At 38.0% G+C, this 140,972-nt stretch overlaps 16 protein-coding genes, 4 long non-coding RNA genes and 1 pseudogene across 30 annotated transcripts; 10 read left to right on the forward strand and 11 right to left on the reverse strand.

Moving 5' to 3' along the window:
- The first annotated feature begins 3,884 nt into the window (after positions 1-3,884).
- On the forward strand, positions 3,885-7,499 carry LOC116194628 (receptor-like protein EIX1). Of its 3 annotated transcripts, none has more exons than XM_031523479.1 (3): positions 3,885-6,503; positions 6,595-6,661; positions 7,233-7,499. In XM_031523479.1, exons 1-2 carry the CDS (start codon positions 3,916-3,918, stop codon positions 6,596-6,598), a joined length of 2,592 nt encoding a protein of 863 aa, XP_031379339.1. In that variant the 5' UTR covers positions 3,885-3,915; the 3' UTR covers positions 6,599-6,661; positions 7,233-7,499. The 3 variants fall into 3 exon arrangements, with proteins under 3 accessions (XP_031379339.1, XP_031379338.1, XP_031379340.1); XM_031523478.1 differs by having other exon boundaries at positions 6,595-6,651; positions 7,085-7,499; XM_031523480.1 differs by having other exon boundaries at positions 6,595-6,651.
- Positions 7,500-10,585: 3,086 nt separating this feature from the next.
- Positions 10,586-13,122, forward strand: LOC116194553 (probable ATP-dependent DNA helicase CHR12). 2 transcript variants are annotated; one of them, XM_031523400.1, is made up of 3 exons: positions 10,586-10,959; positions 11,051-11,651; positions 11,769-13,122. In XM_031523400.1, the coding sequence occupies exon 3, from the start codon at positions 12,095-12,097 to the stop codon at positions 12,632-12,634; it is 540 nt and encodes a 179-aa protein (XP_031379260.1). In that variant the 5' UTR covers positions 10,586-10,959; positions 11,051-11,651; positions 11,769-12,094; the 3' UTR covers positions 12,635-13,122. The 2 variants fall into 2 exon arrangements, with proteins under 2 accessions (XP_031379260.1, XP_031379261.1); XM_031523401.1 differs by having other exon boundaries at positions 10,586-10,953.
- Positions 13,123-22,736: 9,614 nt separating this feature from the next.
- LOC116193895 (receptor-like protein EIX2) lies at positions 22,737-26,537 on the forward strand. Its single transcript, XM_031522637.1, has 3 exons — positions 22,737-23,775; positions 23,891-26,368; positions 26,464-26,537. Exons 1-3 carry the CDS (start codon positions 22,737-22,739, stop codon positions 26,535-26,537), a joined length of 3,591 nt encoding a protein of 1,196 aa, XP_031378497.1.
- Positions 26,538-29,590: 3,053 nt separating this feature from the next.
- Positions 29,591-30,701, reverse strand: LOC116195096. The gene has a single exon (XM_031524071.1). The coding sequence runs from the start codon at positions 30,642-30,644 to the stop codon at positions 29,793-29,795; it is 852 nt and encodes a 283-aa protein (XP_031379931.1). The 5' UTR covers positions 30,645-30,701; the 3' UTR covers positions 29,591-29,792.
- Positions 30,702-35,522: 4,821 nt separating this feature from the next.
- Positions 35,523-39,161, forward strand: LOC116194367. Of its 6 annotated transcripts, XR_004154416.1 has the most exons (6): positions 35,526-36,424; positions 37,484-37,534; positions 37,712-37,898; positions 38,157-38,227; positions 38,792-38,882; positions 38,974-39,161. It is a non-coding gene; the product is annotated as an uncharacterized LOC116194367 (long non-coding RNA). The 6 variants fall into 6 exon arrangements; XR_004154415.1 differs by having other exon boundaries at positions 35,523-36,155; positions 36,242-37,898; XR_004154413.1 differs by having other exon boundaries at positions 35,525-36,424; positions 37,484-37,898.
- Positions 39,162-44,122: 4,961 nt separating this feature from the next.
- Positions 44,123-46,718, forward strand: LOC116196570 (sugar transport protein 8-like). The gene is made up of 4 exons (XM_031526358.1): positions 44,123-44,431; positions 44,782-45,101; positions 45,191-45,817; positions 45,951-46,718. The coding sequence occupies exons 1-4, from the start codon at positions 44,299-44,301 to the stop codon at positions 46,404-46,406; spliced, it is 1,536 nt and encodes a 511-aa protein (XP_031382218.1). The 5' UTR covers positions 44,123-44,298; the 3' UTR covers positions 46,407-46,718.
- A 171-nt stretch (positions 46,719-46,889) lies between these two features.
- On the reverse strand, positions 46,890-52,177 carry LOC116196569 (sugar transport protein 13-like). Its single transcript, XM_031526357.1, is given in 6 exon segments — positions 46,890-47,841; positions 48,099-48,346; positions 48,349-48,389; positions 49,025-49,149; positions 51,027-51,355; positions 51,937-52,177. Coding segments are annotated over 6 exon segments (1,611 nt in total). The 5' UTR covers positions 52,070-52,177; the 3' UTR covers positions 46,890-47,106.
- Positions 52,178-55,590: 3,413 nt separating this feature from the next.
- On the reverse strand, positions 55,591-60,742 carry LOC116197153 (vacuole membrane protein KMS1-like). 2 transcript variants are annotated; one of them, XM_031527199.1, is made up of 8 exons: positions 60,363-60,742; positions 59,308-59,519; positions 59,104-59,182; positions 58,385-58,684; positions 57,764-57,918; positions 57,247-57,363; positions 56,622-56,801; positions 55,591-56,140 (listed from the first exon to the last, which is right to left on the reverse strand). In XM_031527199.1, the coding sequence occupies exons 1-8, from the start codon at positions 60,436-60,438 to the stop codon at positions 55,964-55,966; spliced, it is 1,296 nt and encodes a 431-aa protein (XP_031383059.1). In that variant the 5' UTR covers positions 60,439-60,742; the 3' UTR covers positions 55,591-55,963. The 2 variants fall into 2 exon arrangements, with proteins under 2 accessions (XP_031383059.1, XP_031383060.1); XM_031527200.1 differs by having other exon boundaries at positions 55,618-56,140; positions 60,375-60,741.
- Positions 60,743-66,567: 5,825 nt separating this feature from the next.
- LOC116196832 (probable linoleate 9S-lipoxygenase 5) lies at positions 66,568-71,865 on the forward strand. Its single transcript, XM_031526735.1, has 9 exons — positions 66,568-67,085; positions 68,057-68,346; positions 68,615-68,855; positions 68,964-69,302; positions 69,502-69,587; positions 69,669-69,776; positions 69,862-70,166; positions 70,435-70,698; positions 70,950-71,865. Exons 1-9 carry the CDS (start codon positions 66,773-66,775, stop codon positions 71,719-71,721), a joined length of 2,718 nt encoding a protein of 905 aa, XP_031382595.1. The 5' UTR covers positions 66,568-66,772; the 3' UTR covers positions 71,722-71,865.
- A 966-nt stretch (positions 71,866-72,831) lies between these two features.
- LOC116197480 lies at positions 72,832-73,686 on the forward strand. Its single transcript, XR_004155052.1, has 2 exons — positions 72,832-73,022; positions 73,346-73,686. It is a non-coding gene; the product is annotated as an uncharacterized LOC116197480 (long non-coding RNA).
- Positions 73,687-73,839: 153 nt separating this feature from the next.
- Positions 73,840-78,855, reverse strand: LOC116197479 (5'-nucleotidase SurE-like). Its single transcript, XM_031527636.1, is given in 11 exon segments — positions 73,840-74,178; positions 74,648-74,784; positions 74,871-74,930; positions 75,099-75,275; positions 75,841-75,860; positions 75,863-75,993; positions 76,246-76,323; positions 77,040-77,083; positions 77,406-77,470; positions 77,788-77,882; positions 78,686-78,855. Coding segments are annotated over 10 exon segments (918 nt in total). The 5' UTR covers positions 78,823-78,855; the 3' UTR covers positions 73,840-74,178; positions 74,648-74,673.
- Positions 78,856-82,134: 3,279 nt separating this feature from the next.
- Positions 82,135-88,778, forward strand: LOC116196501. Its single transcript, XM_031526247.1, has 8 exons — positions 82,135-84,782; positions 85,276-85,408; positions 85,506-85,594; positions 85,763-86,001; positions 86,097-86,183; positions 86,520-86,619; positions 86,721-86,940; positions 87,022-88,778. Exons 1-8 carry the CDS (start codon positions 82,533-82,535, stop codon positions 87,846-87,848), a joined length of 3,945 nt encoding a protein of 1,314 aa, XP_031382107.1. The 5' UTR covers positions 82,135-82,532; the 3' UTR covers positions 87,849-88,778.
- Positions 88,779-90,749: 1,971 nt separating this feature from the next.
- On the reverse strand, positions 90,750-92,402 carry LOC116196503 (photosystem II D1 precursor processing protein PSB27-H2, chloroplastic). The gene is made up of 4 exons (XM_031526249.1): positions 92,383-92,402; positions 92,007-92,156; positions 91,118-91,527; positions 90,750-91,016 (listed from the first exon to the last, which is right to left on the reverse strand). The coding sequence occupies exons 2-4, from the start codon at positions 92,143-92,145 to the stop codon at positions 90,879-90,881; spliced, it is 687 nt and encodes a 228-aa protein (XP_031382109.1). The 5' UTR covers positions 92,146-92,156; positions 92,383-92,402; the 3' UTR covers positions 90,750-90,878.
- Positions 92,403-92,915: 513 nt separating this feature from the next.
- LOC116196504 (preprotein translocase subunit SECE1) lies at positions 92,916-93,717 on the reverse strand. Its single transcript, XM_031526250.1, is given in 2 exon segments — positions 92,916-93,435; positions 93,437-93,717. Coding segments are annotated over 2 exon segments (510 nt in total). The 5' UTR covers positions 93,665-93,717; the 3' UTR covers positions 92,916-93,153.
- Positions 93,718-94,441: 724 nt separating this feature from the next.
- Positions 94,442-100,746, forward strand: LOC116196505. The gene is made up of 2 exons (XR_004154838.1): positions 94,442-97,981; positions 98,243-100,746. It is a non-coding gene; the product is annotated as an uncharacterized LOC116196505 (long non-coding RNA).
- A 65-nt stretch (positions 100,747-100,811) lies between these two features.
- LOC116196502 (late embryogenesis abundant protein D-34-like) lies at positions 100,812-102,113 on the reverse strand. The gene is made up of 3 exons (XM_031526248.1): positions 101,636-102,113; positions 101,224-101,514; positions 100,812-101,135 (listed from the first exon to the last, which is right to left on the reverse strand). Exons 1-3 carry the CDS (start codon positions 102,044-102,046, stop codon positions 100,971-100,973), a joined length of 867 nt encoding a protein of 288 aa, XP_031382108.1. The 5' UTR covers positions 102,047-102,113; the 3' UTR covers positions 100,812-100,970.
- A 2,168-nt stretch (positions 102,114-104,281) lies between these two features.
- LOC116194813 lies at positions 104,282-106,105 on the reverse strand. Of its 2 annotated transcripts, none has more exons than XM_031523709.1 (4): positions 105,763-106,105; positions 105,167-105,574; positions 104,925-104,993; positions 104,282-104,778 (listed from the first exon to the last, which is right to left on the reverse strand). In XM_031523709.1, exons 1-4 carry the CDS (start codon positions 106,030-106,032, stop codon positions 104,485-104,487), a joined length of 1,041 nt encoding a protein of 346 aa, XP_031379569.1. In that variant the 5' UTR covers positions 106,033-106,105; the 3' UTR covers positions 104,282-104,484. The 2 variants fall into 2 exon arrangements, with proteins under 2 accessions (XP_031379569.1, XP_031379568.1); XM_031523708.1 differs by having other exon boundaries at positions 104,925-105,074; positions 105,763-106,097.
- A 4,039-nt stretch (positions 106,106-110,144) lies between these two features.
- Positions 110,145-110,930, reverse strand: LOC116194199. Its single transcript, XM_031522950.1, has one exon. The coding sequence runs from the start codon at positions 110,828-110,830 to the stop codon at positions 110,456-110,458; it is 375 nt and encodes a 124-aa protein (XP_031378810.1). The 5' UTR covers positions 110,831-110,930; the 3' UTR covers positions 110,145-110,455.
- Positions 110,931-122,027: 11,097 nt separating this feature from the next.
- LOC116197670 (folate-biopterin transporter 1, chloroplastic) lies at positions 122,028-125,759 on the reverse strand. The gene is made up of 9 exons (XM_031527865.1): positions 125,429-125,759; positions 124,461-124,696; positions 124,137-124,201; positions 123,872-124,034; positions 123,593-123,741; positions 123,248-123,502; positions 122,995-123,163; positions 122,812-122,904; positions 122,028-122,472 (listed from the first exon to the last, which is right to left on the reverse strand). Exons 1-9 carry the CDS (start codon positions 125,706-125,708, stop codon positions 122,170-122,172), a joined length of 1,713 nt encoding a protein of 570 aa, XP_031383725.1. The 5' UTR covers positions 125,709-125,759; the 3' UTR covers positions 122,028-122,169.
- A 1,741-nt stretch (positions 125,760-127,500) lies between these two features.
- On the reverse strand, positions 127,501-129,775 carry LOC116197102 (annotated as a pseudogene).
- Positions 129,776-129,837: 62 nt separating this feature from the next.
- Positions 129,838-134,491, forward strand: LOC116197103. Its single transcript, XR_004154989.1, has 2 exons — positions 129,838-129,901; positions 134,262-134,491. It is a non-coding gene; the product is annotated as an uncharacterized LOC116197103 (long non-coding RNA).
- The last annotated feature ends 6,481 nt before the right edge of the window (positions 134,492-140,972 follow it).

Below are 140,972 nucleotides of genomic sequence, written 5' to 3' on the forward strand. Positions count from 1 at the left end.
CTTCTGATAACATAAGGTTGCGTGGACAATCTTTAATAAAATTATTTTAGCGTTTTTTTGAATTTATAAAATTGAATGAATATTTTTTTGGAAAGATTATAACAAAATACTTTTGAACCATTTTAAGAAGATTTTGTTGTTTGCATAATATTTTATAATCTTGAATTTTTATTTGAGATAAAATACTTTTGAATATATGGTTGCACATGCGATCTTCAGTATAGTTTTTTACTTATTTTATTAGTGAAATTTGATTAACATCAATTTTGTTATATATATATATAATATTTTTATTGAAAATTATGATTTATATCAATTTAATGCATATGATATATAATAAAATTGAGAAAAACAGTAAAGGACCTGTTGGAAATACCGTCCAAAATTACCAATGGAACATATCCGTTGGAAAATTCCAGCAGCAATTTACATAATTCTTGTAATTTTTTTTGGTAGAATAATTATTGTAGTTTTATCTCATGTAATGCATGAGTTCTACGACTAATATATATATATGTGAAAGCAAAGATATGGTTAGTGCGATTAAATGGCCACAGAATGCTCAAGATGACCATTAGGAATTTTCTAATTTTTCTAATTTTTAATTTTTAATTATTTGGTAATTTTAAAGTTTAAAAAAATATAAGACTCATGAGATGCGATAATTTTCTGAATATATTGATTCGATTTTTTATACAAGATGTCTTCACTATGTCTTTTCATATTTTTTGGACCGGTCGTTAATTTTTTGGATTGATCTGCAAAAGATTTTGACTTATCTATCTATTATCTATACTACTTGAAAAAGGAGAAGGAACCCCTTTGTCTAACTTTCAACTTTCATTTTTACCCTTGAAGTTTATGTTCTAATTTTTTAATTACCATTAGATTGAGGGCATGATTGTAACTTCCATAAGATAACTACCCATTTTCTCCACTTTTCTCTCCCTCTTTCACCCTTTCCTCTCTCTTTCTCTTCCCTCTCCAAATCAAATCAACCGTGGCCTTTTATATCTATAAAAAGGTTTTAATAATAGTTTTATTATTACTATTTTTAAAAATAAAGGATCCTTGGATGGATGTAACTGAAGCTAAGAAAATAGAAAATAATCGAGTATGTATATCAAATGGCAAAATTAATACCAAAAGTTAGCATATAAATGAGATTTTCATAAATTTGTTTTTAAATTATAGCACAGTACGCGCAAGTCATCATCTAATTATTGTATATGTGAGAAGGAAGTTAAGTTGTTCAACTTTCCTTCTCCAAGAATTATCCAGCAAAAATAAAATTACGAAATTAATAACCGTTATATTAGTAGAAAGTTTTGGGTAAATGAGAAATTTCAGACTTTTTTCAACTACCAATTGTTAACTCTCCCTTAATTTTCTCCCATTCCTCTGGCCTCTCTCTCCTCCCTCATTCACGTTCCCTCTCTCTTTTCCTTCATCTCGCTAATGCATTTATTTCTTTTTTTTAAAAAAATTTCTTTATTAATTTCATTAATTGAAAATTTTTAATTAGTAATTCTATAACATTTTTTTATGAATAAATAAGGCTATTACATTTATTGTATATATTTGAAGTGATCACAAAAAATGTTTAATAAACACGGCTCGTAGCGTGGGTACCTTTCTGGTTTTCTTTTAAATCAAATAATTTGTATGCTCAGATTACTCAGTGAAATTTTCTCCATTTTTTTTAATTTTTATGAATAAATCTAAATGTTTTTATTTTGACAGTTATGAATTTTAATCTTAAAATAAATAATTCTGATGAAATATGGTTATTCGCAAAATAATTTTTTATATATTCTATAATATTTTTAGTATATATTTTGTAAAATTTGGAAGCCTGTTTTGAATTTTAATTTTTCAAACATTTAATTTTAAATTTTAATACACTATGCTAAGATTTAACATCCGTATATAAATATTTTGTATGATTTGTTAACTGCATATATAACCATATTATATATCCGAAATAATACTCTGATTGTGACCAGTGTCATCGTTAGAAAATCTAACAGAAGAAAAAGTGAAAGTAAGTTTATTACATATGGTAATTTTTGTTCATTTCAAATCCGATAAGTGCATCAATTACTAACATATTAAATTACTGTTTTTTCTTATCTTCTTTAATATAGTTTTTTTTTTCTTTCAAGTCAGTTGCTATTAGTCATATATCTAACAATATATTATTATAAATTATATAAATTACAATTTAAAACACTCGATCTTATATAGAATAGAATTAACAAAAAGGAAAAGTTGATCATATTCTAGACCGTGCATTGTACAAACTCCATGCCTAATAAGGTTGATTTGTGGGGTTCACAATTCCTTCCACCCCACAAGACACGGAGTTTGGGGAGAATCGTCAAAAAGAAGAAAAGGGATCGATGTGAAGACATTCTCTGCAACACAACATAAAGAAGACTAGACCTTAAGAAGTCTTTCCTTCTTGGATGCTAGCGATTGACCTAATGCTGTAACATTAGAAGGTTCCTTCTATGAAGTTTCACCTGTAGTGGTAATCTAACTTGTGATGCCACAGTTTCATGCAAAGTAAATATCGAACAAAGTCGTCGCTGAATATGGGCATATATATATATATATATATATATATATATTTCCTGATGCGGTTGGCTCATAACATTATCCCAATGGCGGCTTCATCCAGTACTGCCTCTATGATTTTCTTGTCATTTGCGCTTCTTGTCTTTTCAACATTTGCGCGCACTTCATGTGCTGCTACTTTCACAAATGCCACTTGCATCGAGAGGGAGAGGGAAGCTCTTCTCGAATTTAAGCGAGGCCTCATCGACAACTCCAATCTCCTGTCATCATGGGTTGGAGATGACTGCTGTTCGTGGAAGGGAGTCAGATGCAGCAAACGGACGGGCCGTGTCCTGAAGCTCGACCTTCGAAGTCCATGTGTTGTGTCCTTCTACTTCGATGATGAACCGCTCAAACCAGTATTGGAGCAGGGGAACTGCAGTTTGACAGGTCACATACATCCTTCTCTAATGGAGCTGCAGCATTTGAATTACCTCGACCTGAGCTGGAACAACTATTCATACACAAAAATTCCAGAGTTCCTAGGCTCACTCTCTAATTTGGTGTATCTTAACCTCTCCAATGCATGCTTCGCCTTTGGTGACATTCCCCTTCACCTCGGGAACCTCTCCAATCTGCAGTATCTTGATCTCAATATTCAATATTTAAGGGGTTATGCAACAGTTAATAACCTTGAATGGTTATCAGGTCTTCCTTCCTTGAAACACCTCGACTTGTCTGGCATCTCCGTTAGGAATGCCCAAGGCTGGTTGCAGTCAATGTCCATGCTTTCTTCTCTTCAATTCTTGGGATTAGCATTCTGTTCTCTTCCAAAGGTTGACCCAGCAGCCTTGCAAGTGAATTTCAGTACTTCACTGGAGTTTCTTGATCTGAGTTATAATAATTTAGGCTCCGTCATTCCTAATTGGTTGCTCAATTTAAGCTCCATCAGACACCTCGATCTCTCCTCTAGTTTTGCTGAAGTAGCCGTCTCCTTTCCCACTGAAGGAGCCGTCTCCTTTCCCACTGAGATCATCAATAATAACAAACAGCTCGCCTTCCTTGATCTCGGATATAATTCCATGAGAGGTGAGCTGCCGAAGAATCTCAGCAATCTCTGCCACCTGTTTGCGTTGACATTGGCAGGTAACGACTTGACTGGAGATATTTCTGCTGCATTAGGCAATCCTTTCAGCTGCTGATCTCAACAGCTTTCAAATCATAGGTGATTTTGTTCAACATTTCAGTGGTTTTCCAACAGTCAATAACCTTGAATGGTTATCAGGTCTTCCTTCCTTGAAACACCTCGACTTGTCTGGCATCTCCGTTAGGAATGCCCAAGGCTGGTTGCAGTCAATGTCCATGCTTTCTTCTCTTCAATTCTTGGGATTAGCTCGCTGTTACCTTCCAAAGGTTGACCCAGCAGCCTTGCAAGTGAATTTCACCTCTCTCGAGTTCCTTGATCTGAGTGGTAATAATTTAGGCATAGGCTCCGTCATCCCTAATTGGTTGCTCAATTTAAGCTCCATCACACACCTCGATCTCTCCTCTAGTTTTGCTGGAGGAGCCATCTCCTTTAGTATTGAAGGAGCCGTCTCCTTTCCCACTGAGATCATCAATAATAACAAACAGCTCGCCTTCCTTGGTCTTGAATATAATTCCATGAGAGGTGAGCTGCCGAAGAATCTCAGCAATCTCTGCCACCTGTTTGCGTTGAAATTGGCAGGTAACGGCTTGACTGGAGATATTTCTGCTGCATTAGGCAATCCTTTCAGCTGCCTCCAGAATACGTTGAGATATTTAGATCTCGCGGAGAATAAAATCAGTCGTTTGGGGGATGAAATTGGGTACTTCAAGAATTTAGAGTATATTGACCTTTCGAGAAACTCAGTCGAGGGTCCAATTCCAGTGTCTCTGCCTCAGCTATCCTCTTTGAAGTACTTGTATCTCGGGTTCAACAAATTGACGGGTAGAATCCCAGAAAGCATCGGCCAGCTATCGATCCTAGAGTATATTGACCTTTCGAGAAACTCAATCGAGGGTCCAATTCCAGTGTCTCTGCCTCTGCTATCCTCTTTAAGGCACTTGTATCTCGGGTACAACAAATTGACCGGTATAATCCCAACAAGCATCGGCCAAATGTCGAACCTAGAATTTATTGAACTTTTGGGAAACTCAATTGAGGGTCCAATTCCAGTGTCTCTACCTCAGCTATCCTCTTTGAAGTCCTTGGATCTCGGGAACAACAAATTGACGGGTAGAATCCCAAAAAGCATCGGCCAAATGTCGAACCTAGAGTATATTGCCCTTTCGGGAAACTCAATTGAGGGTCCAATTCCAGAGTCTCTGCCTCAGCTATCCTCTTTGAAGCACTTGTATCTCGGGTACAACAAATTGACGGGTAGAATCCTAGAAAGCATCGGACAGATGTCGAATCTAGTTGAATTAGACTTGTCCAACAATCTCTTGAAAGGAGTGGTGACCGAACTTCACTTGGCTAATCTCACGAGCTTGACTGCGTTGGACATTTCGTCAAATGAGTTGGCGGTCAAGATTAACCCAAAAGTGGTTGCTCCATTTCAAGCTAGTACTATTCGCATGTCAAACTGCAAAGTTGGGCCTCAATTTCCCACATGGCTTCGAGCACAAAGGAACATTCGCGTCTTGGATTTGTCCAATGCAAGCATATCAGGTATCATCCCTGATTGGTTTTACAACATCTCTTTTAACATCGAGACCCTGTATCTGTCTAGCAATGAGTTGAGTGGAGAAATTTCTTTGTGCAATATGAAGTCCTTAAAAGGCTTTGACCTCTCAAATAACAAACTGTTCGGGACACTCCCAGAGTGTTGGAAACGTTTAGGTCAACTGCAAGCAATAAACTTGGGGAATAACCTGTTCAGTGGCCAGGTTGCAACATCCTTATGCTCTATAACAGAGCTGTCCTTTCTGGGGCTACAAGGCAATGCCTTCAGTGGGAGTATCCCCAAATGTTTAAGCACTATGACTAATCTTGAGATACTTGATCTGGGTCGAAATAAATTGGCTGGTCGAATCCCCTCTTGGATTGGTCGCATGGTTCAGCCAAGGGTGTTGAATCTTGAGTTTAATTCCTTCTATGGGGAGATTCCTATGAGCATATGCAAACTTGGAGACCTTCGAGTTTTAAACCTTGCGCACAACAACCTCTCTGGAAGCATCCCCCTTTGCTTTGGCTACTTAACCACCTTGTCCGACCCAAACTCTAGCGTGGACGACCCTTATTGGTTTGGAGTTGAGGTCCAAATGAAGAGCATAACCCGAGTATACACCAGTGCACTCCGGTATCTATTCTCCATTGACCTTTCAAATAACAGATTAAACGGAGATATTCCGGCTGGGTTGACACGGCTCTGCAACCTTGAAAATCTGAACCTGTCACAGAATGATCTATGGGGAGGAATCCCTCCAAAGATTGCCAATCTGAAGAAGCTGGAGTCCCTTGATTTGTCCATCAACCAACTCTCAGGCCCCATACCACAGAGCTTATCCGAATTAGACTCCCTGGGTTACCTGAACCTGTCGTTTAATCAATTGTCTGGTCCCATTCCCTCTAGTGCCCATCTGAGTACATTTACAAATGAATCATATCTCGGGAATGATGCGCTATGCGGGCCTCCACTTTCAAAGAATTGCTCAGGAGATCATGGTCAATCTGACGATATTCACAAACACCATGGTGATGATTCTGCTGGTAAAGACGAGTCCTATGCCCGTTGGTTATATTCAGGCATGGCACCAGGCTTTGCCACGGGATTCTTGGGAGTTTGTTGCTCATTATACTTCAAGCATTCTTGGAGGCGATCCTTCTTTCTTTGGTCGGACAAAATTATCACCGAATTGCTTGTGATGGTAGAGATTAAGCTGCAAAAAGTTTCCCGAAAATGCAAAATGAACCCAATCAGGTGAGTCTTTGCCTCTCCATCACTCCCTCCACCCCATTCCCAAATCCTTAGCAGTTATGTTCTTATACCGGCCCCTCGGTGCATGTTGCAGGTGACAACTGACAAGATCCAACAATGAGAAGCACTTGCAACGATAGCTATTGCAAAGGTACCTCCAGGCACTGCTTTTTTTTTTTTTTAAATCCTTTTCCGTTTGCTGGTTATAAACTTTTCTTATTGATGGCTTTCTCATTGGGGGCTTTTTCTGCTTCAATAAACCTTTAAAATGTCACCCTCATGGCTTCTTAGTTTAGCTCAACTATAAAGTTTGAAGTCCTTCCTGTTTGAAGTTTGAAATATTATCAATTCCGGAAAAATCACAGTGAAGCCCCCGTGGTCTAAAACCAAGCTATTATTGCATTATATGTTTGGTTTAAGACTAAGTTTAAGACTCGCACTGATACTTAGTTTATGAGTTATTGCAGATGCTTGACCATATATTAAAAGCATCCATAGTTAATTATTCATGATGTAGATCTGGGTAATGTGCATTAAGATTGGAATTTCATCATTTTAAAAGCTTGCATTGTCCATTATCTCAGAGTCTCAACTGATCCCAGGGGCCTTTGGGCATAAAGACAATTGTAACCGTAGACATGTTTTCTTCTTTACATGGGAGCACTAAGAGCTTAAGATATTTTCAGTCCCCTGAAAGGTGCTCACTATTGACATCTCATGTCCGATATTCAGCAATAAAATGAAGTCCAAAGTGAAGAGACGGTTCATCTAGGAAGACTCCGGCAATTGCACTGTGGGCTAATCATCATGATATAATGTCTAGGATCTTCTGTATAAGGGAGCAAGTGAGGGCTTCTCTTGGGTTTCATCAACAAAAAAGCTTTTATGTTCTTTGTATTTTTGTTAATCAGCCGTCAAGTCGCTGCAGTTGTCATCTTTTGTAATCAGTTAAGCCAAGAACTTTGTATGAGAAGCAATTTCTGGTTACTTAAAAGAACAGATGACGAATGACTACATAACAAAGACGCAGTGCCCAATAGCCAAGGCTTGGGCAGTCCTCTCTTTCTCAGCTTTTGTATATATCTCAGTTGCAGAAAGAGCCTCGACCATGGGTTGTGATCAGCCACACCATGAATTTGTTAGTGCCTTGGACATTGAGTGGTCAGATGAGCTTCTGATGAGTGCGCTTTCTCTGGATTCTTTCTTCAGAGGTTTGATTGTGCTTTCCTTCATCAAACCTCCGAGGTGCTTCATTAACCAAAGATACCAGCTTCTTAAGTAATTACTGCATCATACTCCTCCACTTTGTCTTTCAGATCAACCAGAACACAAGCTTGTCATCATAATACAGTACAATTCCAACCAACAGAGAAGTACGAGTATCAACCCTTTCCACATGCATCATATTTTCTTTCTTCGAAAATACGATAGTAAGTGTTGAGGATAAGCTTCCAATTTCCTGACCGAACCTATGTTATGAAAAAGGAAAATATACATATGATAGGGAGGATGATCGCACAGGAAGCAAGATAATTATCTCCTCGATCTGCAACATTAAGATACATTTACCTGCCCACACCAGCCTTCAGAGTATCTTCTTCCTTCAAGCTCCACATCTTCCTAGGCCAACGTTTAGAAACATTTTTGTGTTCAACCTTCCTTAATGGGGAAACAACTATTCCCTTAGGGGTATGATGTTGTGGTCGATCCTTTTGCCTCAGGGTAGTCATCCCACTATAAAAATAGTCAGATTAAAAAACATACCCGGAACACAACTTTGTTATTTTATTTTTAAAGATGACATGAAAGGGAGAATTACAGTTGGGTAACAACTTCGCAGTAAACAAAAGGATAACAGAAGATGCGATAATGCCATAGGTTACCCAAGTAAAGAGCAATACAAAAGAACTCGTGCAAAGATTGACCGATGCTGCTTATGGACCTAACACCAAGATAAAATGGACTGGTGCTGCTAGGCTACTGAGATGAAAGGAACAAGACATTTCTCTTCCCATACAATAACATAATTACACTTAATTAAAGCCGCAATACTAAATAAAACACCGGCAAAACATCCATGAAAATTGAGTGATACGCAAGATATTTAGTTTTGAGTCAGGTAAATATTTGACCATCATAAGGAGTTATCTGACGCGTTTGGTTGGAGCTATTCTTTTCCAACGGGTTGAGTCCATGTAGGACGATCGGAGGGCCACAATGCTGAGCCTCACAATTCCCCAACCTTGACGGAGCAGCATCAGTAGCATTCTTATCCACAAATGGCTCAGTTGCACTAACATCTTTCCCAATCTGATCTCGTGGCATAGGCTTGGGATTTGGAGCCGTATCAGAGCCATCAGGCACCAGAGATGCTGCCACTCGCATTGCCTCGGGGATAGGATCCTTAATTGCTACTTGCAGCTTCGAAGAACTTAATTTGAATGCCTAACATAGGAGTAGGCAGACAACCAAACCTGGCGATTGAACCGATAGTTGCTTGGAGCAGATGGCAAAGGAGGTCGGGTCCATTCATTTTGTAGAATGCACAGTCAGTATTATAAGCCGGTCGATTGGTTGTTTCTCTTGTCAGGATTTATGCTAATCCTTTAAGCATCTCAACTTTCAAGCACGGCGGTCCAAATATCCCACTTATAGTAGGGGAACGAAGGAGTTCTACTTTGCCTTTTTCTGAAGAATCTGGTCACGAAGCAAAGCAAGTCACCATTCCAATATCCGTAATCTCGACTCGAGGGCAATCAGTGTCAGTAAAGATATATTACAAGATTATTACACAATATGGTCATTTACAATGCCCTGCAAACAATTTATTCTAGGCCATCAACATTATTATGTTATGTCTCATTGAAAGATCACACAAAATAATAATTTTTATTAGACGTCCGTAATAATCTCTTTGCTGCTGCCACCATCAATCTCTTTGCCCGCCTCTGATAAAAATTATTAATAATAATTTTTGTCATCAAATTTTTGAGTTAATATAATCTACAAAAGATTTTGATCTATCATCAAATCAAACAGTGTGTAGGCTCAGATTAATCGATGAAATTTTCTCTATCCTTAAGTTTTTATAAAAAAATTAATCTAGATTTTTTAAGGTTTTTAATTTTTATAATTTAATAATTACAATTTTTAAAATTTTTAATGTTAAATAAATATTTTTGATAAATTTTGGTTATTCACAAGATAACTTTTAGAATATTTGTAATATTTTTGGTATAATATTTTGTGAAATTTGTAAGATTTTTTGAAATTTTAGTTTTCCAGACTTTTAATTTTAGAATTTTAATGCATTAAGCTACGATGTAATATCTGTATATAATATTTTGTATGATTTATTAACTGCATCCATCACCATATTATATAAGATTTTTTTGGGTGAATGTATTTTTGGTACATTTCAAATCAATAAATGTACCAATTACTAACATGTTATTAAATTAATTAAAGAGCATATAGTTAATTGGCGCATACCCTCACCTGGTAATCAAGAGGTTGTAGATTCAATACTCGATGTGAGACTATCATTGTCCTTTTATTACTTGTTAAGAAATTTATTTCATAATCTCCCCTATAATTGAAAAATATATCATTAAATTACATTTTTATCTTCTTTAGTATAATATTTTTCTTTTTTAGTCATTAATTACAAATTATGATTTTCAATAATTAAAAACACATAATCTTATATAAAATTGAAATTTTATGAATAGCTTGCCCTTGTTAACACTATAATAATACCCTCACAATCAACCACTACCAACTGCCACCTGTACGCGATCGAGTGGATTTCAGTTCCTTAGGGCTGGACCACCCGTACTTTACTCTTCGATCGATCACGTTCATGCTTCCGGAAGTTTAAGACGGACAGACTTCCAATTAACCCACAGACACGGAGTTGGAAGAAAAGAATCATCGAAAGAAGACTTTATTAGACCCCCGAGAAGAAGTCTGTCCTTCTTGGCTGCTAGTGATGATTGACTTCATGCCGTGAACTTGAAGTCGGGGACGGTACGTACTATATCAAACAATGGCACTTTTGCCTACGAAAAAGTGTTACAGATATTTTAAGTCATCATGTGACAATTTCAGACGAAGTTCATTATCAAACAAACTGTCATCTTTGATTTTCATCGCATATCCCAATGGAGGCTTCATCCAGTACTGCCTCCATGATTTTCGTGTCATTCGTGCTTTTGGTCCTTGCGAAATTCGAGAGCGCTTCAAGTGTTGTTGCTTTCACAAATGCCACTTGCATCAAGAGGGAGAGGGAAGCTCTTCTCGAATTCAAGCACAGCCTCATCGACAACTCCAATCTCCTGTCATCATGGGTTGGAGATGACTGCTGTTCGTGGAAGGGAGTCAGATGCAGCAAATGGACGGGCGGCGTCCTGAAGCTCGACTTTCGAAGTGCATGTGTTAAATCACAAAACTGGTTTCAGTTATATTTTTCCTTGCACAGAAATGCCCTAAGTTATTGTCGATAAGTTCCTGCTGGAAGTTCTTTTTTGGCTAACTCGACATAATTGCAGGATCTGGAAAATCAAAGAGCCTGCAGAACTTGTCCATGCAACTCAGGAAGTGCTGTAACCATCCTTACCTCTTCGTGGGAGAGTACAACATGTGGCGCAAGGATGAGATTGTAAGAGCGACAGGAAAGTTTGAGCTGCTTGATCGCTTGCTCCCCAAGCTACGCAGGGCTGGGCACAGGGTCCTTCTATTCTCCCAGATGACCCGTCTCATTGACATTCTTGAAGTTTATCTTCAACTTCATGATTTCAAGTATCTCAGACGTGATGGTTCAACGAAAACCGAGGAAAGATGCCGCATGCTGAGTCAGTTCAATGCCCCCGATTCACCTTACTTCATGTTTCTTCTGAGCACTCGTGCTGGCAGGCTAGGTTTGAATTTGCAGACAGCGGACACAGTAATAATTTTCGATAGTGATTGGAATCCTCAAATGGATCAGCAGGCAGAGGATTGGGCCCACCGGATTGGGCAGAAGAAGGAAGTCAGTTTTTGTGTTGGTTAGCATTGGGTCAATTGAAGAGGTAATACTGGAGCGGGCAAAGCAGAAAATGGGTATTGATGCCAAGGTCATTCAAGCAGGACTCTTTAATACTACTTCCACAGGTTTGTTTTCTGCTTTGTGCTTACTTTTAGTACTTTCTTTTAGTACTTTCTTTTATGCCTGTATCGATTTATCTTTGGTGTCTTCTCATTTTCTTATGTCCAATCTGTCTTTTGCAGCTCGGGACAGAAGAGAGATGTTAGAAGAGATAATGCGAAAGGGCACGAGATCACTGGGAACTGATGTCCCGAGTGAAAGAGAAATCAATCGCCTTGCTGCCCGATCAGATCAAGAGTTTTGGCTCTTCGAGAAGATGGATGAAGAGAGAAGGCAGAACGAGAACTACATTGCCCGCCTTATGGAAGATCATGAAGTGCTTGAATGGGCTTAGGCCGCACCAGATTCAAAGGAAGCCAAGTCCAAAGGTTTCGATATCAGTGGAATCACTGGAAAAAGAAAAAGAAAAGAGGTTGTTTATGCTGATACACTGAGTGATCTACAGTGGATGAAAGCAGTAGAAAATGGGGAAGACATCTCAAAGCTTAAGGTGAAAGGAAAGAGAAGGGATGCCCCTCTCTCTGAGAATAATGAATTGGGAAGCAGCATGAATGTGGTATCAGAATCTGGGAATGAAAATGGAGAAGAGGAGTCTAAGGCTGCGAGCAAGAAAGGCAGCGAAAGAGTTAGCAATGGTGCAATGTCAGAACCAAGAAGTGAAGTTAAAGGAGCGATACTGAAGTTCTCAGTTAAGGGGAAGAGGAAAGATCCGGTCCCTTCTACGAGCAATGAGGTGGGTGGAGTTGGTCATAAGAATGTCTCGATTGGTAGTGAAGACACGGGTAAAGAAGATGCCTATGGTCCAACCCCTAAGAGATTGAAGTTGGAACAAATCGAGAAACCAGACTCCAACAGTACGGAGGTGATGGGCTGGAACAGGCAGATCTTGACGTGGAAGACCCACAAGAAGAAGAGATCAAGCTATAATTCTCAAACGACTTCATCAGATTCTAAGGGGCAGAGTTCCGGTGGAAGAGGGAACGGATAGAACCGATTACCATCTTCCCTTTCCATATTTCTGATCAATTTGTCTGCCTCTGCATTACATACATAGATTCGATGCCCTTCGACCTACTGATTTGTGTTATGGCCTTCAGCTCCGGGGGGAAATGTTTCCTCAATTGCTGGGGCAATCTCTCCTGTGACTTCTGTTCATTGGAGCAAAATATAGATGAAATTGTATTTAGCAGCGATTAGAATGTGCTCTGTTCGATATCATCTGGAGATTAGGAAGTCGAGAGAACTAGAGAAGTTAGTTAGGGACGTGAAAGTACAAAACAACCATCGGGGGCTACGATTTTTTTATTGATCGAGCCAAGGATGAAGATGCCCGAGGAATTTGTATTAACTTATAGAAATGGATGATAATATGGGCACCGGTATCAGTTTGTTGGTTCTCAATGTTTTCCATTTTGGGTAACTGCTGGCACAAAACTGATTTCGCATTTGATTATCAGATATTCAAGTCGTCACGGATGTCAGTTTTTTTTTAAAAAATTACCTATGACGTGTCTTTTTTATGGATCAGTCACAACCATCGATTGTTATACATAGCATGTTATTTGAATAACCTTCGATGCTTGTTAGAGCACCTAGCCTAGAAAAATTGAAACCCGGTGTATTTCAATTTGGAAAATCATAGACAGGGTGGTTCATTTTTCTGTATTTATACTTGGCTGCAGAAAGGTTTTACTAAAAGTTCTCACCTTTATGTCTGGAACTCACACTCGTATGCGCAGGCTCAGCCCGAAAAATCCGAAGCCAAGTTGAACTTGGCCGGGCCAGGGTATCTGGAGATGCTTTTCTACAGAGGCACCTCGAGCCCGTGATGCTTAAGTATACCATTCTGGCCCTAGGAATCTAATAGAGACCCGAACGTCAAATACAGCACAGGCAACGAAATCGAAACAGGGCTAATCATTCTGTCCCTGTTACTGAATAGACCTATTATTTACTCAAGGATGGGATCATGGGTTGTGACCGGCTATGCCATGAATTTGTCAGTGCCTTAGACATTGAGTGGTCAAGGGATCTCCTGACGAGCGTGCTTTCTCTGTGTTCTTTCTTCAGAGGTTTGATTGTCATTCCCTTTGTCAAACCTCTGAGGTTGTTCAATAACCGAAGACAAATTGGAGATACTAGCTTCCCAAGTAGTACCGCATTGTATTTCTCCACTTGTCTTTGATCAGATCAACCTGAACGTAGAAGCTAGCCATCAGAATATAGTACAATCCTGCCAACAGAGAAGGACGAGTAATGATCATTTTTTTATGCATTATATTTCCTTTCTTTTGGAAATATGATGGTAACTGTTGAGGATAAAGCTTCCAATTTCCTGACCAAATCTATGATGTGGTCCTGTGGAAAAAGGAAAATATACATATGACAGTTAGGATGATCACACAGCAAAAACCATAACTTTCCTCCTAGATCTGCAACATTAAGATACATTTGCCTGTCCACAACAGCCTTCAATGTATCAGCTTCTTCCTCCAAGCTCCCATTTTCCTTGGCCTATGCTTCATTTTTGTTTACAATACCAACGTGGATTGATTTAAACGGTTCGTTGCTCGATGTCCTCGTGCAAGGTCTCGAGTGTGAACGAATAGAATTTATGATTTAGAGAGTTTTACTCTTTCTGGACTAACCCCGCTAGAAGTGGATTAGTTGGGATTCCGGATATCAGGATGCAAAAAAAGGTACAACGGTAATATCGTTCATCTCTTATAACTCTATTTACTATTTAGTGTATTCTCAATGTTATTAATAGGGAAAAACAACACTGTATGTCACTTTTTTTAAATCTTTTTCATGTTGCAACATAAAATGAAATTATTGATTTTTTTATTGGGCTTATACGGGCTCGGTCCATTTCCACTTAAAAATTCAAGCTTATAAGTGTTGGTATCCAAACCTCATATAAACTCATAGTTATTCTTTTATTTTTTTCATATGTGAGATTATAATTTCCAACACCTGCCCTCACATGCAATATGTGGTCTATTTCTATCTACACGTTGTTACGTGCCCTTAAACACCATCCCTCAATAACTGACCTCGAGTCGGGCTCATCTTCGTACTCAGGGGAGGGGGGACTAACACGAGACGCTCTTTTGGCTGCTCTCGATATTGGATCGGCATAGTGTGAGCCCACGTGGGCACGCGAAAGCGTAACCCACTTTGATACTGTATTGATTTTCCATTATATGGGCTTGGCCAATTTCCACTAAAAAACTCAAGCTTATAAGTGTTGGTACCCTAGCCTAATATAAACTCATCGTTATTCTTTCATTTTTTCCATGTGGAATTATAATTCCCAACAAAAATAATGCACCATCTGTCACCAAATTTTTTTTGTGTTGCGCCTAATATACGATAGTGGAAGACAATATGAACGAAAAGCAGAAAGGACACACGAAATTGATTACCCAGTTCGTCAGAAATTATGACTACGTCTGGGGGCACCGCCAAGCCAGGTATTTTACTATTTTGAGTTAAGGTTACAAGAGATTGAACACGAATGTAATTATCTCTTCATCTTCACAATCAACAAATAACCCATAGAATGACGGCGGCGCCAATCCTCGAACTCATCAAGTTCCAAGGCCAGTTGAAGCCATGCATAGCTTCAACTTCTCTAAGGTCACAGCCTTAGTTAACATGTCAGTAGGATTCTCGCTTCCACGAATCTTCATTAGTTGCAAAACCTTCTTTTCCAAGAGATGTCGAATGTAATGATACTTCAACTCAATGTGCTTCGTTCTCGAATGAAAAGCTGGATTCTTAGCTAAGAAAATAGCGCTCTGATTGTCGCTGTAAAGAATACTATTCTCCTGCTCTTTCCTCAGTTCACACAAGAAATTCTGAAGCCATATCATTTCTTTACTAGCCTCTGTCACTGCTATATACCTCGCTTCTGCAGTAGACAAAGCCACTGTCTTCTGCAACTTAGAAGCCCAAGAAACCGATGTACCACTAAAAGTAAACACGTACCCGGTAGTACTCTTCCTTTTATCAAGATCACCTGCCAAGTCAGCATCAACATAACCATTCAAAACCATGTTCTTGCCTTCGAAACATAGAGCCTTCTCTGTGGTACCTTGCAAGTATCTGAAGATCCACTTTACTGCTTCCCAATGCTACTTCCCTCGCGAGTTGGATCGCCGCTCTCGATCTGGAATCACAGTACTTCAGGCTCTATAACTCAACATTTTGACCCCACAACATTATGTCTATTTTTTTACCATACATTATGGTTTTTGATGGTAGAGCAGTTTTATAGGAACAAGAATTTGAGGGAACTAAAACAAATAAATCCCAATAAAATAATATAAAATTAAGAAAAAGTAAAATTCTCTCCCCCAGATTGAGGTCATCGGTTTTAGGGTTTTGCAGGAATAGGAATCTGAGGGAACTAAAACAAATAAATCAAAAGAAAATAATATAAAATTAAGAAAAAAGAAAATTAAGGGGGCATCGGAGACGGGGATGGAGGCGCCTCAGCCCCTTAAAATTGAGGACATCGGTGTGGTCTGAGCTGACCGACGGCTACGATCGGGGGGTTTGGTCACAATTTATGTGTGTCTTTTCAGCTATTTATGATTGATCATATAGAATGTAATATAGGTAACATATCATATTTAAAAAAAATATAATCTATGTTTTCTGAAAAGCAACATATTACATTGTATCTATATCAATTATGATCCGATTAGTTTTCTGAAAAGCAAATACGATCTTATGTGGTTAATTTTTCATAAAATATTTTAATTTTTAAATATAAAAAATTGTTTCAGTTAAAAATATAAAAAAAAATATTTTTGTTTTATTTTTCATTAAGTATTTTTTATTAAGTTCAAAAAAATAAAATATTGGGGGCAAAAGTTGAAAGAAAGAAAGTTGTGTGGTCACTATGTAATTAGGATCTCAAAATGATATAAAGTTTTCTAGCATTTGTCTTGCCAAACAAATTTCACTAAATTCATTAAGCATTTAATCCATTAAGTACTTCAAATTTTAGCACTTAATTTAAAGTCAAAGCAAATACATACTTAGTCTTATATATAATGGAATTAACAAAAAGGAAAAGTTGATCATGTTCTACACGGTACATTGTACGGGCTCCATGCCACATATGAAACATATATATGCATCGTGGCATGTCGAAACCCTGGGTTTGACAGCTCCTATAAAACAAAGTTTTCCATTAATCTGATTAGCGGTGTCATTTCTTGTCAAGCTCTGTGTATCCAGATTAGCAAGGCACCATAATTAACAATAACTAAGCGAGGGCATACAAAAGTTCCATACACATGGTACGTAGCATGACCGGGTGGGATTTTATGTTTGCTTGGACAAAATTGATTTTAGGACGTGAACAAATCTACAGTTAGTCAGTCCTCCAAATTTTTATTTATTCCAATTTGAACGTTATGCAGTGCTTCTGCAAGTATAGGACAAATTAAACACCCCCAACGATAAGGTTGGTTTATGAGGTGGGTTCACTTAATCTTATATAGAATAAAATTAAAAAAAGGGAAAAAGTTGATCATGTTTTACACTATGCATTGTCCAAGGTCCATGCCTAATATGTATAATATACATCTATATGTATATATATGAAAGCAAGAACATATCGGGCCCAATCTGATTGGTTAAGAGCACTCCATTTCTAAATAGAATTTTCTCAATTTTTATTTTTTTTAAAAAATAAATTTTAATTTTTTTAAAAAATATATAGATATAGATTTGTGGGACAATTTTTTATTTTCTGAAAAAAACATCTATCTGTATATATATGAAAGCAAGAACATAATGGGCCCAATCTGATTGGTTAAGAGCACTCCATTTCTAAATATAATTTTCTCAATTTTTTTTTAAAAATATATAGATATAGATTTGTGGGACAATTCTTTATTTTCTAAAAAAAAAACATCTATCTGTATATATATGAAAGCAAGAACATAATGGGCCCGATCTAATTGGTTAAGAGCATTCCATTTCTAAATAGAATTTTCTCAATTTTTTTTATTTAAAAAAAAGAAATTTTAGTTTTTAAAAAAAATATATAGATATAGATTTGTGGGACAATTCTTTATTTTCTAAATTTTTTAACTTCCTTTATTTTTTAAATTTTATTTTTAAAAGATATAAATATAGATTTATGGGACCGGTCATTATTTTCTGGGGTTTTTAAGCTTTTCTTAAATTTTTCTAAAATTTTAAATCATATAGATATAGATTTATGGGACTTCTTATTTATTTTTATTTTTTTAATTATAAGTATTTTATGAGAAGATATAGATAAAACAAATTATGTAATTTGCTTTTAAAAAACTTAGATTACATTTTCATAAATATAGTGTGTCATACATTTACTTTTCAAAAAGCAAATCATATCATTTTGTTTATAGCTATAGTTATGATTTATTATTTATATTATATTATGTATGGTATATTATATAGTGAAGGTACCACAATAAATTGTGACCAATCCGCCTCTGAAAAAATATTGTTACCATCACAGTTTTTCAACTTTCCGCGCACATGTACGGGGGTTCATTTCAATACTTCTATAATTAGACTCATGAATATGAGTTTTTCAACTTTTTGCTTTTTTTCAATTACAGATAAACTTTTGCAGAATTTTTGGGTCCTTCAATTTCACTTGTCTGTAGAAGAAAATATGTAACGCCTTATGAATCGTGACTATATTAAAGCCGCAAAAATAATCTTGCCATGATTGGATTTTTTAAAAAAAAAGTTTTTATACATAATCTTGACAATATTTGATTTTTCATGACTTCTATTAAGTTCTCTTCTTCAATAAATAAAAAATTGAGGGCTTTAAAAAAGGAGAGTCGTGGAGCTTTATCAAAAGTACGCCCTGGCTTTTATATATTTATATAAATTTTTCCTTTATCTTGTTCGTAAAGTTAAATTACCATTGGTATTATATATCTAATAGTATACTGTTAGTAATTGTAAATTACTATCTTTCCGGTGTGCAAGTATAAATCACTATTTTCAACAATTCATAGCAAATATTTTTATATAATAAAATTAGTAAAGAAAATGATCACATTTTACTGCGTGCGTTGCACGAGCTCTGTGACTAGTATATATATATATATATATATATGTATGTATGTATGTATGTATATGTGGCATATATGAATTGTGGTGCATGTCAAAATGCCGTTTTTCAGATCTCCTTCTATAAAACAAAGTTTTCCTTTGATTCAATTAGCAACGTCATTTCCTGTTAGGCTCTATGTATCCAGATCAGCAAGGCACCATAATCAACAATAACTGATCGAGAGCCCAAAAAGTTGCACACACAGTAGCTTGACCGGGTGGCATTTTATGTTTGCTTGGACAAAATTGATTATAGGTCGTGAACAAGTCTATAGTTACTTAGTCCTCCAAATTTTTCTTTCAATTTGAACATTATGCAGTGCTTCTTCAAGTTTAGCAGGATAAGGTTCATTTATGGGGTTCATAATTCCTTCCACCCCACAAGACGCGGAGGTTGGTGAGAATCATCAAAAGAAGAATTAAGGATTGACGTGTGATGGCTGGCAAAGACTTATTGGGACTGATGCATAAGTACCAACTAATTAACATAAAGAAGACTAGACCTTAAGAAGTCTTTCCTTCTTGGATGCTGGTGACTGACTTAATGCTGTAACATTAGAAGGTTACTTCTACGAAGGTTCACCAGTAGCGGTAATTTAACTTGTCAAATAGCGAGCGACTCAAACTTGTGATGCCACAGTTTCATACAAAGTAAATATCGAACAAAGTCGTCTCTGAATAAGGGCATATATATATTTCCCGATGCGGTTGGCTCGTAACATTATCCCAATGGCTTCATCCAGTACTGCCTCCATGATTTTCTTGTCATTCGTGCTCTTTGTCTTTCTGACGTTTGAGCGCGCCTCATGTGGCGTTGCTTTCACAAATGCCACTTGCATCGAGAGGGAGAGGGAAGCTCTTCTCAAATTTAAGCGAGGCCTCATCGACGACTCCAATCTCCTGTCATCATGGGTTGGAGATGACTGCTGTTCGTGGAAGGGAGTCAGATGCAGCAAATGGACGGGCCGTGTCCTCAAGCTCGACCTTTGAAGTCCATGTGTTGTGTCCTTCGAAAATGAACAATGAATAGAAAGACCCGGTATATATATATATATATATATATATGGTGAAAATATGCGATCAAAAATTACGAGTCGAAAATGTGGGAGAAAAAGTTACGAGGGTATATGGGCATTTTTGAAAAAATGAAAATTGGAGAAACCTATCATACTTTTATATGTAATATAGATATATTAAAATAAATATATTTTATATTTCTTCAATATATATGGTCGCACATGGGCCTCTTTATGATCGTAAAAAGTATATTAATATAAATATTACTTCTGATAACATAAGGTTGCGTGGACAATCTTTAATAAAATTATTTTAGCGTTTTTTTGAATTTATAAAATTGAATGAATATTTTTTTGGAAAGATTATAACAAAATACTTTTGAACCATTTTAAGAAGATTTTGTTGTTTGCATAATATTTTATAATCTTGAATTTTTATTTGAGATAAAATACTTTTGAATATATGGTTGCACATGCGATCTTCAGTATAGTTTTTTACTTATTTTATTAGTGAAATTTGATTAACATCAATTTTGTTATATATATATATAATATTTTTATTGAAAATTATGATTTATATCAATTTAATGCATATGATATATAATAAAATTGAGAAAAACAGTAAAGGACCTGTTGGAAATACCGTCCAAAATTACCAATGGAACATATCCGTTGGAAAATTCCAGCAGCAATTTACATAATTCTTGTAATTGTTTTTTGGTAGAATAATTATTGTAGTTTTATCTCATGTAATGCATGAGTTCTACGACTAATATATATATATGTGAAAGCAAAGATATGGTTAGTGCGATTAAATGGCCACAGAATGCTCAAGATGACCATTAGGAATTTTCTAATTTTTCTAATTTTTAATTTTTAATTATTTGGTAATTTTAAAGTTTAAAAAAATATAAGACTCATGAGATGCGATAATTTTCTGAATATATTGATTCGATTTTTTATACAAGATGTCTTCACTATGTCTTTTCATATTTTTTGGACCGGTCGTTAATTTTTTGGATTGATCTGCAAAAGATTTTGACTTATCTATCTATTATCTATACTACTTGAAAAAGGAGAAGGAACCCCTTTGTCTAACTTTCAACTTTCATTTTTACCCTTGAAGTTTATGTTCTAATTTTTTAATTACCATTAGATTGAGGGCATGATTGTAACTTCCATAAGATAACTACCCATTTTCTCCACTTTTCTCTCCCTCTTTCACCCTTTCCTCTCTCTTTCTCTTCCCTCTCCAAATCAAATCAACCGTGGCCTTTTATATCTATAAAAAGGTTTTAATAATAGTTTTATTATTACTATTTTTAAAAATAAAGGATCCTTGGATGGATGTAACTGAAGCTAAGAAAATAGAAAATAATCGAGTATGTATATCAAATGGCAAAATTAATACCAAAAGTTAGCATATAAATGAGATTTTCATAAATTTGTTTTTAAATTATAGCACAGTACGCGCAAGTCATCATCTAATTATTGTATATGTGAGAAGGAAGTTAAGTTGTTCAACTTTCCTTCTCCAAGAATTATCCAGCAAAAATAAAATTACGAAATTAATAACCGTTATATTAGTAGAAAGTTTTGGGTAAATGAGAAATTTCAGACTTTTTTCAACTACCAATTGTTAACTCTCCCTTAATTTTCTCCCATTCCTCTGGCCTCTCTCTCCTCCCTCATTCACGTTCCCTCTCTCTTTTCCTTCATCTCGCTAATGCATTTATTTCTTTTTTTAAAAAAAATTTCTTTATTAATTTCATTAATTGAAAATTTTTAATTAGTAATTCTATAACATTTTTTTATGAATAAATAAGGCTATTACATTTATTGTATATATTTGAAGTGATCACAAAAAATGTTTAATAAACACGGCTCGTAGCGTGGGTACCTTTCTGGTTTTCTTTTAAATCAAATAATTTGTATGCTCAGATTACTCAGTGAAATTTTCTCCATTTTTTTTAATTTTTATGAATAAATCTAAATGTTTTTATTTTGACAGTTATGAATTTTAATCTTAAAATAAATAATTCTGATGAAATATGGTTATTCGCAAAATAATTTTTTATATATTCTATAATATTTTTAGTATATATTTTGTAAAATTTGGAAGCCTGTTTTGAATTTTAATTTTTCAAACATTTAATTTTAAATTTTAATACACTATGCTAAGATTTAACATCCGTATATAAATATTTTGTATGATTTGTTAACTGCATATATAACCATATTATATATCCGAAATAATACTCTGATTGTGACCAGTGTCATCGTTAGAAAATCTAACAGAAGAAAAAGTGAAAGTAAGTTTATTACATATGGTAATTTTTGTTCATTTCAAATCCGATAAGTGCATCAATTACTAACATATTAAATTACTGTTTTTTCTTATCTTCTTTAATATAGTTTTTTTTTCTTTCAAGTCAGTTGCTATTAGTCATATATCTAACAATATATTATTATAAATTATATAAATTACAATTTAAAACACTCGATCTTATATAGAATAGAATTAACAAAAAGGAAAAGTTGATCATATTCTAGACCGTGCATTGTACAAACTCCATGCCTAATAAGGTTGATTTGTGGGGTTCACAATTCCTTCCACCCCACAAGACACGGAGTTTGGGGAGAATCGTCAAAAAGAAGAAAAGGGATCGATGTGAAGACATTCTCTGCAACACAACATAAAGAAGACTAGACCTTAAGAAGTCTTTCCTTCTTGGATGCTAGCGATTGACCTAATGCTGTAACATTAGAAGGTTCCTTCTATGAAGTTTCACCTGTAGTGGTAATCTAACTTGTGATGCCACAGTTTCATGCAAAGTAAATATCGAACAAAGTCGTCGCTGAATATGGGCATATATATATATATATATATATATATATATATATTTCCTGATGCGGTTGGCTCATAACATTATCCCAATGGCGGCTTCATCCAGTACTGCCTCTATGATTTTCTTGTCATTTGCGCTTCTTGTCTTTTCAACATTTGCGCGCACTTCATGTGCTGCTACTTTCACAAATGCCACTTGCATCGAGAGGGAGAGGGAAGCTCTTCTCGAATTTAAGCGAGGCCTCATCGACAACTCCAATCTCCTGTCATCATGGGTTGGAGATGACTGCTGTTCGTGGAAGGGAGTCAGATGCAGCAAACGGACGGGCCGTGTCCTGAAGCTCGACCTTCGAAGTCCATGTGTTGTGTCCTTCTACTTCGATGATGAACCGCTCAAACCAGTATTGGAGCAGGGGAACTGCAGTTTGACAGGTCACATACATCCTTCTCTAATGGAGCTGCAGCATTTGAATTACCTCGACCTGAGCTGGAACAACTATTCATACACAAAAATTCCAGAGTTCCTAGGCTCACTCTCTAATTTGGTGTATCTTAACCTCTCCAATGCATGCTTCGCCTTTGGTGACATTCCCCTTCACCTCGGGAACCTCTCCAATCTGCAGTATCTTGATCTCAATATTCAATATTTAAGGGGTTATGCAACAGTTAATAACCTTGAATGGTTATCAGGTCTTCCTTCCTTGAAACACCTCGACTTGTCTGGCATCTCCGTTAGGAATGCCCAAGGCTGGTTGCAGTCAATGTCCATGCTTTCTTCTCTTCAATTCTTGGGATTAGCATTCTGTTCTCTTCCAAAGGTTGACCCAGCAGCCTTGCAAGTGAATTTCAGTACTTCACTGGAGTTTCTTGATCTGAGTTATAATAATTTAGGCTCCGTCATTCCTAATTGGTTGCTCAATTTAAGCTCCATCAGACACCTCGATCTCTCCTCTAGTTTTGCTGAAGTAGCCGTCTCCTTTCCCACTGAAGGAGCCGTCTCCTTTCCCACTGAGATCATCAATAATAACAAACAGCTCGCCTTCCTTGATCTCGGATATAATTCCATGAGAGGTGAGCTGCCGAAGAATCTCAGCAATCTCTGCCACCTGTTTGCGTTGACATTGGCAGGTAACGACTTGACTGGAGATATTTCTGCTGCATTAGGCAATCCTTTCAGCTGCTGATCTCAACAGCTTTCAAATCATAGGTGATTTTGTTCAACATTTCAGTGGTTTTCCAACAGTCAATAACCTTGAATGGTTATCAGGTCTTCCTTCCTTGAAACACCTCGACTTGTCTGGCATCTCCGTTAGGAATGCCCAAGGCTGGTTGCAGTCAATGTCCATGCTTTCTTCTCTTCAATTCTTGGGATTAGCTCGCTGTTACCTTCCAAAGGTTGACCCAGCAGCCTTGCAAGTGAATTTCACCTCTCTCGAGTTCCTTGATCTGAGTGGTAATAATTTAGGCATAGGCTCCGTCATCCCTAATTGGTTGCTCAATTTAAGCTCCATCACACACCTCGATCTCTCCTCTAGTTTTGCTGGAGGAGCCATCTCCTTTAGTATTGAAGGAGCCGTCTCCTTTCCCACTGAGATCATCAATAATAACAAACAGCTCGCCTTCCTTGGTCTTGAATATAATTCCATGAGAGGTGAGCTGCCGAAGAATCTCAGCAATCTCTGCCACCTGTTTGCGTTGAAATTGGCAGGTAACGGCTTGACTGGAGATATTTCTGCTGCATTAGGCAATCCTTTCAGCTGCCTCCAGAATACGTTGAGATATTTAGATCTCGCGGAGAATAAAATCAGTCGTTTGGGGGATGAAATTGGGTACTTCAAGAATTTAGAGTATATTGACCTTTCGAGAAACTCAGTCGAGGGTCCAATTCCAGTGTCTCTGCCTCAGCTATCCTCTTTGAAGTACTTGTATCTCGGGTTCAACAAATTGACGGGTAGAATCCCAGAAAGCATCGGCCAGCTATCGATCCTAGAGTATATTGACCTTTCGAGAAACTCAATCGAGGGTCCAATTCCAGTGTCTCTGCCTCTGCTATCCTCTTTAAGGCACTTGTATCTCGGGTACAACAAATTGACCGGTATAATCCCAACAAGCATCGGCCAAATGTCGAACCTAGAATTTATTGAACTTTTGGGAAACTCAATTGAGGGTCCAATTCCAGTGTCTCTACCTCAGCTATCCTCTTTGAAGTCCTTGGATCTCGGGAACAACAAATTGACGGGTAGAATCCCAAAAAGCATCGGCCAAATGTCGAACCTAGAGTATATTGCCCTTTCGGGAAACTCAATTGAGGGTCCAATTCCAGAGTCTCTGCCTCAGCTATCCTCTTTGAAGCACTTGTATCTCGGGTACAACAAATTGACGGGTAGAATCCTAGAAAGCATCGGACAGATGTCGAATCTAGTTGAATTAGACTTGTCCAACAATCTCTTGAAAGGAGTGGTGACCGAACTTCACTTGGCTAATCTCACGAGCTTGACTGCGTTGGACATTTCGTCAAATGAGTTGGCGGTCAAGATTAACCCAAAAGTGGTTGCTCCATTTCAAGCTAGTACTATTCGCATGTCAAACTGCAAAGTTGGGCCTCAATTTCCCACATGGCTTCGAGCACAAAGGAACATTCGCGTCTTGGATTTGTCCAATGCAAGCATATCAGGTATCATCCCTGATTGGTTTTACAACATCTCTTTTAACATCGAGACCCTGTATCTGTCTAGCAATGAGTTGAGTGGAGAAATTTCTTTGTGCAATATGAAGTCCTTAAAAGGCTTTGACCTCTCAAATAACAAACTGTTCGGGACACTCCCAGAGTGTTGGAAACGTTTAGGTCAACTGCAAGCAATAAACTTGGGGAATAACCTGTTCAGTGGCCAGGTTGCAACATCCTTATGCTCTATAACAGAGCTGTCCTTTCTGGGGCTACAAGGCAATGCCTTCAGTGGGAGTATCCCCAAATGTTTAAGCACTATGACTAATCTTGAGATACTTGATCTGGGTCGAAATAAATTGGCTGGTCGAATCCCCTCTTGGATTGGTCGCATGGTTCAGCCAAGGGTGTTGAATCTTGAGTTTAATTCCTTCTATGGGGAGATTCCCATGAGCATATGCAAACTCAGAGACCTTCGAGTTTTAAACCTTGCACACAACAACCTCTCTGGAAGCATCCCCCTTTGCTTTGACAACTTAACCACCATGTCCGACCCAAAGTACCTTCCCGATACAAACGTCTCTTATTCGCTTGGAGTTGAGGTCCAAATGAAGAACATAACCCAAGTATACACCAGTGCACTCCGGTATCTTTTCTCCATTGACCTTTCAAACAACATATTAAATAGAGATATTCCGGCTGAGTTGACACGGCTCTGCAACCTTGAAAATCTGAACCTGTCACAGAATGATCTCTGGGGAAGAATCCCTCCAGAGATTGCCAATCTGAAGAAGCTGGAGTCCCTTGATTTGTCCATCAACCAACTCTCAGGCCCCATACCACAGAGCTTATCCGAATTAGACTCCCTGGGTTACCTGAACCTGTCGTTTAATCAATTGTCTGGTCCCATTCCCTCTAGTGCCCATCTGAGTACATTTACAAATGAATCATATCTCGGGAATGATGCACTATGCGGACCTCCACTTTCAAAGAATTGCTCAAGAGATCATGGCCAATCTAACGATATTCACAAACAGCATGGTGATGTTTCGGAAGGTAAAGACGAGTCCTATGCTCTTTGGTTATATGCAGGCATCGCACCGGGCTTTGCCACGGGATTCTTGGGAGTTTGTTGCTCATTATACTTCAAGCATTCTTGGAGACGGTCCTTCTTTCTTTGGCCAGACAAAATTATCTCCCAATTGCTGGTGATGGTAGAGATTAAGCTGCAAAAAGTTACCCGAAAATGCAAAATGAATCCAATCAGGTGAGTCTTTGCCTCTTCATCACTCCCTCCAGCCCCATTCCCAAATCCTTAGCAGTTTTGATCTTGTACCAGCCCTTTGGGGCATGTTGCAGATGACAACTGACAAGATCCAACAATGAGAAGCACTTGCAACGATAGCTATTACAAAGGTACCTTCAGGTACTGCTTCTTTTAAAAATAAAAAAATAAAAAAAATTCCTTTTCCGTTTTTTGGTTATAAACTTTTCTCACTCGGGGCTCTCTCTGCTGCAATAAACCTCTAAAATGTCATACTCATGGCTTCTTAGTTTAGCTCAACTATAAAGTTTGAAGTTTGAAATCTTCTTAGTTAGGGAAAAATCACAGCGAAGGCACAGTGGCCTAAAACCAAGCTATTTTTGCATTCCGTGTGTAGTTTAAGTCTTGAACTGATATTTACTTTACGAGTTATTGCGGATGCCTGACCATGTAATGAAAGCATCCGTAGTTAAATCTTCGTGATGTAGATCTGGGTTATGTGCATTGAAATTGGAATTTATTCATTTTAAAAGCTTGGTTTGTCCAGTATCTCAAAGTCTCGACTAATCCCAGGGGCCTTTGGACATAAATATGATTGTAACCATAGGCGTTTTCTCTTCTTTACATGGGTGCATTAAGAGCTTAAAATATTTCCAGTAGCCGGAAATGTACTCATTATTAAAATCTCATATATGATATTCAGAAATAAAAGGAGTCCAAAGCGAGGAGACGGTTCATCTATGAAGACCCTGTCAAGTGCACTGCGAGCAAGTGAGAGCTTCTCTCATGTGTTTTGTCAGCAAATAAGTCTTTTGTTCTTTGTATTTCTGCTTATCAGTTATCGCGTCGCTGCAGTTGTGATCTTTCGTAGTTAGTTAAGCCAAGAAATTTGTACAAGCAGTATACTTACAGTTTGTTGCTAGGCATCGCCTAAGCTCTAAGCAAACCAATTTCTGGTATACCTACAGTTCGTTGCTAGGAATGACTACAGAACACTTCTCAAGGTACCAGTGCCCAATGGCCAAGGCTTGGATAGTCCTCTCGTTCTCTGCTTTTCTATATTTCTCAGTTGCAGAAAATGCCTATCTTATCAACCATGGGTCTGACCGGCCACGCTGTGAATTTATTTGTCAGAAGCTTAGACATTGCAAGGTCAAGAGATCCCCTGATGAGTGTGTTTTCTCTGGATTCTTTCTTCAGAGGTTTGATTGTGCCTCCCTCCGTCACACCTTTGAGGTGGTCCAATAACCGAAGATAAACTGGAGATACCAGCTTCTCAGGCATTTACCGCATCGTATTCCTCCACTTGTCTTTCGATCAACCTGCAAATACGCCAACCATCATAATACAGTACAATCCAACGAACGGAGAAGTACAAGTAATGACCTTTTCCAGAGGCATCATAATTTCTTTGTTCGAAAATATGACGGTAACTGCTGCGTATAAGCTTCCAATTTCCTGGCCAAATCTATATTATGAAAAAGGAAAATATACGTATGGCAATGAAGATGATCACACAGCAAATGCAGATAATTTTCTCCTGGATCTTCATCATTAAAATACATTTACCGGTCCACACCAGTCCTCAAATTATCTTCTTCCTCCAAGCTCTATATCTTCGTCCATTAGGGGTATGAAGTCATCCCACTATGAAAATAGTCAGATAATTAGAAACCATGATCGAAACACAACTTCATTATTTTATTTTTAAAGATAACATAAAAGTTAGAATTACGGTAGAGTAACGTAACACCCTCACCGCAAAAAAAAAAAAAAAAAAAAAAAAAAAGAAGAAAACAAAAAGGATAATAGAAGATGCGGTAATGACAAAGGTTACCCAATAAAGAGCTATACAAAGAACTCGTGCAAAGATTGACTGATGCTGCTTATGGACTTCACACCAAGATGCAATGTACTGGTTCTGCTACTGACGTGAAAGGAACTAGACATCCCTCTTACCCAGTAACATAAGTACCCTTAATTAAACTCGCAATACTAAATAAAACACAATCAAAACATGTAATATCCGGGACATAACTTCAATGCTTGAAAATAGTTTTGACACGACCATGAGGATATCAGAGGGACACGATTCTGAGCCTCTTCACCAACGTTGACCGAGCAACATCACTGGCACTTTTATCCAATGATGGCTTAGTTGTACTGACATCTTCCCCGATCTGATCTGGCGGCATAGCCTCGGGAATTGGATCTGTATCAGCACCATCAGGCACCGAGATGCTGCCACTCGCATTGTCTCAGGGAGAGGATCCTCGCTGCTATTGGCAGAACTAGATTTGAGTGCCTAACAGAGGAGTAGGCAGACAATCATAGCTGGCAATTGAACCGATAATTTCTTGAAGCTTAAGGTGAGAAAGCGAGACTTTGTCTCGTGGTCCATTCATTTTGTAGACTGCACGCTCGGTATTTTAACCCGGTAGTCGGGCTGTTTCTCTTGTCAGGATTTATGCTAATCAATTAAGCATCGCAACTTTCAAGCAGGGTGGTCCAACATTCCTGCTCATAGTAGGGGAGCGAAGACGTTCTGCTTCGCCTTTTCCTAAAGAATCTATTATAAATCCAAGCAAGTCAAAGTTCCAATATCCGTAATCTCGAAGACGAGTCCTCCATAACCGTTTGATTTTTATCATATGTACGTAAACGATCATTTATAATGTCCTGCAAACACTCTGTTCCAAACCAACAACAATTATTTTGTTATGTCTTATTAAAAGATCGTATAAAATAATAATAAAGATTTTAAACTTAGTTGTTTCATTTACTTTATGTTCTGTGAGATCCTTATGATGCGGCAGGGTTGTCTTTAATAATTGTTGGAATATCTACACCTTGATTTTATATTTGCTTGGCGAGGTGCTAAGCGGTAAGGAACATTCATTGAACTTCATTTGACTCGTCGTTTCCCGATCGAAATGAGGAACGTTTCTGGACGTGCTTAACACGACTTACAGAGTGCTGAAATGGAAAATCGAGGAAATGATTACAAGAAAAGAGAATGGAAATGAAATCAATCTTGTTATAGATGTCAGAGATGAACAAAAGTCAGCATGTACATGTCTAGATTTTTTTTCTGATCTTCCAAAACCAACTTTCATCTAAAAATGACAAAAAAAAAAATAAAATCCACATGGACAAAAACATCAAAAACTAAAAGGGAACTAAAAGAAAAAAATTAACAGAAGGCAGTGACCAAATCTACACTCGCCCCTTCTTCAGGGGAAACAGGGGAGGCAGAGCAGAGCCGCTGCCGGCCCTGCTGACAGGCGTGCAGATCGGGACGTTCACCATAGGCCGGATCCTAATGCTCGCCGGTCTCGTCCTCTCGAGCCCCTTCTTTATCCTTTTCACTTGGCTCTTCATATCATTATCATTGTTGTTACTAGTCCTCGCTGTGGCGTCGCCGTCCTTGGTCGTCTTCTTCTTCTTCTTCTCGTCCATTGCAGCGGCATCGGCCATCGAGCTGGACGAGGACGAGGTGGAGGAGGATGAGGAAGAGGGCGAGAGGGACGAAGAGAGGTTCGGCCTCTGATGCTTCTTCAGCCGCAGCAGCTCCTTCCAGAGGACAGTGCACTTGGGCGGCCTCGGCGAAGGGTCGTCATCGAGGAATGACCAGTTGATCCCCCTCGATGATGCCAGTGCTGGCGGCTCCTTGCTGATTCGCCCTGTCGCCTCGTCCACTCTCTCTTCTTCTCCTTCCTCCACTACAACTTCGTCTCCATCCTCACCCGATTTCAGACTTATCCTGCTGAGCTTCTCCGCCTGCTGCATTGCCCAGAAAGGAAGGAGCTTCCCCTCGAAGAAGAGCTGGTCGGCGGTTAACATCTTGGCATGGCTGCCGACCGCTTGGTTAGACAGGAACTCGAAGTTGGGGTCTGAGATCCTGGGCTTCTCCCTCCGTGGGGCCACCTCCTCCTCCTGTACTCCGTTCGGGCTGATCGAGATGAAGTCCGACTCATCGAGGAAGTCTGCCGAGAACGAGATCCGTGGGCTAGAGACCAGCTCCTCCAGTCGGGGGTTCGGTAGCTGGACTGCTTCTAGTGAGACCATATCGTGGCGAATTCGGGTTTGGAGAGGGAAATGCGGTGTTTGAGAGTGGGGAATAGGAGTGTGATTTATAAAGGGAGCCAGATTGGAGGAGGACGGGGAGGACGTGAATTTTAATCGCGTAATTAACTATGGGGTAATTATATAATTAAAAAGAGTTAATTATAAATTATCTTTAGATTAATCTTCATCGTAATGTTTCTTTAAAAAAAAATTCGGTGAAAAATATATTTGAATGGACGGTGAGATTATAAAAACCGAAGTGGTCTGGTGAAGCCGAAACAGGCGAGTTAAGGTAGTGTTAATAATACGGGAACAGCACATGGACAACTTCGGAACTAAATGACAAAAGAGACCCCCTTTTCTTTCTTAATTATTAATAATTGTACATAATAATATCAATTTTGCATGCAAAATTAAACCTAAACCCATGTTGTCTTAATTGTGTGCCCATGTAGATCTCATTGATTCGATCCCAATCCCCTTTTCTCTTTTAACGTATCATATTTTCCTCTCACCGCAATTCTCATGTATTAGTCCGGTAATCGGGCCGTTTCAGCTCTTAATAGTAGGTGAACAGAACGTACAGTAAACACGAAGTTCGAAAAATACAGCGAATATACGAGTGAAGCACTTTGAGTTGTATCATGATTAATTAATTTTAATTCATGGGGGAGGAGAGAAAGAAATGAAGATTACTGGCAAAGGGTGCAGAAATCTAGGGGGTTATTACCTCTTGTATATATATGGTCTAGTGGCAATGATTGTTAATGTTTGGATCAGTCAAAGATAAATTAAGCTATAATGGCACTCTGTTCTTTTTGACTGGCCTTTCTTTAAGACAGTAGGGATCAGATATATGTCAATGAAATCATAAGAGCCTGAGGGCATGTGCCCACATGAGATTAATTTCCTTCACATGTGAAGGCCAGTGTTAATCTACAATCTTGAGGGGAAAATTATTAGGGCAATGGAATGACCATACTGCCCTTGCTGTCATCTGGACATTTGCTGGTAGGTTCTGTAATTTTGCCTATGAGGGAGCGGTTCTCTCGGTATATAATTAATTGAAGACACCATAAGATTCCTGCTACCATATGGTACGTAGATATGGAGATATTTGAAAGACTTACAGAGTAGAAAGATCGTTTATATATTGCTTGTGTGAGAAATGCAAGACGGACGCGATCTCCAAAAGTTCATCAGAGAGACGACTTGATTGACAGTGTCGAGAATTAAGAACGGTGTAAACGAGGGGTTTCTTTAACTAATTTGCTTTAGCAGATGTGACGATGCAAGTGATCATCGATATACTTTGCCAGGCAGTGAACATGGCTAGGGGTAGATTTGGTTAGATTTATCCATTAAAGAAACCGAAGGGCTCCCTGGGAGAGATTTGGACAGCTCTGAGATGATGCAGACAGCTAAATCACATTGGTTTAGTCTTTTAATTATAATCTATATAGGCTATGATTTGATGCTGTCTCTCGAGCTTATCTGGTCCATCTCCTATGATTGAGGGGAGGTAAAAATTAATTCTGAAAAACAAACATGACGCATAAAATGAAGAAACACGAACTTATGACGCAAAACTTAGACTGGACCGATGGTTTCATACTGGATCGTTTGATCCGCCGGGATCTGACAGTTTATAGTAACTCGATCGGTTTTGATGGGATTTTCAGTGAGCAGAATTCTGAGTTGCTATGCGCAATAGCTGATTGGACCCAATTATTGTTGGTCAAGATGGGGACTTGACGAAAAGTGTACCATCAAAACATGAGGAGACACAGAGAGCTTGAGAGTTACTACTTCCTGAAGAGACAGCAAAGGCAACTGAGTTCATTAAGAGAGACAGACGAGAGAAATTGGGGACCCCTTCTTGATAATGTCTACCCCATGATCATCATGTCCATGTGTAGGGTCACCAAATACAAGGCCCTCACCAAAAAAAAAAAAAAAAAAAAAAAAAAGATCTGTGGATTGTTGCAGAATATATCAGCATCGGCCATTCGAGATTAACTGATCGATGAATATCGTGAAGGATTAATACGAGATCTGAATCCTATCCTAAGCTTTTTCGCGAGAGACAGTTTTGCAATAACAAAAGTATTTGAATATCGAAAATAAAGGGAGGAAAAAGAAAAAAAGGAAGCAATGAAAGAAGGAAGGGAGAGGATCATTGAAACCGCACATTTCATATGTCCATGAAATACATGATTTGGGGGGTGGGGGACCATTCAATTGATCAAATTCATGCAGTGGTTGGCTGTGATTATAAAATGTCGGGCTGTAGTTTTAGTAAAAACTACATTTTTGGTCCTCAAGATTTGATGCTTTTTTGTTTTCATCCTTAAATTTTTTGGTTCAAGAAAAACACCCTTATTGACATTACGAAGAACAGCTAACTTAGTCTTTTCATTACGAATTTGCTTAACGATGTTTAAGGGGAATTTATTTGTGTCATCTTAACAAAATATCTGCCCTCTCTCATTTTTTTCTCTTTTTTTTTAAATAATTTTCTTTTTTTATCAAAAAATCTAATGTAAAACGAAAGTTCACTGTTTCTTGGCATTATCCTAATTTGTAACAGAAGCACTGTTCTGGCAGATTTTTGTAACACTAAGGGTGAGTTTAAGCAAAAGAAACTTCTGGGAAGAGAATAGAAATGCATCCAAAGTTTGAGGGTCAAAATTGAAATTTGATCTACGATTGCATGTAATGCTTAGGACTTGCACCATGCAATCGCAACATCATAAATTGATTTGTCTCATTTCATCTATGATGTAATTTGCAGGTTTGCTTAATACTACTCTCGAGAATAATTTTGATTTACAATTCAAGATTATTCTTATAACTAAAACTCAACTTGAAATAATAAATATTTAAAAATATAAAAATTAGAAATAGATTTTCTCCTTACATTTTTACAAAGTTTTCAAATCTTTTATAGCCCAAATAAAATTGAACAACAATTAAAAATGCTAAATTCTCTTGAGTAATGTGCCTACATCTTAATCAAAAGTTTCACTAACATCTACTGAACAGTCATTAGATATTGTGTAAATTACAACCCATGTCATTCTGAGTGTGATTTCAACTCATGCAAGTATACTAGATAAAATTTCAATTAAAGCATACATAATTTTAATAGAATTTTGAAGGAAAATAATAGTAAAATGATGAAAATTATCCAATAATTGTTATAATAATTAATAATAATTTTTATATTTAAAGTTGAATCACACAATAAACAATAAATAGGATTAGAAAAGGTAATTTTCTAAATTACAAGGCCATAGAGGTAAATTTCTAAATAATATTCAGGATTAAGAAAAAGGTTAAAAAGGTAAATATCTAAAAAATATTTAGGATTAAGAAATACTATCTTAAGGAAAATATGTACTATCTTCCTGACATACTTACATAAATTAAATACAAAATTTTAATATAATTTTGAAGGAAAATAAATAGTAAAACCATGAAAAATTATCCAGTAATTGTTATAATCATTAATGCAAAATTTTAACAGAAATTTGAAGGAAAATTAGTAAAATGACCCGGTAAACAAGTAATGGCATATTTGTTTTATAGTAATGGATTTATTAAAAAATTGCATGTGTTTATTTATTTGAATTTTTATACTACCAAAAAATATCCAACACAAATTACTGGCTTGAGCTTCCTATCCTTCGTCGATTTTTTTTTTTACAAGGTAACTCAATTTTCCATTTAATTTCTAATTGGTTCCATTAGCATATTTCCAGGAGAGCCTGCATATAATGGAGCATATAATCAAGTATATGTATTACTTGAAGAAAGAAAAATCTTAAACTAAAACAAAAAAAAAATCTTATAATAAAATAACCATTTTTAAGATAGATTTTTGGTACGTACTCATCAACTTATCTTAAACAATATCTCAATCTTAGTATATTGTATGTGAACTAACCTATACAAATAGAGTAATTTTCACCTTGATTGTCTGTTGTCAAATATGTAAAAAGATATTTTGTCCCATAAATATGAGGTTAGAACCCTTTAGTCGTTAAAGAAATCTAATACGGAAAAATGAATAGAGAAAAAATGAAATAGTAGGCACGTTGAGTTGATTCTCATCATCCTTGTTATGCTTCAATTAATATAAAATGCAAATTCTACGGTGCATAATTTTGATTTTTTCACACCGTACAAAATCAATATGAGCTCTTAGAATTCCCCTTATTTAATATGGACCGTTTAGTTTACATAATTTTTTAAAATATTTTCATTCCTTACTTTTCTATTTCCACCCGCAAACTTCAATAGTGTTACAAATTAGACCTCACGCATGGACCAATGAAGAAGTGCCACGTCATCGACCATAAACCACTAGTCAAACTGACTGCATTAATTGAACCATATCTCTAAATGAACCGGTTCACAAATTTAATTTAACTAAATTTTAATGAAACTGGTAATTTTGTGCCATCTCAACGTAAGTCGTCTTATGCAAAGAGCAGGGATCGTCGGATGCATAGCACCGCTAACTACGGTGATGTTCTCTGTGTTTAGGTTTCCGAGAATGACATCCCAAGGGTATGGGAACATCAGGGGGGGCCATGACACTGTCGAGAGATCCGATGCTGAGCATCATCAGAGTATGACTGAGGAATGCCCAGTTCTTAATTACTTCTCTCTTTATTGATTCCGGATCGTTTCCAATGTCTTTTTGAAAGGATGACGCACACAAACAATAGTAATAAAAAACGATCCTATATCGGTTGAACCACAAACTTCCACACCCCGAGGCTCATGTGAGCCCAGAGTCTGACATTGGACTATTATAGTTCACAATTACACGTAAATGTAAATAGACCATATCGTGATTTTATATAACAAATGGACTAGATCGTGATGTTTCGGGCATGTTTTTTCGTCCTGGTTGCCGCTTCCCGCTCGAAACCCAAGTCTCTTACTTGATTGCACCGTCTCCTTCAAGCGCTAACTTCTCCCGCTCTGCCCCTCCCTCCCTCTCTGTCGCATTCATTCGCAGCAGCACCCCCACCACCACCCGCCTTTCATCTCCCTCCCGTTTATTCCTTCCGCCCATCTGCTCGCACCGCCTCCCCTGCAAACTTTCTGTCCATCTGGTTGCTTGCATTCTATCCTGCACCTTGGTGAACCTGCAGCGCTGCTTAAGTTGAAGCTTGCCCTTCTCTCTCTCCGGCTTTCCCTCTATTACCATTACTCTTCATTCTGTCCTCCCCCCCCGGACGAGTTCCACTCTGTTACAGTTGATGGGATGAATATGAGGGTGATCTTTTCCAAATCTCAATTCTGCCTCTACTTTCAAGCTCTTTGGACAACCGCCCGCCTGCTTCGGCTCCATTGTTCCCTTTCGGCTTTCGGCTTATGCATGTACGTGCTCCGCCCTGCCCCGGCTACTTACCGCTTCCCCCCTGCGAGCGCCCTCACGGCCGTCCTCGCCATGCCGTGAGACCTGCCAGTCCTCGCATCTGCTGCTTCAAGATGGTCGGTCACTTTCCTATCATCTGTTCGTGCCTTTCCGCAAAATCCTCCCTGGAGTACTTACACTTGCTGCTCCTAAATCGCCCCAGTTGCACGTACATCCGCAATTTGAACACCTCGCTCCCTTCCTCTGCTTCAAGTTGTGTTCTACTGCTGTTCACTCTTCTCCATTTCTGGGCACTCTGCCATCACCAAGGTGCTCGATAAAACGTCTGTTAGTACAATCATTGCGGTCTCCACGGAGTGATGCTATCGATCTTCTCGCCAAACAGGTTCGATATCACTTTCAATTGAGTTTGCTTAACCCACATTTTGCTGTTTTATCCCTTGCTTAGCACTAGCTATCTCTTAGGCTCTCACCTTGTTGTTGCTGGTTGTAATCTTCCTCGGTATTTTTGTGGATTAGTTGCTGCTTTAATTTTACTGTCTTGTTGTCTCTTTTTCCTTTGTCTTGGTGTTTTCTCATGCCCTTCCTTTGTTCAGTACGGATATAGCTCTTGTGTCCAGCTTTGCTTAACGAAGCAAGATCAGTACATGCCCAAAAACTTGCACTTAGAAGTATCGTTATTCCTTTTGTATTTTTTTTAATTTTTTTTGGCTCTATAGTGATACAGTAAACGGGGTTGCCATGAATCTGCTCCATTCCACTTTGTGAGCAGGATTGCTCAAAAGTGGACGCTAGCCGTGCTTGCATACTTGACCTGTTCTGTCACAGAGTTAATATATATAGACAATGAAAAAAGTTCGTAGTAACAGTTCTGATTTGTTTAGCATTTGCCACCCTTATGTATGATGACTCTGCCTTTCACGGTGCCACCTTGCCCAAGATTTCGTGGATTAGCTGATACTCTACGTCTAATTACATAGTCATGTTGCCCTTTCTCCCCCACTTCTCCCTCTTATTTGGATATAATATATATATATATATATATGTATATACCTGTGTATACGTGCTTATGCTCCAACTTTACTATTTTGGTCATTAGATGGGGGCAACCATATAGATTTGCTTATTGAATTGGAATTAGGCATGCCAGAAACTCGCCCTTATAGCCATGGTTCTTCTTTTTCTTTTTCTTTTTAATTTTTTTTTTTATTTTACCCCTTCTGTCATTTTCTCAGTTTCTGATGCCAGTTATTTCTAATAAGGAGAACCCATGAAAATGGTCCAATGCAGTTTGAGGAAAATGGATGATATTATGACCCAAGATGAACTAATCCACAAGGAATGTAGTTTTACTAACAGTTTTGGATTGTTTGCTCCGCCTATTTTGAAATGTTTACGTCCGAAACATCACCCAATATCCAATTGCTCCTTAATGTTTGTGCAGACACTTTGCTCTTGTCACGTCTCTTGATACTTCAATTGCCACAGCGCAGAGGTGAATTCCTCCATGCCTGTCTATTCGTGCCTCTGATGTCTAATTTCCCCGCTTTTATTATATTCCTATGTGAATTTACTGTTGCATCCAGTCTTTCTTTCACTTAGATTTCATGCTTACCTCTTTAATTATTCCTTCCCTCGAGGAAGGAATATCTTGCGATAATTGGTATGCTAGGCTTACACCTGAACAAAAAAGGAGGAGCTTTGCTAATAACAAAGAATGCCGGAACAGGAACCATCTAACTGCTATTGGGCGAGGGTGCCTACCATAGCAGCAGTTCAACCATGACCATCGTCACCCATCCATGGCAGCAGGCAGCTCCTGTGCCCATCGCATCGCTCTGCCCCAAATACCATTGATGGTACTTTCTGTAAAGCTTTTCCTTTGATTTTTATATTTTATATTTGTGTTTGCTCTATCATATGTTTATTTGTATATCTACGTTTTTCTGCATGTTGTTACTTTCCAATTTTGGTTTTGTGTCCTCTTTCTCATTCCATTAGGATTTTTAACTTTGATCAAGTAATTCAAAGGAACTATGTTGTAGCCACCACTTAATTTTTTAACTAAATCATATTTATTAATAGAAGCCTATGACAATGAATTGCTACTCTATCAGTAGTTACTGCAGAAGTGGTTGCATGGAATGGCATACCTAAGCCAAGATGGAGCCATTTGATCAATATTAAGGTAATGCTCTTATTTTTACCCATTTTCTCTATTATAGTTGTTTCTTTGCAGGCTAGTAGTTAAGTGCAAATACTGTGCTCAATGCAAGAAGTAGATGTATATAGGTCTATATAGTAGTTATAGCTGTAGCATGTTATTTTCTAGAGGCTGTACTTTGAAATTGTGGTACTTATTGTGAACTACTTTCCTGGGGAAAAAAAAAAAAAAACAGTGCTTCTCCCAGTGTTCCGTGAAATTTATCTCTCCCCCTTATTTTCCATATAAATTGTAGTCCAGAGTGTTTCAATTTATGTACTCCTTTCATTCGTATTTTGTTACACACGATATCTACTTGCTCACGTAATACAACTTTGGCTACTTTCATCCTCATCAACTGCCTCAGACATAAGTCACGTATGTGGTTGTTAGGCGCATGAAAGCAGAAATTATCTTCTAAGTGTGTGTTTCGTCTAGTACACAAGTAAATTACACATGCGGTGCAAGTTAGAGACTCGTCAGCCTTGTGGTGCTCTTAGTTTATAAGAGAATCCCCCATATTCTGATCGGGAGTTGCTGGATTTTCAGCCTTTATTACTATCAACTGGACTGCATCCGTATGTGTATTCTCCGCAGGGATGAGCATATGAAGCTAAATTTTCATGTCTTGAACGGAAAGGTATGCCCCTATCTACATCAATTGTCATTCACTATTTTCTGTTTTTCGCGGAAACAGATTATCTAATACATCAATCTTAAACCATGGACAGGGCAAGGACATTATCCAAACCTTGCTGTGAGAAGGATCGGAGTCCATGATGTCTTTGAAGACCTTTGATGTCGTGTTCTTGTAATTGTACCAATACTTTGTAATAAATAGTATATATGTTCATCATTACGTCACATGTATTGCGGAGATTTGCTTGCTAAATCAATAATATAATCTATTGAAAATAAAGCATATCGTACCTCAATAATAGGAATAAGGGAGGCATAACACGTGCATTGCACGTGTTGTTCCACTAGTATTATAATAAGTAGGGTTAGATTAATAATTTGCAAAGTCCATTTCATAAAAACTAGCTAATTCTAAAACAAAATATATTGACAACTAAGTGAAAATATATTGAAAACTAAGTGTGTGTATATATATTGAAACCTTCCTATATATAGGTGACATCGGTCACCTTATGATGATGCATACACTATATTGATCTGCATAAGATCAAGACAATTATCAATTTTGGAATTCTCTCCCAGATTTTATAGTAAGTCCATCTTCCTTTCAGATGAAGTTTGCTATTGGAGAATGTTAATGGTGTGGTCTTTCTCATCAAATGCAGTACTTGTTTTTTTTGTACCTTTTCTCCATAAAATTTTGAAATTATTGAGGTTTCACACCAGGTAAGGAAGACTCTTTCTGTTTTTTGAATTTAGCTCGAGATGTCCTAAGTGAAGATAAAATACACATTATTTATTGTTGTTGATTTGCTTAGTATCTAGGTTTAGGGTATAGGTAAATAGAGATTATGAGTAACTGAAGCGTTTTTGATCGAATCATTTTACTTTAACTAAAAAATTTCAAGTAAATTTCTTCTATAATTTTGTTTGTCTATTCTGTTAATATTTAAATGTTGACCTATTCAAAATTCTTTTTATCTTTTCCAAATATGTTTAAAAAAAAAAATCTGGTAGTGTAGTTTCTAATAAATTATTATGTCAATATATTTTTGTTTATATATTCTGCCAATATTTGAATGTTGATCTCTTCAAAATTCTTTATTCTCTTTTTCAAAGATATTTAAGAGCAAAGTACCTTTTAGTGCAACTTCTAACAAATTATCATGTGAAACGTCGATTTCATAATAAAATTTCTTCAATAAATAAATAGTTACAACCAAATAAAAAAAATTATGAACTTATTAGATTTCGTTAGAGAATTTCAAGCATAAACAAAATAGAAAATGGATATGAAATAGCTCTTAGAAAACTATTGTTATGAACTGGAATTATATGAAATAGAAATAACAGTATAGGGATCTTGGAAAACTACTTTTGTTATGTTGTCTTTTTATATTCTATTTTATATATTTCAGATATATTCTAAGAATATATAGCTCAAACATAATTAATGATTAAAAACAATTATATTGTTGCAAAAGTATTTGCGCTTACCGTTAAATGTAATGACATAAGAGATTGGAAATTAGGTTGAAAAGAACCTCCTTCATCACATAAAAATATATTTCAACTCTTAAAAGTAATAATAGTATTGAAATGAATTTTATCATAACAATAAATAAAAATAGAATAAATGATCATGGGCCAAATATATACACTCATATTTTATAAACTTAACTATCCTTAAAAATAAATAGAACAACAATGATATTGCTAACTTATGGGCCAATATGTTCTAAAATATTAAATAAATAATTATTATTACTATAATTATAATAATAATATATGAATATGAAATAAATATTTCAAGAAATGTTCGAAGAAAGATTCCAATCACTTTTTATCATCTATCTATGTATATGTATAAAATTGTATCCTACCCTATTGATAATCGTAAAAGTTTAATAAATTAGTAAGTTATATAGAAATTGAATAGCATTAATTATTATTATTGTAATTAAAGAAAATATATCCAAAACAAAAACTAAAGAAGAGTTCTAATTACTTATCATTATTTTATAAGTAATTGCTATTTTATTAGTAAATAAATATGCATAATTTTAAAGACATAAAGAATCATTAAAATTTACTTAATTAATTTTAATAATCATTATTAGCCTTATAAAAGTTAAATTAAGTAAATCTCTCATCGAAATGATTAGTCATTTTATCTAAAATTATTCAGATTTATAAAATTTATTATATGAAATATGAGTGAGAAAATGACAATTGCAAATACATGTTAAAATTTATAGAATCTACCATTATTAATCTTTCATTGATGATAAGCTACCTAAGAGTTTTTTTTTATTTTATAATTATTTTCTTATAAATTGAGATAATGCCTACGAAATATTTTATATGAATTATTTGCTTATGAGCTCTTTAATATTATCTAGTATGGGTGTGAAATTTATCGTATTAAATTTTATAAAGTATAAGAACATTTTTTCTACTTTCTATATATTAATATAAATTATAAATAAATATTAATAATTGTCTTTATATCTAATGTTTCATAATAATTTTTCTTTAAGAAATCTGTAAAACGCACGGGTTCAATAACCTAGTTTGAATAAAAAAATTAAATAGATAGGAATTAAATAATAATAATAATTATTATTATTATAATTATTATTATTGTCTATATATATAAACTTGAATACAAGTGTATTAAATAGTGGGCTAAATGTAAATATATACTATTTATTCACATAACAAAATATTTATTAAATAAATAATAAAATAGATGTATATGTTCAGGAAATATATATATATATATATATATATGAAAATTTATTTTGGTAATTATTGTAAATAATTATCTGTAGACAAGTGATGTTATATTTGTTTAGATATAAAAAAATCTATGTTTGTTAGTTTATTTAAATTTTTTTTATTACTGAAATATAATGCAATTTTTTAGTTTGTATAATTCTGAACATTTACTGAAATTATAATTAATAAAAAGATCTGAAAAAAATTTCACTATAAAATCCACATTAATAAATATTATTAAATTCAATTCTTATATTATAAATAAATGGAATTTTATATCATAATTTTTTGTTTATAGAGTCCGTGCAATGCATACGGTCTAAAAACCTAGTATCATGAATAAATGAATATTCATAATTTAAAGTTTGAATTTTTTTTATATAATTATGTAGCATTGCATGTGTATATCTATATGTTTTTTCATATGTTATCTTGTATGGGCCAATATAACCTAGTTTTAATTATAAATTCTTGTGTTTGATACAGCGCTAAATAATTAAGACATACATGAATCCTTGGTTCTAATTAGTCAACACGTTAATCAATGTACTTTTTTTCTATCTTACTAATCAAGTCGAGAGATCGAGCATTAAAGTTTATTTTTCCTTTCAACAAGTGCGCTTACTGAGATTCGAACTTGTGTTCTCATCTTTACGGGGGTGAGTTACTTACCACCCAACTAACACTTTTGTTGGTACCTTAATCAATATATTGACAATTACATAGGTCGAAATTGCTTTCTTTAAATAGCATATTCGGTACATACTATTGGGAGTTACATTGTTGAGTAGACATTAATTGGTTTTTTTCTTTCTAATTTTCCAGATTATCACTATATACGTCATTCTCAAAATCAAACTTTATATTAAGCTTCATATTCATATAATAACTTATAATTGCACCATATGCGTGCACTGATTCACTTGGGTAAAAGTAAAAATTTCATGAAATAAGCTGTAATGCATCAACTAATTTTTTGACCTTTCATGTGCTCACCGATAGTTGGGTCCATTTAAATCAGATTTTAAGCAAAACAGTATCTTTTTTTTTTAATTTCTTGATATTAAGGAATAAATTTTCGGCAAATGATATTAAGGAATAAATTTTAGAAAGTATATATATCTTGACTTGAAAATCACTAAGACCTTTTAACATACTAGACAGTAGACCCTAGTAATTGAGGTAAATTTTATTACTTCATTTAAAAATCTATTTTTAATAGATGATAATTTAATTTAAATAATTTATTTCATTCATTTAATATCATTTCTATCAATTAAAAATAATTTTACTATATACGAAATAACATATGGATTTTCACTGTAATAATAACCACTTTATAAACAATTATTTATTGGAGATATTAATTACCTTTGTAGTCAGTTTTACTTTATAGAGATATATAGATTTATATACATATATAGATAGATTAGAACAATCAAAAGTCAACGGAAAATTAAATAGCAAAATTAAATTGTAACAAATATATCATTATTAGCAAAAACAGTGGTAAATGAAATCCATCCAACAGATGTTAACATAAATAGGCCAACAGAGACGTTAGGAATATCCGACCAAAGCCAGCAATCCCGTTCCAACCTTTTTGGCGAGTAGAAGCAAAGACTGCCCGACGCAAGCTTGAAGGCTTGAAGCACTTTGAATCCACTTCGAGTCTTAAGTCCATAACACCTTTACCACCATGTTTTTTTTCTGTTTTCTCCTCATAATAGCAACCAATCCAATTATCCACAAAATCGGAATCCATTCCGGCAATTTACGCCGACAGATAACCCATTTAGAACAGGACCTCGACTTCCTTAAGGAGGCTCCTGAAACGGCTCCATGGTTTAAAACTCACAGCTTGAAAAACTATTTTTCATGTGACTTTCAATAGGTGACTTGTTATGTAATAAGATAAGGCAGTACTTTTAAAACCATATATCACCTCTTAAATGGAAAGTTTTGATAATTCAAACGGATACATATATTTTCCCATCAGATCGGATAATATTATAATGGATGGTTTCCCCTCAGATAATTCAAACGGATATGTGCGTTTTCCCATCATCTTAAGGCCGCAGCCGTATCATTGACATATAGTACACCCTGAATTGACCGATCCCAGGACCTTGTCGTCTTCTCATCAGCGTTCTTATCATCATTGGTTTTCTTTTCCATATATAGTAAGAGGCTTGGGGTTGAGGGTAGTATTCCCGGATTAGATAGGTCAAGATTGGAAGCTTAATCAACAATCCAAACAGTAGCTAAAAGATGGAATTGTTTCTGAATTGACAAAGAGGAGATCCCCACGCATTAGGGACCGAATTTGACCCATTTGAAGAAGCCGTTTTCCATTTTTAGGACATTTCAAATTTAGGATTAATGATATCTGATGGCAATCTGTGTCAGCTTAGACAGTATATAAGGAGAGGTCTTCCCTGCGACAAGAGATCTCACCCCCGCTCAAAAAAGCAAAAAAAAGAAGGCATTAATCTTTGATGAATATTCTGTGATCCTCACCCTTTGGACGTCTTCCCGCTAACTGTGTCCGGCTTGTTCCTTAGTGTTACGTGAATGCGGAGATACTTCTCTCTTCTATCAAGAAAAAGAGATTTTAATTACACAGGGTAGCGAAAATGCCGGCTGTTGTGGTGAGCAATGGAGGGGACGTCCCAGAGTTTGAGGGGAGGATCACAATCTATGTCATCCTTTGCGTCATCATCTCCGCCTTTGGAGGGCTCATGTTCGGTTACGACATTGGCATCTCAGGTATCCATCGTCCCACTTCAGTACCACCAGACCTTTGCTAGATCTATAGCTAATGGCTAGATATCTCAGAGGTTTTCCGTAATATTAGAATGACCTGGTTTTGGAAGTTATATATTGGAATTCATCGGAATCCAGTTTCTATGAAGAAATATATACATTTCCTGGAAACGCAATTTTTCTCTTAATTCATTTCTTCCGAATTCTCAAGAAAATGAACAAAGCTTTTTGTGTCCAGACCCCTTTTTCGCGATTATACTCTGTCCCAAAACATTGTTAATTTGTTGTTCTTATTGACTCGCACGTTCCTAATGAGTTTTCGTTGAATTTGGTACCCGGTAATTAATTGTCAGGTGGGGTGACCGCAATGGATGACTTCCTCATAAAGTTCTTCCCGAAGGTATACGAGAAAAAGCAGCACGTGCACGAGGACAACTACTGCAAGTACGACAATGAGTACCTGCAGCTCTTCACATCGTCCTTGTACATTGCTGCCCTTGTCGCCAGTTTCGTGGCATCCAGGGCCTGCAGTAAGCTAGGTCGGAAGCCTACCATGCAGATCGCTTCCTTCTTCTTCATCATCGGAGTGGGCCTCCAGGCTGGCGGTATCAGTGTCCTGATGATCGTCTTTGGCCGTATCATCCTCGGCTTTGGTGTTGGATTCGCTAACCAGGTATTCTATAAGTTTCCTTTCCAACATGTAATACCGGCTATCGTGGGTAATTGAATTTAATTAATTAATGCTAATTCTCTCCCTGACAGGCGGTCCCATTGTTCTTGTCGGAGTTGGCACCGGCGAAGATGAGGGGAGCACTCAACATTTGCTTCCAGCTCTTCATCACCATAGGTATCCTCATCGCTGGTATTATTAACTACTTCACCTCGCATATCCACCCCTATGGTTGGAGGCTCTCCCTTGGTTTGGCCGGTGTCCCAGCAGTTATCCTCATGCTGGGGTCCATAGCCATCTGTGAGACCCCAACGAGCCTGATCGAGCAGCAGAAGCTCGATGAGGGCAAAGCCATCCTCAAGAAGATCCGCGGGACTGACAATGTGGATGCTGAGTACGAGTCCATCATGGCCGCCTGTGAGATAGCCCGCCAGGTGAAGGACCCCTTCAGGAAGCTCATGAAGCCCTCGAGCCGCCCACCGCTTGTGATCGCCGTCCTCCTCCAGGTCTTCCAGCAGTTCACCGGGATCAACGCCATCATGTTCTACTCCCCAGTCTTGTTCCAGACTGTCGGGTTCGGGAACAATGCTGCCCTCCTCTCAACTGTCATTACTGGGCTTGTTAATGTTTTCAGTACCCTCGTCTCGATCTACACGGTCGACAAGGCCGGTAGGAGGGTCTTGCTGCTCGAAGCCTGTGTTCAGATGTTCATCACTCAGGTATACATATATATACACGTACAGTTATGTGGGATCAATCATATTGAATCGACATACTGTGTTCTTCATATATACATCGGCTGAACTATAGGGAGAATAAAACACCTATCATATTTCTTTTGGTGCATTGCAGACGGTGATTGGATTGATCCTCCTGATTGACCTGAAACCGACGGGCACCTTGAAGGAGAAGGAAGCATTGGTGGTGGTGATCCTGGTCTGCGTGTATGTGATGGGATTCGCATGGTCGTGGGGCCCGCTCGGGTGGCTCATTCCAAGTGAAACGTTCCCTCTGGAGACCCGAACTGCAGGATTTGCCTTTGCAGTCAGCTCGAACATGCTCTTTACCTTTGTGATTGCACAGGCGTTCCTCTCCATGCTCTGCCACATGAAGGCCGGCATTTTCTTCTTCTTTGCCGCTTGGATCCTCCTCATGGGACTCTTCGCCCTCTTCCTCCTCCCTGAGACGAAGGGCGTACCCATCGACTCCATGGCTGACAAAGTCTGGAAGCAGCACTGGTTTTGGAAGAGATACATGGTCGATGAGGATGATGAGCCCATTGAGAAGATCCATCCGCATAAGACATAAGCAACAAGAACCAGCATAGAAAGAAGAACGGATTTTCATATATGATGACGGCCAATGCGGCACGAAGCATCCTTTTGTCACCTCAATCTCTTTGTTCAGTCGGTACTTAGTGGTTTTCCTGTTTCATTTTTTTGATTGAGTAACCTGTTCATGAATAAAAAGAAAAAATACTGTGGGGGAATAAATAGTCATTTTGGTTTTTTTTTTTTTTTCCTTTTTTGGGATCATCCTGCTGGTTTCTCACTCTTATAGATGTACAGAAGTTTTGTTTCATACTTTTCATGTTCAATCGAAAAATCATTATTGAATCAACTTAATGTTACCAATCTACGGGTGTTCATCTTCTCTTAGTTTCCCGACTTCATTTTAAACTACCTTCGCTGCAAATTAAATTTTCCGACTAGCTAATGCATATCCTCCGGAACTTTCATTTCATCTATGGAAAAATTTTGGGGGGAAAGAATGCGTTGTCTTTTACTGTAATTGAAGATAATAAATATTGATATTCGTTGTATGGAAGAAAACCGATCATGGCAAGGATCAGAATATCCTTAGTTATCATATCCTAAACTTATTTCAGAATCACATCTAAGCTTCTGCAGCATATAGATCATCACGAACATTACAGAGTCGAGAGAAATAAAACTATTTGTCGGTGCTATACTCTCTCTCTCTCTCGATTATTTCTTGAATACTAAATTTACAACTGGGAGGTGGGATCGTATCCATTGGCATGTCCAGTCTTGTTTGTTTTATTACCATTGACCCCATTAGCTCCATCTCCCTTCTCATAATCATCAGGACCTTCTTCTTCCATGAACTTCTTCCACAGCCAGTGCTGCTTCCACACTCTCTCGGTCATCTCCTCAATTGGGACATTCTTTGTTTCGGGCAAAAGAAACAGCACAAACAACGACATCACCAGGACCCAACCCGAGAAGAACAGGAATATACCATACTTGAAGTGGCACAGCATCGAGAGGAATGCCTGGGCCATCACGAACGTGAAGAGCAGGTTCACGCACACAGTCACGCTCTGGCCTGCTGACCGGGTCTCCAGAGGGAATGTTTCACTCGGGATGAGCCATCCTAGTGGGCCCCATGACCATGCGAACGAGGACACAAATGTGCACACCATGATCACCACGAAGACCGCGAAGCCCTGGCTAAGGTTGCTGGAGTGGTCCTTGACCTTGAGTCCAAGGATGATTGCAATCGCAGTCTGGGAGAGGAACATCTGGACCCCTGCCTCCAGGAGGAGCATCCTCCGGCCCACCCTGTCTACCAAGTAGATTGACACGCAGGTGGAGAGGACATTGACTGCTCCTGTTATGACCGCGGAGTACAGAGATGCGTCCCCTCCGAATCCTACTGTGTTGAAGAGGACCGGTGCATAAAACATTATAGCATTGATGCCAGTGAACTGCTGGAATATCTGTTGCAAAAGAAGACATCGAATTTGTCAGGTAATGTATACCTTAACTGGACCAATCGATTTAACCATCACGACTCACTTTCCCCCGAGTCATCATGACTCATTTTTCCCGAGTAATCACATTTAAAACCAGTACAGGTAGGGCATCGGGACATCTACTTGGACTTGGATTCATGGAATATAGCAAAATTACAGGAAAGGTACGGGCAATTCACAAGCAACAGAAATTTGTCACTGAACTCCTGAGATATCCTAACCTGCAAGGCCATGGCAATGACAAGCTGAGGCCGATTTCGCTTCTTGAGGAGGTTCCTGAATGGATGCTTTACTTGTTTGGCAATACGGCTCGCCTCAACGAGCTCAAGGAATTCAGGCTCGATGTTGTTGGTGCCCCTGATCTTCCTGAGCACGGCTTTTCCTTCCTCGATATGGCCTCGTTCGATGAGACTGTTGGGGGTGTCCACCACCATGAGGGCTCCTATGGTTAGGAGAGCAGCAGGGATCCTGCCAACCCCAGTGACAGTCTCCATCCCCATCCCCCCCTAATTCTATACACAATACATTCAGAAAATTCGTGATACGATTAGCCGCAAAGCTATTTCCAGGATGTAGTTTCATGGAAAACCCAGTACACATACGTAAAATAGTACATTTAGCGATCCATTTCTATTGCAAACTGGGACAAACACGAATGATCAAGATCCAAATATCACGTACGACTTCGGAATAATGACGAGTTTGACATTAAGTGCGTGATCCAACATCAATATCAATCGATTGGACCTATCACCAAAGTGATCTCAAGGTCAACACTCATGTGGTCAAGGACCAAATGTCTAGCTGCCAAGTTGCCCACTGATGTTCTGCCGCCTGAGGTCCGTTACCATAACTAACTCAACCCCTGCCACGGCCATGGGGCCGTAGCTATTGACTTCCAACAGTCAATCAGCCACCATAACATTGCACGTAATTTTGTCGGTTTCTTCCGATTCCGCCTCTCTGCCTAACGTTTATTATCCTTTGAAGAATAATCTGTTGTGTTTTGATGATAATGGGTGATCAATAAAGGAGGAACTGATTCAGGCCGAATAAAGAAAAAATAACAATCTTTTTTTTTTTAGTATTTAAAAGTTTTCTTTTTGGGGTTAATAAAGCGTATATAATGGATAAAGATGATTTGTACTTGGCAGTTCCGTAATTGACGAGGTTGGCAAAGAGGATTCCGATGGTGACGTTGAGTTGGAACAGTATATTGAGTCCACCACGTATTCTCGTCGGTGCAATCTCCGATAGGAACAACGGGACAGCCTATACGCATAAAAATACAAATGTTCCACCAACCATTAAGGGACGAATTAATAATAATAGTAAAAACACATGTACAGATTGTCACGTTGTCCTGCAAGAAATTGTTTCGAGACGCGCACAAGTCGCTATCAGTGATGATATTATGTGGCTTGTTTAAACAAGGCACCAACTTATATGTTACATGTGCAAATTAAAAATCTCAAGTTAGGGTTTCAAGCCAACAATCCGACAGAATCGACTTGGATCACATGCATCCTAACTATGTTGTTTTCTAATCGACTTGAACTTGAGGTCTCCTTCCATTAAATAAACTTTAATATTTTATTAACATAGAGATAATCAAATATTAAATTATAGATTTATAATCAAAAGATTAGATAAATCAAATCAAGAGAGTGACACGACATCCACTTTGTGATGTGGAAAAGTTGAGACCAAATTAAGATGTTTACAGAATCAAGTAATCGCAAGTATTACCCCACAACTTTTCTAGGTGCAAATGCTTCAAAAAGTTAAGGAATAAAATAAAAAAGATCAAGAGCCTTAGGACTCCATTTATTTTATTTATGGATAATTCTTATTTGCAATGATTTTTTCCTTTCCAAATTAAAAAAAAAATCGATTATGTACTTTACCAACATTTTGGTAGAATAAGCATTGCATTTATATTTAATTTTATGATCACATGTTATATATTTAACATGCTTTAGCACTAATATGTGTCGGTTTCATATGGATAAACCCGAGCTGAAAAGACCTTGTCATTTGAGTAACAACCTGGTCGACAAAGGGAGAGATCACGTTGCAATCAAGTGGAGAAATATCGCGTCTCATAGGATATTAAAACAAATAAAGTGATCTGGAAGAACTTTAGATTAATAGGGAGAGAGGAGGGGAATGTTAAAAGAAAAAGAAAAGTTGGAAATGAAATGATCGACTGTGACTTCCACTAAATTTGGATCACATGGAGAGAAAATGGAATCCTATTCCACAAAAATATAACCTCCACAAAATGGACTTATCAAAGTAAAAATCGTGAGATATTATGAATTAGCATTTTACAACAAAAAAATTTGGTAAAACAAAATTTCATTACCTTTCCAAAAGGGAAAATTGGGAAAAAAAAAAAGGAAAAGATATTTCATAAGGTAAGAAATTTGGGGAAAAATAGTACAAAACCATTAAACTACGAATTCCATGTATAAGAGGTGTATATCACCATGTGATGTGAAAAATATCAGTAGCACGGTTACGAATGGGTAAATAGACTTACTAATACAAGGGTATATATAGTTCATCAACAGCATCATGACACAAAATCCAATCACTTTTAGGTGTGTTTGTTTTCGCAACAAAATTTAACTTAACTCAACTCAACTCAACTCCACTTATCTTCAATTCAATACCGCAATCATTACTTTTTTATTTTTTTAATATTTTTAACCATTCAATTCAATTTTTAATATTAAATTCTCTCAACTATTAATTACTTTTTCACAATTCAACAATATAATCATTACTTAATCATTATTTTCTCTCAATTATTTATTACTTTTTCATATTTTTCTCATCATTCAACAATACAATCATTACAAACCAATTAAAACTAAAACTCAACTCAACTCAACTCTCAATCCAAACACACTCTTAATGTTCATTATCATGAGAATTTCATCAATTTTTTTCTTACCATATAATTACTAAGAAAGTGACGTCTAAGATTTTCTCCCATTATTTAATTAAAGTATTCATTGGTAATAACCCACCTACTTAAATAAAAATTGGTGACAAATGATATATGGTATGTGGCTAAAGATTTTTTTCAATGGAAAATTTCATATGTCAAAACAATGTCCATGAATTTTTTAGACGTGTACCTGATTAGCAAAACCAACGCCACAGCCAAGTAAAATCCGTCCGATGATGAGCATGGCGAGGTTTTGGGCTGCCGTGTTGAACACGACACCGAGCACGAAGAAGGCCCCGGCAATGAGCATCGTCAGCCTGCGCCCGAGCTTCCTCGTGGTGTACGATGCGAAGAAAGTTGCTGTAAGGCCCGCGAGATAGAGGGAGGACGTGAATAGCTGGAGCCCCTCATTGTCGTACTTGCAGTAGTTGCTGTTGTCGATCCCTGGATCCTGGACGACCCGTCGGTATACCACTGGGAAGAACTTCTTCAAGAAGTCAGGCATCGATGTCACTCCCCCTGCATCGATTAATAAATAAGATGGATTCATATCAATTACGCAATTTTCATGACCCTAAAATGAAATTATTAGGTTTGATTCTCAAATATAAGATAATTATCACGCAAATTAAATAGTTCACTTGTATTTCAGTTCGTGAATTTTTAAGTGACAAATAATCCTGATCTAGCATGATCGATGGACTGGGGACTTGCGATGGGAGGGCTTGATTGCACCAAAAAGGACTAGTTGGAGGACGTGATTGAGAAAGAATAATAATCCGAGGATCAAAACGGAAAGATCCACGCATGGCGGGAGAAGGAACCTTGCATTGCTGTAATCTCAAACCAGTAATACATTTCTCAAACAAAATTTTCACCCTATGTGTACGGAAAAAACAAAATTGAAAAACAAGCGACGGAATATATAATTCGACCATGTACAGCTTACGAGCTTTTCATGAATCGGCACTATTCGTCGGTCCAAGTTGTAATTTAATAAGAAGATTCATCACAGCAAAGGGTCACATATTCAAGTTATGTAGCTCCTCCTTGAGCCGAAGAACAAGCATTAGATCGAGTTATCGACATGATGTTCTTACCGGAGACACCAACGTCGTAGCCGAACATGAGGCCTCCAGTGGCAGCCATTACGCAGGAGATGACAACGATGGGCGTGATCTTAGCCTCGAACTGGCTCCCCGAAGGGGCCACGGAAAGTCCTCCCGCCGGCATGATCCTGAGGTTAATCTGTCTTGCCTGGTCGAAGCCTCTGTCAATGTGCTTATATGTCTTTCCTAAGAAATATGACTCCGTTCAGCAGCACACCGACTAAACTTAGAGTCAAATGCTTTGTGTGTCGTCGGGTGGAGTTTATATAGAGGAAGAGGACCCGCAAGGACGAAGTGGGTCCCAGACCACCAGGATCTTTCCACGTGGAGACCTTGACGGGTATCAGTAAAATACTAGTAAAAAATCGATCCAAAAAAATACTAGTGAAAAAAAAATTACGAAAATTTTACTAATTGAATTGGAATATATACACACAAAATTTGTGTGAAAAGATAACTACATCAGATCACATATACGTACTTAATTACGTGATTCTAATATATTACTATTGTTGTTTATTATTCTCGGCTCGATTAAGTTTCCAAGTTCTGAATTTTGCCGTAAATATTTTGGTCATGGTAGAATACAACTTTTGTTGTCTTATTCTATATATTCCAGTAGTTATATTTCAGTTTCATTACATTTTTTTAATGTTCATCTAGTTGAGTGGACGTATTCGAGATATATCGAAAAATCAAAATAATTACTAAGCCACGAAACCATATCACATATATATATATTACTATAATATAGTACTGAACATCTCAATTTACTATTATTATTGTTGAAATATTTAACAACGAGAATTTTTTATTTAAGAAAAGGCAAAATAGGTAGGCTATTGACTTGGGAAACACCATCATTAAAATTGATGTGAAGAAAAGCATGTCATGTAATTAAAAACTGATATATACGTCAATCTTAAATTACATACCATTATTAGATAAATTCTTATGCCTTTAAATGGAATAATAATATACATGGAGTAAGTTTATTCTTTTTTTTTTCTTTGTCACAATTGAGGCTCATGAATTTAGTATAATAAAATATATTTTAATAACTAATAAAGAGGCACGATTAGTTTCGTCGAGTATCAAACCTGAAGCCTCTTAATAAAATGGTAACTTTATTCTTAATCCAGCTCAAGTAGTTGAAACAACGATGGAATCACAATTACTAAGATGACAGTTGAAATCTCCATATGGCTAGATAAAAAAAATTAATTACATTAAAGATGTATTTTGTATTTTTAGTCTGTATAATTAGAATATCCACATATGTGTAATAATCTTTTCTTATAATATCTTAAATATTTATAAGAAAAACTTTTACTAATAAAAGGATGAGGCACTTTTTGCAAGCGAGTAATATTCTTCCTACCCGCTCCATATATCCAAATAGGGACACATGTACGTATAACATCACATATTGTTTCGCATTCCAGATCTGATAAACCATACGAGTTATACCATATGAAACGCGCGGGACTAGTATTGGAAGTCCATCGAAGGAGACGGTCTCACTGTTGAGTTTTTAACCGTGTCCCATTCAAGGATCCCATGGCCATGGTATATATCAATTTCACTGCGACAGTGTTTCAGTCTTAGCTGGGACTGAGTGTTGGTCCTTTTTTTTTGGGTTAAGTACAGAGTATTGATCTTGTTCCTCGTCAATTAATCATGCACGAGATGCCACGTTGAAATTGGAAAATACATTAAATTCAATTGTTTATATGATATATATGCGCATATATATATATATATATATATACTTTTATTTATTCAGGGTAAGTTGAACTTTCACAGAGATATTTTGTTTGTCGGTTGATCTCATGGATGATAATTGACACTTATTTTATTGAACTCTTGATTTAAACTAGTCTTATTATATAAAATTAATTATTTATATATACGTATATGTACATAAATAAATATATATATATATATAAACAAAAAAAAAGTGTACATGGATATAACTAGGGTAGAATTTAATTTGTCATAACCTATTGAACTTCTGAATATCAAGGTACACACCGAAAAAAAAAAGTGAAACTTGCATAAACTTTATTATTATTTGGAAAAAGAATTCTCATCACATTTTTCTCCCATTAAATAATTACATTCAAGCTTGATAATTGACTATTGATCTTATATTAGTCCCTTGCCTTATCCGCCCAAAAACTGAATCTATATTGAATTTGGGTACGATATTTGTTTTTGATGTCTCTCTGCAGTACGGGACTGCAAATAACATATCTCGGAGCTAATCGAAAAACTATGCAGGTACGTGCTGCCTCAGCCGCTATTATATCGAATCGAAGGAATAAGATCTGTTTTCTAGCAAACCGCATGCATTGGAAGGGACTGAGTTGACAAAGTATTAACGAATAACTAGGATTAACCTCTACGCACATTTTCTTTTTTTTCTTTTTTTTAAAAAAAAAAAAAAAAAGAAGGTGCATCAGATTTAGATTTTCCTTACCACTTATTAGTAGTCTAAGAAAAGTTTCCTTCGATCGATTTGGGAGAACAACTCAAAAAAATAAAGAAGTTATGGTACATGGGAGTTCTCCAACGTTTCTAGAAGACCGACATCAGGACAAGTAAGTGAATAAATGAACTTTGAGGTCGCGTGAAATAAAAAAGGCAACTTTATGATACAACCCTACAAAAAAACAGACAAATAAAAGCCACTTTATGCCATTTCTACGCGGACATCCCGATGTCCTTTTCCACGTTTAGCACACGAGCAATCATGCACACAAAGACCGAAAACTAACCATTCAAAGTAAGTATATAGATATTTTATCAATCGATCTCGGTAACTATTTATGTTCATAGTACGTAGATAATGATGAGAGATCGACTTCATCATCACTCGGTAACTATTCTAATCAAAGTGCAAAGCCAATGATAAGCAATCGGAATCAGAACAAGACTGGCTTTGCTGCTGTTCATATATAGTGCTTTTCCAAGAACTTCGACATAGGATCCTAAGGTTTTGCAGCTGCATGATGAAAACAGAACTTTTCTTCTTTTTTTTTAGTGGGATTGTTAGTTGGGGATAACAGTCGGTATTGTTCGTTAGTAGTTGAAGAAGATAAAGCTTAAAATAAAATGCCCCGTCCAGAAACGGAGTTAAATTTTAACTTAACTACTTTACTCTTCCTTCAATTCAACAACACAACCTTATTTTTTTTTTTATCTTTTTCTTCAATTTGATTAGAATTCTTTCATATACTTTTTATATATTAAATTCTCATAACTATTCATTACTTTTTCCTTAATTCAATAACACAACCATTATTTTTTCGTCTTCATAAATTTTTTCAACTATTTTTATCTTTATCCCGTGAAATCAAATAAAATTATAATCATAATCCATTACAGCAGTATTAATCAATTTGGATTCCACAGTGTAAACAGATATACTTCCACCTTGGACAGATAACTCCTTCCTGATCTCATCTTGATTCCAGATTCAACCGTTGCATCATCCAGTTTATAAGTCAGCTACGTTCTGACAAGTTTCGAGCTATGAAATTCTCTAGGCCATTGTTGAATTTTGTTCGATATATTATCTATGATCACAGGACGACCGTGCGAAATGCAGAGCAGATGTAATGCAGAAAACTCGAAAAGGCAAGGACAAAAAGCAGATAGGGTTCTGTCTTTGAATTTCCAAAGAATAATGAGATTCCAGATATCCTGTTGATCCTTAATGCGGGCAAAGAACTGCCCGAAAACAATGATTTCCCCCAAAACACTAAGCGGGATCCGAGTAAAACCTGCAACATCTCCTGCTGGAACATATGATACGTTCCCTCCTACTTCTATACAATCTCCTAAAATGTCTCGGACCCACAAACGTACTTTCTGGGGGACAATTTCTTGTCTTGTCAACGGAGCCAATCACTATTCCAATTTCGTATTGACTCCTCGTAGCGGAAGAGAAAAGAAACTGATAAAAGGATATGTCTAGAGTCGTCACCCTTACCAAGAAACTTGAGTAGAGGATTCAGTTCGTATTTACTGAAGAAGAAAGTTTGTTAGTCAAGGCATCAAGCTCTTTCTCCTGCTGTTTCTTGAGATATGTTTGTGCAGTGGAGGTCACAATCTTGATGAAGAAGTTGACGAGCACGAGCCATACAATTGAGTTCCATATCGATGCAAAAGAAAAGTCCCATTTCTTCACCTGTCAAGAAGGAAACAATTTGAACACATAGGCAAACAAGAAACCCGATCATGAATTTAACTTATATGTGGGACAAATCTAAGCTATGCCATCATATTACCTTCTTTCTCCCCTGATATTCCAAAGTTAACCTTCATATAACTTAACTAATTAATGATTCTTTAAGATAGTTCGAACCGAGAACTTAAAAAATAATGTATTTTTTCCATTCATCCCTCGAACTCTTACACACATTGTTTATTCAATCAATTTCTCATCAGGGCCAGAACAGTTCCACAAGCTTAAGATCTATTGTTCTTATGCCAATTCTTGATTGAAATCAACTACATTAATTTACAAGTCATGCTCCACTACTACTATAACTTAAGTAATAAGTTTGGTATTGTGAGAAGAAAAAGGACTAGATTTATCCTAGATAATAAGAATTGTACAGGGTTTTGATTGCATGATATAAACAACGCATATCCTAGGAATTGGATACCTTGATATTCGAAGGAACTGTAGGAGATGCTGTGAGATACTTATCCCTGACAGCATGGAGTTTGGTCATGAGCGGGGGCAATACAGAAGCAAGTCCTGGGATAGAGCTTAGCATCCAAATCAACTCGTTCTCCATCCAATTCAGCAGTTGGTTATTGCAAACGGAAATGATGAAGACCGTCTACCATCAGCAATAAAAACAAAAAGTCAGAAGATTAATGTTATCCAACACTTTTAAGTTTTAACCAATAATAACCATCTTGACTGATGCCAAATCTCGAAGCCATTCTATCTCAGAATTTTGGGTAATTCACATTTTTGTCAACTATCTTTCATTGGAGGTCTGCACCAAGGGAAAATTTTAAAACTCGATGTTCTAAAAAAATTCCTTCTATGACAATCAGTCATGATTTGTACTTAATCCTATCTTGAACCAGTTCTAAGGAATCTTTTCAGGCCACATAGTAGCATCACCACCATCATATAGACCAATCCCACATATGAAATGGAAACCACTGATGACATATACAAGAACTATGAATTCAAGATCTACCTTTACCATGCATTCGGCTGGGGAAAAAAATAAAAAGGGAAAACATTAACAGACAATTAGAGCTTGAGTGGACCTGTATGTGAGTCTTAATTATTGCTTTCCCAATCAAAGTAGCAAGGAAGAACTTCCAGAACGGGATCCCAAATTGACCACACATGATGCCAGCGAGGTCAAAGAGAGGGTTTGGCACCTGAAAAAGAAGTTTGATCAACTAAGGGTACTAGTTTTTCCAAAAGTATCACTCACCCTTTTCCTCCAACCGGGATAACAAATAGGAAGTCTGAATTGTTAACATCGCTATCTATGCAAGTTCATATAGAACTGCCTTCAATATTTACATCCTGATTGACATGAAAACTCCAGCCACTGAACCATTTAGATATAATAAGGGAAAGAGAGAGAGAGAGAGAGACCAGGTAAGAAGCGCTTTTCAACTGATGCAATCGATCAATATCAGACACATCAAATGGAACGTAAGAATAAAACAGAAAAGGGTACGAAAATGGAACATGCCTGCATATAGCTTTTAAAATAGCACGTCATAAGTTTTTCTCTTAGAACACAAAATTGCAACAGAAAAGGAAACTAACCGAGGCAAGCACTAATATGGTAAAGAAGTTCATATGCTGAGAATGTGTCAGGAGCCAGCGCTTAATTTCCCTGAGGTAATGAGCTACAGCTCCACCATCTTCACCAGATGAACCATCCAGTTCTTCCATGTCCAATCTACCTCCAGATAACCTCGCTGCAACATTGAAATGAACAGATTTATATAAGAACATACCCCTCAAGTCTTGATGAGGAAACGGAGAATAAAAATGTACCATCATCTTCATATAATCTCCATTTCGAAATAAGGTAGCTGAGTTTTATTTATTCAACAAAAACTTTTCCTTCATAAAATGCACTCCAATATGTACTACTTTTCTAGCTTTCCAAATGTTAGTGACATTGACTCAATGTTCCAAATCCAAGTTAATTCCACTAACAATGATACTTTCTCAACTAACATGCCTCAATGAATAGGATATGGAGGACATCATAAAAAAGAAAATATCATTATGTAGGCTACTCCTACATGATATCCATTCAGTCAGGAGTTGACTTACAACATTGAAATAAACCAAAACACATGAGATCAAAGCTTCCCTCCATTCAATGATTTTCAAAATAGCTACAGAAAGCACAATTTTACCGCAATGTCCTCATACCTGCCCTAGAAATAAAATATGGTGGAAGCTCCCCAAGGGCAGTGCCAAGTCCCCATAGAACAGCCTCGATCTGGACCTGGGGCAGAATGCTGCTCAGGGGGACCCTAAGCCCATCCACTAGCTCAAACAATGGTGGCCCAAACTCAGAGCACTCCTTGCCGAGCCACGATGGACCTCTTTTCAATTGTATTGTATCATATGGAGCATTTTTCAAATCCACCCTACCGCACTGCATTGCTTTGATAGTGAAGAATGCAATATGGGGGCCCAAATAAAGGACAAAAGTGTGCAAGCCCGATCCTGCAAAAAAGAAAGCCATGAGATACAAGAAATACGATGTCCCTCAGGGGGATTTTGGCAAATGATGAAAAAAGAAATAGTAAAAACAAATAGAATGCTTCAGGGAGCAGCTAAAGTTAGCAATGAGAGAAAGAGTATGTGCTTAGGGTAGATGACTACTGGCATAAAGCCGCAAGACAGAGACTAAGGTCAAAGTTTCAACAAGCCCTTTAATATATTATTAAACCTGCATTCAACTGCTAATCCTATTCTAATACCTGTGCTTCTAAAGCATTTTTCAATTGTCCTTAGAGGGCAGCAGCAACACAAAACTGGATCCAAAGTATCAGCAACCTTTAACTTTATACAGCATTCTTTGTTCTGAATGACTAAATCTTAAACTTCTTCTACATGAGTACATGTAAAAGAGTTTTGCTTACCAAGACCAATTGACGATGCAACTCCAAGGGCTATCCACCAAATTCCATACCGAACATAATTGGAGATCTCCTCAACATGCTGTAGCAACAGATTTATTTATTAATCCAAATAGCTTTGCTGAAATGTGCAATTGACACCATACAACATCATAATACAAATCATGACAGGAGAAATTAACCACAATAATCGCAAGGAAAAGTCACCTTTTCATGGGGGCCATCTAAAGTTACAAGCAAGATTCCAACAGCTACTGTCCCAATGCTTAATAACAAAAGGTAGCCACCTTTTGCTAGAAGATAAGATATTACTCGCTTAAGATATTGAACAACAGCAAGAGTGAAGAACTTCAACGTTTTGACAGGTTGTGTAGTTAGGGTCAAATGTTCAAGATCTTGTCGGTGCCTCTGGCGGAGTCCTGCGAAAATTCAGCAATGTAATCATCAATTGCATAGGCATTAACAGTGTTTCAATTGCATGGACCCTTTTGCATCAATTAACAGCAAACCAAGCTATGGAGCAATCAAAGCACTTCCTTTAATACACCCAACACGTCCTTTTTACACCATTAAACCATCCTGGTCGTGTTTCTCTCATCCCATTTTCAGCATGAAGAAATTTTACATTCAAGAGCGCTCTCGTGTAGATATGCCTCATTACTGTAGAATTGTAAACCTATGGCCCATTTGGTGCAAAAAGAATACACGACACGGCATTCTTATTCGTATGGCAATCCATTATCCTCCCTTGCCATTATATCATATCATTTCCAATCTATTTGTCGCTATAGTCGATACTTGATAGCATAACATTCACCTCAGCAGAGAATATTCATCCTAAAGAAGCTGCGAAAATCATATTTACTACGTATTCTAGGGAACTTGCAATGGACACTCTCAGATACACTAAAAGCAGCGGTCAGGGATACAAGGAGAAATTTGCTTTAAATGCCAAAAAGGTTGGAACTTCTGAGCATTTGAAGTATATTATTATCAGCATTACAATACCAAGCCATTAACGCAATCTTTTGCCGATCAACCTTCAAAACATATGAATTCTCATAATCTCAAACACCGGACGGCATTCCGCGAGATCCAGAATATCAGATCGGGGATTCTTATCCTAAAATCACACACTTAAGGGATTTGAGCTTCAGCTGAATGAATCCCATCTCAAGACTCAAAGCAAAATATGGGTCCGAATCAGCTGAATAAGATAGCGAAAAACAAATTACGGAAGACCCAACAGAAAGTCGCATTGCCTGAGAACTCGCCTGAGATGGAAGCGTCCATCTGCCGAGGAGAAGAAGAGGAAGTTGCTCCTTTTCCGGAACCCATTTACGCTTCCATGCCCAAATCAGAGCACCCTCTTTCCAATCGCCGCAAACCAGCTCGGCACCGGTGGATATCGGGGTGAAATCACGGTGTGGGCGCCCACTAACACGAGAAGATCGAGGAAGACACTCCCTTAAAAGCGGGGGATTATGGAGAAATTGGCCTTTGCGTTTGTCGGGCGATCCTTAAAGAGGCAGAAGCAGAGGGAAGAGCTATGGAGTTGATCTTGCGTGAGGAAGAAGATCTGCGATTGAAATGGAGCCTTTATCGCTCTCTCCCCCTTTACCTTGCCTTCCCACTATGAAATTTAGAGTTCCCTTTTTTTATTTAATTATTATAAATAATTTTTCCCCCTTTTTTCATTTTTCAGTTTTGAAACCAATGAAACGGATATTGCGGGGCCATAAAAAAATAATAATAAAGGTCGAGCTGAATAATAACTGATGAAATAAAACATTCCGGGTTTGATTAAGTACGCAAAATTATATTGATCGTGTAATTTATTTATGATTTTAGTGTGTGAATATATATTGTTTTCTAATTTTGTAAATAAGCGCTTAAATGTTATCGTTTCTATCATTCTACTAGTCAAGAACGTAATAGGCCTTATAATATTTGTGGTTACCGATATAATAGAAGGTTTAGTAGATTGAACGTAGCCAAGCATTTTTTTGACAAACGAATAAGCAACATTTATTCGAAGAGATATTAATCACATAAAAAGAAAAATGTATATATTTTCTTCGGGAACTATCTCTAGCCATTTGTAACTACTCACGTTGGCTAACCTCATATACATCTAGATCTCTTAAAGGCCAAACGCAAACTTAATATCATTAGACTTTCGTGAAACTATTGAGGATGAAGACATGAAGTTATGGTTGAAGAAGACTTAGAATACGAAGGAAGTATGAATTGACTCAACTCATTGCATTTCTAAGTATAAAAAAATAAATAAAAAAGGAATTGTGCAGAGTGTTTAAATTGGTCCTTGAGTAAGTTATGAGGAGACTATATTAGAGAATGCTAATGGAGGTAGCAAGAAAATATCAAAGGAAAAAAATGGAATGGGCATAGAATTGCAGAACATTATTGATTGAGCAGAAATATTCCGAAAAGGAAAAACTTTGGGAAATAGCGTGATCCATAAGTAATATTTTGAATCTTTATATCCAAAAAATAATAATATTATTAAAATGCAACAAAAAGATTGGATAATTTTATTTTTCTAGCTAAATTGGGGGAAAAAGTTATTTTCTAGTGAGAGGATAACGTCCCTACTTAAGGGGCAATGTCTCACCCAAACCAAGGGTCAACGTGCAAGTCGCAAAAATCCATAATTGTTGATGCAACATTCCACACATTTATTTATAATCATAACCATTTGTATATATATACACATATAACACGCATAAATATAATTGATAGCAACTAACAAATGATTGCAGCGTCAAAGATTTGAATCAAAAAGAAAGAAAATTTGCAGCCTTCAAAGACATAATTAAAGAATTTTGTATTTCTCCTGACTTTAACATGATAGTGATACTAGCTTCCATCGATAATTTGATTTTCTCGTAAGTTCATTTATTTTCGGTCATGAGGTGACTGCCAAAGCCGCAATTGCTTCCTCTAAATAAATCATAGTGAAATTCAAAGGATTTCTTTTAGCATAATAAAATTATGTGATGGTGTGGTCCTTTGTAGTTTGCTATCCTATCCCGGGACGATACTTTTTCTCGACCAGACATGGGGAAACTTGACTTGTTAGGTGGATCTATTCATCTTGTTTCGTGCACTGTCGCTATCATAACATCCCTAGGCTTGAATCAATTACAAAACACCAAATTATTAACTGTTATATATATATATATATATATGAATTATCGTTCTAGCAATATATATATATATATATATATATATATTAGTACTAATTATTAGCATGTTCTATATTAGATAAACCCCATAAGTACTCCAAAACAATATCTCTATTTTTATCTTGCTGTAGCCAAAAGGAATTTTATTATTATTATTATTATTATTATTATTTGCTTATCTTTCAATATCCAAACGGCATTTAGGCAAAGGTGTTGACCTTCAGGTTGAGATTAGTCGCAAATGACTGCAAATTGATTGGAGAAATTAGGCAAGAATTTCATTTAAGGCCACTAATATACCAAGAAAAGGAGAAAAATAAAATAAAAACCTAACTTAAGTGAAATTTCCAGTTCATAGTCAACCAAATTGACATGTTCTAACATATATAATATTGGATTATCCATAACCAAAGTTAATTTGAGAAAATCGTTTGGATGCACTTTCCACAAATTAAAATATTTAAGGGGGGCCATATTAACAAGGCGAGGAAGAATATGCTTGGAGACAAGCATTTGAAAATTGGTTTATTCTATTCACCCGAAAAATTGGTCTATTTCTTAAGCTATCATTCTGGTACCTTCACCATGTGCGCTAGCATAATCAACGGTGCGCTACGAATCCTGCAACACTTATAAGTAACCCTTCACCTCATTTAAAATAATGAATTCCGATAATATTCATGACTCGACTCTTGGCAATCGTATCTAAGATTTTCTCGGGAGTTAGAAGCATATTCTCTATCTGTACTTCAACTGATTTCTACACGTAAACCATTAGATGGGATCAGGTAGACTTGATTCTATGCGAAATTTCTTGTGGTAACCGGATGCCGGTGTGCGACAAAGAGTGCAATAATTTGCAGGGACACAAACATATGAAATGCCCCTGCTTATGTATATTTTTTATAAAACAATTAAAACATGTTCATCTCCCCTATAGGGCTAGCGGACCTTTATTTTATACTTTCTTTCGTTTTTTGTCTTTTTGTTATTAAAATATTTTTTTATTTACATGCTCTATATTTTTTCGGGTTTGTACGAAAATTCAATGAATTCCGAGTAATTCAACCGTGTTAGGCCTACTAAGTGACAAAACTATCTCAATTGTTAATTTTCTCCTCACACGAGACTGGAATTCGCCTCTTTTTTTTTTTACTTTTATCTATTAATTGCATTTTTTTTTTAGATTTTAGAATATGATATCCAGAAGTTCAATGGGTTTTGAATAATCTAGTCCGTGCTAGGCCTATTAAATAGCAAAACTCTCATGATCGTTAATTTTCTCCATACACAAGACTTGAATCTAGCCTCAATTTTTTTTGTACTTTTATCTATTAAAACAATATTATTTGTCTATTTACATTTTCTATTTCTTTCGATTTTGGAGTATGATATTCAGAAGTTCATTGAGTTCCGACTATTCCAACAAGTTGGGTTGGCCCACCGAGTAGTAGAACTCTCACAATTGTGAAATTTCTCTATGCACAAGACAAGAATTCCTCTTCCAAGAAATAATGGTTGAAAATCACTTGAACCAACTTATATTTTTTATACTTTATAATGGTTCCTCTGCGATTTTAGTTCCTTCGAAGAAAAAATTCATGAAACGATCTCAAAGTAGGGTGTGTGTGTATATATATAAAAATTGGTCCACAATCTTTAGTTTGTCAAATCTTAATAGAGTGAAAGTGCATCTTTCATAATATGGTACGCATAAAAAAAATGTGCCTTTCACATAACAATAATCAATTATAATTAATTTATGACATAGATTGAGTAAATCTCTTTCGTGTTTTAATGTAATTCAAAATTGATATATGATCATTGCTTCCATACGAATGTCTAATTTTTTCAAATTAAGTACATATTAGACACATGATAAATCACATGCTCTAAATGATGGGAGTCTAAATGAAGTAATGTCAAATTTTAAAAATACATTCAAGTGTATTCTTTTTAAGAAATAAATTAGATCGAGCGCTTTAAAAGACATTAACGAAGGAACGAAAAACTGAGGGAGATAAAAGATAAGGGACGAATAAATACAAGAGAAATCAAAAGAATTTTTTCTTCTTTCTTTTCTTGCATTTTTAGCTTTGAATACAATTTTTGTGTACTCTCTGATCTTATACAAGTTTTCATATGTACCACGATTTTAGAAATAAACTATTTATAAATAAATATATATGCTGATTGTATTAGATCTCTATCACTTATGCTTTTAATTAAAATTCATTTATTCAATAATTGCTTGAAGTTCATGAGCTAATCACATTGAGTCTTGGATATTGTACTAAAGAATATTGGACCGAAGTGGGGCCTACAGAATATTGGGCCGATGTAATGGACCGCAGAATATTGGGCCGAGACTGGAAGAAAAATACTTACATCGTACTTTCTTGTCTTCTAAAGCACTCCCGTTCGGATTATATTTGGACCCAAGCCCAAAATTTATATGCCTTGATTACTCAAATATTAATTAGCTCGTGATTACCGCAAAGGCGTCTGCATTGTTGTGAAATGGAGATTGGCAGGATCAAGCTTTTTCAGATTAATATCAATTATTGCCTCTGCCGACCGCGTATACGATTCAAGACAAACGACTGTCTTAATCAGTCGATATAGAAAGACGAAATTAAGAACGAAAATGCATAGCTACATATGAATAAGATACTGATGCACACAGATGGATACACGAGCTCTGGTGGGGACTCGTGAATTATACAAGTTTCTAAATCCAATATTGGTGTCATTTTTCAATATATATATTTTAATTTCACATACCATATCAGATATGTGCTTTAAAAATAAATAAACAAAGATAAAATTAAAGAAGCCCTGCCGCGATGCCATATAATATAATTCATGTGCTTTAAGGAATAATAATTAATTTTTCCTTTCATATTCTTTATGATAATCATATATCATGAGCTAGCTATGAGATTGTGTGATTCCCAGTTCCCATGATATGAAAACAAGTGGGAACCTCACGAAAATATTCAAAGAAACCGTCAAACCTAATTTCCTTTTTGCCAACATTCTTTTCCAATTTTCCAAATAACTTATACTCAAATTGACATGTATTTATTTAGCAAACAACAATTAATTATCATTCGAGATTGTATTTTCCCGAGCAAAAAGTTCTTTAATTGTAAATTAGATGACAAGCAAAGAATAATGCCTTTCTTGGGGGAGAATTTCCTTTTATTTTTTTCTCTTTAAATCTGTTTTTCCATTTCCCTTTTCTGGTTTTCCAAGAGATCGTGAAAAGAGGGGGAGGTGATTTCTTTCGGTTAAGAATGGACTCCTTTACATGTCTATCCTTTAGAAACATTCGAAAATGTTTCACACGTCTTTATTCCTTCCATCTCGGACAAGAAAATAATATCGTTTCTCGATCGCATTCCTAACTTTGTCTTTTTCATATACTCATCCCATATCATAATGCGAGTATGAATTTCATTGAAGTCTAGATAAATTAAATCGGAGCAGTATCATCTTTTCCTCACGTGTGCACACGCGGAATCATGAGCAAAAAACGCTTCAAATGAAATGTCCTATGGAGTTTAATCATATTGTATTACAAATATTTACCAAACCTTATGCAGTCGGTATATAACCCGAAGTCGTCATCACGGTAGATTTTTTAACATATCATGGTGCCGGTGATGTCATGATTTAGTTATCCAATGTAATTGAAAATAATTTCTTCAATGGTGCTTTTATGACCAAGACCATACCTAATGGTATATATATTAGCAAGATGGCAATATAAAACACAAGAAATTGGCTTTGCCAAGAAGAAGGGATAAAGCTTTACCCAACACTCCTTACCAAATGAGACCAGCAAGAAAGGTAGATAGAGATGGAATACACACAAACACAGACGCATATGTCATGGACATATCGCATTCATGATGATCTTATCGACCCACACATAGTATCATCGAATGATAACCTATATATCAAGACGATACTTAAACGATCTCTAAGCCATCATATGTGCTAGCACAGCATACCCGACGACCCTGCCATATGGCGAGCATGGGCATTTTCATATCATAATGCATGAATCACATGACCTGGCCTCGGCTGCTAATCTAGTCAATCGCTCACACTGGTCTTTTTTTAATTAAGAAACCCCACATGTTGCATAAAAGGAGCTGATTGCCTGGTGGGTGGTATCCAAAGGAGGGGGTAATGGAATCAGATGCCCTGATTACTCATTAGATAATGAGAAAACAGACAATCAAGTCACTCTCAACAATGCCAAAGCCCTACAGAAGGTCTACCAGTTCTCACTGTCATCAACAGTGGATCATCAAGATCTACTTATACACAAAATTTCTATAGGAGGAGAGCCCATTAAAAATCAAGCAAACCAGCCATCATTTATTACATAACAACCATATTCCTTTCTTTCTTTAAGTCCTTAAAGTCATTCAAGTCAGCTTAGGTTCTTGATGGGGTTCTTTCCAAGTTCAGAGAAGGTGCGGAGGGCAGTAGGGGTGGTGTTCTTCATGAACAGTAAGAGGATCAGAGGGAAGGGGCTGGATCAGGAGGAGGAGGAAGAAGAAGAAGAAGAAGAAGCGAGTGTGTGTGGTGATGGGGAGATGAAGGAGAAGAAGAAGGTTAAGATCAGAGGGAAGGTGAGGCTGATGAAGAAGAATGTGTTGGATGTTAATGACTTCAAGGCTTCACTGCTTGACAGAGTCCATGAGCTGTTCGGGAGAGGAGTGTGTCTGCAGCTTATCAGTGAGGTTCACTCTGATCCAGGTAACCCTGACCTCTCTCTCCCATTTCCGAATCCAAGATCGAAATTAAGGTCGAAACCCACAAAATTAGAAAGACTGATACCTCCTGTTAATAGTCCAACTGAATAAAGAATCTGAACCCGATCATTGGGGGTAATTTTGTCTGCTAGCGGAATATATACGAACTTGGAAAGCAAAGGTAACGATAAATGACTCTTTTTTTTTCTTTTTTCTTTTTACCTTGCGGGTTTTACTTTTTTTACCATGGTCACTTTTCTTATGGAATGTGGATGTGGCTCGAAATTTTCCAAAGAAATTTCATGGAACATTTTTTTTTTGAGTAAATAATTTCATGGAACATTTTTATGTGACATGTTAAGGTTGTTCAACAGTGAACTTGGAAAGATGGTTCATATTCCGATTGGACAGTGCATGACAAAGTATGCCAAAAACATCACTGTTGCTTGACATTTATTAACAAAGGAACTCTCTTGTTCTGTTAATTGAGTTTGCTTCTCCAAATTCCCAAACTGATAATCTCTGGCATTGGTCCTGTCGTCCTGATGCCTCGTAAGCTTCGACAACTCAGTTTTAACCAAACTGGGAAACCATTATGAGGCGTTTGGTTTCAGAGTTAAAATAACTTTGATTTTGATTGTGGAAAAGGACAAATGTTGTATAGTGTGTTAAGTTAAAGTTAAAGTTGACTTGAAAAATGTACCGGGCCGTTTGGATTCAGAGTTAAAGTTACTTTGATTTTGATTTTGATTTTGATTGTGGAAAAAGACAAATGAGATGTAGTTATAAATTTGACTTGGGAAACGTGTGTTTTTGTTGTGTAGTGTGTTGAGTTAAAGTTAAAGTTAAAATCAAATTTCGGGAAAACAAACGGGGCCTATTTTTGTTGTGTAGTGGGTTGAGTTAAAGTTAAAGTTAAAGTTTTTGTGATTGTAACCTGAAAACAAACGGGCCATTAATGTTCCAAACTTTCAGGTAATGGTCTGAGAGGGAAGCTTGGGAAGGAGGCATACCTGGAGAAGTGGGTTACAACTGTGACCTCACTGAGAGGAGGAGAAGCCGAGTTTCCAGTCACGTTTGACTGGGATGAATCCTTGGGAGTTCCCGGAGCTTTTGTGATAAGAAACTACCATCACAGTCAGTTCTACCTCAGGACACTAACATTGGAAGACGTCCCGGGATTCGGGATCGTGAAGTTTATCTGCAATTCCTGGGTCTACCCAACACACCGGTACAAGTATGATCGGGTTTTCTTCTCCAACAAGGTAATCTTTATTATGCTTGATTATTGAGTTGTAATGGGACTGATTGGAAAATTAAGAGCCAAGGTGCTCATAAGCCATGTTTGATGGGCGATGCTGATGGATTTTCTTCCTTTAAGAGAATTTGACTCGTGCCTCTAAACTTCCAGTTTCCGAAGCCATGAAGCTCGGCTACTGCAAGTCGGCACTAGCCAATGCTTTGACTGTACAATTGGAGTTCCAAATGAACAGTCCTTCAGATAACAACTGAAGCTTTTTATTCTTGCTTTAGGCATATCTTCCTTGTCAAACACCGGAACCATTACGCCTGTACAGAGTGGAGGAACTTGTCAATCTACGAGGAGATGGGACCGGAGAACTCAAGGAGTGGGACCGGGTCTACGACTATGATTACTACAATGATCTTGGATATCCTGACAAAGGTCCAGAATATGCCCGCCCGGTTCTAGGAGGGTCCGAGAAGTATCCCTACCCTCGGAGAGGAAGAACCGGTCGGAAACCGACGAAAACTGGTTAGATTCATGATATCATAGATGCCAAGAGAAAAGTTGCACTTTCCCCTAAGCTACTGCTACCATGTCCATGTTCACCTGTTAATTGATGAGTTCTTGTGTTAACAGATCCGAAATCAGAGAGTAGATTGCCGAGGCTGAGCCTAAACATTTACGTTCCTAGAGATGAGCAGTTTGCTCGCCTAAAGTTCTCCGAGTACCTGGCCTACTCTTTGAAATCCATAGCCCAAGTTACCCTCCCAGAGATTGCATCATTATGTGACAAAACTATCAACGAGTTCGACACGTTTGAAGATGTGTTTCGGATATATGAAGGAGGCATCAACCTTCCGAAGGTAACATTACTCGGAAAAGTCAAGGAGCGGATACCGTGGGCGATGATGAAGGAACTTGTCCGTGATGATGGTGAACGCTTCCTCAAATTTCCGATGCCTGATGTGATCAAAGGTAAACAACCTCTGAAGACACTCCTCTCACTTCTAGGACATCCATGTGGTGTCCAATTGAAATATACTTTTTTCCCTTAAATTCTCAATAATGGGAAAAATGAAGAACTGTTACAATTTTTTACAGTTTTCAAAAACCAAATGGAGCCAAATGTGTGAACTGGCTTACTGAACTTTATGATGGATGAGTGTAATTGCAGAAGATAAGTCTGCATGGAGAACAGATGAAGAATTCGGGAGAGAAATGCTCGCGGGGGTGAACCCCGTCGTCATCCGCCGCCTCGAGGTAAAGATTTTCAGCTCAAGGTTTTCTTTCGAATTTAATAGTTTTCATTGGTCCCTTTAGTTAAATTCCATCATTATGCAGGAATTCCCCCCCATTAGTAAGCTGGATCCTCGAGTCTACGGGAACCAAAGCAGTTCTATGAGAGAAGAGCACATTAAGATGAGCATGAATGGGCTCACCGTGGATGAAGTATTTGCCGAACTTAATTATAACTCTTATCCCTCTTAAACCATGTGGAAAAATCAACTCCAACTATATTTTATTATGTGTGCAGGCGATCAAGAACAATAGGATGTTCATACTTGACCACCACGACACGTTAATGGCATATTTACACCGTATAAACTCCACGAATACGAAAACTTATGCCACTAGGACTCTCCTTCTACTTCAGGATGACGGGACTCTGAAGCCAATGGCAATCGAGTTGAGTCTGCCCCATCCACAAGGAGACCGCCACGGGTGCGTGAGCAGAGTTTTTACGCCGGCGGATAAGGGCATTGAAGGCTCCATTTGGCACCTTGCGAAAGCTTATGCAGCAGTGAATGATTCCGGGTTCCACCAGCTCATCAGCCACTGGTACGAATTTTCTGGCAACATAACGAAAACAAAAGGGAAATGGAATTACAGGTTTGGTGTGGTTAAGCGTCAGATAATAGGTGTTCTTCTTGCCCCTGAAAAGCAGAACCAGTGTTCGCATACAACCTTAAGCGAGCAATCTTCCTACTTTTAAGCTTGCAGGACATGAAACCAATAATCAAACTGTGACCTGGCTAATGCAGTCTCAAGTTCACGAAGGAAATTAAGATTGTCTTCATTGGTCCTTATGTTTCTTTTTCATTTACAGGTTGAACACACATGCGGCAATTGAGCCTTTCGTGATTGCCACTCACCGACAGTTGAGTGTCCTCCATCCTGTGTACAAGCTCCTGCATCCTCACTTTCGTGATACAATGCACATCAATGCCTTGGCTCGACAGATCCTCATAAATGCCGGCGGAATACTTGAGAGGACTGTTTTTCCTGCTAAATTCGCAATGGAGATGTCTGCAGTCACTTACAAGAGCTGGGTTTTCACCGAGCAGGCCCTTCCTGCTGATCTGCTCAAGAGGTATTCTACTGATCATCAACAGTCCTAGTAGTCATATTTTCAATCGACAGTCCTAGCAGTCATTCACAGTCTTTGGCCTATCTATTTCGATGGAAGTAACACGAGAATGGAATGGAATAACATGCCTTATAATTACCTGAATTTTGTTCCCTTTTCATTCCTGCATACCAGATGGCGTGCCATATATGAATGGATCTTATTAGAACTCTAGAAACTGTTTTGACATCGCTCTATATGATGCTTATGTTCAGGGGAATTGCGGTTCCCGATTCGGGCACCCCTCACGGCGTTAGACTCGTGATTGAAGACTACCCTTACGCAGTGGATGGACTTGAGATTTGGTCCGCGATTGAGACTTGGGTGAGGGACTACTGTTCCTTCTACTACCCGACGGAAGATCTAATCCTAGGAGACTCTGAGCTGCAATCATGGTGGGCCGAGATCCGAGATGAAGGCCATGGTGACAAGAAGCACGAGCCATGGTGGCCCGAGATGAAGACCCGAGAAGAACTCATCCAGTCTTGCACTACAATCATCTGGGTGGCCTCCGCCTTCCATGCTGCCATCAACTTTGGTCAGTACCCTTATGCAGGGTACCTCCCGAACCGCCCGACAGTGAGCCGCATGTTCATGCCCGAACTAGGCACACCCGAGTACACAGAGCTTGAGCGTGAGCCGGAAAAGGTGTTCCTGAAGACAATCACAGCCCAGCTCCAGACACTCCTGGGGGTATCCCTGATAGAGATCCTATCCAGGCATTCGAGTGACGAGATCTACCTGGGGCAGAGAGAGGACTCTGAGGACTGGACCAAGGACGACGAGCCAAGGGAGGCGTTCAAGAGGTTCGGGGAGAGGCTGGTCGAGATTGAGAAGATGATCGTGAAGAGGAATGATGACAGCCGGTGGAGGAACCGGCGAGGGCCCGTTAACGTGCCTTACACACTGCTGTATCCGAACACCTCTGATTACACCAGAGTTGGAGGGCTCTCTGGGAAGGGAATTCCTAACAGTGTGTCAATGTAAGGAATTGGAATTCCTGGATCAACTGGGTGTCAGTAAAATTTAAATTTTTGTATAGGAATTTTGATTCAGTGGATACATAAGGCATCAAGAGCATCAGCTCTAGTGATTTGAGGGGGTATTGAGCTTCAATTACCGATTCAAGTTTCTCGAATGATTCAATGGAAGCGGCCATCGCTTCACGGATAATTTAAACTTGATGGAACGCACACTTGGGAAGGCGGCATTATTAAATATGCATCGTCATACTATAAGTGCACTTTACACATCGTATAGCAAAACCAAAAGCGAAAGGACCCATGCCATGATTACTGGATAGAACAAGTTACCTATCAAGGGGGAAAACGGAGACTTTTACCTGCTCATATACCATTAGTCTCTAAATAATCGGCAAACGGAAATCTTCCCGAAAATTCATCTCGCGGAGTATCGGAAGCGGTCCGACTATTGCCTCAGAACCCGATTAAGTTCATGGGATGAGTAGTTCAGTATGGATACCGAATCTGACTCAACCATCGAATTAATTTTGAGCTGGTCAAACTTGGAAGGCACCCAAAGGGAGGACACAAATGGACCAATGAGAGGCAAACTCTTGTAAAGGAGTAATTGGGGGGAGAAGGATCGATCGGGTGCTTACTTAGTACACAAGAGGTAGCTGCCCCCAAAAATGGCGAGAGAGAGCTCAGTGCGGATGCCAAAAATGGACATTTCATCTTGTGGCTTCAGATACAAGGGATGATATTATCATCAATGTCAGCACAATAAATGAGAGAGAGAGAGAGAGAGAATTATTGTGCTTGGAACATAGACGAGGCGGTCCGCAGAATTAGTCACCGTTAAGGATTCAGATATAACATTGTCTATCATTTCTGTGAACCACGACTGTTATGTGAAAGACGCAAGTGACAAGAACGAGAACATGAGTGACAGGAATGTATTGCTCTCGGGAAATGCCGTAATCTTAATCGCCTAGCGGCATGGGTTAGTAGGTTCTCTTCTAGTACAAGGGGAAAAGGGTTGGGGTGGGGGGTTTTATGACATGGACATTGCAACATCCACAAGGCAAATGTGTTATTTGTGCATGATTGTCCTTCAAGTGTTGCTCCACCCAGGAAAGCGGTATATAATCCTCCACATCTGTCTAGGAAAACTCATCTCTCTCTCTCTCTCTCTCTAAAAGTGTACTTTCTTCTGTGTTGCATTGTATAGATGAGCAACACAGTTCTGGTAAATGAGGTGGCTGAATTCCCTCTTCTCTCCATTGAAGAAGCTCTGGTTCCGCCTCCATTCGGCTCCGAAGAAGAGTAATGCATTTCGATATCTCCCCCTCTCTTTCTCCCTCTGCACTTTCACCGGTTTATGAAACTAAAAGTAAACCACGACCGATTCATCCACACACATCACATCCTTGTTTCATTCTGGTTCTGCTTCTCTCCCTTTTGCAAAAGCTGCAAAACAACATGGTCAGATAGATTTAGGAAAAAAATCAGGTAACGCCGTATGGCTTTGTATGTGATCTCCTCAGAGATGACATCATCGGTTTTCGGCTTTCAAAGACTGTTTCTTTCTTTTCAAACTTTCATTAAGAAAATCATCCCTATGTCTAACAGGATCTGTTTCTCTGCAGGAAGAGGGATATACATTTTGTACGACGATGTAAAATCCTGTCCTTACGAGGACGTTCATGTCCTCTGGTCAATTCTGGTTGAATCAAACACGGGAATACAACCAAAATACTAAGCCTGCACGAATGGAGGTAGAACCCGCAGGAAACAAAGATCACCAGACTTGTACATAATACTATTTATATCAGAGTTCTGTTTTCGGCTTCTGAGGGTTGTTCCATATTATCTTGTTTTTTGACCCCCACAGCTCTTCGGTATTTTTTCTTGCTTATGATTGAAAGTAATATGCCTGTCTTAACTTGAAAGAGATAATAAAGCCTGGAGGTTCATTCGACAGGTGCTATTTCGGCTTGCTAAGGCTGCATTGTCTGTTTCAGCAGTTGAGGTGGCAGTTAGTATCTTCATTTTCACTCCCTCATCTGAGAAACTGACCGAAACAAACAGTGAAAGAGACAGCCTACATGAGTTTCATGTCTTCCTAAAAATCCGAACTGAATGTGGTGCAATAACTTCAGAATATCACAGACAAGAAATTACATTCCCTCAATATAGGAGTAGCGGTCATCGTAAACATCATAGAGAAACTATTGATGCTTATAATAGATTTCAGAACCGGCCTAGAAGATTGCCATACAAGAGGTAGCATAAGCAATTTTCTCAATGAATCGTGAAAGAAGAGAAACAGAATAGCGGCTTTCATTATTTTAGATATCGCCTGATACAATTGCAGTAGCTGCTAAATCAGGCACAATAGAAGAAACTCCACAATTCTTGAGATTAAAATTCCACTTATCAACTTCCTCCATTATTCACCGCACAGAGAAAGGAGCCAGTTCTGCAAAGATGAAAAATTAATGAAAATTAACAAACAAATGACGGAAAAAAGAAAAAAAAACCCTGGAACGGAAAAATATGCAATATCGAGTTTCATTTGCTGACTCCTACAGGTGATGCAACTTAAAATTATTACCAACATTTAGTGGTCGCAATTGACCCTTGATGATCCTATATTAACTGCTTGAAGAATATTATCTTGCACCAATCCACAATTACGCTCTTTTTCTAATCTGAATATTCAGTAAACATTACAATCTGCTGCAACAAGATCCAATTCTTTCAGTCGAAAGGATAATGCCAAAAGTTAAAAGAAAGCCACTTACAGATCTAGGTTGGATAAATCTCCTAAATTTACATCATCATTTCCAGCACGAACCCTTTCCTCCTAAAGCTTTGAGTGAATCTCGTCCTTTTGAGATTTTAAAGCCAAAAGCTTATATCAAGCAGATTACTCGCGTATGAATCACCTGGTTATAGTATCATGACCCGATCATTACAGGGCTGATGAGCAGGAATTTTCAGTAACATTCAACAGCCAGTCTTTGAAGAAAGCCTGAAGTTCTACTGCTGCAGGGGAATGTGCACCCAGAGGAGTGATAGTAATCTATCAAAAACAATCATTAACACCATGTCAATTATCTGGTCACTGAATCAGAAAAAAGTTACACAAGAAAAGGAGGGGGCACACACATATCCTTCCTGAAGAGATCGGCGGTCAGTGTCCTCATCATCAATTACGCTTTTCAATATCTGAATATGACAAAAAGGCATATAATTAACGCAAACTTCAACAAAAATCAAGAATAAGCAATACAAAAGAAACTGAATACCAATGAGAACAAGTACAAAATTACTCTAAAGAGTTCACTGACATAAGTGGCAAAAGGTAAAAGGAAAATAAATTTGACAGGGATGGACCTCTCTCTTGAATAGAACATGCTCCTGCTGCATGCCTGATGCATTGTTTTCCAATGTTACATTAACATCTCTGTCCATTGTCATGTCTGACTGAATGTTTCCTCCTTCCATCTCAGAGGACACTTTCCTCCAGCCCATCAAAAATATACTTCTACCTTGCTTTGTCAGCTTATAACCCTTGCAATTAAGGGGGGGAAAGAAAACTGGTTAAATACCATTTGAATTTGGAGTCTCCCTACTTTTCTAATAGAAAAAACATAATAAGTACCTTTCGAGAATATTTGGCAAAGTAGTTCATTAAAGGATTAAAGCCAGCTCTAGGATTTTACTAAAAGAATGTCGATAAGGATGTGGAAAAAATCAAAGCCAACAACATCTTCATTCTATTAACTGGCATAAGCTGAACAGCTCTATAGGCATGGCAATTTGCACTTTGACTTATATCAAGAGGAAGTTAGACTTGAATTACAAGAAGCTTGTAAATATCTGTACATTGATGTTAATTAATAATCATACTGCATGGATTCACGAAAGAGGACCAAAATGTCCTGTGTTCAATGCCTAGCCTTCCTAAACTCACCAATGAGATAAGATTAGCAGGGACACTTGGCCAATCGCACTATCCGTCTAAATTAGCTCAATACCAGAGGTGACAATCAAGTGAAAAGGTAGAAGACTTATATAAGGCTTGCAAAATTTTCCTTTCGCTTTATAGTGGCATCCGAAGATAAAATTAAAATACCTTGTGATGTGCCATATTGTCGGCAGATCTACATTTAAGAAGCATCCAGTAGGATATTGGTTGTTCCTAATCTCAGCAACTATTCCACTTATTATGGGTAAGCAAGCCTCAGCTGCAAGTGTGAAATCTTGATCTTTGCTTTTACCTCCAACCCTGAAAGTCAAATCCAGACCAAGAAGAAGATAAGGACACATCATTATCATGCAGTGAACATGAAACGAATATCAAATCTAAACTGTTAATAGTATAATCACACGGTCTACCTGGTGTCTAGTGACAACTAATCTAGTCACTGCAGTAAACTGAAAGTAATCAGCCCAACTTTCTATCATTCACAAAGTATTGGCATATGTATTGGATTTATGTGGGTTTGATAATATAAGCACCCTTGAATTAAATACTTACCAATCATACGATATTGAGACTGAAGGTACACCATAAAAGAAAGCCTCACGTGCACCAGCTACAGTCCCAGAGTAAACTCTGCAATTTGATGGAGTCAACATTGAGACAAATAGAAATCAGCAGGAGGAAGACTGACAGCCAACTGAACGAGGAGCTGCAATCACAAGATATTACTTCTTCCAACAGCAGCACCTATTTTGATACTAATGCACCTAAATCATCATTTTCCTACTTCAATTGCTTTGGAGACGACCAACACTCTGACTTCTAGAAGATTTTCATGTATCTTCTCTTGGATATGTATTTTTCCCCATATTTTGCAAGAATAGATAGTACCCCACAGAAAATAAAGGGTCTTTAAAGAAAGGAGCTACAATTTCCAAAGGATAATATTCTCCCCAAGGAATGTGATTCAATATAACTCTTCTCAAGATATATGCAACTATTTCTTCCTTCTGATAAGTGACCTCACCAAGGGCTATGCATGCAGGGGGGATTTAACAGATATGCTACTAATTAGATGTCTCCAAAGTTTCTATTTACAGAAAATTAACATTTCCTTTTCTTCAAGTATCAGATGTTCATGCTGATAACCACTTCAGATATTTCAACTCTATCGTTGTTGTGATCCTTAAATCAATTAAAGTTCCTCACTAAATGAGGCCATCTTTATTTTTACATTTTAGCAGTTGAAATTAGGCCAGCTGAAGGAGTAGATTGGCAGCCTGCTATGAAACTGAAGAAGAACAAATGGAAGCAAATTGCAAAGAAAGACACAGTAAAAGGGTACTGACGTGTGATATCCACAGTTACTGCCCTTGTTAATGCCACTGAGGACCTACATGAGGAGCAAAAGGGAATTAATCTGCAGAAACATTTTGTTTAAATAAAGGCGGCTGTCGATTTTTGTAGAAAGGAAATTAAGAATTTGAACAATATGTCATTAGAAATTTATTATTATTTGGAGAGACTTTAATGGCTTTTGCCACCCCAATGTGATAGACAGTAAACCGCCAAAAGAGGAAGAAAGGACAGTATTATCATGCATGTAACAGACAGCAGAGAAAAAGCAGGCGCGGAAATCAGTGACATCAAGTGAATCCTCAAAGCAAAATGATAATTGAAAATTTCATGCCTATAGCAGAGCATTGGAGAGCTACCAGATCAGGTATTGAAGGAAAGATTGCTTTGGAAATACCCAGAGAGGTACAGTCTGCTGGAGTTCCTGTATGAAGAAATTGAGACTCTATCAGACGCTCACTTACACCAAGCTGCTCTTTTATTTCTTTCTTGATATTAGAAATTAAGGGGAGCACTGTAATGATGTATATTGATGGTTCAAAACACTGATGATATTAATTTTCCAGCCTTGAATTTTTCAAAAATTCATCAAGCGGTTCTACATTAATAATATAATAATTCAAAGGGAAAACAAGGATTTGTCACAGTAAGAAGAATATTAGATCAAATTTGAACTAGACCGCATGGACAAGTTAAATACAGTAAACCCCCAAAGCTGTTTGAGTTCCAGCTGTAACAAACCAGCGACTGCATAGGCTGTTGCCCCACTGATATCTACTCGCTTCACGGCAATCGGATGGCGCCATGTGATGCTGTGACTCACAGCTGACTTTTCCCTACACAGCAACAAGGCCGAAGGATTGAATATATGGAAAGAAAAATTAAGGAGATCAGGCAGATTGAGACACTAATCAATAGGCATGCCAATAGAAACCAAAAACCGCAAACTATTCATCAGAACATAAATATTTTGGCAACCTGGAAAAATCAATTTAAATCCATATTACAATTGAATGATAGGAAAAGATCAGTATTTTGGCAACCAAAACTACAACCTTGGAAAATCAATTTAAATCCATACTGTGATTGAATGATAAAAAAAGATCAGACACTGAACATTGAACACAATCCGCTTGGAAACTATCAAGCTAAGGGGAAGAAAATCGGGCGAGAAGGTGGACATTAATTAAATCGACGGGCAGTTCGTTTACATCAGAATGAAGCTAGTTAGCAGCTAAAGTACATCCGGAAGCAATCAAAACTACAAATTTGACGGGGAAAAACAGAAGCACAGAGAGGTAAGGAACAGGGAAGTCCTTCTTATTGAAGAGTCCATAGGAAAAAGAGAAATTTCTCAATGGTTCTTCTGCGTACTTCATGTAATGATCAAGTGAGTTCAGTAACACAATTGATCGCAGCTCAATGCAAGTGTCAAATAAGCATAAACTCAAACAGCTGGTACACGTGAATGAAAGATAGCACTCAAGGGCAGCAGAGACTGCCCAAACCACATACTGAAGAATCAAACTTTCGATTAGCTAACGGGTTTCAAATCTGCAAGATCCTGCGAAAATCAGACGGGCATCACATGACAGTTCACTCAAAGCATCACGTTCGTACGATGAACATCGAAACGTACGAATCAGGAGCGCAGACGAGGACAGAGTAGCGGTTGATGGAGACGAGCACGCGGACTAGAGCTTGCAGGCCGGGGGCGTCGATGCCGTCGTCGTTCGTGACCAAGATCGCCGGCCGATCGTCGGTGGTTCCCGCCATTTTTGATTGCCTGGGCGACGACCTGGAGAGATCCTGTAGAGATTGACGGAGATTGAAGGCGGACGTTAATTAAGGTCGCCAGAGATACCGCTTCCTGACAGCGGTCAAAACCAAGGGTAAAACGGTAAAAGAGGACTTGGTAGGGACTGACGGCTTACGACCTCGCTGTGTTTTTTTTTTTACCGAAAACGGTGAATCTTGAAAACGGCAGAACCTGATCCCGTCAGAGGGAACACAACAGCCCCATCAGCCGTCACCCCAACCAAAATTCACTCCTAGATTCCACTCCCCCCCCCGCCTCCACCCTCACGCACATATTCTTGCGCGTGTACCTCACTTTCCTCGTGATTTGCTAAGAGACCACCTGCACCAGAGCCCTTTGCTCGAACAAAATATTAAACTAACACGTATATCTACTGCACTTTTTTTTAAATATATTTTATTTATGCTACGTTTGATTTTAAAGTAAAATTTTAAAATAAGATTTTAATTTTGAAAAAAAGTGATATAAATAATTATGTATAGAATTCACCATTTGACTTTGTATGAATTATTTTGTTTTGTTGTGGGTAGAATTAAGTTAAAGTGTGATTTTAAAATCACACTTTGAAACCAAATAAGCCATAATATTTGATGATTAAATCTAATAACATGCCCGAGTTCAACAGCCCGTTTAGTTTTAGGGTCAGTTTTTAAAATTTTAACTCTAATTTTAATTCTACTCACTACACAACAAAATTCAACAACACAATTATTACTTTTTCTCTTTTCTTCAATTTTTTTAACCATTTAATTCAATTTTTAATATTAAATTCTTTTAACTATTCATTATTTTTTCACACTTTTTCTCATAATTTAACAATACAATCATTACGATTCAATTAAAATCAAAATTCAATTCTACTTAATTCTAAAATTAACCACACTTCAATATTTTCTCTTTTGATTGAGGGCCAGCTCAAGCGATGCAGCAGAAGCAGTGTGAAGACACACTGTGAGTGCTTTTGACCTCTTCAGCTTAGGGTGACGAATGGCATGTCATGCGATAGGAATGACCTCGAAATCGAGGCCCATTGGAAGTACTAGAGATGGCGACCGCAATTTGCGTAATTACCTTGATCAAGATCCTCTGCAGTTCTAGAATTAAGCAGCCAAGATCGAACATTTTTATAAGATTTAGGTCGTCTATCGCTGTTTATAAAAATGTAATTCACCTTCTAAAAATGCAAATGCTCCGCTCTCGATCAAATTTGAACCGAGAACGGGACCTTTGTCCTTCTATTTGAGTCCCCATCATTTCACAAATGAATTGTAATTAGTTATCCCACTCGCGTGTTACATGCGAATTATTACTCGTAAAAAATAATATTTTTAAAAATATTAATTATCTTATGATTGTAGAATTTAGGTTTTGATACTTTGCAAGTTGACGATTAAATGAAACGATTAAAGTTTTTTTAATAGAAATTAATGTTGCGTTTGGTTTCAAAGTAGGATTTTAAAATCAGATTTTGATTTTGAAAAAGAGTGGTATAAATGTGGCTTACTATTTGACTTTGTATGAATTATTTTGTTTTGTTGTAGAAAAAAAGTGGTATAAATGGGGTCCACTCTTTGACTTTGTATGAGTTATTTTGTTTTTTTGTTGGTAAAATTAAGTTAAAGTTGTGATTTTAAAATTTAACTTGCAAACCAAACAGGCTGAGGTAGTTAAAAATACAACATAAATTTATTCCATGCATTATGAGATTCACTTAATATTTTTATTACTGTATCTTGTTTTGAAACTTGCATTTATATTTTTATGTGTAAATTCTTCTACAACATTTTACTTTTTCATCAAATTAATGGTAGCTATTTAATAAAAAACCTATGAATTATGTATAAAACATTAATTATTTTAAAATCTTTATTATTATACTTTTTTCAAATATGATTTTAAACGTAATATATGATCCGTGAAGCATATAAGTTCTTCGAACGATTTATTATTAAGTAAAAGATATAAAATTATAAATATAAAAATTTTTTACAATTTCGATTCGCAAGAGAAGCCTTGTTTCTTTCAAGAGATAGTCTTATTTCTTTGTTGAGCCAAAGATGAAATAGAAATTTGAAAAATTATTATTGATTTTTATTCTTTTACTTTTGATTTGTAAGAGAAGTCTTTTTTTTTTTTTTCGCGTGCACTGTGGTATCCAAAAGTCCAATTGAACTCCGACTAATCAAGTTCAGTCGAGTCGGCCTACTAAGGGATAAATCTCTCACAATGTAAATTTTCTCAATTTACAAGACTCAAACTCGAGATCTTATTTAGGAAAATAAACGTCGAACTATTTGAACTAATCCACATTGGTAAGCCTGATTTCTTTTTAGGGTAGGCCTTTTTTCTTTGTCTTTATCAAAGATGAAAATAAGAGTTTGGTCAATTATTACTGAATTTGCTCGTTTAGTTTCGATTTGTAAGAGAACTTAGAGGTTTCTCTTTTATTTCTTTTTTAGTCAAAGATAGAATATGAGAGTTTGGACAATCATTATTGAATTGATTTATTTTTCATGTTGTTGTTGGTCAAGTTATCTCCATAAGTGAATGAAAGTAACACAATGGCGAACTGAGGATTTGACACTTGGAACGTCTTTGTTAATCATCTCTTTCCATTTGGAGCAACCTCTTTAATCCTCAATCTTCGTTTTGTAATTACATATTATATACATATTGGAGCTACATCATCTTTAGTCATAATTTGTCAATCTACGTGACTCATAAAATATCAAGTAAATCTATAAATTTAACATATGAAGCAAAATATGTACGCCAATTATAGTTTTATGGGCATGCTATAGGAGCATTTATTAATAATCACCCATTAATTAAATTATCAAATCCAGAAAAACCTCGTCATCAAATAAGCGACATATAAATGGAATCAGTATTTTACTATAACAAATAAATCCGTAAAATTTGACGCAATTTTTGTATTTAGGGCATATGATTAGTTGTTTTCTCTCATCGCTACGTAAACGACATCTGAACGGGATTAGTTTTATCAAATCCATAAATAACAAATAAATCCATAAGATGTAACTTGATTTATGTATTTAGGATATCTGATTTATGGAAGCGATATCTGAATGAGATTAGTTTTATCTCGTAAAACATTATCAAATCCTTAATAACGAATAAATCCATAAAATTTGAAGTAATATATGCGTTTGGGGCATCTGATTAGTTATCCATATACGAATTAGAGATTTTGGAGGGGAAACTGCAGACATGTGAAAATACGTATTCCCTGTGGGGAGGGGGGAAAGAAAAACCAGACATGAAAGAGGAAAGCTTTAAAAATCAGAACAGACGGTGTTTTTTCCTCAGAATTCTCCTCTCTCTCTCTCTCTCTCTCTCTCTCTCTCTTCTTTCTCTCCGTCGTCGCTCTCTTGCTGTGGGTTGCCTGGAGGATTCTGCTGTCCGTTGCCGTGAAGCGGCTGCCCCGGCATCGTCCGGTGCGGTAAGATTGCCCAAAGATCAAACCTTTAGCTGTTTCTGTGCGGAGAATTCCAGGGATTATCCGAATTTCGAGGGTTTTGGATCTTTCCCGCTTCAGATCTGGTGGTTGCCGGTTCGAGGTTTTGATCGGGAGGGTGTTCTGGGGTTGCTGGGAGTGGGGATTGAGATGAATTCGGAAGCTTAGGGCCGTTGGGGCTTTAATCCAATGCCTATGGAGGAGAATTTGAGATCCGGGGATCGGTCGGGGATTGTGGTGAAGAAGAGGAGCTCCTCGGGGTGCTTGATTGTGAGGAAGAAAGGGGATGCGGTGTGTGGCAGCGGTTCTTCGGGGTCTAGGAAGGGTTTTGCTGTTAAGAATGAGAGGAAGAGGCCGAGGCCACCGGTGAGCGACTCGGAGTCGAGCAAGGAGGATCTCCCCTTGCCCCCACCTCCTCGCAGGGGAGTTGCTGCCGAGACTATTCGTGTCTGTAACGGTTTGACTGTTCCAGGTAAGCATATCGCTGGAGACAGCGAGTTAACTAGCTGGAACGGGGAGGAGAAGAGGAAGAGGAATAAGTTGGATGTGTTTGAATTTGATGAGTATGATGGGATTGACGGGGAAATTATGATGAGGAGGAAGGGTGATGGGGGTGGGATTGGAAAAAGGTTCATGGGGTCAACCTCTTTAACTAGGAGTGGCTGTGGAATGGAGTTTGAGAGTGGTACAAGTAGGCATGCTGTTGTTGCGAGTAGAAGGAGCATGTACTTTGACAGAGCAGGGAGCTTAAGCGGTGAGAGGAAGCGGGATGTAGAAAGGATTCCTCTCTCTGTTATGAGAGAGGAATACATGAATAATTCCGATAAGCCGATTCGGGTCCAGGGGAAAAATGGTGTTCTGAAGGTGCACGTGAACAAGAAGAAGAAACTAGGTGGTTCTACAAGTGATTATGATTGGAAGAATGACGATAATAGGAAGAGCTCCAGGTATGACGTCATAATTAAGAAGAATGCAGGTCTTTTGGCCTCTTCTGCTGATGAACACGGATATGAGAAGCACAAGCCCTTTTCAAGAATGCAGAAAGATAGGCTGAATAGGCAGAAATTTGTGCCAACTGAGACCAATGAATCTTCTGAAGAAGATTTGGGGGATAGCGACATGTTATTGAAGCAGAGATCTGAAGAAGCTGCCAGGAAAAATGTTATAGTATATTCCTCGAGGGCAGAAAAGAAAAGGGGTTCAATTTCTAGGATAGATAGAGATAAGCTGACTTCTAAGATTAGTCAGCCTAGAGATGGGGATTCAGATGATGCCAATATTTCTCTGAAGCGGAAATCCCGGGAAGTGGAAGGTCGTGATTCTTCCATGAAAATAAGCTTGGAAAGTGAAAAAACCCCAAAGGGGAAGGCTGTTGCACCGGGCAAGGGCGTGAAGCGTGGCAGTGGCACAGAAAAGCAGAAATTGCGTGAAAATATAAGGAACATGCTCCTGTCTGCAGGGTGGGAGATAGATTATAAACCTAGAAGGAATAGAGACTACCTGGATGCAGTTTATGTTAGCCCTTCAGGGACCTCTTACTGGTCTATAATCAAGGCTTATGATGCTCTTCAAAAGCAACTTGATAATGAGACTGGCGTGAATGGAGGAGATCGGTCGGCATTTAAAGTATCTGATGAGATCCTCAGTCAGTTAACGAGGAAAACCCAAAAGAAAATGGAGAAAGAACTGAAGAAGAAGCAAAGAGAGGGTACTGAGAGTGAGAATACCGGAGAAGTTGCTAGGAAGAAAACTTCTTATACAAAGGAGGAAGCAGAGAGCACTGAAAGTGATAGCGCAGAAGAAAAACTGAGCTCCTTCATGAAGCAGGGGACGAAATCGTTGAAGGGCAAGACCAATGACAGTGGTTCAACGGGGTCACAGAAGAAATCGGCGAAAGTGTCCTCTGCTAATGTATCTCTGCATGGAAGGAAGAACAGAAAATTGGGTAGATGTACTTTACTGATACGCAGTTCTGACAAGGGGTCGAATTCAGAAAGTGATGGCTTTGTCCCATACACAGGAAAGAGAACTCTCCTTTCCTGGCTAATTGATTCTGGGTTGGTTGAGTTAAGCCAAAAAGTGCAGTATATGAATCGAAGGAAAACTCGGGTGCTGCTGGAAGGGTGGATGACGAGGGATGGTATTCACTGTGGTTGTTGCAGTAAGATCCTCACTGTCTCGAAGTTTGAGATCCATGCTGGTAGCAAACTGAGACAGCCATTTCAAAATATATATCTAGAATCTGGTGCTTCACTCTTACAGTGCCAGATAGATGCATGGAATAGACAAGAAGAGTCTGACCGTGAGGGTTTCCACAGTGTAGACGTTGATGGTGATGATCCGAATGATGATACTTGTGGCCTCTGTGGAGATGGCGGAGATTTGATATGTTGTGATGGCTGCCCTTCAACTTTTCACCAGAGCTGCTTAAATATTCAGGTAGCTTTGATTGTTCTCTTTACTTTGATTAGATCACTGTGCTTTCAGTTGCTCCTGTGTGTCTTATTCATATGACTGTAGTCCAGTCTGAATTTCAAAAGTTAAGTATTGTGTATTTGAAACTTCTGTTGGAACTTATTATGGGAAAATGTAATATTTCTGGGTGGAAGACCCAAGGGAAGGGAAAGCTTGCGTCAGGAAAGTAATACTGATACTACCTATTATAATATGTCATGATGTTTGTAGTTATGTATTGTGAATTATTGCGTTAGGTGGCATAACTGTTTGGTTGAGTTGGTTTGATTTAATTATTAGCCCCTGGAAGAGGGTTCTAGTAATAGATTGAATTTCATAGAGAATTCTGGGCACTATCTTCTAATCACGATGAAGTGAGATATAAATGATAAATACCCATATCCTCTATGTTCCCTTCATTTTTCTGGGAGTTTCTGTTCCTTTCTTGACTCTCATATGAACCTGTGACTTGTTGCAGATGCTTCCCCAGGGAGATTGGCACTGTCCTAACTGCACGTGCAGATTCTGTGGATCAGCTGGTGAACATGTTTCCGAGAACCATTCCTTGAGTGCCAGTGAACTTCTCACTTGTAACCTCTGCGAGAGAAGATGTAACTTTCTTTTCTTCACTCCGATTATAGAGTGCTGATTATTCTGTGCTTCTTGTTGTATTCTTAGGCATTGATGATATTGCTTATCTTTTTGCAGTTCACAAATCCTGTATCGAGGATATTGATGTGATTGCTTCTGACTCTGCAACATTGAATCCTTCATTTTGCAGTCAGAAATGCTGGGAGGTAATATTTCTTTATTCTCTGTTCTTTCTTTATTTTCTTCCAAAGTTATCCACTCAATTGTTTCTCTTTTGTTTTCTCTAATCAGAATTCATTAGTCATTCTGCATACTATTGGATGGTAATATGAGGCCCATTTGATTAAGACAAATTTCTCGTTGCTTTTTGCCAGCTATTTGAACATCTGCAGAAGTACCTTGGGGCTAAACAGGAATTAGAGGGAGGATTTTCTTGGTCCCTTATTCGCAGGACCGATCCAGAATCGGATTTTTCTATGCGAGGGCTTCCTCAAAGGGTGGAATGCAATTCTAAGCTTGCTGTTGCACTCAGTATCATGGACGAGTGTTTCTTGCCTATTGTTGACCGGAGGACTGGAATAAACATGATACACAATGTTCTCTATAACTGCGGGTAACGCCCTACCTCATATAGATTCTAGAGACAAGTTTTGCACCATGAACACAATAGTGATTTTCTGACTGCAATTTTTTATCTTCTTGTCATAGATCAAACTTTAGCCGGATTAACTATGGTGGATTTTACACCGTGGTCTTGGAGAGGGGTGACGAGATAATCTCTGCTGCATCTCTCAGGTAACATATTTCTAGTCTATCGTAGTTAGTGTGGTAGTGCAGTGGTTTCTCTATTTTCTGTTAATGAACAGAAAAGGAGAGGGGAGTAAGAGTAAGAGCCTAAGAGGTAGATAAAAATGAAAAGAATATGAGAGTTTGGCTTTTCAAGAAAATTACATGGAAATCTGCCATTAAACACTAGAAGAGATGGTGATAGCTAAAACAAGATGAGCCAAAATTTGGAATATATATATATTGTTTGCTGAAGCGAAGCATAGAAAAGTGAAAAATATTAATTATTGAAAGTCAATCCCCACATGAGGTCATGGACTTATGCTCTATCTATTAACAAATCAGGTTTCACGGGACTCAGTTGGCAGAGATGCCCTTCATTGGGACCCGTCATATTTATAGGCGTCAAGGGATGTGTCGTCGTCTCTTCTCAGCCATTGAAACTGTAAGCTATGAGATATAATAATTGACGCTTTTCTCCTTTGGCAGTGAAATTCTGCTATTTCCCACTTTCCACTGCAATTTACTCTTATTTCCTTATTACAGGCGCTCCGGTCCCTCAAAATTGAGAAGCTTGTTATTCCCGCTATTTCTGAACTTATGCATACGTGGACTGTTGTTTTCGGCTTTACTCCCGCTGTAGAGTCCCTGAAGCAGGAAATGAGGTCCTTGAATATGCTGGTATTCCCTGGTCTAGATATGTTGCAGAAACATCTTCTTGAGCAAGAAACTGCTTGGAGCAAGGGAACTGCAGCTTCTTTTTCAGGTTAAAGCAGTTGATTTATTGCTTCTTCATATTTACATGACTTGCAGCTATTTAACCCTGTACTGTTATTTTGTTCTCCAGGTGCAGCAGCTATGGAACTCGAGGAAGGCAAGAAAATTGCTACCAACCCTCTCACCTCAGATAAATCTGATGGTGATTTGTCATCTGAACAAGTTCTAGAGATGGGTGGCAAAGTAGAAGAGATGGATAGTGATCCTAACTCTCAGGGTGGTTCCTCAAATGACACTGATGTTGTGAATAGTTCAGATGATGCCATAGTTCATCTCTCCTTTGAGTTGGCTGTTAAGTCTGCGGAATCTCAACTTGAACAAACTGTGGATGCGCCATCTGATTCTGATTGTGGTTCGCAGGACATGGAAGAGAAATATATCTTGAACCCACCTGGTCAAGATAGTGCTAAGCCTATTGAGAGTGGTGACATGAATGATTCATGTGATATGAAGGTCGAAGTTTCTTTTGATGAATCTAAGCTTACTCTGGAAGGAAGGTCCCTGGAGAAATTAAAGGAGGTTGCTAAAACAAATGATGCTCAGATCCCCGTCAAGTGCATGTCTCCATCAGATGTGAGTAGGACTGCACCAGAGATGGAAGAGAAACCAGTGCAGGCTCCAAAAGAGGAGGAAACAACAGAAGAGATGGATGTGAACTCGGAAGATGTTTCTGCGAGTCTTCCAAGCAACAGTGCAGAGCCTATGCCAGTTAATTCTGATTCAAACTGCCAGGTTAGTGGTGATGGTGAAAGCGAATCAGAGGTGCCTGCTGATGGTGGGGCCTGTTCTCCACAAGATGTGGAAGTAGGGATTAAGTCAGTTTCATCTTCTGAATTTGATGACAGTTGGCCATCTTCAACAGGGAGTGCGAGGGATGATGCAAATAAGGTAAATTAAGCATTTGTAGAGCCTTCTTTCTCATCATCTTCGCACGAAGCAGATGACATTCTTTGAGGTATTGAGCAGATTTTCTCGATGCTTCTGTCCCATTGACCTTGTGAGTTTGAGAGATGATGCAGTGGTCGACATTGAAAAGCCATCAATTTATGAGACAGGAGCAGGCTTGCTATTGTTGACTTTACAGCTGACTTTGACACTGAGTCTTGACTTCCTCCTGTGGATTGAGGGTGCAGCCGGTTGTTTACTTGAGGATGTCTTTTATGAAGTAAATAACAAGGATAGGATTCACCAAAGCTTCGATATATAGAGTGAGAGCTGAAACCCCGGACTGTAAATATTACTCTGGTGCTGAACGCAGTGAACATACTCGATCGGTGTTAGTGGTATCTCAGGTGGCAGTATCCCTCAACTGAACAGAAAGATGGGCTTCATTTCGTAATACCCCTATTGCGATTGCCTTCTTTCCCATTGTTGCTTGAAATTCAAAAGGCTGCCAACCATCTTCCGTGGAGAGAGCTCGGGATGTTCTGGGCGGCTTCTTGCCCATACCCATGTTGATGGCTGATCTCAGACTTTGCTTGGAGTGGATGATCCAGGAGCAAGCTTCGAACCGAGTTTTGTTCTAGAAAGTTCCAAAGCAAGAACTAGGTTTCCTCGTCCCTTCAAGTCTTCGGAGAGGGTCTATGCGTGTACCTCATTTGCGGTAGAAAACAGTCGATTTTTGCTCCTATGAGCACCCCATTTTCATAATTTTCGTTGTTCTCTCAAGTGGATGTCCTGCTGAGTAGTTTCGTGTTATCTGAGGATTTTAGTTGTTATCGCGGTATTGCAGGGATGAGTAATATAAGTCCTGACAGATTAATGGATGTCTTCTCTTGTTGATGCCTACTGATACTTCATATGAATAGAAACCTCATTTTCTACGAAGCGATTTTCTCCAATAATAAATAAATGAACAAGGAAGAATTTCTTTAAAAAGAAGAAGAAGAAGAAAATTTTCTTTAATAAATGAGGAATTCTGCTTGATCTCCATTGGAATCTCTCGTTCTTGGTGGCTTGCACATCTTCCATAAAGGACGTGCAAGCATGCTCTTCACTGACTTGCCGGCTCCGACTATTTATTCTGATAAAGCCCGCTGGAGACATCACCATGGTCGAACATGATCATACAATCAAAATGCAGCGAGGGCAAGCCAAGGAGAGTTATACGGGCATTATTCCGTTCATCTGTTACAAGGTTGAACCAGTAAAATGTATGCAGGGATTTCGGCAGCTTGGGGTCGATGAGGAGCATCCACGCACTACGGCCGTTAATAGTCAGAGCAGTCGGGGAAGTAGGTTCCGAGTTGCAGGTTTTGCAGTTATCATATTGAGAAAGTGGCGGAATGCCACCTCTACTTACGGAAAGCGAGGGTGCAATGTGCTAGGGTGAATAGTTCAAGGAGATTCGGATTCAGTCGGATCAATAACTTGGGATTAATCGTCTTATGCTCCTTTGTGTTCTTTCTTTTTCGGTGTGCACCTTGGTATTTGAAAGTCCGATGGATTCCTACTAGTACGGTCAAGTTGGTTCAGTTCATTAAGGGGTAAAGTTTTTTCCAGCGTGAATTTTTTCCATTCACAATATTTGAACTCGATACTTTCCTTAAGGGAACAAGCGCCTACCGCTTGAACTAATCCGCGTTAGTTTCCTTTCTGTTCATTCTGAGGATGGAGATTTGAGCAGGGTCTTTGCGACAGCGCTTCGATGAATCTATTCATTCTATCTTCTTTTTTTGGTAAATGCCCTCTTCAAGTTCTAAAACCTTAAGTAGGACCAAAGATGTGCAACGTATAAAGCCCTGTCAAGTTGTTCGTGAATTCCGAGGGCATGACAGTATTCGACATTGCAGTTGCAGCTTATCTCCTGTAGTAATTGCAGAAACATATAGCCAGAAGATTGACATGCGAACGAAATGGAAAAGCATACATTAGGAAGCTGCGGAAACAAATGTTTGGTCGATCGAACTATTATAACTAGTTCAAATACAATCTTGTCGATACCGAATTTGTGTTCCGTGAATAGATTGAAGCGAGAAGTTCTGGTAGTAATTTTTTTTGGGATAGAGCATTTATTGGCGAGCATTTTATCTTGCCAAAAACGTCCTCTACCAAATTTCCTTTTTTTGTTAAAAGAATTTTCCTGTCCGGATTTATACGGAAACTAAAATTAGTTAAGTAATAATAGTACTTCCGGAGGAGTCTTCCACTGAAAAACCGTGCTGCCAATAGCTCCAAACTAACTTTCCCGCCTTCACTATTATCCCGATAGAAAGCTCCAGCAAAGCACAACAGGGCAAACTGCACGACAGCCCCGGAGATCGCAGGCACGGCTATCGTCCCGTCTCAGGAAATGGAAAACTACACGGGAATCGTCCCCTACGTCTATTGCAAGATCCGGAAGCTGAAGCGGAGGCATGGATTTCAAAGGCTCGGAGACTACCTTGATGAACCACCAACGGGGAGCAGTATGGCAGAAGGCAACAGTTGCGATCGCTGTGAGTACAGGTTCTGGATTTCTGGGGATGCAGGCGATCATTAAGAGGTGAAATGCTCTTCCCTGGACATCGAAGTCGAGATTAATGTCCATGCAGAGGAATTGTGGATTTATGCTATTCTCTTGTGCTTGTTGTATGTTGCTTTTTTTTTCTTTTCCCCAAATGTAGTCCGATCACTTTTTTTTTATTTTTTTTAATTTAATTTTTTAGGAGTGAGAGGGACCGCATTGCCGGTGGCTGCCAGTTTTTTAGGTAAACGGATGAACTGAAAGAGCTCATCCTTTTGAGAATTACAATTCCTAACATGTGTATATATCATAGCGACCTCTCAGGCCGGAAGAACTCCCAAGTTTTCTGATAAGTAAAGCACTGCGAAGAAGACTCCGGATTTATGAAATAGATCCATGAATTGTCAACATGAAGATATATATCCAATGCCTGAAGAACAAAACTAAATTTAAGCTGTACATTGTAGAATGGAGCTGTTATCCTACAAGAATTCCTCAGCTGAACTCAGATCATCTAGTATTTCCGACTTAACCTCATCAGGAAGCGGGGCAGATGGGCCTGCCTTCGAGTAGAAACTGGCAAGAGATCGTATTGCTCTCTCCAGTATAACGTACGATTCCTGCAGGAGAAGCCACAAAGAATCACAGTAAGAAAAACGATTCAAATAACCCTTATGGGTTTCCATCGTGATAGAAACCTGTCAAAGTGTAATGATTCTACCTCCCGGGCAACAGTCTGTTGTCCCGTCCAGTTACCCAGATAATCCCGAATCGACTCCTTCGCAGCATCTGCAGTCCTTCTAAACTTAACGACGTCCTTGGGATCCTCTTGCAGAGACTCACGCAGATTCTTCACGACTTCTCTTGCCGACTTTAAGTAAGCCTTAGGCAATACTTTGCCTGATTTGGTCTTCTCATTAGGATCAAACAGTGATTTGACGGCTCCAATCACTCCTTTATCTTCTTCTTCTTCCTGAGTGCTCTTTTCTGCAGCTAAAACCTTCAATGGACTAAAGATGCAACTCAAGGTCGTAAGTGTGAAAATGGAACCACCGCCAAGTACAACATCCCGGCGAGTTGGTGGCGAGTCGTGAGAGTATGACACTATTGGAGACCTACATTGTAGCTTACCTGACAAATAGAGAACTCAGTCAAGAAGAAACAACAAATAAGAACCATCGGCTGAACAGAACAAGAAACTAGCTTAGTCTTGCAATGGCAACAAACAAAGAGGAGCGCCACGATAAAATCGACGAATTGTGGTCTTTGGCTACATTGCGCTTCTGCAGTCTATTTGCGTACATACTAGCCAAAGCATGACCAATTTTCTTTTAATATAAAAAGCAACTCGAACTCTATCTCCCAAGACCTGAAGTGTCTTTTTTTTTTTTTTTTTTTTTTTTTTTTTCAGAATGAATGAAACTCTGTTACTAGAACATTGTAAGGAATGTGATGCCAACGTCAAACTAGGCCCAATACTCAAGTATAAGTACAAGGCACAAAGACATTTGCTTTCGATCCACTAACATGACATATTGTCGATCGATGCCATTGTCGATCGATGAGTAAGCAAGAGATTAACGGCGATTAACAAGAAGTCCAGTACTTACGTTCAATCTCAAGTTTCGAGCTTTTCCCTGCAATTCCAAAAAGGGGGGAGGGGACAACCTTTGCTGCTGCAAGAACAACAGCCATGTCTTTTCCTCCTGTTCCTTTAACAATAATCTCAAACTTCCAATGTGGATTCATAAAGCAGCATCCTGCAAAGTGGTAGCCACATTTTCAAATCTCTTGCAAATCCCACAAGCACGAGGGAAGTAACTTTCAAGACATCTGATACCAAGTCCTAAATTCCCGTCTAATAGAAGAAGATGTTGAAATTAATTGAAAACAAAACGGACGATACCAACACATGGAAAGGAAAGAGGGGAAGTCGCATATGGAAATCATAGGAAAGATAAGAAAGTACAGAGAGATTGTTTTAACTCCATGAGCAAGAACTGTCGGAGGACGGAAGATGAAGGAGATGATCCCTAACCTTCTTATGGGCTTCCCCTCTCGCGTTCTTCTGAATCCAATCAGAAGAAAAGCTGAACTCTCTCTTGTTTCTTTCATATATGGTCGATAACTTGGATGAAGGTCAAAATAGTCAATTTGATGGGATTTCATGAGGCCCCCTCCATTTTACATGTATTTCCGGGGAGACCCTTGAAATTGCTAGTTGCTCCCATTACTTGGTTAATATATATAAATATATAGAGGAAAATAAAAGGTGCTTTGTATAAACTTCTCGAAATTTTCTGTCGTTTTTTTTTCTGGTAAAAGAACTTTTAGTTTTATATCTGAATAAAAAAGATAAAAAAACAAACTTCTCTTGTATTTGAGATAATGTCACACCGTTTGATCTTTTAGCTTTTCCCATAAATGGATTAACTTATCACTAAAATATGTTATCTGAAATCGTTTAATTAAATTACTGATTAAGCTCTACTCCGGAGGTTATTCAAGAAATTGTCATGTAAAGAATCACAGGATGGTGAGGCAACCAAGTGCTTTGCAATTTTGCCTGAAAATCTTTTACTTAAATTACACAGATATATAATCTTTATACAAAATTTCCAAAACCCTCCCCTAAAAAAAAAATGAAAAAACAAATCGGGGGCCCAAAAGGAATTTCCTAAAACTCCACTTCTGTTCGCCACTTGGACCGCCACTGCCCTTGCGAAGATGGTCATTATTCCCATTCTGCCCCTACCCTCACCCGAAGAAATCTTGAATGCCCTTCCCGGCGAAGACCTTATCGGACAGCTCGGCGAGGACGGCGTTGACGGTCAGCAGGGCCACGCTCGACCCAGCAATGACCCCCAGGACCACTCCCGTCGTCCCCAGCACCTTCCCGAACGCCGGCCACTCGATCTCCCTCACCTCCTCCCCGACCCCGCTCAGCAGGTTGGTCTCCGCCTTCTCCTTCCTCTGCTCCATCGCTCTCTTTATCTCCGCACCGAGCTCGCTCAGCTCGGTCCCGCCGAGGTCTCGGCAGTGGGCCCGCCGGTTCTCCGGGGACGCTGCTCCCAGGAGTTTCCGCCTCCGATTCCGCGCTCTCCTTGCTCTCTTCTACAGCCCTGAAAGTGGTCCGGATCCGAGTACGACGGTGGGTGCAGCCAAGGACGGTGCTGAGACTGACCCGCGGAGGTCCTAGGCGCCAGAGGGGCACCGGCAGCTGTGCCGGCGGGGTTGCCGGGAATCTCATTGACAAGGAGAATACCATTTCCTCTTTAGGGGCGCGTTTGTGGCGGTGTCCTTTGGGAATGGATAAGAGCTTTTGGCAATTGGCAGAGCCGAAAAGAAGTCATTTTGGCTTTTGAAGATTACAGCGGCCCATCTACACCAGCTCATGTTGGGCCTATTGGCCCGTTAATGTTAGTCCATTCTCAAAGTATTTCGCATCTTCTCGTACGTAGGAAGACTTGCGTAGGAGTAGAGAGGAGTGTAAACTGCAAAGTACTTGCTAGGTGCACAAACAATCTGATTGATTCAAGTTCGAGCCGATAATCACACTAAGTGATGAAGCTTTCCTTGATTGTAAATTTTTTAATTCACGATTCTCCAACTTGAAATTTGCTTTAAAAGAAAAGTACTGGCTGTCTGAATCAATCCACAATGATTAAGTACGTTGAACATCATTGCATTGTATCTTCATCTCCACTAAAAATATAAGGTTTCCTAATCATAAAATTTTATCAATTCGAAAGCCTTCAAACTCAAAATCTTTTTTTTAAAAAAAAAATTCGTCGAACCATCTGAAACAATTATATTCATTAGAATATATATTATCAGGATGAGTCACCGTACATATTTGTTGTCCTAGATGATGATCAACATCACTACACCGTACCATCTTCTCGACCAACAAAAATAAAAAGATAGAACAAAAATTATGATTGACAATATTCTAGCTTGGATAGACTAGCTAGTCAGTCTAGTAAGATGGTCATAATTAACCATGAAACATTCATTTCCATAAGACATGAAGGACATAGTTCAGACTCACCCCCTCGTACGGGATATTCCGACAACACAAAAGGAACAACTTCTTGCCAAACAAAAGTAAACCAGAATGAAAAGAGTGAAAAAGCTGGGTTTGAAGTGTGGTAGTTTTTTCTCTGCAGCAGTTAGGATAGTTGTTTTGCTTGTTGACGGTTATGTATGGACCTTGAACTGGAACCACCCGCTCTGCCAGGTGGTGACCGGCCTTTTGTTGCCTCTGATGACTCTTCTTCGATGGAGAAAGTGGACTCACTCTCTCCAGAGGATGCTCGTCGGACGAAGAAGCGCCCCAAGATGGATGGTTCTTCGGATCCCTTCTGAGGGAGAAGCACCGTTTGGGAAGACTGTGATTCACACCAAGGAGATTCCAAACCCTTCTCAGGGGGAGGGTCTATTGAGGCAATCAGATGGCACTAACGTGGGGTTGATGGGGGACCGGCTCCACCCAAACGGTCCTATAAGGACTCTGTGCTAGGGGTCGATGATGCTATAGAGGATGTCTTCCCCAATTCGAGTTGTTCACAGGAAAAGGAATTGAGGAGTTCGAGCCGAGCGATGAAGAGGATGATGCCGAGGATGATATGGTGGTTTGTCCTACCATTCCTTTCTCCAAGGAGCAACTCAAGCGGTTTCAGGCTCCATAATGGAGTTCCTTGATCATGAAGGTCCTTGGACGTCGATTTGGGCTACATGTATCTCGGGAAAAGGCTGGAATTCCTGTGAAGCCTAAGGGGACATGAAAGTGATACGTTTGGGACACGACTATTTCTTAGTCAAGTTTGGAAATCTTGATGATTTGCTCTGAATGAAGGCCCGTGGACTGTGCTTGGTCATTATTTATCGATGCGGGAATGGGTACCGGATTTCGATCCAATGGAAACTCTAATTGACAGGACTGTTTTAGGGCACGGATCCCATTTTTCTCCATGGAGTATTATAATGAGGAAGGGCTGTAAGAGGTTGGTAATCATCTTGGTAAAGCCCTTAAGATTGATTTCAATACTAAGGCATTTGAGAAGGACAATTTCGCATGTCTTTGTGTGGAAGTCAATTTGACTAGGCGACTTCGAGTGAAGTTTTATTTACGTGGTAAGCGTTACCGTGTGGAGTATGAAGGCATCCTTCTTGTCTGTTTCAAGTGTGGCCGATATGGTCATAAGCATGACCTTTGTCCCTTGAAGGAGCCTGGTGTGGAACAAATCTTCGGCTCTAAGGAAGTGCCATGGGAGAACCTTCATGCTCAAAATGTTGGACAAGTGGATCAAACCAAGCATTCTACTGTTGTTGAGGGCGTTGCTGTCTCTACGGGGTCTGCAACTAATCCTCCATTATCTGATCCTTGTGGTCCTTGGATGCTAGTGCAGAAACCGAGGAGGAGATCTACGAGTGGATCGGGTGGTGCAACTAGGAATAAGGGGAGTTGACGATGCTTCCAAAGGGACAGAAGTTTCAAGGGGATCACGCTTTGCCGTTTTGGGGGCGGATAGAGAGGATGTTGGGGAACTGCATAATGGTATGGTGACTCCTTCTGCACAAGCGGGAGTGGTGGGAAGTGGGAGTGATTTAGCTAAACAGGTTCAAGGCCGGCATCAAGCTAGTTGAGTCAAAAACCAGCCTGAGAGAGGCCCGACACAATCTGGTAAACAGAAGGTTACTCAAGCCCATTTTCATATCCCGAAGAAAGTGCATGGTCAGGGCTCACAGTCTCTCACGGAGACTCAGAAATTTCTACTACGCAGGAACCAAGTCGGTCTAGTCGGAGAGCAGAATAATGGGGCTGCATCTACACTAAATGGAGGACATAAGAAGGTGGCGATGGAAGAATCTTCTGCAGTTCCTCCAGGTGCAGCCGTGCACCTTATTTCCCACTCCAGTCACGGGTCCGATTCTAAGGAACCTTCAGGGGTGGGAAATATTCCCACTGCAGCTTGTGCCATGGAAACTGAGGCTCCGGGCCAAGTTGCTCTATGGGCCAAAGGTCTTGAACCTAAGTACCTGAAGCCACCCGATCCTGTTCTCCATATTCAGGAAACACTGGAAACTGGTTGCAGGGATGTGTCAATGTCTCAATCTAGTATTGAGGAGCAGGTACCGGACTCTCAATGTCCAGGGGTGACCAAATTCGGGTGAAAGTGTTCTTATACATCAGGATGTCCACTTGGGCGACATGAAGGATTAATGTAGTCTTTCTTTATATTATTTCTGTTATTATGCATGTTTTTAGCTGGAATTGTCGTGGCACGGGGGATAGGAGGTTTGTTCGTGATGCAAAGGAGTACATGCGCTCTGATAAACCGAATATTTTTGTTATTTTTGAATCGCATATTAGCAGTCTAATTGCAGACAGAGTTTGTTGTAGATTCAGGGGATTCTCGGTTATTAGAGAGGAAGCACATGGTTTCTCCAGTGGCATTTGGGTCTTCTGGAACTCGACACAGGTTCAAATCTCAATTGTTCATCGTCATGATCAAGCTATTCATTTGCACGTGGAGGGAAATCAGAAATATTGGTTACTTACTGCCATATACAGGTCATCCTGTGGAAGCCCGTAGGCGTGCTTTGTGGGATTTTCTGGTGGGGTGCGCCCAGCACATTTCGATGCCATGGCTCGTTATTGGAGATTTTAGTGAAATCTTGTAAGCTAATGAGAAACGTGGGGGAGCTCCTTTCAATCCAACTCCGACTTTCCAGTTCCGTGAGGTCCTCGAGGCAATGGACCTCGCTTCACATGGCAAGGACCAGCAACTCGGGGATATGAATAGGTGCTCAAGCGGCTTGATAGAGCTGTTTGCAATGCGGCTTGCCGCACTCTCTTCCCGGATGCAGCTTTACGAGTACTCCCAAGAGTGAAATCATCAGATCATCATCCGCTTCTGCTTGATACTAGGGGGTTTGGTGGTAAATGACCCTTTCGGTGTCTAGCGGCTTGGCATTCTCATCTGGATTTCCCGAATTTAGTGCAGTCGGTTTGGTCATTTTCGATGAACCTTTCAGCTAATTTAGCCTGCTTCTGTGAGAAGGTCCAAGTCTAGAATAAAGAAACTCTTGGTCACATCATTCGCTGAAAGTCGAGATTGATGGCGCATCTTGCAGGGGCTCAACGTGCTCTACAAATTCAACCGAATAGGTTTCTTATACAGTTGGAAGCTCAACTTCAAGCAGAACTGGAGGATACCTTAGCACAGGAAGAGATGCTCTGGTTTCAGAAATCTCGCTGCCAATGGGTCCATGACGGTGATCGGAATACAAAATATTTCCGCACGGAAGCCATTATAAATAGAAAACGAATCGAGATCTTAGAGCTAAAAAGAGGAGTCGGGAGCTTGGGTATCAGATCCAATACGTCTAAAGCAGATGGCACTCCAACATTTTAACCGATTATATACTGAGGAAGTGACGGAGAATGGCATTGAGTTGCCCAATGGTTTTCCGGAGGGTGTGGCATTGAGCACTGGATGGACAGGTTTCTCTTGAAGAAATTCTCAAAGCTCTCTTTGACATGAAGCCCTATAAGGCCCCCGGTCCGGATGGATTTCAGGTAGTGTTTTATCAACATAATTGGGAAGCAGTGGGTCTGTCGGTGTACTCCTTTATACGTGATATTTTTTAGGGCAAAGCGTCCATCTCTTTAGTTAATGATACACTTATTGTCCCATTAGCTTATGCAATGTGGCTTATAAGATCGTTACAAAGCTTATTGCAAATCGGCTTCAGGGGTTCATGGCTGACTTAGTTTCTCCAAATCAAGTAAGTTTTGTTCCAGGAAGGCCACATACAAGATAATATTGTTATTGTGCAGGAATTAGTGCATACTATGAGCCGTATCAAACAGGCAAGAAGTTTATGTTGATCAAAATTGATCTCGAGAAGGCCTATGACAGACTTTGATTGTCATTTATAGCAGAAACCTTGGAATTTGCAGGATTGCCTCCTAATTTAAGGAGAATTATTATGGAATGCATTACTACCACGACTATGAGGGTACTACGGAATGGTGATTCTACAGGGAGTTTCGACTGATCGCGGTATTCGACAGGGTTGTCCTCTTTCTCCTTATATCTTTGTGCTTTGTATGGAAGACTTGCCCATCTTATCAATGAGGTGGTCCATTACGGTCTATGGATTCCAATGAAGGTGGGACGTCATGGACCAGCCATATCGCATTTGATGTTTGCTGATGACTTGCTTCTTTTGGCGGAAGCTTCGGTGGACCAGATGATGAGAATTCAGGGTGCTCTACATTGTTTTTGTGAGGCATCGGGGCAGAAAGTCTGTCGTCCTAAATCTTTGGTTTTCTTTTCTAAATCTGTACCTCAGGAATACAGGGAGCAGATCTTGTAAGTGTGCGGTTTCACGGCTGCCACTTCAATTGGCCGGTACTTAGGTGTGGCTATCGTTCATGGGAGAGTTGGCAGGGAACATTTTCAGCATGTTCTAAACAGAGTTCGAGCACGACTCTCGCAATGGTCTGCTTCGACACTTTCCATAGCGGGTCGGGCAACATTGACTCAGTTGGTCTTACATGGTATTCCAATGTTGACGACGCACACCATGAAGTTGCCGGCTCGATATGCAGGGTTATAGACAGTTTGTGTCGCAATTTTATATGGGACATATAGCTGAATGCAGAAAGATCCACCTTGTTCGATGGGATGTCGTTACTCAACCTCACAATTGCAGTGGCTTGGGGCTTCGGAGAATTTAGGAGTTTAACGACTCGCAATTGCAGTGGCTTGGGGCTTCGGAGAATTGAGGAGTTTAACGAGGCATTACTTGCTAAGCTTGGATGGGGCTATCTTACACGCCCTAGTCACCTGTGGGTTCGAATACTTCGAAGTAAATATCGTCATCGTGAAGGAGAGGATTTCCAACTTCTGCTCTCTTCTTCTGATTCTTGGTTATGGAAGGGTATTTCCAGAGTTTGGAAACAGGGTCTCTCATGGTGCATCCTGGGCAGTTGGTCGTGGGGTTACGGTGCGTTTTGGGAGGACAACTGGGTTCCTGGGGGAGGAGCGTTATTACATCGACCTTTAGGGCCTGCTCATCCTCAGTTACGAAACAGAACAATGAATGAGTTTGTTCGTGTTGATGGGTCTTGCAGTTGGGACACTTTCAGTAACTTACTAGATAATTATACGTTGTTGCAGCTGGCTTCAATCCGTGCCCACAGCAAATTGCAGCGCCTGATCGCCTGTTTTGGTCAAGAGAAAATTCTGGACTCTTCTCTGCTAGATCAGCATATTTTCTGTTGTTGCAGGAGGGAGAACAGGTGACTAATCCTTTATGGAAGTATGTATGGAAATGGTCAGGTCCTCAAAGAATCCGACAATTTCTTTGGTTAGTCTTGCTAACAAATGAGTACTGTAGTCGAATTCATCTAGCTGGGACGGATGGGTGCTCTTTTTGTGCGGATCAGGTGGAAACTTCTTTACATGTTGTTCATGACTGTCTCTGGCAAGAGACATGTGGTCACGACTTGTTCCTCAGCATTTGCAACCTTGTTTCTTTTCACAAGACTTGGGGCTTTGGCTATATCCAATCTGCAAGAAGAATGAATACGGGGGAGGGATGTTCCTTGGCTAATGATTTTTGGTGTCAGTTGTTGGTTACTGTGGACTTGGCGAAATAGGCGGCTACTTGACCCAAATTTCGCTATGCCGGGCAGTACTACTGAGGTAGTTTTGAAGACTGCCAGCTCCTTCGCTAAAGCGAATGATGCCTCGATCACTTCCCCCCAAGAGGTGTCGGGAATGAAGGTGGATAAAATGGAAATGGCCACTGAATGGGTATGTCAAACTCAATACTGATGGTGCTTCTTCAGGTAACCTGGATTGTGCCGGCGCTGGTGGCTTATTGCGCCATAAATTTGGTCAGTGGTTATTCGGTTATGTTCGAAATATTGGCATAGCTTTCCGCTATAGTGGCTGAGCTCTTAGTGTTTATTGCGCCATAAAGATGGTCAGTGGTTATTCGGTTATGTTCGAAATATTGGCATAGCTTTCGCTATAGTGGCTGAGCGCTTAGTGTTCTCACGGGTTTGGAGTATGCTCCGGAGTATGGCTATTGGAATATTAAAGTAGAAGTAAATTCCGAAATAGTTTGTAAGCTTATTCTCAGTAGGGACCCAAGTGCCCCTCATCTATCTATGCTGGTGGATCTCATTCGAGACTTGTTCGATCGTGATTAGAATATTGTATTACATCATACCTATAGAAAAGTAACTCTTGTGCAAATTGAATAGTCAAAAGGGCTCTGCAGATGCCCTTCAATTTTCATTTCTTTTGGTATCCACCGTCTGCATTAGAACTATTGCTTTTCAGCGATATTGTTGGAGCTTCCATACCCGCTTTTGTTATTCGTAATTTTTCTTTTCTTTTGTAATGGGCTTAGGCCCTGTTTCACTATCGAAAAAAAGAAAAGTAAACCAGATAGTTTGTCAACATACACTAGACATACACATACTGCATGTACACGTACGCCATTCCCTACAATACATACAGACATACATACTAACGTACGCCATATAATTATAGTTTCAGATTCTCATTGATCCTTACAGCTGCCGCCACCGAAGCGGCGACACCACCCGGCTGGGCTTCCATCTTAGGGTTGTTCCACCGCTCGGCATTTTCGATCCCTAGAGCATCTTGTCGAGTTGCTACCCTGTCACCGCCCAACTTTTCACTCGCACCCTGTCGAAGTTTGATGTAGAGATAAACTATCTTATGCATCTAGTCACGGTACAAAGCTAGATCTAGGTATGATCGAAGGAGCTTTTACCAATAGAACTTGGGAGATCTTGATCTTGTCCTCTTTCCTCAGCGTTGTCTCATTAAAAGCGGCGGCAGACTGAGCAGCAGCAGCCAGGCCACCTGGGATCGTGTTGTTTCTTCCGGTAGCCATTTGCTCAGCCGCCAGAATGGCAGCAGCATCGCTCCGTTCCACCGGCTTGTCTCCAGCTGTTTGGCCTGCTGCCTCCAGTGCTTGGCCTATGGTTATGGCGCTCTGCTCGACTGACCCGCCACGATCACCTCCCTGCTCTGGCTGAGCTTGTACATACTGTCCGACCACCTAGGAAAAAGCAAATGGAGCAACACAGAACGAGAAATGACAAAATTGTAGGCCTCAGTAATCTTTGCTGCGTTTTACGTTCAAATATGAGGAGATATTTGAGAGAGATAGAGATACAAACTTGGCCACCAACTTGTTCCGTGACTATACGGCCGCTGGGAACCTTTGTCTCCGTGACGGTGACACCCTCCCTCCCTACTATGTCTGAGGCAGCCCCGTGGCCCACCAGGCCGGCCTTCTCATTCCAACCCGCTACTGAACTCATGACGGCAGCAATCCCACCAGCCGGAGTCTGCCCCAGAATAGTGTTCTCGGCCGACTGCATCATGGCTGCATCCCGGGCCGCCACGGGCCTTGATGCAAGGTCCCCTGACACGTCGAAGACATCACCATATTTGATGGCCGGGTCCTGACCGTGGCCTTGGTCACCCTCCTCCTCCTGCTGCTCCTGCGGCCTCATCTGCTGGTCCTGATCCTGGCCTTGGTCCCCAGCCTGCTGCTGTTGCGGCATCCTCGGCTGTTCATGGCTCATTTCTCCGGCAGCAAATTATATGACTGTGCTACGTAACGTGATTTCACTTGCTATGGAGGAGTGTATTCATGTTGTGCTGTGCGTATATAGAAGCGGGATGGCCCGGACACGTGGCGACCTGGTGACAGTCGGCAGGGTGAGTGTCGCACGTGGCAGGTGGGTTAATGAAGTGGCAGGTCGGGACTCGGGACAGCTCGGTGCTGTATTTATTTGCCGCTAGAGGACCTGCCACGTGGCAAGGGGCGGAACCTACGATCCCCCTCAAACTCATAGTTTCCTCCGTACTGTCGAGAACTTGCACGAAGCGAGAATTTCTGGATCACTGAGTGGTCATTCTCTAGTGGGGCACCGTGCAGTTTCCCAGCAACGTATGATCTGCCCGGCAGAAAGAGGAGCGGGAGATCGATGGGTCGGGGTCGGGGCGTGGCGTATGGGCGAACTAGTCTTTCTTTAACGAAAAAAAATAAAGTAATTTTTCTAATTTCACCGGAAAAAAAAGAGTTCATTTTCAATTTTGAATATGTCAAAATGTATGTATGATACATGCAAGTAAATTACTAATATTTTTTCAAGTAAATTACTTTATCTCAAATAATTTAATTGCTTTTACATAATTTACTTGAGTTATAAGTAATTTACTCGAAATTTTTTCAAGTAGATACTTATAAGTACCACATATGTATTTTAGGTGTATTATCATAGAATTATCAATTTTCCTAATGGTCCTAAATTAGATAAGGAGATTGGTACAGTCGTATCACTGGCTCCTTTAGCTGGGAGAAAGAGGTCCTAAAATAAAAAAGAAAAGTAGCACGCTGGCTCATGTTCTCAACTACTAATGAAGACGTTCTAAGTTCGATATTAAGTGAAACTAACCGTGACCCTTTATTAGTTACTAAGATTTTTATTTTGTAGTACTAGGCTTATGAGTCTCCCTTGTAATAAAAAACAAAAAAGATGTCCTAAAATCGATCATCATCAATTTCCTATGTCCTTTAATTTCATTTTCGATAATATATTCAATGTTTCCGCAATAACTAGCTCTAGATAATTTCTCAATTGTAACTCTGAATAGCATATAAAGGGAGCTTAGATCACGAAAAGGGTTTATATAGATGCACATGGTCTTCTTTGTAAATTAAGAATTTCCATATTCGATTTTTGACGGGGATTTTTTCCTATCCCTTTTATCTCTAATTTCACCTGTCAACAAATGCAATTATTTACATGTATGCTAAATGTGGGATCTTGGAAGAGGCAAGAATAGTTTTTGAGAAGATCTCAAATAAGAATGTGATATCTTGGACCAAGCATGATTACTGGCTTCGCTATGCATGGGGATGCCAATACAACCCTGAGGCTCTTCAGTCAAATGAAATAAAAAAACTTTCAATCGAATGAGATTACGTTCACCGGGGTTCTTTATATTTGTAGTCACGCAGTGTTGGTGAAGGAAGGTCGAAAATCTTTGACTCAATGATCAATGAGCAGAAGATCAGGCCTACGCACGAGCGTTATGGTTGTATGGTGGATCTGTTTGGGCGAGCTGGTCTCTTTAGAGAGGCTCTCGAGGTGATAGAGACTATGCTCGTGATGCCCAATGTGGTCATCTGGGGCTCCTTGATGTCTGCCTGTCAGGTCCATGGGGAGATGGAATTGGGAGAGTTTGCAGCCAAACAGGTTCTCCAGGCTCGACCCCAATCACAATGGGGCGCCATGCTCCTACCGAACATCAACATGGAAGAAAAGAGATGGCAAGACGTTGAAAGAATGAGGAACTTGATGAGAAAACGAAGGACTTGGAAGGAGAGAGGTTGTAGCAGGATTGAATAGGATGGCGAGATGCATGAATCTATAACATCAGAAGCACAAATCTACAGATCAGATTCGCGGGAAGTTAGAACAGGTGGTCGAGGAGCTGAAGCAGCTCGGGTACTGTCCAAGCGTAAATAGTGTTTTAAAGGAGGAAGAGAGAGAGAGAAGAGAAGGGGTTCTTTGGCACAGGAGAAGTTGGCTATTGCTTACGGCTTGCTGAAAGAAAAACACTGCTTCGTGCATTCACAATTAATTAATAGTCAGAGATCGAACTCGTTTTTACAGTTGTAAGGATGGTGCATGCTCTTGTACTGATTATTATGGTGATTGATTATTGTGCAAAATTTTCCACGAAAATTCATCAGCTACTTCGTTTGGCTTTATGATCTGATCTACGAAATATCAGGAAAGTTATTGCGATGTCTTTACATTATTACTGCAACTTGCTCGAAAATTAACATAACATACTCATTCACAGCTTCCATTTGCTATGCAAAAAAGGGGGCAAATCACATTTCTTGATTATACTGTTGTCCAACTGACAGACTACCAGAAGAGAATGGCTAGACAAACTTCTCACAAGAAATGAGAACTTCCACATTATCTTCGAGAAGATGAAGCCTTTAGGTTGGAACATCGGTGCCATCCTTTCTGAGCTTCCTGAGTTTGTTTCCCGAGACACCTGAAGCAGCAAGATACCAAAACTTCTTTTTGATTCTCTTTGCTAATCCTGAGATATGATACTTCAAGAGTTTCGATAGAGCTGAAAAAATTCCATGATTATCCAAGATCGAGCTCCTCCTATACTCAAGAATGACAGTATTTCGATCCAACTGCACGATGGAAGCACCCCATTTTCTCAGCACCCACAAACTGTTTGCTTTTCGAACTTTGTACCCTGTGTTTCCTCCTGACCACTGCAGGAAATAGATAAAGCACTCTTAAGAAGTTCGAATTGAAGTATTAACACTTCGACAACTGATTGAAGAACTACCTATAAAAAAAAAAAAGACAACTGATTGAACAACCAAAACACGTGTGATCCTGAAGTCTCAAAATATACCTCTGTAACTCTTCCTGTGACAACAGTGAACCACCGGGAAGAGAATCCTGAAGTGAGCAGACCAGCAGTCTGTAAAGGCCACCCCCATATGGTCACTTCCTCTAGATGGGATTTATACAAAGTACACCAAGAATTCACGAGCAGGCCATCCTAACAAAATGCATCATCACAATCAAATAAATTCTACCTTTCAACATTAAATTGATGACATTTCGGGAAAGACTGGGATAAGGGTAGCTCACCTGACTAATTTGCCAATTGGAGTTCGCATCACTGCAGTTTGAAACATTGTCTTCCACAAAAGCTTGCAATGCCCTCTGCACCAGCCTTAGCTTCACCTCTAGACCATCCTCAACTCGAGATTTCTCGCCAATATACCTCACTAGATCAGCGGACAGCTTGGGCCTGAAAGTGACTGAAACCCATCTCGAGATACCAAAATCCACGGCCAGAATCAGAATTAACCCAAAGATCCACCTCAAGACCTTACCCTCGAATCGCCAATCCCTCTTCACCTTCTTCTCCTTCATCTCACACAAGGGCACTTTTTCTGTTGACCTCAGTGCAGGAGACTCCAATTTCTGAGGATTCGTACGAGTGAACGATGTAGGGGTGGAGAGGATTGAAGGGTCAAACGACACCGGAGTGTTCTGGTTCAATTGTTGAGGCATAAATCAGAACATAAATTGAACATTGAAACAAGTATTTAATTGAGTAGTCCTCAACTGTGTAGTTATCCTAATATCAACTATCCTTTTGACTCAAAATGAAAAAGATCGATGATTCGACATGCAAATCCATGACACAACTGCTACGAGATTAGTTTGGTTTTAATTACCTTATGACCTCTGGGGCGGCAAGCAGAGAGCTTGGTGAGCGAGCTGGAGGGCATGAGATCGAGGGTCGCACTAATACTTGCAAGGCACATCTCGCAGCTGCAATTCGCATCCTTTCTGCAACCTGGGTAGTAGCAGCTGCTGTCTCGAGCCTCCTCGCTCGGCGGGCACTCCTTCATGGTAGCAGTAGGAGTCGGGCCTGATCTCGGTGGTGAAGACGAGGCCGAGGATGAAGATGCCGAGGCCGAGGCTGAAGGGACTGGTGTTCTCATGGCTCCGTCGAGGTTCTGATTCTTCTGATTCACAGAATGGAATATTGGTTTGTTTTTTTTTTCGGGGCATAGTAGAGAGAGAAGGAGACCGTTTTTTTTTTGAAAATTTGAATTTCAACGGTCGAATTAGAAGCGGTCAATCAAGTTTGACGGAAGTGACAGATAACGTTTCCGTTAAAATGGGAAAATATTAGTCCTCCCATAATAAGTTAAATAAATATTTTTTATAAGTTAAAATTCGATATTTAGTGAGATTATTCGTACCCATTTATTAGTTATTTAGAATTTATTATTCATTGTATTAGGTTTTCAGCCTCCTTAATATTGAAAAAATATTTTTAGTTAAGGTACCTGAGAAATACTTTTGTAAGTTAAAAAAATTAAAATTAATTTACCTGTGAAATATCTCCACAATTTGATCCATCTATCTATCTATCTATAATTCTATAATAAAATAAAACAAGTCGGTCGAAACCTAACCCACCACGTTCCCCTTACTTTCTCTTCCATTTCTTAATTTCTCTCCCAAATTTATTTTTATAATTTCAAAACTTTTCATATGCTTTTAAAATTTTCATTTATGTGCTATTATTATATTTTTCTCTTTTTATATACTGCAAGTAAAGTCCACTCGCTAACAATATAATTTAGCCATTCCATTACGCCTCATGATTTGAGGAGTTCTAACGTCAATTTTCCAAGTTTTATTATATATAAAATTGTATAAATACGTTTATGTATACATTTATGAATCATATCTGGTATTTGATCTATATGGATCACACTTTACATCGAAATTAGCTCCACGACTAATCACTTCAATAAAATAAGTAAACATATCTTTTTTAAATTGTAATATAAAACTCTAAAAATTGGATCAAATTTGTCATTCCGAATTATTCAAAAACTTTTTCTGATCCGTGGCATCCTCCCTGGTATTTACCTAGTTAATGTAATAAATCACACACACCCAAAGAGTATATTATGTTTGTGGTCCAAAAAAAAAGAGTATATTATTGTGAACAAAAATGTTAAACATCCTAAAAAATATACTTGAAATCATCTTGATATTATTCACCTAGAAAAAAATCCTCCTAATACTCACATTTAATAAAACACCATTAAAAATTGACGTAATTATAATTCATATCATATCATAGCGAAAGATAACAATATTATTTAGGGTAAAATGTGGGGATCATCCATGAGATTTGTGGCATTACGCTTCATTTGTTGGCAAAATATGCATATAACTCCATTTGACTTTTTTTAACCAAACAAAGAGTAAACGCCCTTAGCTTTATCATTTTTCTTTTTTTTCTTTTTCATTTAATATTTTATGTTCTTCTTTTTCTTTTTCATTGATGTAGCTTCATTCAAGAGGGAGAAATCACACTGTTTCTCTCTGAAGGAACAAACGCACCAACGAACACCACTGCCTCCCTCCTTCAGGAATTGCGATCAGAATAGGGTCAAGAGAAGATCATAATTACTGCATCAGGTAAGTGTTATTTTCGTCAAGCAAATTCGTAAAGTTGTCCGTCTTCACTCTCATTCATATTTATATGAGCTTCTTGAAATTTTCACGACCGTTTCGGAGCAATCGGCTGACTTCTTGATGAGAATGAAAAGGAGAATATAATGCATTAACACATATCGCTTACGCAGAATCAAGAGATTTTAAATTTGATTTTTTTACGGCGGATCTTTGACACCCTTTTTTATATCCATTAGAATAATTGATTTCTTTCATAGCAGAAAAATACGAGCCTATACTCTTCTTTTTCTTCTCACTTTTAATAGTGAAAAATAATAATAATAATAATAATAATAATAAAGAAATATTTCCCAAAAGCAAAGAATTATATTTTAGGGGGCTTTGGTAATTTACTCTATGATATTGGTTTGTCACTGTTTGGATTTTATTCTAAAATCCTCGTACTTCAAAAGAAAAAAAAATGCCCCCTTTTGGGACCAATGTCTTTCTTCATCACACCGATTATTCTCTCCCAAAAGGTCTTTCAAATTAAAGTATCAGTCTTATGCTAATGCCTCTATAATTAAATCCAGCACGCTGGACGAACGCTCCGCAGCAAAAGGAGGTTTCGACGAGAAAAAAAATTGGATGCTTTGTCTAGTAATGCAATCAAAGCCGGGAATCGATTCGCTCAAACTTCTTCGGCAAGTTTGGCATACAGTAAGCTCTCTTAAACTGATTTTGTCATGTCGGACAGAAACCTATATATTGTTACTTGACATTATTGTTCGCAAGTACATAGACGCATTTATGCAAGTCGCCAGCTTGTGCGTCATTTTCTTAACACTTGACATAAAACCATTGCTGATTCTTTCGACGTACAGTATCCCTATATGCGGAATCACTTACAGCCGTTAACTGTCAAATCAACGTTGATAATGCAGCTGAACCTGAAACCGTGGATTTCCTATGTGACCGAGAGTCCGAGGGAAGGTCGAGCTTCTCACGGACGATGAGTGCAAGGCCTCTTCAGTAATCAACTCCTGTTGGATGCAGAATCCTATTCGATACGCCGAGGCGCATTATTGGCGTTGACGGTTGCACCCAAACAAGGCACTGCCAACTCTGTCATCTCAATAGAAATTGCCCCCTCAATCACATGGCACCACTATATTCTAATTGTTCTTCCTTTCCAAGACCAATTCCTTGATGGCTGATGCTTACTGCTCAAAAGAAATTCACCAGGGCTTTATGTTGCATCCTGTTTCGCACTTCCAGCCTCAAACGATTCCATTTGTTCACACACATGATCATCGTAAGATCGATTCGCAGTTTCATCAAATCTTGGGTAACCGGAAATCCTTTACCCCGTCATGGTCAACCAGTTGACCAATCTTTTTGCGTCTCTGATCTTACGTAGAAGTCAGTTGTACTTTCTATAACAATACTCAACACACCGATCTCTCATCGTACCGAATTATGCCAAAGAGTGTTTAGAAAATCTTGTGACGACTGAATGTCATCCGCGTCTTGATGAATTATGAAAGCCCCTAAGGCACTAACCAATAAAGACCATCACATGCCCAAAATATGTACTGTTTTAAATGATTGTGCCCCTAGCTAAATGATTACAAGTCGACCCCCGCAATTATTAAGGCCCAAGATTGATGATCACCTTAACCTTACGCTTTTGTCAAATAAGACGACTTTGGTTGTAGTGGAAAGACTCATCAATTTGGTTTCAATCATTGGAGCCCCATGTCATGATTCCCAATTAAAGCTCATCTCTAGGTGGAGTAGATATTTGACCTGTAAGTCTATATATGAAAATGAATGAATGAAGAAATCCTGCACTTATGTTCTTGATTTTCTACCGCTTCATCTTAAAAAATAAAAAGAACTAAAGAAAAGTGAGATGCATGCAACTCTCCCACCTCACCAATTGGTCTAGTCCTTCCTTGATGTACCAATGGCATTATGCGGCATCGATTTTCTCTTTTTCAGATTATAAGAGAAACCTATGCGTTAGTAAAGAGATATGAAAAGTTGAATAAAGGAGTATAATAAAGCTCGTTAATTGAAAAATATTGTTTAAAAAGAAAAAAAAGGCGATCTATTTTCTCAGCTAAAGGGAGAAAAGGAAGAAATGAACTGTTAATTGAAAGAAAATGCCATTTGGAGTGGGACACAGAGAAGGCTGAAAGCTTCACAAAAGGTAAGGTCCATGCAAGGCTTCTTAAAACAGCAACATCAGCATAAAAGAAAGCTTTACAAAAGTACATGATTTGGCTATCTAAGTTATATCATTTCCATAGCAGGTGAAAGATCGACAGGAAGGAGAACTAAGAGGAATGGTATAGCCGGTAAATTGCGTTTTATGTGAGCAAGGTTTATCTGCATTATAAGAATGTAAAAGTCATTGGAAGCATTTCGTGATAAAATAACAAAAAAATAAAATTGATGTAGCGAAAATTAGTTTATACCAATAAAGACTGTTATATTTTGTGTCCTCATTGAAATGAAAAATTTTGGAAGAAAGAAATGGAAATTTGTCTGAAAATCCCAAACTTGTAAGCCATAAGAGATCAGAGAGAGCGAGAGAGAGAGAAACAAAGTAGGTGAAGAAGCAAAGATGTAGAATTGGGAAGAAAGATTTAAAGCAAAGCCTTATGAAATTCCTTTTGCAGCATCCATTGATTGTTTGAACTTAACATTCCCTCTGTACAAGAAAAAACCCAAACCAAACTCTTCCTCAATCCATCCCATTAGAGGCTACACAAATTAGCATCTTCGATCAGTACCCTCGCAAAAAGAAAGATCTCGACTAGATCCCCAGTTTCATTATTCACAACCATCGGTCGCCATTGTCGGATTAGCATGTCCCGGTATCCTGCCAGTCCACTGGCATAAGGTCTGGACGAGACGTAGATAACTCGGTGACGGGGTTCAGTAGAGTGAAAGGGAAGATGCGTTGCCCACTTGGGACGAGCTGGAGGACCTAGAGTACTTCTTTGAGGTCGGGGACGAGGAGGAAGAGGAGGATAGATCGCCGGATCGCCTCCGGAGCATCTGCCTCATGCCGTCGGCAACCCGGAAAGCAGGGTTTGACTTGTACTTCCTGCAGAAGGACATATGAGCCTTGACAGCCTCTTCGACTGACCCAAATGGCTTCTTCCCGCTGCTGACTTCATCCCTGACAGCCTCTGAGCAGAGCCCACAGAGCCATTTGCCATCAAACTTGGCCTTCACCTCACTAATGTAGTCTTGGGTGCACTCTTCCTTCAGCCCGCAGCACTCACACTTCACCAATTCAATCTCCATATCACTCTTCCTCTATCAGTCCCTTCTCTTTCTCTGTCTTTTTTGGGAGGATGGGATGTGAAGTTTGGAGATGACTTAATTTGTAAGAGTGGGTTAACTTGTGGGGCGGGCTTTTATAGTTGGACTTGGTAGGGGGAGAGGGCAATTATGGAGATATAAAGTAAGGGAGGAGTGGCTTTGTTTGCTTCTGCCCTTTCTTTTCTTCCCAAATAACCCACTCTAGCTAGTCTTGTGGTCCTTCACATGAGATTGTCTTGATTCGTAATAGACCAAGCAATATTGTTGGTTCTATCATTCATGGGAACATGTTGGTTCATGGTTGGAAAACTGCTGGAGAGAGAGGATGAGAGACAAATAATCAATTACAGGTTTTTAGTCGGAATCAGTAATTTCATTTTCTCGTAATATATATATATATTTCGTATATATCAAATACAATTACAAATGGCATTTGAAAAGTTTCTATCGACTCAGAGCCTGTCCCTGATCTAGCTCTCTGACTCCGTTAGAGACTCGACCCGGTGCCGGTCACTGGTCGTGCAGTGGAGTGATCAGGAATTAGATAAGAGAGAGAATTTAGTAATTAGGGAGAAAGGTGCCATAATTTCCTCCATGTTCTAAGGGACATGGGGCAGTGGAAAATGGGACAAGGGGGTCCCGGGGGCCCCATCTAGCATTTTAAAAGCATAAGGAAATTATGGATATAAAACTTTTTATTATTTTAATTAATTAATTAATTTATTTATTTAATGCTTGATTTCTCTACAGACTTAGGTTTTGTCATTTGTATCTGAGGCTGTTAGTTTGTGACTCAACAGGTTGGTTGGCTTCTATTTAATACTTATTTGTTGCCGCTGACAGTTACTTTCGGTTGAAATAGGTCGAACGGCTTCTCCTTGGCCTGAAATTGGCTTTATTACTTGAGCCAATGACTTGGCTAGCTAATTCAATTCATAAAAGTAAAAGCTTCGATTTTCTTTCTTTCTTGTTTCTTTTTTTAATTGGTAGAAAAGCTTCGATTAATTAAATAAGGGTTTCTATTTAATTAGTAAAATGACTTTAAATTATATGTTGGATTCACTTTAGATTAGTATAATTTTTTATATCGATCACCTGATACTTAAAAGTTCAACGGATCTCGTCTAATTCAGACTTAAACCAAGTCGCCCACAAAGAAATTAAAAAAAAAAATTCATTTGTGAACTTTCTCCATTTACAAAATACGAATCCAAGACCTTGATTAAGTTGAATGCACCAATCACTTGAATTAACCATGTCGTTAATAGATTATTATAATTCTTAATAAGGTCTACTATATTAGGGGCATGATTGATTGAGCCATTGGTCGTGGGGTAGTTCAACAGCACAGGGAGGTTGATTTTTGACATTTGAAATCTTCCTCAGGCTATAGTGAAGCGAGAATTATCGTATATCCTCGCTCTGGTATAACACAATCAAATCGAGTTCTACCCCGTAAGTTTGAAAAAGATTAATTAACAGAACTGCTCATACCGTTGTTTATACCAGTAATCTTTGCGATTTCACTTGCGAGCTGTCTGATAATAGTTCCCCGAGATGGCAACAGAACTTAATGTACGTAGACCATGATATATCAATTGATATAAGGACATTCTGCTGCATGGGGGCCAAATGTCTGGGTTCCTGTGACCATCAGGAACAACATTGGTCTTTATATATTGGATTTCTCGTGAAGCAACAACACTAACAGAAACATCTCGACTCGATGATATACATGATCTAACTGAACCACCATTAGTTATTAAAGTTAGTAAACATATGACCAATGCCACTAGCTAGCTAGCTAAATAAATTGGATTTAATTTGACATCCTATATAAAGTTTCAAATTAAGGTCCCTATCCTTATTTAACAATTAATGGAAGATTTATTTCCCCGCTGACAACAAATTAATGTCTCGTTAGTATGCGAGAATGGATTTGAATGGAATGGAAAACCATTAATCTACTCTATTTCCTTATGTGGAGACACTTATATGAGTTAAAAAGAGCATTCCATTTGGAGGAATTACAATATGATAAAATGATCATTCTTTCAAAAAAATTTAAGAGATGTTCATTTTCTACTCGGTTTTACATATATCATATTTTATCTTTTAGTTTTATATATCTAAACATATGATATATAGAATGATATCATGAAAAATAAGCTCATCTAATTAAATTTCATCATTCATATTCTCTAATTCAATATAAAAATATCACTATTTTTCTCTCGATATAATTACATTCACTATACAAAAATCAATTCCATTCCTTTCCATTTTATTTCGGCATACCAAAAGGGGCCTTAGGGTTTCTTGAATGAAAAGAGCAATTATATGGGATGCTACATAAACCCAACAATTTTTTTGGGTAGAAAATTAAAGGGGCCGAATTCGAGAAAACAAAATACTCAGAAAGTACAAAGGTGCAGTAGCCAGACCTCAATAATATCGCTAAACAATATCACTCTTAACCTATTTGGCGGATACTGATATATATATATATGCACTTACAATTTGGGAAACTAAGAGCTCAATGCGTGCGTGGGGAGAGAGACATGTATTTTTCTTTGGTCCAAAAGACAAAAGCCATTTCAATTATATATACCCATCCTGGGCAATTAGTTGATCTTAGGTAGGCCTCCTCTTTGTTCCCACTATGTTGATCTCAGTTACCCTTTTCCTTGTCTTGTTATTACCTACTACATGCCCCCAAAAAAAAAAAAACTACAGCTGCCCCCTAAGCCGCTCAACGAACGTTTTATAATATATGGCCACGACTAATAAATTTGGAAATTGAGCTTGGACTATTTCTCGACCGTTTTCTTCGGGACGTGATGGTGGCCTTGTTTTAGCATCATTAAAATTAGGAAATTGGATGTTTAATTTGCTGTAAAATGCAAGGTCATGGTAAAAAACCAACAATACTATACATATTGAAGAATCTTATGCCTATTTCCGATATCGAAACATCCAATGCAATCACATATAATAATGTAAGTTAGTAGGGACATCGTATCTTTCTCAAATTCTATATCTATATCTATATGAAAGCGAAGTACGAAGTGGACCCAATCAAATGGACTCAGAAATCTCCGTTTCTAAATGAAATTTTCTCGGTTTTTTAAGTTTTTAAAATTTTATTATCTTTGCTTATAAAATTAGCAACAAAATATTATGAAATAACATTTCATTTAAAAAAAACTTAAAATGCCATAAAATGTCTAATTGAAGGTAATATGAATTTTCTAAATGGACTTTCTAGTTTGTTAAATTTTTTTAATATTCGGAATTATTTTTAATAAAAATATTTTTAAAAGATATTCATCATAAAATCTGATTTTTTGATTTCTTTAATTTTTATAATTTATATATTAATCAATAATCTTGAATTTTTTAATTTGAAAGTTAAAATTTCGTCCCAAATGGCCTTATAACGTTCCTTTTATAATTTAATAATCTTGAATTTTTTAATATAAAAGTTAATATTTCATCTCAGATTGCCTTAGAATACTCCGTTTCTAAATAAAATTTTATTGGTTTTTTGAGTTTTTAAAATTTTAAATTATACTTAATTATAAAATTAGCGATCAAATCTTCCGAAATAATATTTCATTTAATAAGTTTTCCACCGAAAATACCATAAAATCATTTAGATAATATGGCGATCTCCTTTGGATGCAATATGAATTTTCTAAATAAGACTTTCTAGGTTTTTAAAAAAAATTTAATTTTCGGAATTATTTTCGGTAAAAAATAATTTTGAAAGATATCTCATCATAAAATACGATTTCTTGATTTTTTTAATTTTTATAATCTATATATTATTTAATAATCTTGAATTTTTAAAAATAAAAAATAATATTTCATCACATAAATATTAACATCAAAATAAGTATATATTATTATATATTCATACATAATATAGATGTATTAATATATGGTTATGTGGACAACTTTTAGTATATATAATAAGAAAAAATATTATGAATTATATAGTTTTATAGATATCTATTTCATAAAATAGATTAGACAATATTTTATAGATATATATATATATATATATATATGAAATTTTCTAGATTTTTTGAATTTTTTTATTTTCGGAATTATTTTTAATACAAATTTTTTTATAGAGATATCTCATCATAAAATTCAATTTTTTGATTTCTTTAATGTTTATAACTTATATAACATAATGTATTTGAAATACATGAGAAGATTTTATTATATGTATGGATATCATTTAATAGTCTCGAATTTTTTTAAAAAAATTATTATTTCATAAATAAATATTAACATCAAAATAAGTATATATTTATAATAATAAAAAATAAATATGTTTATATATGGTTATGTGGACAATCTCTAGTATATATAGTAAGAAAAAGTATATACGAATTATATGTTTTTGTAGATATCTTTATATTAAAAATAGATTAGATAAAATTTATAGATATATAAATTATATTTTCTTTTCAAAAAATAAATCAACTTTGTTCACTAAACAAAGAAAACAAATCAGATTATATTTTATTTATATTTTATATAATAGTTATAAATATGAAATATCACACACATAAATAGGAGCCTATTCAGTTCTCTCAAAGAACACGTCTATAACTAGACGTGAGCTCTCCAGACTATGTCTCTTATTTTGCTAGTTGATTAAATTTATGCATTAATTTTTCTTTCATTTTTATTGAAATTTTTCATTATTTTGTTTTTCCCTAATTTTTTGCTTTTTTCATATTCTTTTTCAAGATTGGTGATGTAAGTTTCATCTCTCAAAATGTATTGCTATTCCTATACACAAAATTTCAGAAAGTAAGTTCTTCTACCCGGTGTTTGTTTATTTTATTATTTTTGTTTCACTTTTAATTCTCCAAGAAATTTTTCTTTTTAATTTTTAATTATAATTTTTTTTAAATTAGTGGAACTATCCCCTGCAACGCATGAGTTTCACGTCTTGTTTTTAATATATCGGGTGCTCTGGCAAGAACCATAATTGGGTGTATAGAAATCATAAATCAACTCTCATTCTCATATCCGATGGAACAAATTGACAATATTTTCTACTCTCAGTGTATATATAAGTGATTTGTATTGCTATATCAATACCCCCATTATGATTGGAACATTATCCAAAAGCCGAGATTAGACTTGAGGGAGTATTTTGGATTTCTAATTATTAGGAGCAGACTTGAATGAGGAGATTTGATTTCTAATGATTAGAACCAATTATTGAAATTAGATATTTAGTATGGGACAGATGACAATGATTGTATCAAGCTAGTATATATAGGTCCCTTGGTGGTTGATGGAAGGAAGCTCAGTTTGTCGAAATATATAACAAGTAATAACTCAGGATTGAGTTATTTATCTTTTAACTGTCTCTTAGGTGGATTTCTAAGAATAGTTAGTCGTGTTCTCGTTGCTCTTGGGGGCTTGGCCCTCTCTTACTTCCTAATGCCATCACATTAGTATCATGGAATGAGGAGGGAGACGGATTAATCGATACGGAAATCATTATAAATATATGTACACGGTTGAATTGCATTATTTGCACGATTAAGTATCAAATTAACATGTATAAAAGTTTGTTGATCACGTGGTCTACTTGATCTTCAATTATGCATACATTTGCGCTACTTAAAACCCACGTTCAGGGTAGCTTAATTTCCACCTTCTGCATGTTCTCAAAGTCTAACTCTATGCTGAACTGTGCGCTGATTTTCTTGACATATTTGACGAGAGATTAGCCTTCTCGAATTTGGACAGTTTTGGCTATCTGTGAGAGGCAGAAGCATGGGAGCTAGACTGTATCATTTCGTATAAACAAAGAATATTTAATATAATTAAAGTAGTGATTAATTAATCTACCGAGAAAAAGTAGTGATTAATTAAATTGTTCTACTGTCAATCGAAAGAAAACTTCGACAGCAACCTCTCATATATATACGTCACGATCATATATATATATATATATATATATATCTGTAAATTTAAGTTTTCACATGAATTCAAAATTTAAAGAAATCACAACACAATTCCCGAAGCACTCGTTTCCTTAGCTATAGGCTGGTTGCACGATTTACAAATCCATGTTCATTCATTCAGTCTAGGCCAAAGATATAGTTGAGTAAAGGAAAAGGATTTAGTGCAATAGCATAAGTTGCAAAGTTGGAATTAAAAGGACTATTGGATTTGATTCTTGTCAGTGAAACTGTTGTGCCACTTTTATTTTGTTTTTTTTTATTATTATATTGGTCCAAGTGAACTCCCTCATAACAGGGAAAAGAAATTTAGATAATTTTCTTATATGGCATCATCTTAATAATTATAGACATATACATAAATGAAGATATGGTTGGGGTTTGCATTTGAGAAGTTATAATCTCTCGTATCAATATGTTTTTGCAAAAGTAACCCTATATATCCTAACGTTCTCTCATTTTCTTAGTTTTATCCAACCTACAATTTTTTCCTGAGGTATCCTAATGTTACTAGATTGGTATCACATCTATCCTAACACGGGATAGATTTGAAACCAAAATAGTAACGTTAAGTTACCTTAGGAAAAAAATCAACATTAGAATAAAACTATGAAAAAGTGTAAAGGCCGTGATACATGGAGCTATTTCCCCTATATTTTTTAATTTAGGTTTTAGCTGTTAATAACGGGGGACCAAATAATGGGTAAGGATCTAATCTCCTGTTTGAAATTACTGTTTAATTAGCTGAAAAAAGACCTAACTCTGATATAGATCATTTTGATTGGACTCAATCGAATTATGTTTAATTAATTGCACTCGATAATTGATACAATATTACCACTTGGAACAGTTTTACCACTTGCAGAAATTTCTATCACAGCACATATTATTCCACTGTCGTCTCCTAATGAAGCACAATCTTAATCAACCAGAAATGGCCATTTTGTCTGCCGATAAATCACTTCGTCCTTATCCCAATAGTATCTATAGAAACCAAGTCGAGAACGCAAACCGAGATCCAGGGATGGATCAAGAGGGCTGAGAGGAACCGTCAAAACTACCATATCTATTTGCCTCAAAAAGTTCGCCCCCCTAACTTCAAATCCCCGGTCCGTTCTTGCCGTGCAATGCAATATCGCTCCATCCGCGCACTTACAAGTTAGGCCCCACAGCTTAGATTAATGACACATGTCGGAACTGCAGCAATTGAACACTTGGCAAAATTTAATTATCGGCGACATGATCGATCGATTATCGAAGTTCATACGCCTCTTTGGAGGCTTGATGAATATCCTTTAATGGAACTCCCTTAAGTTCCCCACCAATTATTAGGACTCAAGGTCTACAAACGGAAGCAATCGTGGCCCTACAGATTGTGGGGTTGCCCTCAAGTTGGGAGGGTTTGATTGCGAAAACCCACACACCATGTTTAGGAATTGGAAGTGCTCATCATCAATGTGCGCCCCCCTACATGTCCGGTAGATTTCCTGCAATTCTAGTGCCATACACAAAATATTAGGGACCACTCTCCCGTCCACATCATGTATGTATACATATCTCCCTTGACAAATGACGGGTCGTTGTTCCACTCTGCCTACTCGAACGTGAACACTTGGTCGATCGCCAGCAAAACTCTGGCTTTTTCACGAGTGCGAATGTATATCCATGCACTTCTGATTCTCTCGCATAAGGAAACATGGTCCCGCCACCTTCACATATATTGTTAGACGAGATGCCGTGTCACCAGTACTCTGTCGAACTGACTACCCATGAATGAGTAGTTTAACAGGCATAATCAAATCATAGATATACCATATATATTAGTAACCCGCATATGGAAGAACATATTTAATGGTGCGGGAGACTTCTTGAAGCCAGGATTTGGCTAAGAATTATTTTGATTTGGGTCCACCAAGCCATTAGGATTAACCTATTAATTATTTATGATTAGTTTACCCCATAATTAACCAAATCTAATTGGCTTCAAATGCGTGCTACCTTAATCTTTTGTCTAATTCTAGGGTTTAGTTTGGAACAGCCGCACGTATCTTTTCTCTTTCCCAATAATTCTTCTTGATTATAAAAACGTATACGATCCTCTCTCTTCTTCTTATTCATCAATTATTCTTGAAAGGCAAATTTTATATTAATAATTGGTTATTATTATAAGCTTGAATGCACGCACATCCAATTTCTGACGGAAAAAGGGCAATGATTGTTCACATGGGGTCCTTTTGTTCCTTCTTGCATTTAGCATATCTGCATCCCATATAAATCAATAAATAAGACATCACCAAACAACAAAAAATTGAAAAAAAATGAATAAAAGTAAGAAATTTAAAAATAAGAAAGATAATAATAATAATAATAATAATAATAATAATAATAGTAAAAGAGTGCATATTATATATTTATATATTAAGATTGTTGGTTGATTATAATATGCAACCTCACATGGGTTCCCCACATGCACTTTCTTGAGCTCACTTCAACTAACCCTATTAATTCTTCTTTCCCATCCAAATGTTCAATATGTTTCTTGATAATTCTGATCAGTAGTATCTTTACACGAAACAATATAAATTGCCCTTGATTTGGATATTTCTGGGCAGGATGTCCCGGATTTCACTAGACCTTCATTAGGATGACTTGCATTCAATGTCCATAGATATATAAAAGTCTCATCTCATATACAAACAACATGATGTCTCAATTAACTTACGAGAGTTCGACAGCTAAGTATCTCTAGATATAGGTTTTAGATCCGACCTGACTCTAGATAGGACGATTGAGTCAACGAGGTCGACAACACACATGAACTGAATTGCCGATAATTTAGTACAGCGGGAACTTTTTTTTCGTTTTTACGTAGACCAAGCAAGTATTTGGTTACGCCCTTCCACAAGAGCACTTGAAGGATGTCTCTGCCTCATTTTCCTTTGATACGCGCGGGCAAATTTATTATAATCCTTTATATTCATGTCTCAGTATGTAATAGAACTTTTCGTTTCAGACATATGCGATCATATTTCCACTCGAAGTAATAATGACAGCTATCAAATTGATCCAGCGAACTAATTAAAGATGCTTCCAAGCGTGACGCATGAGATCGGGGGTGGCCCCTACTAATTTTTCTGCATAAAGATCCAGTGAGACAAGAATTCTAAATCGGGAAGATGGAGTTGGCTGCATTTACATATATATATATCTTGCATTGTATTGTATTAAAAGCCATGGCAGATCTTGGCCACAAGTGGGGAGCTTAATCATTGATCCTAACGTTGATTTAAATAATATTAGGGTCAAATTGATCAGCAGACGATCTTATTATCAGCCGAATTGAAACGAAGACAACTGTTTGGGGTTCTTGTTCCTTGGGGGCCATGGGAATCGGTCGAAGTTCTACTTAGTATTATCATATGTATGAATGATGATGGGCATTTCTCATACATATATCTATGTACACATATATACAATATGTATGTTTACATATAGATGGAAATATATGTTTGATATGTGGCTCTTTCAATCATTGACTATCCTCGCAGACGCATTAATCTCGTCGTCCCATGTGCTTTTGTCTTCTATATATTCCCTATGGCAACTTCTTGAATTTGAGGCTTCAATCTTATCTGTCATCATGAGACATTTATATGATGCAATGATATTACAAGTTTATATTTTCGATATTAATATCGCCTACACTTGCAGGTCCACGTATGTAATACAGATGAGAGGATTACCAATGAACTCGAGCTACAAAGGGTCAAGGATTGGCCACGAATCTATACGAAATATATACCCGATTAATCGTCTGCCCATCGGCTGGCCGATCAACATTGGGAAATTAAATGCATATCGCATTCAACCTTTCATGTCAATGTTTGCATTTCTTATTCTATTTATTCTTTTGGGTCTTTTCTCAAGGGAAGACAAGACAAGACAAGCGGATAAGGGCCCATAGGGCCCACCACGTGATGGCGCAGCCTCGAGGCCCATGGCCCATCAGCTTAGTTGCAGGCCATACCACGTCTTTACTCCTGGTGCACCATACTCTTGCCATGAGAGTGAGAGCGACCACGTGATCTGGAGGTAAAATTGTCTTGACGTCTCAGTTTCGAGTCGCCCTCCACTAAGCACTAACACCTTAGGGAGGGGCTGCCCTTGTGAGGGGAGCCACGCCGGTAAAGTAAAAACCTCGGAGTCCAAACACAAAAAAAAAAAAAAAAAAAAAAAAAAGAGGAGGAGAATGAGAGCGAGAAGCCATTAGTGTATACTCATGGACACATCACGCACCGGGAGCATGAAATACTAAAGGCCAATTGGAGAGGGTCAACCGGTTCAACCATTCAAGATGATGAGAATCAAAGGATGTTAAAAGGGCAGTTTGGATTCAGAGTTAAAGTTACTTTGATTTTGATTTTGATTTTGATTGTGAAAAAGGGCAAATGAGATGTGTTTATAAATTTGACTTGGTAAACGTGTGTTTTTGTTGTGTAGTGTGTTGAGTTAAAGTTAAAGTTAAAATTTTTGAATTGGGAAATGTGTATTTTTGTTGTGTAGTGTGTTAATTAAAGTTAAAGTTAAAGTTAAAATAAATTGTCTTTGAATTCAAACGGGTATTGTCTTCGTCTGAGAATGCGATAAAAGATTGTATAAATCTTTTTCTTTTCAGAAAAATAAAAAGAATGAGACGATAAGCCATAAACTGTTTTCTCATGGAGACATCATTCGCCGGGACCATGAATTAGACCGAACCAAAAAAAAAAAAAAGACGATGAGAAGCAAAGCTTTTAACTTCATTTGGGAGTGCGGTGACCTATTGCAAAAGTGCTTTTTTTAACTAATTACTAAGTAGAAGCAGTGTTTGATTAATTATTTCAATCCATGGTTTAATTGATTTGAGTTGTTAAAAACATGATTTTCTTTAGTATGTTAATAGGCGCTTATAAAAACTCTAATGCTTGTGTTCAATAGGTATTTCAAACATTAAAATTAATTTGAACAATTTCAAATTACCACCTCCTAAACATTTTAACTTATTATGAAATCAATACATATTTTTTAGCAATTATGTTTCAATAATTCTATATTAGAAACAGCAGTCCCAAATCAAGCCTTAACTGATCATGACGTCCTACGTTCGATTCTCTGTCAGTAAAAGTTTCGCATTTGAAAAATGTATCCGGAATATAGTCTGTCTCATTGCATAAATTATTTGGAAAGCAGAACGATTCACAGACATCCTCATATTTACATTCCGACTCCCTGTCCTATCTACCGTCAAGTACAGTATTTAGTCGAAAATGATACATAGATGGCTCAGTTAGACTTCATCTCAATGTCTTCATCCTCACTTGAAGCATCTTCATCCTCGCTATCCTGGGGAAGAAGGCCGAGGAGTGGAAGAGGCAGTAACGAGCTGAGGTTGCAGAGTACAATTAAGAAGGTTAAGTTGTCAAAGGTGTCCTTGGTTACCCCAAACAGCTGTGTGAGCCCAGCCCCGATTAGACCACCAAGGACGCTCCCACCATTGGATATGGACATCAGAGTGGCAAAAAGGGTCGCCTCCATTCCCTCGGGACATAGTCTTGCCGCCAACACAAGCACGGGCATGAAGGAAGCCTACGGCACATTAGACTTGACTGATAAGTGATTTATCAGAATTAATTACAAGCAAAGCGGAAGAAAATGGAATGTCTCAAGTGATTGACAAGTGGTCCTAACTTAAGGATCGGGATTTGGGGCCCATCTCAGTTTCAATTAAACAGCGATGCGTGCAGTTAGAATTAAAGGATGAGGAGGTTTCTGGAGTCAATAATTGACTCGATGCTATTTACAAAGCCCCGGCCTCTCCAAACCATTCTCAATCTCCAATCCCAACTGCACCAAGTCTCAACTGCAGACATCTTTCTATTCATCCGGGGCTGGCATAATGTTATGCATGCAAGATGAGCAAATTACCTGACCAAGAACAGTGATGATCAAGGAATCCCCAATAGCAAACCATTCATCACTTATACCAAACTGTCTGTTTAAGCCAGTCACGAGGAAAACCTGACCCAAAAATAAAGGAACAACACCAAGTTAAAATTAATTTTAAGGTCCACAGTAGGATGTCCGTAGAATATGAGTTCCAATACATACTTGTGTCATCCCGAGAGCTGAACCTATTATGGTCGTTGCAAGAAATATCTTCCGGAGAGGAACTTTCTTCAGGAACCCATTATACAACCCAACACCAAGCAGCGAAGCAATCGAAGTTACGAGCTTCACTCGTCCTAGAAATTCTGCTGTGAAACCAAGTTTGTTGGTTCTGCAGTCCCAGAAAATGTCAAAATGGCAAGTACATCCAAAGGGAAAGAATAAGAGGCTAAAATCAAGAATTTAGAAGCCCTACGTGAAGTAAAACATTGCAGAGTCTGATTGTGGAGTTGCCTGCCAAAGGAAAATGAAGAGTGTGGGGAGAAGCACATTGGGCTGCCTCACAGCACCCCAAAGCTGACTAATGTTCTGTTTTGAGGTCTCGAGAAAACCCGAGCTTGCAAAGAGAAGATTTTGTCCTCTATTGGAACCAATGATAGGTTGTTCTCTTACGAGAACAGCGACGGCAGATGTTATAAGGGGTAACAATGCTGTAAGACCAAACACGAACCTGAGGAAGAAAAACAAAATTAGAAAACTATAAACGATGGAGAGTTCCAGCGAATTAAATTCAAGTTGATAGATGATGACCGCAACCTACCTTACGCCATAAGACTCCACAAGGGAGCCACTAAAATAGGAGCTAACGACACCTCCAAAGGCCGATGAACCCCAACATAGGGATTGAAGGGATCCCGACATGCTCTGTGACTCGCCACGAGCTCGCTCAACAACCATGGAATCTACAACCTATATCATGTGCTTCAGTGTCTAGGACAATCTTCCAGGAATTCAGGGAGGAAAAAATATAATTTGGAGGTATATCCAGATAATTTAAACATTCGAAAGATCTTCATTTAGTAGAACAGCAAACACTCACAACATCTGAAAAGGCAACAGAGAGAGAACCAAGAAGTATGCAGAAAGCTGCACCATACTTGCCGTCAACAAAGGTAGCCATCAAACTCCACGAAAGAGCTCCAAGAAGCCCTGATAAAACCAAGTATGATCTCCTCCGGTAACCAAATAGTGGGACAGAATCACTGCACCGGGCATTCAGTTCAGAGTTCAAACACAAGAATAAATTAAGGTATTGTTCTGAAAGAGCAATAACGAAGACGTGCATAAGAGAAAACAAGCCTCACCTAATAAATCCGTAAAGAGGTTTCACAAGCCACGGCAATGCAGAGAAACCAGATACCACAGCTGTCTAGGGAAACAATTAAGCATCGTCAGCTCTCTAAGATACATAAAGTGTGAGAACTACTTAACTCGGAAAGTAAACTTATATTCACATCCCTCACTGAATATGCTGAGTGATTACAAGAGAAACTATTATTTTGCAACAATTAGAATTGAAATTGCGAGAAAGGGCCCTAACAGTTTCTTCAAACTAAGATGATATAAGGGATGGATCTATCAGTTCTTTAACATTGTGTAAAATGACGAGCATAGATTGACGAGCACACCTCTGCAGGATCTAGATGTAAATCATCTTTCAAGTAAAAGCTGACGGCAAGTCTTGAAAGGCCTAAAACACCTTGAACAAAATAAACCATTGCAACTGCTACATTGTCAGGGGATAAATCAACCCCGAAAAACTTGATTGAACTCATAAGATGTTTCTTCTTGCGGACAGCATTTCTATTTGAATAAGTGGTATCTTGATCATTTGCTGTCGTCAAGGTGTCCCCCTTTCCAGCACCTATATAATAGCAGTATAGCGAACAAGAGAAGCAATGAAACATTATGATCACAATAATTAGAAGGAGATCTCAAAGCAAGAAGGTTTACTTCCGCTTCTTGGTACTGTTATAAGGAAAATCAATTTCCGATATTGAAAACACAATCTTCACCTAATGGTCAGGCTCGTGCATGACTCAACTGAAACTACTATATGTAAAACAAACGCGAAACTATAACTTCCTGTTGATGCATATCATCTCACTTTGTTATTTGCACAAAGATGAATTTTTTGCACTCGAGACATTGTGAATTCAGGCCGAAATGAATCATCCACCCAATTATGAATTACACAATAACAAGCAAATTACAAGTCCCAAAATTTGTGGCATTTAGTTATATGATATCACATTGTATTGCCAATCCTCACTTAACAGACAGGATGAACAATGAACCCGATAAACCATATTTTCCAAACAACAGCCTAATTGACGCAACCAATTCGAGACATCAAAACCAGGAGTAGTCTGGGCACTGCGAAAGACATCCAAGTTGATACCAGAACTACACATACTCGTGGAATGCAATTCCAAGCTAGCCCATGTTTCGATAAAAAGCCATTCCACAAAAGCAAAAGTGCTCAAAATCAGAACTTTCCCACAAAGCCTCAAAAACTACGAAGGCTTAATTTGGTGAGCTGCCACAAATCTCAAGTTTCCAGTCAATATAAATCAGAAAGCATGAGGGAAGTTACCGATTCTAGAATCAAGAAAGGGGTCACTCTCCAAGTCCCCCCGATAAGACGGCGCCGGCATCGAATCGGCGGCCGACATGTCCTGGCGCAGGGGCTCCGGCGGTGTCTTCTTCCGTCGAGCTCTCTTCCGCGCCCCGGCGACGAACTTCGGTTGCCCGTGTCGGATCTGAGAGGTAATGGTGATCGGGGAGAGGGAGGGGAAGGAGAAATTCGGGTTTTGTGAGGGCAATTTCGAGATTAAACTAATTGTTAAAGGAGCCATTACATTACTTCTCTGCATGATTTATGTACGAAGTTCCATAAACTAATCGTTTAGTTCCTCTCCGATGCTCGTGGTCGGAGAAACCAAATGTCGGTTGTGCCCCAGCCGGATGCGATCAGTTCAGCGGCTGGAAGAGGAGCCGACACGTGGGCGGTCATTTCATTGACACCGTGTCACGTTGGCCACCGAAGGCCCGACCCAAGATCAAGTGGGCTTTCTTAATGAAACAACTTATGAGGAGGAGGAGAGGGGCAATTATTTTGGACCTTTCGCATGTATTGTCCAGGAAGAACAGAATTATGACTACATTTAGGTCGAAAGATAAAAATGTCGATAAATACCGTTAGTTTGCATAACATTGCTTCGCGTCATGGAAAAGAAATATTTTGGTAAATTGAGATTTTCACTGTAATTTTTTCTTTCGTATATACCGACGACTAATTGCCAATTAGAGACTAATGGTGAATTATCATACTTGGTGGAGTCATTGGCTAAACCATGGCTTTTGCAATGACTGTTTATTCTCAAGATTTTGCAGTTGTGCCTACTTTGTCCCTTTGTCGCATTTTACAGTCTCTTCCCTATGACAGAAATATTTCTGTAAATTGAGATTCTACTGTGATATTTTCTTTTAAGCTTGCAACTTAGGTCCGTTAAATACTTATATGTTTAAAGATCATAATTGGACAAGTCATCGACTGGATCGCGATTTGCGCCATGCCGCCTTGACTGTACGGCTTCAAGATTTTAGCAATTTGTGCTGACGCGTCCCATTTGTCGCATTCGACCGTTAACTTGTTCAAAATTGGCTCTCGATGCAAGGAAGACTCGTGATGTAAGATTTTCATTATTTTAAGTAAGCTATAGTGAGCCAATTATAGCAATTTCCGGCCCCTAGAGCATAGATCCTATCCTATCCTATAGTAATTTTATCCTCGAGCAAATAATAATAATTCTTATTACTATATTACCCAGTAAAGACTTTCTGCATCTTCTTCTTCTTCTGGGGAAAGGTGAATCAATCATCGACCAACCAAAACTGCTACTCACACAGAGCAGTAGCAGAGGCTATCACCATCTCCATTGATTCCATCTCTGCTCTGCCGCAATAACGTAAAATGTCGCTGTGTGCAGCAGCTTCACACTGATTTTATTTTAATCACAACATAAATGAATGAAAAGTAATTTAATGCTTTCTTTTTTTTCCTTAAAGAATGTTTCAATTTTGGATGTTATGAATGAAGAAAATAAACTATTGAAAGAGTTTTTTTCTCTCGGGTGACTGATCAGGCTCAAATTTGAATTAATCGGGATCTATTTGATTCCATATGCTAGGTGGTTCACATTGGAAACAGGATTTCATATTAATTATTCAATGCACATTGCTTTCAGACATGAGGTAATCAGTTCCATTAAAATAATTGCTTCAGCCCAAATAATTTTATTGCTAAAATACATGAGGTGGGTAATCCATGATTGCCCGGATCAATTAAACAATTGAGATTTAGATTCCATTTAGCTCATAATTTACATGATTTGATCGTGACCTTTAACAATTTAGCTGCTCCCCTTGAATCGGTTCGGTCGCGACAATTCTGTGACTAAAGAATCATTATTGTGACAAGGTAAGCCATGTCGAACAGTCGCTGGATCACTGACCCGGTCATTCATATAGCTCTGCAAATGAATCACTGCTGCTTAGATTGATATGTACGTGTTATGTTCTTTACAGTCCAGTTGATATATAGCTGAGCGCTCGATTAGTAGAGTTATCCATCGGAACGAGAGAGAAAGAGACGGGAAAGAGCAGTTTTAGTGTAATGATGATGATTCATCTTGGAACAAAACGTAATGTACATGAGAGGATGGCTCCTATCTCTTCATTAACATCAATAATTGCACCAGGGGAGCTGAAATACAGTTGGATATGATATGGTGAGAGAGATACACTTCTATCTCTGCAAAAATTTTGATCAGTGAAGGTGCGTTTCGGTAGCTACGATTGTCGAGCACATATCTTATGATCGGGTTCATAAAGAGTACAATAAGATTGGGCTGATTTATGATTGCATATCAATATGTTATCGGGAATTTGGATGAGTAGCAGAGTTCATCGAGGTCTGGTCTTTCCATGCCTCTCTTCCAGCAGCATCTCCTGGTACCGGCATTCACCGCTGCAGAATGCTATCTCCCCCCTGAAAGGACCGAAACCAGGACCATTACCTGATAGGTAGAGCCAAATTTGCGAAATCACATTAATATGCCCAGAAGCAGATAAGATCTACTTCAAAATTGTCATGGAAATAAAACTTTGCAGAAAATTTGTTCGAACGAATTCGGTCCAATTAAAGCTGAAATGTCAGATTCATCGAGTGATTGTATAATCGAATTTGATGGAGATTTCGACGTGGCATGGCAGGAAAAATGTGAACTCACCTATACATGTAAATGTCACTTCCAGGTCCAAGATTTTTCTTGCAGGTGTGACAGAAGCTAAGGAAACTGTCTGATGGGGTCGAAGGAGAACTGAACTGATCGTCAATCGAGAAACCTTTCTCAGTGGATGAAGCAGGAGACAGCCCTCCTTCTCCACAGCAGCTCTCAACTATGCAGTCACCAAATATGTGAACGGTTTTCGGGTTTGGCCCATAGGAGATCACACAAGTGTAGTCCTCCGACGATTCCATCTCAGTGATCTCACTCGCCGAGAGAGGTCGAGGAGAATTTGCAGCCACTTTGGGAGGGCTGGACGCAGATTGCTTCACCAGGGACGGTGATAGCGACTGGGAGTTTCGAGTTTTAATACCAAACTCGGAAGGGGACCTCGGGGAATAATCGGAAGCAGGGGAGAGAGCAGAGGGAGGCAGGGGAGGGACTTGGATCCTGAGCTGAGAACCAAACAGCACCATTTTGGAGGGCTTTGAATCATTCTGTTCCTCATCCTTGAGTACTTCGACTAGCCCGAGACTGCCGATGACTACCATCTTGTTCTCGGGCTCCGGGGTCCTCGGGGTGCTCGCCTCGGACCAAAACGAGGTCAACCCAGAGAATGGCTTGGAATCGAGAGTCGAGGTCGGGCTAATGACTGGTTCGGCCTCGGGTGATGGGTTGGAGGCAGTGAACAATCTCGGCAAGCTGAAGAAAGGCGAACTGGGCCTTCTGGGTTTCTCCACCGGAGAAGGTAGAGAGCCGTGCTCCGCTGCCATCGATCAAAGCTTTCGGCGAATCGGATCGTTTGGGATCTTCCAAAAACACTCAACCTATCAACTGCAAAGTAAGTAAATTCATCAGTCCACCGACACTATCATCAGAATTATCAGCAGTAGAGCCAAATTTGACTGATTGGGTACCTGTTAAGATCTGAGTCTGGAACCATAAATAGCCAAAGATTCCAACTTGATTCAACCCTGATATGAACAAGATCCACCTTATGCTCCAATAATAGAAAAAAAATCCTGATTTTTATTCTTTCCTCTCCACAAGATTTGTGTCAGGGAATAATGAAGGATAACAAAAGCTTTTGAGAGCTCAGTGCAGTTTATAAAAAAACACAGCCACTTGGCTTCCTCCCGGAAAAGGATTCCATGGGGATCCAATCCAATCCTATCCCTCTAACTCTCCCCGCTACAACTCCGTGGCCTCCATTCCTGGAAATAATCCAACGATGAAAACGAAATATCGGAACGACACGAGGCTTTCGGTTCTCGTGGTCAGGACACGAGGATTTGTAGAAAACGGACAAGGGAAGAATGGGTACGGGTCAATTGTCACGAAGAAAGGTTCAAGCTTTGGAACCGGACAACAAGACCCACAAACCAAAAGGAGCCCCCACCAAGAAAGCAAATGCACGACAGACACCCTTTCTCTCGCAGAGGCTAATATCAGACTTTCTTTTCACAGTCGCCGGTCAGAAAACTGCCATTGGAGTGGAGGGAGGAGGGAGGAGGGAGGAGGGAGTGAGGGAGTGAGGGGAGGTATTGCAGGTATTATAAAAAGGGGATTGGAATGGAATCAGTGGGCAGTGGGCAATGAATGAATGAATGGACTGATGAACAGAAAGAGAGAGAGAGAGAGATTGGGCACTGTTGTGGGGATGGGGGGGGGGGGGGGGGGGGGGGGGGGGGGGGGGGGGGGGGGGGGGGGGGGGGGAAGGGGAGGTTTCTATTGCTGACTCCATTCCATTCAGGCACACTGCTCTGCCATTGAAAAAGGTACAGGGACCTCTCCCTCCCTCCATTATTAACTTACTCCATCTCTCTCTCTCTCTCTCTCTCTCCCCCTCATTCACTTTCTATTCCTAAGATTTGCAAATTAGCAGTTAATGGCTGCCTCTATAATGCAGCTCTATAGTAGGATGTTCATTAGACCGGCAGTGCTAGCAACGCAAAATCCAGTGAATTTTGTGATCGTGTTTAAGGAAACTCGAGGATAATTTTCTTCAGGACAAATCGGTTTCTGGATTATCATGGGTATTATCCGAGCGAAAACGAGAACTTTCCCAGTTATTTTGGAAAGTTTACTTTATTTAGTTACATTCCATGGTAATTTATCTGTCATATTTATCGATCCCTGACAAGAGGAATTGATTATTAACGATAAATTTTTGTTCAAATTTTTTGCGATTATATTATGGTTCATTAGGGACATGAAAAGAGGAAATATAAGGGTATAAAAGTTTGAAAGGGGGAATTTAAATCCTAATACAATTTGTTCCGAGTCGAGGTCAAGTGTTATTATACTATACCGTCTTTCTCCCTTTCCCGAATAACTTTGAGATGCAACGTAATTAACTTGTCGGAAAGTGACATGGCTGGCTCAGGCTAAGCTTGAGTGTTGTAATAATTTTTATTGGCGTGTGGTCGGTTTTCCAATTTATGCCATGAATCATCATTCAGGTCCATAACACAGTACCTGTGGGACCTCTCTCATTTGGCTAGTCGCCATAGATGGGATGGGACATTGAATAATTTGTGCATATGCCCCCAAAAAAATATGGCCTCTTACCAACATAGTAATGTAATAAAATGTCGGGTTCGAAATTATACCAGTAGCCTGTACAAATCATGACGTTGAAAAAGAAAAAAAATTATTTAGGAAGGCTAAGTGCATAGTTTGGGCTGCGGAGTGACAAAATGATAATACAAAATTTTTGGAAATTTTTTGCTAGTTATTTGAAAATTTCAGAAGACAAACTTCAAAGCATTTCTTTCTTATCGAAAGTTTGGATGGGGATCCAATATTTTATTTTATTTTTGGATAAGTAATATTAATCATTTCACAATATATATGATGTGGAATTTTCATAAACAATTGTTTATAAAATTTCAAAAAACATGGGCATTACTTTATATTTTCTCAACCTCAATGACCTTTCACCAAAAAAAAAAAGAAAAAGAGAAAAAGAAAATCTCAATGACCAAAGTGATAACTAAGTTTTTCTTTATTTTTTAAATTCTTTATCAGAATGTGATAGCTGAGCTGAACTTTCACATTTCTAATTCAAGATTTCCACTTATAAATTATATTAAGACTTGGAGAATTGCCCCGTGCATGCACGGGTTGAGTCATTAGTTATATGCATATTGGTGTTCAAGTATTTACATTAAAGTTTTAGATATATGTATATAGGAAAAGTTCATCACAAAATTTTTAGCTAAAACTTGTTTTTTTTTCTATATTAATTCCTTTTGGCCTACATAAATCTTTGTCGTCCAGTGCTATATATATAAGTATATCACAACTCCTAAATTGTAGTCAATATATATTTACATTGAAAAATATTTAGAAACTAACGAAATATTAGAGTCTATGAGAGGAAATAATAGATCATTACTTTATTATATTGGATTAATGCATGTACAACATTATATATTTTTTAATCTCGGTAATTCACTAAAGAACTTTTTTTAACATATTAGTATATTTAGATTGCTTCGTTTGATATAACTAATTACGTAGAATAAGAGACAAATGGATTTTCTTTAATTGATAATAAAAATTTATGAAATGCGATGCATATATAAGAGACAATCACAATATTTTATGTAGCCAGTCAATTTATTCTTTTAATAATACATGGCCAAACTTTAAAATGTTATTAGTTAGAATTCAGTAATTATAGAGTTTGATTTCTCTACCTGGACAGTTAGTTTTACATTTTCCACCCGATTTTATCCCACATATATAAGAGTTACTATTGATTTCTTATTTATTATAGATAACGCACTTTACATAGATGATTGAAGTCTAACCCTAGTTTAGGAGGAAAACATAATAGAATTTTGTATGTTTTGTTGTCTTAGAATTTACTTTCTCTTAAATCGTTGCTTTCAGTACTTGTGCAAATAGTATGAATGTGCTAATAATAGGGTTTGGTTTCTCCTTTGGAGTCTCTTTATTAATTAATTGATTGCACCAATGGAAGTTATAACAAAATAAAATAGAAAATCAATTGAGAATTAACAATCAAATTAATGATGAAAACAATATCAAAGTAAAAGACAAAAGTTTTTCTTAAGATGTGAAAATAATACCCGTAAAGAGTAGTGAGTACGGTTTCAATGAACTAATAAAAGTTTGACGGAGAAATTTTTACGAAATATTTGAATTTTCCTTTTTCTTTTCAAAATTATATGTCATTCATTTTGTAATAATTACAATAATAAAATAATTTTATTTTCTAATTAAAAATAAATAAGATAGTAAAATAACACATTAAACTTAAAAACAAAAACAAAATCTCTATTTCGATTTTTTCCTAATAAAACAAAACATAGTAAATAAGAAACTTGCTTTTATCTATTCTAAAAATTGCAGAATACATATAATATAATAAATTAAATTATTAAAATAAAATGAAATAAAGTAGACTTGTACGAATATAAAATAATTGAAACTCTCCCTATAAATGTCCAAAACTTTATAAGTTTATACTATTATTAGATAGATAGATAGTTATTAGATTAGATAGGAAAGGTTATGATAACAATAATAATTAAGAACATTAGCCGAAGCCGCTGCAAACGAGAGCCCCGAGTCGGCTCGAAGATCAGCGTCAGCTGGGCTCAGGAGAAGATTCCAGATTCTAGAAGTCAGAACGGGACGACCCTCGGCCTAAAGGAGAGACTGTGTGGGGGCCCCACGGAACTCTTTTTCGGAAATTTTGAGAGACGAGGGAAGTGCTTCACGGGACCGTCCTGTTGTCAGAGCCGTTTCCTTTCCCCATCATCATCATCATCATCATTCCCCGCTATTTTTATCCGGGCCCACTGGACTCCAGTTATTGAGCCTGATTCCTGGTCCCCCAGGGCCCACCAGCCAGCTCGGGCCCACCCATCATTGTCTACTATCAAACTATTTATTAGACCACTCACACAGGATTTGCTCTGTTGGGGCCTCGCTGCTTGTGGGTCCTTCTCTTTGGCCTTTTCAAAGATTTTACCCAATCATTTTGATATCCTCAAAAACGTCCTTCAAGTTCATGCATGTTTTCATATCTATCTTTCATGTGCCATTGTTCATGCTGAAAAAAATCCTAAATAATTAATTCTCGGGCAGATATATAATAATATAACTGGAAAAAAGTGACCGTAAACTCTCTTTTTTCCCTTCTTCTTTTTTTTTGCCTCTTTATTCATTTTATTGAATGCTCTACATAAAGATATAGTAAAAGTTGTTGCAAAGGCAATCTTACTCTGTATTATACTATAAATATTTCTTAATTTTAATATTAATATTGATTGAGGGGTAAAGTATTAATTTATTATATCTTACTTTGTTGGAAAGGAGATTTGAAGACAACCATTTTTAGTTAATTAAAAAACTGTTTTTTAAAAAAAAATTCGATATTTAACTATGATGATTTATTATATGATAATTTCTAGAAAGTTCATAATGTTCATCATGCCTGCAAAGAATTTTATTATAGATGTGACTTGAGGTTTGCTATAAAATTCAAAGTTTAGGAGACATAGCATATTCTAGTGAATGAATTGCCTCTTACAAGTCATTATTGACAGGGAGTTTCGTATTTTAAATGAATAATATATTGCAAAATAAAGTGAACAATCATTTTCTCTATTTCTGTAATATACATATATAAGTAAAGATTAATTCTTATGCAAATTGAAATTGTACATAAACTTTCTTTTAAGTCCAAAATTTGAGATCAATTCGGTGTTGTATAATAAATTGTATTTACTAATAATAATATATTAATTTCTCCATATAAGGCGGTCTTCGAGATGCAGAGAACTGTGAGATATATGACAAATTAAATTTTTGAGGTTTTCTTCAAATCGTTTTTATCATAATTTGAGAGGTAGAAGTTTGATAGTTTTGTTGGTTTGTTCACTTCTGACATTCGAGAAGTTTCTCCTTTGAATTCAATTTGTGATCTTGAGATGAATGGGCATTTTGACAGTGGTAGATTTTACGGTCTTAAAATAAAGTAAAAGTTGCTCTCAGAGAGTTTTGTTTGTATATGTGATTCAACCGTCCAATTGGATTTGAATTTTTTTTTTATTTGTTTGATGCACCAATGATGACTTCACTCTTGTTATTGCTGATGAGGTTGTGTGGCGGAGATTCTTCAAGCAAGTCAAAAATTAAAATCAAGGGGGAAGCATACCGCAAGTTGGATGGGACGTGGATACTGTAAATTCATGAATCAAGATATAGACATTATCTTTAAGGCATGTTTTAATTGTTGAATGAATTCAATTCCATGTGATTTGGAACAAGAGCCTGTAAGTCAGGTATGTAATTACGCGTCTATTTTCACTCTTTACATATTCTATACATTACTTGGGTGGATGTGTTCAACACGTCAAAACTGTTTAAGTGAAATGAATTAATGAGTAACCGATTAGGGATGATTATAGCATCATTCCTTGTGAAGGATCATAACCCAAATAATTAAACTACATTTGTGCATCGTCCAAATTATTTAATTTTTTGACATGGAAGTATTTTATAGTTTTGGAGGTAATTGACAAATTCAATTCTGTTTCGTGGCTATCTATATATTAGTTACTAGTCCATGAGATTACTTAGGCTAAGATTGAACATCTATTAGGACTTAGTTTTATACCGAGAGAATCAAATAAATTCACGGGTTTAATCTAATTTGGTGTTATATGTGAATATGCTGGAATTCTTATTAATATATATATATATATATATATATTGAAAAAGTAGGGTGATATGTTATACATATATCCTTAGCATACGTGAGTTTGTGAATTGCATTATATTTCATCTCATCAGAGTTTTTTGGATTTATTGATATTGAGATTTTAAGATGAGTAATTATATAGAAATTGTTAGTGTAATTCTCTACAGAGGAAAAAATATCTCAGTGCTATAAGTAATACATTGATCTTACTTTTGAACAAAGTGTTTTTACAGTAACATGATAATTCATGAGGATACTTTAAAGATGTACTAATGTGTATGGTTGTATATCATTGCAATTATCGAGTTCACTGGGACTTACTCTTAAATAAGAACTTTATGGCTTCATATTTTTGGGAATAATATTGACATTAACCATTTTAGTGTGCATCATGATGATTATTTTTCTTGGAGAAAGAGTTATTTGGCAGTTAGAGATTTAAAGAGAAACAAGAAAATAGCGAAGATGAGAAATCGCTTGAGAAGCCTAATTTAGTCAGAATTTCACATGGCGAAAAGGTAAAAAGATGGAGCAATGTCTTCGTGAGATCATTCCATGAGAAGGCACGTACATAATTGAGACTAAAAATGAGTCTAGTGAGACAAACATACTCACATGTGATAAAGCATATAAGTAATACTCCACGATATATGTTTGTTAATCCTCCTATAAGGAGAATTATAAAATCGTGAGAGGTATAGGATTATTACGGATTATATAAAAAGTCTGAGTGAATTCTACCCCTTTACATCGATGCCACTAAATGGGATAATTGACTCCTTGAACGGAAATCAAGTTCTGAGAGTTCAAGTCCTCTTCACTATGGATTATACATGAAATGTAATACGCATTTACATTTTCAGTGCATTATGAATTGTGAGAAATAGTATGAGGTAATTTCCAAAAGTTCCTATCTAGTTTAATGCGTCGAATTTCTTCAACGAGAAAGGTTGGACATTTGTCCTTAACAGTCTCATAGTTTTTATAGTAGAGTGTTAAAGCGGTTGTGAACACTCTAAATGAAACTGCCTATGCAAATATGAAAGCGGGAGGTTGCTTTCTACATATTTTTTGGTAAATCTTGGAGTACTTGCAAGACTAGGATAGCGCAAGGCCGTACTAAATTGGCGTTGCCTATAGTGAACTAGAACTGATATATAGTGGGAACTAAATTCTTTGAATTTATGTTCTAACTTGCGGTTCAAGCCCTAGGCCACCGTCAGATTATGCACTTTACCATAACCCAACTATTTTATTTTCTTTATATTAATTTGTGTTTATATTATTATTAGTAAATAAGAGGGGGATTGTTGTATAATAAATTGTATTTACTAATAATAATATATTAATTGATTTGTTAATAAATTACAAATTGTTCTTTCTTATTTATATGTGTTGAATTAGCCATTTACTTGCTCTTTATTTCTTGGTCAATTTCAAATTTAAGATCGGTATTTAATTCTTAGACTTTTGACCGTTGCAGTGCCAAATTCAATTGGTAATTTAATTCAATTGAATTTCATTACCGTGACCCTTGTTTGATATATATATATATATATATATATATAAGGACGAGTGCTTATATTTTGAGCGTGTGAGAAATCTATTATATGATTGAGCATAATAGAAAAAGAAATATATATTCTCCACTCTATCTGCGTATCGTTTATACCCACATACCAAAGGAAATAGATTTACCTATTTGATATTCTATTCTTCGGGTTGGGTTTTAGTGAGGGGTGTCGTGTTTACAGTCACGACTACTCTTCGTGGGCATTGTATCCCGGGGTTGGATAATTCCGTTGAAATAGCGCTGTAATATTATGGGAAATTATCTATCCTTAAGAGAGTTTTCTAGAAAGGTTTTGTCCACTAATCGTTTTCAATTATTTGTGTTTTCCGTTAAATTATATCTCTTGTTTTGATATGTTATACAAGTTAAATTTGTTGTACTTGAAATCCCAAAATATTAATATTATTTTGTATGAAATTTATTTTCTCTATTTAGTTATTTTTCTCTATATCTCGAAATTTTCACAACATTCGCTCTATCTCCAGTGAACAATCATTTAGTCAAATCTTTATTGATGGTTGTTTCGAGTAAAGTCACTAATCAAATACTTCCTGAGAGCTGAAAAATAAAACTTTACATTTTACGGATTTCATATGGATAATGAAAGCAAAGGAACTCTTCATTAGAGCTACGCATGACATTTTTTCGCGAATTCATTTATGACTGATTAAACTGAAACAGAAGAAAAGTTTAAGGATGAGAAGGGGATAAAACTGAAGGACATATATGGCTTAGAAATAGGGAAAATTAAGGGAGAACATGAGAAGTAAAGTAGAAAAGTTAGAGAGAGCAAACAATTTTTTTCTTTTTTGACGATCAGAGAGCAATCAATCGAGAGTGGTGATTACTTTGAGAAACAATAGATAGTAATTTTATATTTGATATTTAAATAAGTGTCCTTTGTTTCTATGCCTTAATTGTGGGATAAGATCTAAGAGGGTGCTTTTTTCGTCCAACTTTATATATATTTACTCCTTTTTTTTTTTCCAATTTCAATACTTTCTTCAATTCCTTTTAGCTCTTTCTGATAATCAAACTTTTATTTATTAGATGGAATGGTACATCTTCTTCTTTTGATTTATTACTATTTCCGTATTTTGCTTTCGTTCGTATAATAATGTAAATATCCTCCAATTTGATTTAAGATCCTAAGATCAACACCTGGAACAGCACTGTTCCAGGAATAATCTTCGAGGCCGAACCAAGGAATAATCTTCTGGGTGTGTGAGATGTGAGAAATCAATTTTAATATGAGGCAAAAAAATTGTGTTTTAGAGCTATTCCTTCATGTTTAAATTATGAATGAGATCGAGACTGTACCAATCATGTTCTCAACTCGAATCTTCCTCGATGGTCTTCCCAAGTACTAATATATATTACAAAACCCAACATGACAAGTCATCATATATTATAATGGCAGATAAAATTACTTGTAAACACATAATTTTTTTCTTTAATAATTGATGGGTTGAATGTATTATTTGTACCAATCAATTCATCATGCATTTGGTGCCAAATAGTTTATTAATTGCATTGTGATCAATAATTCCTTAATATAGGCATATATTTAACTTTTAGCTTCTTTCGATAATATATATTTTAGTCCAACTTATTGTTCTGCAAAATTGTCAATTGTTGGGGTCATCTTCATGTTAATTATTTTCTTGATGTTGCCATATATGTCCCTTCAAATGGGCATTATAAATGTAGGCGGACGCAGAATCAGAATAAAAGGTGATAGGATCTTTGAGAAGTAAATAGTAAGATAACTTTTTTCGAATTAAAAGACAAATATAGAAAATTTCATCATAAAATTTGAAGAGCTATATTCAGATCATCTCATAATGTATCTGACTCCCGATCCATTCCTAATAATGTGTGAGAGCTACTAGTAATCAAAGATCCACGGGATTATTATTCAGAAAAATTAAAAATAAAAATGAAAGGAGCCCCACCAAGGGCATAATCATTCAAAGAAAATACCCACCATGGGGGGCCACATTGACTTGGCAATTGATTGAATCCATGTCATCAGTGATAAAGACAATTGATGAGACTCCATGTTAAGGGTCCATGGCTATTTGGGGTGATAATAATTAATCACAACCCAAACAGAAAACATAATGTATGTGACAATCAAGATTTCCTGGTTTGTGGTTGAATATAATTCGAGATATTGAGAGCAGTTCCTCCGCATACGAAGAGGATTGTTGATGACAAAATACACTATTATCCTTCACGATGTTTTATTGTCGACAAGAAGTCTATAACAAGACGATGGAGGATCTTTTGCTTTGATGACCCTTAACACAATGACAAGAAGAAGTTTTTCGGTACAAGATAAGATTTGTTCTTTATATATATTCAACGCTTCTTTGATTTTGTTTTCGACCATTATCGATCGAAAGCTTGAGATATATCTATATATCTAACATGAAGAAAAGAAGGTGTAGCAGACATGCAAACAGCAATGAAGATGACATCCACAAACGTTAAGAAAAAGAAAGTGGAGAGGTTGAGAGGATTTCAAAGGAGAAGCAAAGGGAAACACCTCTCTTCTCTTCTGATGGGAAGCCTTTGATGGGAACACAAAGGGGATGAGTTCACCTAGCCCTTCTATTGAATCAGATATCATCACCATTTTTCTCTTTCTATAAGTTACTTCCGTAACATATGAAACGATTGCGAGAAATAAACTGTCATTAATTTTAAAAGATAAAGCTAATATAAGTGCATGCTATTATAGGTTCATGCGGAATTCATAGCATTCACATGAATATCTAACGGTTATGATTCGCTTAATCATTTTAGTTTTCCTAATTTACTTTATTCGGTTTTACACCGTAAATCTTTGCAATAAATTGTCGCATCCATTCCTAAACGTGCGGTCGCAAAAAGAGGAAAGAGAAGTTTAGTGGACCAACTTTGGGCTTAGATAGCACTAAGAGTATAGAATGGAGTCAAAAAATGATCAATTTGACATGTATATGCTAGAGCCCCTAGAAACTCGCACCCTACTCTGCTCGTAATTTTCACGAGCCAAAACTTGAACTCCTCGTGCAGCTGCAGAGCATGGTTCGGCTACAGACCTCTTAAAACTTCAGCAAGTAGCAAATGAATCACATAAACATGGCCACTTGTGAACTGACGACATGATATGCCATTCTGCATTTGAAAAGGAAAAAAGGATTGCACTTTATCATGACAATGGGCCTCTTCCATACCCTGAAGCTCATCAGGCATGCGATTTCGGCCTGACCCAGCCCAATTTTGGAGGAAAATGACCAAACAAAAGGACATATATTTCCAAAGAAGAGTTTGCATTGTCAAGTCAAGACAAGGTGGATCCTTCTGATTGTTTCCGATCTTGTAATTTTCTGTGTCTCGAGTATTTTGTTATGTACTCTTTTCGGTAATGAATGAATCTTCATTATTTCTGAGCAAAAGAAAAAAAAAAGGGATCGCTGCGAAGGCTGTGCAGATGCTGGTGTAGACTATATTAAGGAGTGGCAGGAATTGGAGAGAGGCTGGAAGCTATGGTCGACGTGGAGAATGCCGGCTCTCTCAGAGTGTTTGAGAAGGTCGGTTTCAAGGGGTGGAATGTCTGATGAGGAAGTATATGTAGTTCTGAAGGGAAAGTTGAGAGATGTCCTGGTTAATCTTCTCCCCGGTGATCTTTAAACCAGGTGCAATTGACTCAGGCTCTCACGTGTTCTTTTGATTTTATACAGGGTTAGTCGTCAATGTGTTAGAAGGTTTTTGCTCTATGCTCTATTTTTCCAACTTGTGATTCGATGTGAACGTGATCAAAATCTCGAAACCAAACACCTTTATCGTAACAATGAAAACTAAGTATGCCTACTTCAAGATATAAATACGGAATTCTGCTTGCCAAGAACTAGGAGATAAACGTGGTTGCGGCTGAACAGAATATTAAAGTGAACTGTGCAAAAGCCAAAAGGCAGGTCACCTTGAGCAAGAACCTGTGTTAAACTTGCTGATATGTTCGAGTATAGTATGGTGAGAATGAAGCAGGGGATTCTCTGCGCGGGAAGCTAGATCAACTGAGCTTGCCTTTCTAAGAATGTTAATCTGATTCCTGCAGTATGGTTAACGAACTAAAGCTCTCTGGGTCGACAGGAAGAAATAGTTGGATTTCCACCCACTGGGAATTTACTAGATTTTCTGCAGAAATGACTTGATCAAATGAAAAGCTATCTCAAAAAGCCAAACGAAAAGCTCATGATGAAATGAAGTAATGACTGAAAGCATTCTAAACTTATAAGAGTCCATCTGCATTACATATATCGAGTACACCCTTAACACTTGTCTTTACAGATACATCATGGTTACTTCCATGAAACTCGTCCTTTCCGCTTATAATTGCAGGAGTTTGCCATTTTATTTTCACCTACAATCAAAAGTGCCAAGGATAATAATCAATTAGCTAGGATAGAATCAGAAACTAGTGACAAGTTCGAAGGCGGAGGGGGGGGGAGAGAGAGAGAGACTCACCAAATAGTGTTCTGGTCGT

This window comes from Punica granatum, chromosome 2 (genome assembly GCF_007655135.1).
Source record: "Punica granatum isolate Tunisia-2019 chromosome 2, ASM765513v2, whole genome shotgun sequence".
In the NCBI taxonomy this organism is placed as follows: domain Eukaryota; kingdom Viridiplantae; phylum Streptophyta; class Magnoliopsida; order Myrtales; family Lythraceae; genus Punica; species Punica granatum.

Coding starts and splice junctions, on each gene's coding strand:
- LOC116194813 (XM_031523708.1), bottom strand. CDS start 106,032: ATGAGAACACCAGTCCCTTCAGCCTCGGCCTCGGCATCTTCATCCTCG. Junction 105,575..105,762: donor GCCGCCCCAGAGGTCATAAG/GTAATTAAAACC, acceptor CAATTGAACCAG/AACACTCCGGTGTCGTTTGA. Junction 105,075..105,166: donor CCAATTGGCAAATTAGTCAG/GTGAGCTACCCT, acceptor GCATTTTGTTAG/GATGGCCTGCTCGTGAATTC.
- LOC116196502 (XM_031526248.1), bottom strand. CDS start 102,046: ATGAGCCATGAACAGCCGAGGATGCCGCAACAGCAGCAGGCTGGGGAC. Junction 101,515..101,635: donor CGGAACAAGTTGGTGGCCAA/GTTTGTATCTCT, acceptor GCTTTTTCCTAG/GTGGTCGGACAGTATGTACA. Junction 101,136..101,223: donor AGATCTCCCAAGTTCTATTG/GTAAAAGCTCCT, acceptor AAACTTCGACAG/GGTGCGAGTGAAAAGTTGGG.
- LOC116194628 (XM_031523479.1), top strand. CDS start 3,916: ATGTCCATGCTTTCTTCTCTTCAATTCTTGGGATTAGCTCGCTGTTAC.
- LOC116194553 (XM_031523400.1), top strand. CDS start 12,095: ATGAAAGCAGTAGAAAATGGGGAAGACATCTCAAAGCTTAAGGTGAAA.
- LOC116194199 (XM_031522950.1), bottom strand. CDS start 110,830: ATGGAGATTGAATTGGTGAAGTGTGAGTGCTGCGGGCTGAAGGAAGAG.
- LOC116196570 (XM_031526358.1), top strand. CDS start 44,299: ATGCCGGCTGTTGTGGTGAGCAATGGAGGGGACGTCCCAGAGTTTGAG. Junction 44,432..44,781: donor TTACGACATTGGCATCTCAG/GTATCCATCGTC, acceptor ATTAATTGTCAG/GTGGGGTGACCGCAATGGAT. Junction 45,818..45,950: donor TTCAGATGTTCATCACTCAG/GTATACATATAT, acceptor GGTGCATTGCAG/ACGGTGATTGGATTGATCCT.
- LOC116193895 (XM_031522637.1), top strand. CDS start 22,737: ATGGCGGCTTCATCCAGTACTGCCTCTATGATTTTCTTGTCATTTGCG. Junction 23,776..23,890: donor GTTTGCGTTGACATTGGCAG/GTAACGACTTGA, acceptor GTTTTCCAACAG/TCAATAACCTTGAATGGTTA. Junction 26,369..26,463: donor GCATGGTGATGTTTCGGAAG/GTAAAGACGAGT, acceptor TTATACTTCAAG/CATTCTTGGAGACGGTCCTT.
- LOC116195096 (XM_031524071.1), bottom strand. CDS start 30,644: ATGGTCTCACTAGAAGCAGTCCAGCTACCGAACCCCCGACTGGAGGAG.
- LOC116196832 (XM_031526735.1), top strand. CDS start 66,773: ATGGGGTTCTTTCCAAGTTCAGAGAAGGTGCGGAGGGCAGTAGGGGTG. Junction 69,303..69,501: donor GATGCCTGATGTGATCAAAG/GTAAACAACCTC, acceptor GTGTAATTGCAG/AAGATAAGTCTGCATGGAGA. Junction 70,699..70,949: donor CCTGCTGATCTGCTCAAGAG/GTATTCTACTGA, acceptor GCTTATGTTCAG/GGGAATTGCGGTTCCCGATT.
- LOC116197670 (XM_031527865.1), bottom strand. CDS start 125,708: ATGCAGAGAAGTAATGTAATGGCTCCTTTAACAATTAGTTTAATCTCG. Junction 124,697..125,428: donor CTTTCTTGATTCTAGAATCG/GTAACTTCCCTC, acceptor GCTATTATATAG/GTGCTGGAAAGGGGGACACC. Junction 122,473..122,811: donor TCATCACTGTTCTTGGTCAG/GTAATTTGCTCA, acceptor AATGTGCCGTAG/GCTTCCTTCATGCCCGTGCT.
- LOC116196503 (XM_031526249.1), bottom strand. CDS start 92,145: ATGAATCCACATTGGAAGTTTGAGATTATTGTTAAAGGAACAGGAGGA. Junction 91,528..92,006: donor CTCGAAACTTGAGATTGAAC/GTAAGTACTGGA, acceptor TCTATTTGTCAG/GTAAGCTACAATGTAGGTCT. Junction 91,017..91,117: donor AACAGACTGTTGCCCGGGAG/GTAGAATCATTA, acceptor CTTCTCCTGCAG/GAATCGTACGTTATACTGGA.
- LOC116197153 (XM_031527199.1), bottom strand. CDS start 60,438: ATGGGTTCCGGAAAAGGAGCAACTTCCTCTTCTTCTCCTCGGCAGATG. Junction 59,520..60,362: donor CATCTCAGGCGAGTTCTCAG/GCAATGCGACTT, acceptor GAATTTTCGCAG/GACTCCGCCAGAGGCACCGA. Junction 57,364..57,763: donor CCATATTAGTGCTTGCCTCG/GTTAGTTTCCTT, acceptor CTTCTTTTTCAG/GTGCCAAACCCTCTCTTTGA.
- LOC116196501 (XM_031526247.1), top strand. CDS start 82,533: ATGCCTATGGAGGAGAATTTGAGATCCGGGGATCGGTCGGGGATTGTG. Junction 85,409..85,505: donor TAACCTCTGCGAGAGAAGAT/GTAACTTTCTTT, acceptor ATCTTTTTGCAG/TTCACAAATCCTGTATCGAG. Junction 86,941..87,021: donor AACTGCAGCTTCTTTTTCAG/GTTAAAGCAGTT, acceptor TTTGTTCTCCAG/GTGCAGCAGCTATGGAACTC.